The sequence below is a fragment of the Microtus oregoni genome, unplaced genomic scaffold (genome assembly GCF_018167655.1).
Source record: "Microtus oregoni isolate MIOR12 unplaced genomic scaffold, Mior012 000049F_ref0000343, whole genome shotgun sequence".
Taxonomy (NCBI): Eukaryota; Metazoa; Chordata; class Mammalia; order Rodentia; family Cricetidae; genus Microtus; species Microtus oregoni.
Genome location: NW_024543223.1, coordinates 2,046,855 through 2,158,977, shown reverse-complemented (window position 1 = coordinate 2,158,977; position 112,123 = coordinate 2,046,855). Strand labels below are relative to the sequence as shown.

The following is a 112,123-nucleotide window of genomic DNA, read 5'->3' as shown; positions in this document are numbered from 1 at the left end:
AACCCTAGTTCAATCCCAGGGACTCACAGTTGTCCTGTGACCTTTCCTTGTATACAGACACAATTAATTCATGTTAACTTTTTATTTTAAGAGTATAATTAAGCCGGGCGGTGGTGGCGCACGCCTTTAATCCCAGCACTTGGGAGGCAGAGGCAGGCGGATCTCTGTGAGTTCGAGGCCAGCCTGGTCTACAAGAGCTAGTTCCAGGACAGGAACCAAAAAAGCTACGGAGAAACCCTGTCTCGAAAAATCCACACACACACACACACACACACACACACACACAAAAAGGAGTATAAATAATTAGATGAACTGGTGACCAATGAGGGATTGTGGGAAGTACACTTATTATCTATAAAAATAAGTGAATAGAAAAATCAAGGTCTTAACTTTCAGCTGTTATTCCAGTGCGGCAGTGTTCAGTGCGGATGAGTGACTGCCACGCAGCCCCTCCAAAGCTGTGATGCTGCACAGGGTGGGCAGAGAGCAGGCACCTCATTCAGGAAACAGGATGGGACCTCCATCCTGGCCTTGGACAAGCAGGAGCAGTACCTTCCACAAGTGCAAGCTGAGGTGGGGCTGGCACACCGACCTTGAAGTATCCTACACTGGACGGTTTTCAGCTTCTGCTTGACGTCTTGAGAGCCCGAACTCCACCTGACGGCTGAGACTGCACGTTCCCAGAGTTCCTCCCTTGTCAGTCTCTAGCTGTAGCTCCATCTGTGGAGGACCTAAGGAAACTACCAGAATACTCCTCTCGTTTTGTTCTTGGGAAAACTACAATTCTTTTTTTTTTGGGGGGGGGTAGTCTCATTAATAAAAGAATTTAGGAGTGGACTCACAGAAAGTTCAGGAGCAGTTTTGTTAGAGTCTGGGAGAAAAGCAGTACAACTGAAAATCCGAGCAGCTGCCAGAAAATGGGGGAAAGTCGTGTCTTTTAGACTATGCTTGGAATAGAATAAGGGAGCTTATCAAGAAAGAGGAAAACTGGCCTGGCAGTTGTGGCACCTGCCTTTAATCCCAGCACTCAAGAGGCAGAATTCAAGGTCAGCCTGGTCTACAGCACTAGCTCCAAGACAGCCAGGACTATACAGGGAAACCCTGTCTCAACCCCCACTCCAAAGGAAAAAGAAAAGAAGAAAAAAGAAAAAAAAGGGAAGAAAGGGGGAAACTGGAGGTGGAGAGATGGCTCAGCTGTTAAGAGCACTGGACCAGAAAACAGGGTTGATTCCCAGCAGCCATACTGCTCCTAACCTTCCCCAACTCCAGTTTCAGGGGCTCTGGTGCTCTCTTCTGGTATCTCTAGGTGCTCCATGAATTTGGTGCCTAGATATGCTTACAGCCAAAACACCCATACACATAACATTAAAAAAAAAATTAAGAGAGAAAAACCTGTCTGGAGAGATGGTTCAGAGGTTAGGAGAGATGGTTCCGAGATTAAGAACACAGGCTGCTCTTCCAGAAGTCCTGAGTTTAGTTCCCCACAACCACATGGTACAGCTCACAACCTTCTATAATGGTATCTGATGCCTTCTTCTGGCCTCCCTGGGCACCAAGCTTGCACATGGTGCACAGACATACAGACAAAGTACTCATGCACACAAAAGTAACTAAAGCACACATGGGAAAGAAAGAAAAGAATAAACGGGGGGGAAAGAAGACTTCCAGCCTCTCCTTTGAGTGGAATGCCGAGCAGGAAATATGATGGAGTCAGGAACTAAACAGGATGCTTATGCAGACGCGTCTCTCACCATTAGTCATCACAATGCAGAACCAGTATGTTATAGCGTCTTGGCCAAGAAGAACAAGTTATATCAAGGTAATCAATGTCAACATCTTCTCAACAGGTCAAGCAGATATCACGTGGCTCCTAAGAAGATACACATCACTTCCATGTGGCTGGGGTGCCAGTAAGTAACAGAGCTCTCATGTAGCAATCCTGAGGGCCTGGGTCTCAACGCCACCATTGCCACCACCTCTTAAAAAAGAAGAGCTGGGTGATGGTGGCGCACGCCTTTAATCCCAGCACTTGGGAAGCAGAGGCAGGTGAATCTCTGTGAGTTCAATGCCAGCCTGGTCTACAAAGGGAGTTCCAGGACAATTAGGGCTGTTACACAGAGAAACCCTGTCTTGAAAAATCCAAAGTGGGGTGGGGTGGGGAAAGAGTGCATGGCCAAATCTCAGGAGAAGACATGGGATCAACTACAAAATAGCTGAGTCCTGCAAAACTGAGGACTAAAAGGAGCACGACAACCAAGTGTGCATGGCTCTAAACTGTGTCCTGGACTGAGGACTGCAGTAGAACAACCTTAATGAGCAGTATCGGGACAAATACCAGCATCTCTATATGGACAGTAGAGTAACTGTTAGTACATAGTGTTCAAATGGCACACATAAAGGGTGTAGCTTTATGTGGCACCCCAGTAGCTTTCCCGACAGTATCTCCAAGTCATCCAATACGTGCCTGTTAAAGGGATTGTCAGTGACTGGGCCTGAGTAGAGAGTGGGTGCGATGGAGGAAAGAGAATCATAGATGAGGACCCCACACTGCAAATGAAATGACATGGACTTGAAAACAGGCTCAAGTACAGGATTTCACAGAATAGCTACACCCCTTCGTATTAGGGGAGAAAAATCACCAACAATCACATACAGATGTAGACTTGGCATGCTCCAATGCCCAGCAGGGCACAGCCTACCAGGACAGTGGTGGCGTGGATATCCTGGTGATACCCAATCACTTCCTAATTGGATCTTGTGAAAGATCCTGATTGGAAGAGAGTGAAACGGGCACGCAGACCATAGCACAGCTGACGCCATGATGGAAATGCCATTCTGGCTGCCCAGCATGTAGGCAGCACAACCTGCCAAAACCAGAACAAAGTCCTGATCCAGTAGTTCTCAACCTGTGGATCGTGACCCCTAAGATCATCAGAAAACACAGATATTTACATTACAATTCACAACAGTAGCAAAATTACAGTTATGAAGTAACAACAAAAATAATTCTATGTTTGGGGGGGGTCACCAGAACACGAGGGACTGTATTAAAGGGTCACGGCAGTAGGAAAGTTGAGAACCACTGTCCTAACCCATCAAAGTTTACAGTTCTGGGAAAGTCCTTAAGTGTGGAAACCTTGAAACAGGAGTATATGCCTGGCACGGTAGAATTGGTTAAAAGCCTTTGGTCAGGAAAGTCCAAGGTCCTCTGGGAATACCTACTATTAATGTTTTGCTAAATGGATATGTAGTTAAATTGTTCTCTTATATATTTATCACATACGAGTGTGCGTGTGTGTGTTCTGTATATTCAAGCCATAGATGAGTACTATAACAGGGCCCCAGACCTTAGCAGGCCCTCAGATCTTAGCACAACTAACTCCATGATGGAAATGCGATCCAGGATGTAAAACTCAGCAAGCAGACATCACCACCTGCCAAAATTGAAAGCAAAGTCCTAATCCATCAAAGTTCATAGTTCTGGGAAAGTCTTTAAATGTACTAACCTTGCCTTTTGGCTTCGGTAATTCTGCTTCTGGCTAACTGTTCTTGTTAACTGAAGTATGTCAACCCAGAACATGGTTTTTGTGCATAAAAGATCACCCCGAGAAAGGCTTAGGGCTACACTAGGAGCCTAACCACCCAGTCAGCTACTAAAAACTTTCTATTGGCTTAAACCCAGTCTTAAAATCAATTTTCTCTGGTGAATACACCACAACATTTCTCACTGAGATCCCCAGAGACCAGACCTTGAGACACTGGGGGTCTCAGGGTCCCTTGGAAGGAGGAAGACTATGGTGGTCAGGGGACTCCTAGGGGGTGTGCAATCTGAGACGTTCCAGGTACCCAGGACTCCCTTTGATCAATCTCTGCCTAATGCTTCAGAGGGGTCTGACACCTCCACCCCACAAGGAAACTAATTAAGTCACCTGGTCTGTCACTTCTGGATGTTAAGTCTGGTTAAGGCTCCTTCTGTTTGGACACATAGGAGAGGTTGTGCAGCTGCTGATCCAGGATCCATGTAAGACATCACTAGATCCCTCTGCCATTCAGATATATGAATGTATGGTACCCATCCCTGGTCCTTTTTACTGTGTATGTGTCTGTGTGTCTTTCTATATGTTTCTGTCAGTTTTGTTTCTTTGTATTGACCAGTGGCTTTCTCTGGTGTGAGACTACCCCACTCCGACCTTGCTCCATTTAAGACCTGTGCTCCCTCCTGTTGGAGACCTGAATCCTTTGGGCTCTGCCAAGTCACCCACCTGTCCCACCCCAGGAGCAGGAACACTTGCTTGGTTTTTTTGTTTTTGTTTTTGTTTTGTTTTTTGGATTTTTTGAGACAGGGTTTCTCTGTGAGCTTTGACTATCCAGGAACTCGCTCTGTAGATCAGGCAGGCCTCGAACTCCCAGAGATCCACCTGCCTCAGCCTCCTGAGTGCTGAGATTTAATGGTGTGTGCCACCACACTTGCTTGATTTCTGCTCATGGCCAGGGTTGGTTCCTGTGGAAGGGGAGGAGGAGCTGGGCCACTTATCCAGGTCCCCTGCCATCTAAGCCGAGTGTATACAGGGAGGGAGAAATAGTTCCCTAGGTGAGCATTCTCTCTGGCCTGTGCCTGCTCTAAGCAACCCCAGGGAAGAGGAAGTTCTCCTGAGCTAAACCCAAAGGAAAAGAGAAAGTTGCCTCCTTTCTCTTTCATGACTTATGCCTTGTAATTAGTCAGTAATCTGTATAATTGGAAAACTCAAAAACCAGCCATTCTCTGAAGATCCCCCTCCCCCTGTAGAAGAACTGCCCTAGGGCTGGGCAGGGGAATTGTTGCCCACCTACACAGCCTGTACAGAACAGGTTTTCCCTCTGTCCAACACTGACCAGGGAGACTTTAAACGATTTCACTAGGTCCTTTCAAGAAAGCTTAGAGACAACTGCTAAAAAGATGTCCTTTGTTACCAGTTGGCCCCAAATATTAAAAATAAAGTTATGAAAGTTAGAACTGTGAAGATAAAGTAGGTCCCAGTTGCTGGCGGTGGATCAGAGGGTGTTGGACAACAGGGAACTGATTTCGACAAGACATATTGCATAAATTGGAAACCACTGTCACTTGCTCTGATAAGGAAATGCAGTTAGACTTACAAATTTTACCCAGAAAATTTTGGTGTCTTATCTTCTGTCGGAAGAAACCTCCCCCAAGGGCTGGTCCAACACCAAGCTCCTATAATAGTTCAACTAACCAGTTCTGCTACCTTTGTCTAGACAATACCCAATGACTCTGGAAACAAAAGGGGGAAATGCAGTCCATATGGCTTGGCTTAAAGAGACAGGCATCCTAGTGCCCTGCCTGGCATCCTGGAACACGCCTCTCCTGCCTGTGAAGAAACCTGGGACCTCTGATTTTCATGAGTCTGATTCTTCCAGACAAACAGGTGTATACTGTCTTTACCTAAAAGATGCACTCTTCAGCCTCCAATTGGCAGAAGTGAGTCAACCCATCTGTCTTAGTTAGGGTTTTATTGCTGCAAAGAGACACCATGACCACAGCAACTCTTATAAAGGAAAACATTTCATCGTGGCTAGCTTACAGTTTCAGAGATTTAGTTCATTATCTTCATGGTGGGAAACATGGCAGACATGGTGCTGGAGAAGGAGCTGAGAATTCTACATCTTGATCTACAGGAAACAGAAGGAGTCCTCAAAGCCTGCCTCCACACGGACACACTTCCTCCAACAAGGCCACACTTCCTAAAAGTGACACTCCCTATGGGCCAATCATTCAAACACATGAGGCAATGGGGTCCATTCCTATTCAAACCACCACATGGTCTATGCTTTTAAATGGACAGATCAGCGGGAGGTTACAGAGAGAGAGAGACTTACATGGACCAGGTTGCCCCAAAGACTTGAAAATTAGCCAACCCTGTTTAATAAGACACTAAGTGCTGACCCCTGTCCTTCCATCAGAGGTGTTCTGGGTAAACAGGCTATAAAAGGGTCCCTGAGGAACTGCTACGAGAGTTACAAACCTTAAGCCACAGAATGCGGGCTAAGAAAGTCCAGTTTGTAGAAAGCTACCTGTCCTGTCTGCCAGCTGAGGGGAGGCAAAACGAGCCTATCTCTGAGTAGGATTGCGGCCATCCTTCAGAGCCCAACTCCAAAGACTAAGGCACAGACTAGTTCAAGAGTTCCCAGGTACAGCTGGGTTTTGTTGCCTCTGGACACCAGAATTTGTGAAGAGACAGGAGCACAAAGTGGGGCAGTGAGCCCCTAATCATGACTGAGACTAAACAAAAGATATTATGAAAGGGATTTTAACCCAAACTTTGGAGCCATGAAAATGCCCTATGACACACCTGTCCATAACAGGTCTTTCTTTGAACTACTAGTTCTCAATAATGACTTAAAGATTTTTTATTAGTTATGAAAGCTTGGCCTTAGCTTAGGCTTGTTCCCAAGTAGCATTTAAAACTTAAATTAACCTGTTTATATTAATCTGCATTCTGTCACATGGCTCATTACTGTTCTTCAGAAATGTACATTCAACCTCTTCTGAGTCTGGCTGGCAAATCTCCTGCCTCAGATTCTTACCCAGAGTTCCTATCTCTGTCGGGAAGTTCCGCCTATCTTCTCCTGCCTAGCTATTGGCCATTCGGCTCTTTATGAAACCAATCAGAAGGTGCCTTAGACAGGCGAGGTTAAACAGAGGCACATCTTTACACAGTGTACAGGATGGCCCACCTGTCCAAGAGCAGTGGCCACTGCTACTAGTTTACTAAAAGAAAGCAAACAAGTTAACTCTAGATCGAAGACCTCCTCACTGCTTCCTAGGCTCAGAGACCAGCAGTTAGCAGCTTTAATCCCAGCACTTGGCAGGCAGAGGCAGGCAGATCTCTGTAAGTTCAAGGCTGACCTGGTCTACAAAGTGAGTTCCAGGACAGCCAGAATTGTTACACAGAGAAATGCTGTCTCAAAAACTAAACCAAACCAAGACAACAGGACATAAAAAAGCAAAAACAAACAAACAAACAAAACAACTCTAACAAAACTCTCATTAGAGTTCAATAAAGGATAGATAGTCTGCTTTGCTTCAGCACCCTGCATCCCTTATAGGAGGGATTTACCCCTATGAGATTATATTTGGAAGCCCTCCCCTACTGATTCCCAGGCTCGGAGATCAGCAGCTGGCTGAACTCTCTAACCGTTTCTTTCTTAAGTCACTACAGGCTCCCCAGTTCTCCACACAGGCTGTTCATTAAACTCTCTGAGGGACCCAGCTGACCTGAGTCCACCAGTTTTCTTTGTTTGAATCCAGTGATTCCATCCAGGTCACGTGGATAGCCAAGGGGGCACTGAAACTAACCTGGAAAGGTGGAAAGGAACCAACAAAGTGATTCTCTCCACTCCTATGGTGGCAAATGCGGCTGCAACACCCCATGGATCCACCACACCCAGGTCAAGAAAACAGAAGCAATACATAGGGGAAACGGTTAAAAAGAAAAGAAAAGAGAAGAGAAGAGAAGAGAAGCAACAGATGCCGCCAAATGACTGTCTCTGGACTGTGGACCTGTTAAAATTAATGTTTCATTGGGCCCAGGGCTCTTCCATTCCCTGCCCCTCTGCCTTCTCCAGAGTTGTGCTTTGCACTGTGGGTATACATACAGGGTCGTATATTCACATGGAGGTCAACCCCGCCACTCTCAGGCCTGGACTGGAGACTGAGGAAGACAGATGCAGAGTGTATTAGCTGGTGTGACTACAGACCAGCGACCCATATCCCTTCTTGACCTTTACTTGCTGATGCCCACTTCAAGTTGGGCTAACGTCTGGGGCCTGTAACATTCCCCGCTGTCTTAGTGAATGAGTCAAACCATGAACTCCTTCTGTTTTACTTTAAGGGGCAGGTTCTCACTGTTAATCCAGTTAGAATGAGAAAGGCCCAACCAGTGCTGAAAAAGAAATATATGGGAATTCATCTTTTGAGATAAAAATACAGAGTTTGTAATTTTATGCATGCCCCGTGACTGGGCCCTCTAGTTGCCAGAAACAAGGGAGTTTCTATTGCAAAAACTGAGGCTTCCTGAAAAATCTCTTTAAAAAGATTCTGGCCTTTGGGAAACAGGAAAATCCTGGGGAAATAGTCTCTATGTCACAGGAAGGGACCCTGGGGATGGAATTAATCATTCCCAGGCAAAAATTAGGATACAGAAGAAACTATTTTTGAGAAAAAAACCTGGTGTTTCTATGCTAATTGATTTGGAATAATTAAAAAAAAAATCTTGCCATGGCTGAAAAGAAACTCAAAAAGAAAAAAAGATGAAAAAAAGATGAAGACATAAATGAGATAATTGACACCAGTCTGTTCTCTTGGTTCCCTGGCTAACTACTCTGCCATCAGCACTGGTTGGGCCTTTCTCATTCTGACTGGATTAACAGTGAGAACCTGCCCCTTAAAGTAAAACAGAAGGAGTTCATGGTTTGACTCATTCACTAAGACAGCGGGGAATGTTACAGGCCCCAGACGTTAGCCCAACTGACTCCGTGATGGAAGTGCTATCCAGTCCCTTTACTTGCTGTTAAACTCAGCAAGTAGACAGCACCACCTCCAAAACTAAAACAAAGACCTAATCTATCAACGTCTGTAGTTCTGAGAAAGGCTCTAAATGTACTAATCTTGCTTTTTGGCTTCTATAGTTCTAACTCTGGCTAACTGTTCTTATTAACTGAAGTATGTCTATCCAGAACATGCTTGTGTGTGTGTCTGTGTGTGTGTGTGTGTGTGTGTGTGTGTTTATAAGCTCACCCTAAGAAAGGCTTGGGCCTACAATGGAATCCTAAAACCCAGTGTAGTTGCTGTTTGGCTGATAAAGACTTTGTATTGACTTACACTGGCGTCATCTCTGGTGAATACCCCACAACAGGGCAGCTTTAACCACAGTCAGCGAAGCCTCTCTTGGCAGTGGGCAATGGTCACAGTGGGAACTCAGGCCTAGTTAACGTGCTGAGAAAGAGTGACTGCTGAGTGCTTGGCCCAAGCAGGACATAAGTATCACCTGCTCTGAGGCTTAGAAAACATCGCAAAAGAGAGGATGAGTGTCGTGGGAACTAAAAGGATGGGGAAGACCACAGCATGGCTGTTATCTTCTTACATAATATGGACGTGACAATCATGAACACTCAGCAGAGGTGACTGTCTACATGGGGTCTGAAAAAAGAAGTGAGGAGGGACTTGAAGGTGGTGGGGTCCAGCTGGGAAGAAGAGGGTGGGCAGGAGTGCTGGGGCGTGAGACAGGGTATGGGAGGTGAATGTAATCGGTACACTATACGCAAGTATGACAGCTTTGAAAATTAAAAATGCCTGCTTGAGCCAGGCATGTGCCTCACACCTGTAATCACAGCCAGAGGAAAGTGAGGCGGGGGATGGTGAAGTCCAGACTCTCCCAACAAAACAAAACAAAATTTCTGAACAAACAAAGCAGTAACAACGACAGAGACAGAGGGAAACAGGGGAGGGAGGGGAGGAGGGAGAGAGAGATCTTGCTTTAGCTAGTATTGCCTTTTTAGAAAGATCACAGATCATAACCATTATGAAAATATTGAAAAATGTTTGAAAATATACTGACTTAATCTCAGCTTGAATTTTTTATTTTTAAAAATGTAATTAATTAATCAATTAATTACCCCTGAGACAGTCTCTCTATATAGCCTTGGCTGCCCTGGAACTTACTCTGTAGACCAGGCTGGCTTTGAACTAACAGAGATCTACCTGCCTCTGTCTTTCAAGTGCTGGGATTATTTTTTATTTTATGTATATGAGTGTTGGCCTGTATGTATTTATGCACCACATGTGTGTCTGGTGCCTACGAAGGTCAGAAGATGGTGCTGGATCCCCTGAAACTGAAGTAACAGATAGTTGTGGGTCACTATGTGGGAGCTGGGAATTGAACATGGGTTCTCTGGAAGAGCAGCCAGTGCTCTTAACCTCTCCAGTCCCATTCAGCCTGAATTTTATACTCCTGTTAATTGTCGTTGAATTTCTAATGCGGACTGAAGAAGAGAGGTCAACATGGTGTGTGTGGTGCTGTGGACAGAACCCAGGGTCTAGTACACGGTGTGTGTGGCGCTGTGGACAGAACCCAGGGTCTAGTACACGGTGTGTGTGGCGCTGTGGACAGAACCCAGGGTCTAGTACACGGTGTGTGTGGTGCTGTGGACAGAACCCAGGGTCTAGTACACGGTGTGTGTGGTGCTGTGGACAGAACCCAGGGTCTAGTACACGGTGTGTGTGGTGCTGTGGACAGAACCCAGGGTCTAGTACACGGTGTGTGTGGTGCTGTGGACAGAACCCAGGGTCTAGTACATGGTGTGTGTGGTGCTGTGGACAGAACCCAGGGTCTAGTACACGGTGTGTGTGGTGCTGTGGACAGAACCCAGGGTCTAGTACACGGTGTGTGTGGTGCTGTGGACAGAACCCAGGGTCTAGTACACGGTGTGTGTGGTGCTAGGGACAGAACCCAGGGTCTAGTACACAGTGTGTGTGGTGCTGTGGACAGAACCCAGGGTCTAGTACAGGGTGTGTGTGGTGCTGTGGACAGAACCCAGGGTCTAGTACAAGCTGTGCAAATGCCCTACCACCGGGCTAACACTCACGAATTCACGTTTTTGCTGGGCATAGTGCTGCACGCCTTTAATCCCAGCTTTTGGGAGGCAGAATCAGGAGGATTGCTGTGAGTAGAAGGCCAGCCTGATCTACAGAGTGAGTTCCAGGACAACCAGGGCTACACAGTGAGACTTTGTTTGAAAAGAAATTTACCTTCTTTGTTGGAAAATGGGTAATTCTCAGGGTCTTATCTAGGAAGCAACAATTAGGTTCCTGAAATTTTAACACTGAGGAAATAGCATTTTCCATTTCATCATGTTCTTGTTATTAAAATCGTCCCCAGGAATTGGAACTGTGAAGTTTGGAATCACTTTAGCTTCAAAAATAAACCAGGCAGGTCTGGATGGATAACTCAGTGATTAAGGGTGCATCTTGTTCTCACAGATGATCAGCGCGTGACTGCCAGCACCCATGTCGGGTGACACAAAACTGCCTGTAGCTCCAGCCCCAAGGAATCAGATGTCCTCCTCTGGCCTCACACGGCACTGCACTTACATATACATACTATTGCACTCCTAAAAACAGTTAGATGGATAAGTAAATCAAACAATGTCTTTGCTTCATCACACGAAGGCACTTAACTGATCCAGGTCAAAGGTTCCTCTCTCTTGTCTCAACTGGAGCCATCTTTGGTTTAATCTGAAACTGACCCCCAACTCCCTTTGCTACTCCTACCATGAAAAGTCCCATGGGAAATTTCCCAACCATATTCTAGAAATCCAGAGTCAAAAATACCCCAGATAATTTTATGATCTTGGCTTCTACTAAATGTCCTGCTTGCTTCAATGCCCCCTGCAACTTCCAACAAAGATGTAGTTTTTCTGTGATTTTTTTTTCCCCTTAAAAGCTCCTGTAAATGCTTTCAAGGCTGCTCCGGGAGAAGTGCTTCTCTTCAGGCAGTTGCTGTGACTTAATACAGACCCTCAATTCAGACTTTGAGTCTCTACCTTGCAACATTTGGAGGTCCCAGAGAGATTCTTTCAAGACTCCTGCCGATTTGACCCACCCGCAGGTTTCAGCAGGAGCCAGCCACAGACCCTGGTGTTGTGGACTTCCTCCTAGGAAGAGCACAACCTGAATTATTCCAGGGTTCTGGGAGAGAAAGTCTTGGCATTTGGAACAGTTAGGCCCCTCTGACACTTATCTCTAAGTTTCCTTCAGTGAGAGTCATCCAATCTGTCACCTCTGGAGGTGAGTCTGGTCAAGGCACGTCTGTGTGGATACATAAGAGCTGTTGTCTGTCCTGTCACCTCTGGAGGTGAGTCTGGTCAAGGCACGTCTGTGTGGACACATAAGAGCTGTTGGACAGGAGCCCAGGATCTGGAATCCATGTGAGATGCACCAGATTTCTGCCCCACCCATATGAGTGGGTGGTGGCCACCCCTACTTTGTCTCTTTATTGTCATTGTTTGTTCCTCTTTTGTCTGTCTCTGTCTCTTCTGGTTGGTCTGTTATTTGCCATTATGAAATGAGATCTGGTAAATCAAACCAAGGGCAGTTTTGCTTCCAAGCAACTCACTCCTTTGAATTGTTTATTCCATGACTTTCAGGGAGATAGACTAAGGGGTCCATCTTTTGAAAGGACACCTCTGGACTCTCTGTAGAGTGGCCCTCTTTTGCTGTTGAATGTCTGTTTGCAGGTACATACAATAGCCACATGACCTGAACAGTATGACTGGCAATCACAGGCAATCCTGGTCACCCTGATCAGTTCCTTACATAGATACTTGGCTAAGTCTGTTACAAAATTTCTTCCATGGCTCAGGATCTGTTTGTTCCCTTAAAGTTGATAGCGAAATTCTGGTAGCTAAGCCCCAGTGGGGAAAAGCATCAAGAATTATATTGAGCAACCCAGAGGAGGAAGAATACTCTCACCCAATGTCCCTGGACAAAAGTGACCCCCATTCCAGGTCTCAGTCCCAGAGGCCCACTCCTATTCTTGTTCTACAAAGACCTGCCCTGATCTACATCTTCCCTGCAGACCTTCAGTGGCTCCAGTTACACTTCCTATCTGAATCCAGCAGATATCTCAGTTACCATCTTGATTCTCTGGACTCCCTAGATTTGACCCAGACCCAGCAGTTTCTGCCATTCTTTCCTTCTGGCAAGCCCCTAGACTTATTCTCTCTGAGCCAGAGAATCTGAGTGAGAAGCCCCTATGCCCAGTTGTGTTATATGTACAACAGCAAGTCCTAGAAACCTTCTAAGAAGCTTCAGGTATTCATCCCTCTCTAGAGACTGTTTGCTCTTTTTTTCTTTTCTTTTCTTTCTTTTTTCTTTTTTTTTTTTAGACAAGTTTTCTCTGTGTAGCAGTCCTAATTGTCCTGGAACTCATTCTGTAGACCAGGCTGTCCTCAAACTTACAGAGATCCATCTACCTCTGCCTCCCATATGCTGGGATTAAAGGCACGTGCCACCACCGCCCGGCGAGACTATACCTCACCTGGGATGATTGCCAACAGTTACTGGACACCCTCTACTGCCACCTGGCGCAGACTGTCTTCAGACAGTTCTGGGCTTGAAAGGAATCTACAGTGTCAGCACAAGCTCAGACTTTTCTTTCTGAGGAGGTTAGGGGAAAAGACACTCTTCCATATTCTTTAAGGTCTATGTGACAGTAGGAAAGTCCAGCCTCTTCTGATGGACTGAACTGGACTGGGCTGGGCTTGGACTAGACTTGACCCTGAACAGCCCTACAAAGGCATATTATAGATTGGTACATAGAGCATTTCCTCATACCTGATGTGGGATTTCCCTCTGTATACTGTGAATATGTTTTATTACCATTGGTTAATAATAAAGCTGTTTCAGTCAAAGGCTTAGCAGAATATAGCCAGGCTGGAAGTACTATAGAGAGAGAGTAGGCAGAGTCATAGAGATGCCATATAGCTGCCGAAGGAGGCAGATGCCATGTAGCTGCCCAAGAAGCAAGAGGTAACAAACCACGAGCCTCGCGGTAAAATATAAAATAATAGAAATGAGTTCATTTAAGATGTAAGAGTTAGATAGGAATACACCTAAGCTATTGGCCAAACAATGTTGCAGTCAATATAGTTTCTGTGTGATTATTCAGGTCTGGGAGACAGGAAAAGGAACAAGCAGTCTCCGTTTGCACATACCACAGTTTCTAACCATAATTTACATGTCTTACTGAAGAGGAGCACCCCATTCCTCCATGACTGTAATCCTTTACTATGCATTGTGTGCAATACACAATAGTACAAGAACCCCAGGTGTATCTGAGGTGTCTTGTGATCAAAGTCATGGGATGGCCACAGGCCCTCTTGGCAAAACAGTCACTGTTTTCCTTAAGGATTCTTCAAGATCAAGACACTGCCGAAAGCAGCTGCTCATTCTAATGTCTACCCCGTCCAGTGATTCCGCTGAATTCCTACAGAGCACAGGTAAAAATGCTTTGTTTCAGCTCACGATGCACACTGAAACCTGGGACTGTATCTTTCAGCATTAGTGTCTTTCAGCATTAAGATGAAAGGAATTGGAGCCAGCCTGGTTCCTGGGACTCAGCTGCTTCTCTTAGTCATTAACTTGAGCTATGATCTAGGCAGGTCCTTAAGTGAAACTCATAGGCCCCTGCTTTGTAACATTTTTTTATGTTTGCTTTTATTCATCAAAACTCTGTATAAGCTAGCATTTTTATTCTCAATTAGATAGCACAGTTTAAGAAGAAGTCATCTTCATAGTAATCCACAGGTACAGATGCTCATTAGAACAGGATGTTTCCATGAGATAAATACATTACATTAGAAGCAATGGGAAATATCCCAATTCAACCATGTCAGACATCAGAGAAAGACAGCAACAGCAAACATGTAAAGGCACAGCAGAAGCAAAAGATATTCTGGGGTTTGTGATCTCAGTGGTCCTGCCTAACCAAGAATTATCCATCCGAGGGGGTTGTCTCCTAGTGGGCTGATACCCTGGACCTCAATCGCCACCGGCTGCTCCTCTGACATGGCCACCAGCAACCCTATTTATAACAGAAGAAAGGGACTGCAAAAACTTAGAAGCTAAGAAAGCTGTCCTGGTTCTGTATGGGGGAATCTCTGGCTAGTAACACTTACGGCATCAAAGGTATATTTATGTTCAACCAACCCCACTGGGATCTTAACACTGACCAAGGTAAAGGAGTACTAGACACCTACCTCAGAGTTTACTGGTTTAGCTCCAAGCAGTGGCACAGAAGCCCACAAACCTGTCAGAGGTAAGTGAGGTCCCACTGGGTTCCTAGAGTACCTTCTAAAGGTTTCCTGTACTTATATGCCCATAGACCCAGAAGAACCAGAGAACAGGCAAGTGATCAACACTGTCTTTGTTACCCAGTTAGTCCCAGGTATTAGAATTTATTAAGTTTAGAGGGATTGAAGGTATGAATAGGTCCCACTTGCTGGAGGTAGCTCAAAGGGTGTTTAACAACACAGAAACAAATGCAAGTCAGAAGTATAAGGGACTTACCAGGGATATAGTGTGGCCTTATAAGAAAACTCAGATAATAAACCAGTCTGGTGCAATAGGCAAGAAGGAGGCCAGGAGATACGTAAACTACCATTAGAGAAAGACCAATGTACCTACGGCAAGGAGAAAAGACATGGGGAAATGAGTGCCCTATTGGAAGAAGAAGGCCTGCAAGTACTACGGTCAGAAAAGTGACAGGGCACAAGGCTCCTACACTTTAAGCCCTAGGGTAACATTTCAAATTGGGAGCAAAGCAACTGGCTTCTTAGTAGACATTGGGATGATATATTTAGTCCTTAAGAAGTCCCTAGGCTGCCCAGGCAGTGGTGACACATATCTTTAATCCTAGCACTCAGGAGACAGAGACAGGCAGATCTCTGTGAGTTCAAGACCAGCGTGACCTACAGAATGAGGTCCAGGACAGGCTCGAAAGCTGCAGAGAAACCTTGTCTTAAAAAACAAAAACCAGCTAGGCAGTGGTGGCGCACGCCTTTAATCCCAGCACTCGGGAGGCAGAGGCAGGCGGATCTCTGTGAGTTCGAGGCCAGCCTGGTCTACAAGAGCTAGTTCCAGGACAGGAACCAAAAGCTATGGAGAAACCCTGTCTCGAAAATAAAACAACAAAACAAACAAACAAAAAAAAACCAAAAAAAAAAAACAAACCCAAAACCAAACAAACAAACAAAAAAATGAAAAAGAAGTCCCTAGGCCAATTGACTGATCAAAAGATTGTACAAGAACCAACATGAAAAATGGCCTGCTAGCCCTGGACCACTAACCCATTCCATAGACCTTGGAAAGAGGACAGTAACCCACTTATTCTTGGTCATGTGTGATTGCCTCTACCCACTACTGAGATGAGACTTTTTGCATAAGCTGAAAGCCACAGTCCTTCTCTGATAATGAGATGCAGTTAGACTTGAGCTAGCCAGCAAAATTTTGTGTGTTGCTCTCTGTCAGAAGACTATCTCTTAGCTGAAAGTCCTGACCACAATCAAAAGATACAGTTAGGTTATCTCTCAGATTTACAACAAAGATTCCTTGGGGTGTGGGCAGAAAAGCAACTTCTTGGAACTGGCCGACACCAAGTCCCTATAATTGTTCACCTAACCAGTTCAGCTATCCCTATCCAGATTAAACAATACCCAAAGACATTGGAAGCAAAAAGGGGAATTGCAGTCCATATTGCCAGGCTTCCAAAGACAGGCATCCTGGTACCCTGCCAGTCACCCTGAAATATCTCTCTCGTGCCTGTGAAGAAACCTAGGGCCTCTGATTGTAGACTCATTCAAGACCTGAGGTAAGTAAATAAGAGGGCCGAAACCATCTACCCACAGTGCCAAACCCATACACTCTTATCAGGGACCAGCCTTAATGAAATTCATACGTTCCTGGGTAGGAGTGTGAGGATTAAAATTATTAAGCAAAAGGAACAGAGATAAGAGAGAAATAAAAGACAGAAACACAGAACAGTGCCAGGAGGGAAATTCAGTGATTACTAAACTGCCCGCATTTATTTTCCACATGCTTATATGTTTCAGTCCAAAAGGGGAGAGGGGGGAGCAAAACAGACTTCATTAACATGATATAAGGAATAGACCAAGTATCATGTAGGCAGCTACTCCCTGGAACCTCCTGCCAATCTCTTTTGAAGGAGCAGGAATAGCAAGGTGGAGCGGATTCACCTCTATACTCAAAATACTAATTAACCACACCCTAGATCAGGATCTCTTGTTTGTAGCCACACCTGTTGTGAACAACTTTGAAAGAGCAAAAATAAAATAAGCTCAAACTCTCTGACCTTTAGTCATGACAGAACAGACTTGCATCTGTGGGGCCTGATAATTCTTTCCTTTTTATATTATTTAATAAAGCCTGTGCTTCAAAGTCTTCTTCCACTTTCCAGACCTACCTGGTGTAGGAGAATTGTCTGTATTCTGTCAATTATATTTTAAATAAACACTGATTGGCCAGGCAGGAAGTATAGGCGGGTCAACCAGACAGGAAGTATAGGTGGGGTGATGAGAACAGGAGAATTCTGGGAAGAAGGAAGCTTCTTTGCCAGTCCTCCCTGGATCACCAAAGAAGCAGGATGTGACCACCCTGCCCCGCTGAGAAAGGTACTAAGCCATGTGGCTAACATAGATAAGAACAATGGGTTAATATAAGTTACAAGAGCTAATAAGAAGCCTGAGCTCATGGGCCAATCAGTTTATAATCTTATGGAGATCTCTGTGTGATTTTCTTTGGGACCTAAATGGCTGGGGAACTGGGCGGGACAAAAACCCCAATGAGCCCAGCCCTCATGTTACACTTACTCATCATGGGTACATATATTCCATCATGTACTTCCTGTCTTAGATTGCCGGGGGTGGGAGTGGGTGATGGGGAGGTGTAAAAAAGATCTTACCCATCTTTGACTACCAGCCTCTGTAAATAAAACAAGAACTCTGAATTGAATCTCCCTTGTTTAGCTTTCTTCCTGATCATTAGCCATACAACTTGTAATCAACACTCTAAACAAAGACAAACATTCATAATACATATTTTAGGAATGCAGGCGTAGTTTTCCAGGCTACTTCTTGCTGATTGGGGACACTGATAATCTTATGGGAACCTAAAGAAAATTTAGAATTATGATCAAGTCCTGACTGGAGTATCCTGTGCAGCTTGATCATCTCAGGCAGCAGTCTTGAGGCTGTTCTGGATGTAAAACTCAGACATTGGCTATCTGCTCCTATTGGAGATTTCTCAGGGGGCCTTCCTTGATCAAACCTGACTTTTCTTAACCCAGAACGAATCCACAACTTCTCATTTCCTGTGAAAACAAAAGCAAAACCTCTTCTCCAAAGTAACATACATTTTGACTTAAATTTTGAAGTCAAGGCATTTTCAAAATATATATGTTGGGTTAATCCAGCAACATTTATAATCAAATAACTTTTAGCAGTTTTTGCTCCTTCCTCAGCCAAACAATTTTTTGTTTTGTTTTGTTTTGTTTTGTTTTCGAGACAAGGTTTCCCTGTAGCTTTGGTGCCTGTCCTGGAAGTAGCTTTTATAGACCAGGCTGGCCTCGAACTCACAGAGATCTGCCTGCCTCTGCCTCCTGAGTGCTGGGATTAAAGGTGTGAGCCAATGCACCCAACTACTCTTTCTTTCTTTCTTTCTTTCTTTCTTTTTTATTTTAAGGACTTTATCCTTTTTCTTTTCTCTCCCAAGCCTACACATATTTTTAAACACACTGTAGGCTGTTTAGAGGTTTTCTTCATCTAAATCTATCTTTATTGTATATCTTTCTTTTTCTGACCACATGAGTTATTAATTTGCTAAATAATATGGCTAGGATTAAAGTTGTGGCTTTGATGACTGGATCCAGCCCATTCCTTAGGTTTTTTTTTCTTCTGAGAGTCTAGCCTCATGGCAGAACTACTGGCTGGAGCCATATTTATTGCCACAACCCTCTGAAATTTCGAGGTCCCTGCTACCACCAAAAAGCATACGGTCAGCTTTCCATTGACACCATTTAAGAGTTTTGTGGCAGGACCTCTTAAAAGAACTTCAAGGTTTTACAACCAAATCTGAGTCAGGAAGCCTCTCTTAAATGAGAGCACTTGCCTCTAGCAAGCAGAGCCTACCTTAGAAAGTGCTACTATCAATAAGCCATGCTTAACTCTGTTCTTTTTTGACTAAATCCACTTAAAAAACCCGAGAGAGTTTGGAAAATAATTCTAGACAGGGTAAAACCATTGTCCCACAGCAATTTGTATCATGAAGCAGCTACTCCCTAGAACCTCCTGCCAATCTCCTTTGAAGGATCAGAAATAGCAAGGTGGAGTGGATTCACCTCTATATTCAAAATGCTAATTAATCACACCCTAGGTTGGCTCTCTTATTTGTAGCCTCACCTGTTGTCAACAACTTTGAAGAAGCAAGAATAAGCTCAAACTCTCTGACCTTTAGTCACGATGGAACGGATTCACATCTGTGGGCCCTGACACACTCTCATGAGTCTGATTCTTCCAGAGAAACAGGTATCCACTGTCTTGCACCTGAAAGATGCATTCTTCAGCCTCCTATTGGCAGAGGCAACCAAGATGGAGGTTACAGCTGGCAACTTACCAGGACCATGCTGCCCCAAGGATCAAGAAATTTTCCAGTCTTATTTGATGAATCACTAAGTGCTGACCTCCTGCCCTTCCATTAGAGCTTTCTCAGGACCACACTCTTAAAGTATGTAGGTGACCTCCTAGCTTCTGAAACTAAAATAGATTATAAAAGGGCCACGGAGGGACTGCCACAAGAGTTACAGACTGGGCTACAGAGTGCCGGCTATGAAACCCAACCTTGCACATCAGAGACTACCTATCTTGGCTCCCAGCTGAGGGGAGGGTAAAAGGAGCCCATTTCTGAGTAAGATTGCTACCATCCTTCAGATCCCAACTCCAAAGACTAAGAGACAGGTTCGAGAGTTAGTATGTGTGTTTGGATATTGCTGCCTCTGGATGCCAGGGTTTGTGGAAATAGCAAGGCCTTTTTATATACTACCGCAAAGAGGGCACTGAGCTCCCTAATCTGGACTGAGGCTAATCAAAAGGCTTTGGAGGCTTTGAAAACAGCTCTGACTTGGGTCCAGCCCTAGCATTTCAGATGTCTCAAAACCTTTTTCATCCATTTGTTCATGAAACAAATGGCATTGCAAAAGGAGTTTTGACCCAAACTTTGGGGACATGGAAACTCCCTGTGCATACCTGTCTAATGATTGGCCTCCATAGCCACAGATGGCCACTTGTCTAAAGAAAAACAAACAAGTAAGGAAGTTATTTCTGGGCCAGGATCTTATATTCACAGCACTTGGAGGAGGGTTAAGGCCCTCCTCCAAGAAACACCAGAACACTGTGTTTCTCAAGCCCAGTTTGAGAACCCCACCACCATCAGTCCTGCTACTCTCTTGCCTGATGACGACCCCACAGGTGCTCATCCATGAACCATGTGGCCAAAGCTGCCCAGTTCTGCTGCTTGTTGGAATGTGGTCACCTAGTTCAATCACATCTGTACCAACTTTCTGTTGTTGATGCTTGTTTTCACTGCTTCAACTTCTCTTTAATTCCTCCCCACAGTTGGAAACTTAGCTGGATGGGATTTTGCCCCACTTAAGATGTTCAACAGTTTTCCTAACCCAAAGTCCCAAAGTCCACATTCAGTCACAAGCAGCATAGTCCGGCCTGTCAAACAATACCCTACTACTGGTACCAACTTCTGTTGGTAGAAACACAATGACTGAGGCAACTCTTAAAAAAGAAAGCATTTAATTGGGGATTGCTTACAATTTCAGAGATTTAGTTCATACTGTGATAGTAAGGAGCATGGCCACGTTCAGGCAGATATGGTACTGGAGAAGTAGCTGAGAATTCTACATTCTGATTCACAGACAGCAGGCAGAGAGAGACACTGGGCCTAGCTTGGGCTTTTGAAACCTCAAAGCCCATCTCTAGTGATGCACTTCTTCCAACGGGGCCAAACCTCCTAATCCTCAAGTAGTGCCACTCCCCGATGACTAAGCATTCAAATATATGACCTATGGGGGCTGTTCTTATTCAAACCATCCCAGCCTCCAAAACAGCTCAGGGAAATGTGGCTTTGCCTTCCAGGTACAGAGTGTGGAGTGTGTGAAGGGCTGAGGCAGTGAGGGCTGAGCCCTTGCAGAGACATCAAGAATCTCTCCAGAAGAAAGAAAAGAAAAAGAAATGGAGATTTGGAGAATAAAACTAATAGGAAGTCATTGAGAAGCTTCAGGGAGAACCACGATCTGAGCTAAAGGGTTTGGGGACCAGGAGGACTGAAGAACAAAGAAGAAAACACTGTAGAATGATGTGCGGATTAGTTTTTTGTCAGCTTGACACAAGCCAAGTCAACTGGGAAGAGGGAACTTCAGTTGAGGAAATGCCTCCATCAGGTTGGCCTGTAGGTAAAAGTCTATAGGGCATTTTCCTGATTAAAGATTGAGGGGCCAGCTCACTGTGATGATGATCCCTGGCAAATGGTTCCAGGGCTGTATGAAAAAGCAAACTGAGCAAGCCACAAAGATCAAACCAGTGAGCAGCATTCTTTATGGCCTCTGGTTCAGCTTCTGCCTTCAAGTTCCTGCCTTTTGTTCCCACCCTGATGTCCTTCAGTGATGGACTGTGATCAGAACATGCAAACCAAAAAAAAACCCTTCCCTTGCCAAGTTGCTTTGGTTACGGTGTCTTATACAGAAGCATAAGCAAACTAGGCCAGCCAGGAACAGGATGAGTGCGATCCAAAGCCTTAGTGTTCACTTGCCTGGAAAAGGAAAAGCATCTAGACCAAGAAGTCTTTCAATCGCTTGATCCCCGTCCTTCTCTGGGCCTCAGTTTTCTCATCTCTTCAGTGCAGGGAGGAGATTCCAGGTCCCAGGAGGTCCAGCTCTGGGAGGTGGTAGGAAGGCGGCACTACTTCCTCTTCTGGTCTCCTTACCTGGTGCAGAGGAGTTGGGTGTCTCTTGGCATGGTCAGCCCACCATGCTCACCCTCAGAGGTGAAGACAGAAAAAAACCATGTATATAGTCAGAAGAGAGACTAGACCAGGGAAGCAATCTTCAGTGCTCAGCAGAAAACTGGGTTAATATTAACCAGTCCTCACATCTGGACAGCTAGTTAAGTCCTTGCTGAGTGCCCTCAGGCCTCAGACTCCTCTCGTTCTCTCTGCGTGACCCCTAGCAAAGTTCAGAGCCCAGTGCATCCTTACCATGTAGTCCTCCGCCCCAGGAAAGTTCAGGGTTTATTCTTTTCCATTAGAACCTTCAAAATGTACTAAAATAGAGCTTCCAAATAAAATACAGCATGTCCAGTTACATTTGAGTTTCACAAAAAGTCAGTTAATTGACCTGGAACAAGCTTATACGAAAAGATTATTCATACATATTAATCTAAAATACAAAGTTAATTCAGTAACTTGTTTTAATGTTTTAAAGAGGTGTGTCTCACTCTATTGTTTAGTCTGGCCTTCAACTTTCAGTCTCCTGAGTAGTTGTGGGTCACTGCACAATCAGTTTGGTGTTTGTTTTTCCAAGTCTAGAAATCCCAGTTAGAAGGAATATCCAGGCCCTCAACAGCAGGGACAGGCAGACTTGGACCCCAGAGATAAGTGTGGGTGGCATTGTGATTCCCTGGCACTAATATCAGGCCACCAGGTGGCAGCCAAGGTTTACACAGCTTTGGCTGTAGGGGGGCTGGCTCCCAGAGACTGCTGACAATGAAGACTTAAAGGGACAAGGACTCTATTCCCTCAGTTTCTCCTAACCCCGTCGGTACCCATCTGTTCATCTTCAGCCTCTTCTATCCCACCAAATTAATCCACTTTTGCCTAGTCACTCTCCAGCCAGCAGTTCAAAAATTGTTCTCCACCCCTAAACATAAACATTAGATACAATTTTCAAAAAAGAGTAGCCTTCTGTTTGGCTCCTCAGAGGTCTTCATAAGTAAACACTGCACCTGCCTGTAATTCAAGGGCTTGAGAGATAAACACAGGAGGATCAGGAGTTCAAGACTAGCCTCAGCCACATAGCAAGCTGAAGGCCACCAGGCTATAGAGGACCCTGTTTCAAAGCAGACAAGCACAGGCATATCCACACAGACAGACAGACAGACAGACACGCACTCACACACGCACACAGAGCTGTGCTGTTTGATACCCTTAGTGAGCACTTTAGATGTAAATCTTAGTTGAACAATGCAGCAAGTGTAAAGTAAACACAGAATTTGTTTGTTTCTGTGTCAGGGTCTCACATAGCCCAGTCTGACCTCAAACTCGATATGTAGCTGAGTACAACCCTGATCCTGTCTGTCTTCCTGAGTGCTGGGGTTGCTGGTCCTCAATACCACGGCAGGCTGCTCAAAGGATTTATAAATAGACAGTATGAAAGGCCTGTAAAATTCCCTGTCCATCCTTTAACATGTCAACAGCATGTCAAAATAATATTTGGTGCAATAGATTATATAAAATATACTACTAAAATTAATTTCCTCTGTTAATTACATTCTAAGCCGCATCAAGACTTTGCTAGGTTATCTCTGAGATTTGCATTAGCATTCTCTTGCTCAGGGCTGGCGTTGAGTATAGTCTTATTATCTTTGAGACAGGGGGGTATCCTGTAGCCCAGGCTGGCAAGGCAAACTTTGAACTCCTGATCCCCCGCCTCCACTTCCCAGGTTGGGATTACAAGTATGCACGGCCATGCACGCTTGTGTTCATCTATTGAGTAGGTTCTTGGAGACTGGGATTCATTAGTTACCAATCACAGCTACTTCCAAATCACAGCAGCCGGGAGAGCCTGGAGCCTGACACAAACACCTCCCTGCCCTTGAGGACTTGGGCATAGATGCAGGACAGTCACTATTTAGTCAAACAAAGGTCAAATCCTATAATGAGGCCTCCTTGAGTGTCCTGATTCACCTTTCATGTTTCCCAAACATCCATACTTTTCATTCTATTGGGTGAGTTTAGCTCCCAAAGTTTCCTTAAAAAAATATTTGTTTATTTATTTAGGTTTTTCAAGACAAGGCTTCTGTGTAGCTCTGGCTGTCCTGGAACTCACTCTGTAGACCAGGCTGGCCTCGAATTCATAGAGATCTGTCTGCTTCTGCTTCCTGAGTGCTGGGATTAAAGGCGTGCACCACCACTGCCCAGTTGCTTTGTTGTTGTTGTTTGTTTGCTTTTAATGTGTATGAGTGTTTCCTCTGCATGTATGTCTGTGTGCCATGTGCATCCCTAAGTGCTTAAAGAGGTCAGAAGAGGGTATTGGATGCCCTGGGACTAGAGTACAGATATGAGCCACAATGTAGGTGCTAGAAATCGGATCCGGGTCCTCGACAAGAGGAACAAGTGCTCCTAACCACAGAGCCTCTCTTCAGCCCTGTAAATAAATGTGATCATCAGAGACACAGTCAAGATGCTGTGGGCTCTGGTTATACCAAGACTTTGATCATCATTTTCTATCTGCCCTCCAAAAAGAAGGACAGGTAAGGATTAGCGTAGCTGAGGATCCTAGAACTTCTTAAAGACGTATCAGTAAAACCACAGGATGCCAGTTAAATTACAATTTTTTTAATAACTTTGAACTCCTGGCTCTTCTTTCTTTAATCCCATGCGCTGGGATTGCAAGAACATGCCACTATACCCGGCTGACTATAATAGAAAACAACAAAAATATTTTTAAGGATTTCTTTTTAATTTTAATTGTGTTATGCATTTGTGTTTGGGTGAGGATATGTGTGTGTGGATGCAGGTGCCACTGAACGGCTAGAAGAGGGCATCAGATTGCCCAGCAGCAGGACTTCGGGGCAGTGGTGAGTCATGGATACGGGAACTGAGCTTGAGTGGTAAGAGCCATCTCTCTAGTCCCAAATACAAAAACACCAACAGTGAGCCAGTGAGAAGGATCAATGGGTAAAGATACTTGCCACCTGTGAACACCCTCAAAAACTTACTTTGCTCAACTGCCAACTGAGATGAGCCTACATACAGGATACACCATAAAGACCTGATTAACAGGGATCCCATACAGCACAAAGCAGTTTGGAGAGAAAAAACTGTGCCCATATTCCCAAATATTTCTTATAAATATTCTTTTACATTTAAAGGGGGACATGATATAGATATGAATAATTTGCATTGGTATGGATTTTGCTTTATTGATATAAATTTAAGGTCAGTCTTGCTGTATGTATATTTCTGCTCTTGATTAAGGTATTGTGATTATGTAGTTCATTTAAAAATGTAATATATAATTAGGAAATATAGGTTGTTAATGGATAATCATCAATAATAGTCAAGCTTGTAGTCGTGTTAGTTAGATTTTCTAGATATGTAGAGATATATTTCAATTAGATAGGCATTCTTCATATTTTTCAAAGAATACAGAATATGGCATTTAAAATATTTTAATAACTTAGAGTTTTTCATGACAGTAAGACATGTCTGCCCCTGGAAGCGCCAAGCTACTTCCTGAAGAAGGTGGGCATCGAAGAGGCTCCTTATGGAGTTGGTTAGCCATTTGAGCAAGAAACTGCTCTTCCATGGAATGATGCATAAGCTGGACATAAAGAACCCACAGAGAGATGACTGCTGAACTTGCTTAAAGGTGAGATGATCCTTCAGGGTTCCTGATTCATGAAAACGTCTGCAAGACATTCTGCAGGATACAGAAAAAAGTGACTAAACTTAAAAATTTCCTGCTTCATGGAAAAGTCTTCTGGATACTATGGGCCTGTCAGCTAAAGATGGATGCCCCAACGGTATAAAAAATACTTTGGGTGACTGTCCAGGCAGCGAGAAATGTCTCTGTCATTTCTAGAGTTTTGGAAGTTGCTTACTTCTGGTTTACTTAGGTAATATTATATCCTCTGGAGTCTTTGATGGAGTTGAAGAATAGATAGATAGTTAAAGTTTTTCCTTTGTTATGATAAAAGATAAAGTAGATATAAATATTATAACTGTAATTCTTGCTTGATAACTGTTTTGTTATATGTAACTCTACTATGTTAAAGTTAAAACCTTCCTTTTTGTTTAAACAGAAAAAGGGGAAATGGTATAGGAGGTTCTTCAGTCTATGTGTTGCTTTCAATGGTTGAATAAAGAAACTGCCTTGGCCTTTTAATAGGGCAGCACTTAGGTAGGTAGAGTAGACAGAACTGTATGCTGGGAAGAAGGACATTGTGGCAGACGCCATGTTTCTCCTGCCCAAGACGGATGCTGGTTAGACTCATGTCGGTAAGCCACAGTCAAGTGGTAATACACATTAGTGGAGATGGGTTAAACTAATATGTGAGAGTTAGCCAATAAGAGGCTACATATAATGGGCCAGGCAGTGTTTAAATGAATACAGTTTCTGTGTGATTATTTTGGGTGTAAGCTAGCTGGGTCCCCCGCCTCCCCATCAACAGCCACCACGCTGACTTATCTGAGTCTGATGCCTGGAACACACATGGTAAAAGGAGAGAACTGACTCACACACATTAAATAAATGCTATTCTTTTCTCCAGGTAAGTAAAATGTAACCAGAAATTTCATCTGTTCCCTTGCCAGTGGTGGGACTGTAGTCGTAAGTGCTTTCTAATTAGGAAGGCTGTAAGTTTTACACTCAGCATCACCCAGTCCCATACCCCAGGGCTTTTGCCGCCCATTGTCCAGCTGTACAATACCCTCAGGGCCTTGCTACCCATGTTTCTTCTGATTTTTCTTATAGCTCCTGAGTTAATGTAAGTTTTCTCTTTGCTGAGCTCCTTCCCTCCCCTTGGATCCTATGATCACTAGCCCTTGGCACTGCTGGGCTATGGTGGGAGCTTTGAGGCCTGGGGGAGTGAAACTGGTTATTGCTCTTGAAGGGGCATTGGACCTTTGGCCTCTTCCATATTTTCTCACTGACTCCAGGAGGGCACTGCATGAAATTGTTCTCTCTATGAAGACTCTGTTTGACACTTCTGAGGAGTTAGAAACAAATGTAACTAACTTAAATGATCTCATTTCTTTTTAACTACATTTTGTTTCTGGACTTTTTAACCTTTCTTTATTCTATGTATCTTTCTTCTTACTCCCCGTCTGACTGTGCAGCTGGGTGATGCCCCTGGCATCCTCCTCTCCTCTTTTTCTTGCTCTCTCACTCTGCTTTCTTCCCTAGACTTCTCCTCCTATTTATTCTCTCCGCATGTCAGCTCTGCCTACCCTTTCTCCTGCCTTGCTATTGGCTGTTTAGCTCTTTATTAGACCAATCAGGTGTTCTGGATAGACAAAGTAACACAGCTTTACAGAGCCAAACAAATGTAACATAAAAGGATGCACACATTTTTGTATCATTAAATAAATATTCCACAACATAAACAAATGTAACACATCTTAAACTAACATTCCACACCAGGCATCTTAGCTTTTTTTTAGACCTTCTGGGGAAATGGAAATGGAAAGAGTTCACAGTCTGCTGCCCTGGGGACTGGGCCTCGGGTCCATCAGTCACACTGTTGCCCTTCCTTGCTCCTGCCTTCAAGCCTTCAACCTAAATGAAGATCTTACTTGCCAAATGCTTCATGATAACTAGTGAACTTTGCTCCCACCCACATCAGTCCTCGAGCCTCATATCTCTGTTTTAGTAATGAAGACTAAGGAAAAATTTGTACGCGGGTCAGTGAGATGGTTCAGTGGATAAAAGCACCTGCTGATGAGCTTGACAACTTCAGTTTGATCCCAGGATCCACATGGTCGAAGGAGAGAGCTGACCCTCTCACATTGTCTTCTGACCTCCATGTGTGCTTCCTCCCATACACACACACACACACTAAATACGTGTGTGGGGGGGAATGTTTTAAATTTGAACACAAATTAAGGCCTATATTGGGCTTATTTCAGCCTGTCGTCATACTTTGTCCCTATACTATACTCTAGATGACCTAGACCAGTAGGTCATTCTTTAGTGACAGGGTCCTTAGTAGGAGGACCACGGATGAGGAAATAAAGATGATAAGAAAGTTGGGACCAGGAGGTCTTGCATAAGCTGATAGCTCATGCCAAGCAAGTTTATTTACACCTAGAAGTACAACATGTATGATTTGTGAGGGAAAACAAGCCAGAGTCAGCAGAAAGCCATCAATCAACAGTACAAAGTTGATAGGAAGTTAATCAAGCAATGCTGCCCAAAGGGAACATGGAATATCTCAAATGTGTCACAGACCACACACTTAGCTGCCTTGGGACTGATAATCACAGGCCTTTAAGGAGCAGTGAGGATAAGGATGGAGTGATGGGGTGTAGAGTTCCCAGGATCTGAAACCACAGCTCTCCCAAGGCCCTGGCCCCAAGACAATTCTGGTTCTGCAAAGCATGCTGCTGGTTTTAGGCAAGGAATTATGTCTTCTCCACATATCAGGGCCTGAGGGAAGCCTGGCTCTAATACTGGATACACCCTAAGTGATGGAAGGTTGGTGTGTTCATGTGTGGTCTCATGTGGTCTGTGTAGGTGCATGTGCATGTCTCCCTATGGGGGTGGTGGCCGGTGGTTGATGCTGGATGTCTTCCCTCAGTTGCTCTCCACATTTTTCTTTTCCCTAAAGGTTTTTATCTTATGGATGTCAGTGTTTTGTTTGAATGTGATGTAAGTGCGTGTCTGATGCTTTCAGTGTAAGTACTGTGCAGGAGTTGGGAGCCAAACCTGGGTCCTTTGCAAGAGCAACAAGTGTTCTTCAACTGCTGATATCTCTCTCTAACCTCTCTGCTTTTATATTTTAAGACAAGTCCTTTCATTGAACGGGAAGTATAAAATTATTTTTGTTTTTCTGTCTAAGATAATTTGCATATTGATACAAATTCAAAATTATATCTGTTATATTGTTTATGTTCCTATTTCTGTTTACAATGTTTTTGTATACAAATGTAAAATTACTTTGTTATACTGTATGTATGTTTCTACTTCTACTTAAGATATTTTGTATATGATACAAAGTAAGGATATTTTTGTCATATTTCACTATACGTTCTTACCTATGATTAAGATATTTTATATATTGTTTCATTTTCAAGGTCATTGTCCTCATGCTGCAATCTGTTTAAAGAATGTTTATTTTTATAATGTGAAGCTTTAGTCTTTAAGATATATAGGTTATTAAGAATTACAGGTTAAACCGGGTGGTGGTGGCACAGGTATGCCTTTAATCCCAGCACTTGGGGGGGCAGAGGCAGGAGAATCTCTGTGAGTTTGAGGCCAGCCTGGTCTACAGAGCTAGTTTCAGGACAGGCATCAAAGCTACACAGAGAAACCCTGTCTCAAAAACAAAAACAAACAAAAAACCCAAAAACAAACAAAAAAAAGAATTACAGGTTCATAATCACCCATGTTTGTCATACTTACACTTATGTTAGTTAGGTTCTCTAGATGCACATAGATGTACTCCTCATAGATAGGTAGACTTCAAACACTTCAAAGACCTACAGAATATAGCATTTAATGTTTTAATAATTTAGAATTCTGTTGATGAGAGACACAACTGCTCCTGGCAGCATCAATCTACTCTTGAGTGAATGATTGGCATCCAATATGCTCCATATGGAGCTTGTTTTCCTACTGGTAAAACTGGCCTATCAGGCAAAGAACTTCCCTTACCTCGACTGCTGACAGCAAGCACGCCGTCCAGTCTGAACAAGCAGGATACAAGGAAAAGTGACTGTTGAACCTTTCCAAGAGAGGGTAGGACAGTCTTTGAATTTTTCTGTTTCTGAAAATGGTCTGTCAGATATTCTAGGCCTACAGCCAAAGTTGATTGCCCCAATGTTGCAGAGAGACTTTGGGTGACTGTCTAGGTCAACCTGTTTATGTCATTTCTTGCATCTTTTGGAAGTTTCTTGCTTGTACTTCCTGCTTACTCAAGTAATATTATTTTCCTTCATAGGTCTTTGATGGGATTGAAGACTAGATATTCAGTTACTATCCTCTCATATTTTAGCTAAGACATTTGAGATACAAGATTTAGATTCTTCAGGATAGAACATCTTTTGGAATAATCTCTGTTATTCATGAATTACCTGTAGCCTGGGCATTTAGTATGTGATTCTTGCTTGATGTTGTTCTTGTTAGTTGTATTCCATTTTTGTTATTACCCTTTCTTTCTCCTGGACCATACTTGATAATTGTTCTTATTGTATATAGTTTTGTATTAGGTTTAGAACCTTCTTATTTAGACAGAAGAGGGAAGTGTTGTGGGAACTCATTCTGTCTACAGCCTTGGGGCACCAGCCCTAGGGTGTGGTCTCCTCTGCTAAGTGACAACTGATAAACTTGTGAAGAATGGTCTCTCACTCTCTCTCGCTCTCTCAGTAGGAGCTGAGCAGGCAGCTTGCTGTTGGTGCTCTTTCCCCTTGGGCAGAACAATTGCGGTGGCATCTAACTATCCTGTATCAGTGAGTGTTTACCCCTATTATATATCTAAATAAACTCTTTTGAACCCCTCCCAGACTCTCATGGAGTCCCACTTCAGGGAAATTCACTGATTCAACGAGGCTGGCTGAATCCATGGATCTCCTCTGCCCGCCGTCCTCACCCCAGTCCTGGGGTTACAGTCATGTGCTGCCATGCCTAGCGGCCTACATGAGTTCTGGTGATCCAAACTCAAGTCCTCATTCTTGTGTGAAAGGCACTTGACCAACTGAGCCCTTCCCACCCTGTACCAATGCTTCAGGAGTTCCTAGGTAGAAAATCCATCTAGGCGGTGGTGGCGCATGCCTTTAATACTAGCACTGGAGAACAGAAGCAGGTGGATCCCTGTGAATTTGAGGCCAGCCTGGTCTACAAGAGAAACCCTGTCTCAAAAAAAAAAAAAAAAAAAAAAGAAAAGAAAAGAGATAAAAAAATCAATCTAGAAACATGACAGTTTTGTTTCTTTCCTTCCAAAATTTACACTAAAATATTTTTTCTTACGTTATTACACTACCCAAGTCTCTGGCATTATTGCAGGCACCCATGATATGTTCTCATTTTATCTTATTACTGTTGTTGTTATTATTTACTTACTTATTTATGTATATGTGTATGGATGCTTTACTGGCATGTATGTCTGTGTACCACCTGCATGCTTGGTATCCACTGAGACTAGAAGCAGGCATTGGACTTCCCAGAACTGGAGTTACAAAGGGCACTGAACTACCATGTGGGTGTTGGGCATCAAAGCCAGGTCCTCTGGAAGAGCAGACAGTGCTCTCAACCATGGAGCTATCTCTCCATTCTGTATTTTCCGTTTCAATAGAATGTTCCTGTGCTAGTTATCTATTGCTATGTTTTAAAAAAATCTTTCTCTTGACTGGGTGTGGTGGCACACACCTTTAGTCCCCACACTAGAGAGGCAGACACAGGCAAGTCTCTGAGTTCAAAGTTAATCTGCCCAGTCTATGGAGTTAGTCCAGGACAGCCAAAGAATCAATCAAACAAACAAACAAGGAAATAAAGTTCTCTCTATATATGTATCTACAAATTAAAAAAAAAGATCACCCCATTTTGTATGTCACAACAAGTATAGGTTTATGAATGGATTGAACGGTATTTCAACTTACACACACACACACACACACACACACACACACACACACACCATTGCCTAAAATGCATGAGTTCATATTCAGTCCCTAGCACCTACTGGGCATATGTGTATCTGTGTGTGTCTGTGTGTGTGTTACAGTCTCTGAAATTCAGGAATTCAAGTAGCTTAGTTGAGTGGTTTTGGTTCAAGACGCATGAGGTTATAGTGGTAATGTATGTTAGCTATATTTCTCTGAAGATTTCAGATATACAAAGGGCAGCAGGCTCTGGGAATATGCTCACTTCATAAGCCATTAGGGAAATGCAAGTAAATGTGATGCCACTCCACAATAGGGCAGCTACAGCAGGGCCAGCAACTAGTGCTGGCAAGAAGTCAGAACTCTCACATCTGCTGCTGAGACCGTAAAATCATAAGGCCACTTTGGAGTGGCTTAAAATGTCAGACAGTGTGACCCCCGCTCAGCAAGTTCCCTCGTAGGTGTATACCCAAGAGAAAGAAAGAAATCGTACAAACATTTGCACATGAACATTCAAGACATCACTGTTCATGTCCACCGGTTGATAGATAAACAAAACATGGCAAATCCATAAAATGGGATAGTATCTAGTTATAAAAAGTCAGGAAATTGGGCTGGAGAGAGGGGTCAACAGCAAGGAGCACTGGCTGCTCTTCTAGAGGACCCAGGCTTGATTCCAGCACCCACGTGGTAGCTCATAACCATCCGCAACTCCAATTTCAGGGGATCTGATGATCCCTTACAGCCTCTGTGGGCACCAGGTACACATGTGATGCGCTGACAGACATGCATGCAAAACATTCACACAAAAATGTAAATAAAACTTTTAAAATTTAAAGGCATGAAGTACTATCGCATTCCATCACATGGACAAACTTTAAAAACATGCGATTGAAAGAAGCCTGTCATAAAACACCACATCGGAGCTCTCTCTATGCAGCCATTCTCCACATTACGCAACAGCGGTCTGCAGGCTCCCTGGTGGTCCTTGCTGGTTAAGCCACCTTGCTTGTTGCTGGAAGACCTGAGCTCAGTTCTCAGCATGTCAGCCGGCAGCAACTGCCCTCACCTACAGCTCCATGGGATCCAATGCTCTCTTTTGAACTCCAAGGGCAACTACACTCTTGTGCCCAACCCTACCCCCCATACACATAATTAAAAAGAAAAATAAAACCATTTATAAAAAGATTAAAATTGCTGGAATGTTCCAACTGCCTGGTGATTTTGTACTCAGAGTGCAGAGCACAGCGCATGACTCACGTTTTGTGGTGACAGAGGGACAAGGAGCCACGGCACCACAAGTTCTGAAAGTATAGCATATGCAATTAGGCATAGTAAATAGCGCTAGCTAGTTAGTGACACATGCCTGCGTAACTGATTTATGTATTTATTGTACTAGTTTATTGTTATTTCAGAATACACTCCTTCTACCAAAAACTTTACTGCAGAAGTGGCAGGTCTTGTTTTGGGGTAGCGCCTCCTCAGCCTCGTATTTAACTTCTCTCTTTGTGCATCCAGGAGTCACATCGAGGAACTGATTCAGCTCCCTTGGTTTGTGTAAGCACACTCTATTGTGTTTGCACAGTGACAAACTCATCTAAGCAGGAGTTTATCAGAACATGCCCTGCTTGTTAACACAGCGTTACTGGCCGTGAACTGTTTGGAACAGATTGCTCCACAGAGACCGATGCACAGTCACCATGCTAGAAGGAGGCTGAATAAACTATTACTAGTTCTTATTTATATTATTTATATTACTGGGGATTGTGGAAATACTCTGGAATTAGTGGTGCTGGTCACACAGCTATGGACATTGTATACTTTTTTATTTTATTTTTTTTAATATTGATTTTGCTTTGTCTTCTGTGTCTGAGTCTCACTATATAATCCAGGCTGACTTTCAAACTCACAGTCCTCCTGCTTCAGCCCCCAGAGGGCTAAGATTATTGGTGCCTGTGACACTACACCCTGACCAATCAATGTACACTTTAAGTACATGCACACACACACACATGCACATGCACACACACACACATGCATGCACACACACACACACACACACACACACACGAGGGGAAGCGAGAGAGAAGGAGGGTAGAGAGAGAGAGCAAGAGCAAGCTGTATTCCTATGAAACCTGAAATACTTCAGAGTGGTTTGCTCACAGACCTTTCTGCTCACCTCTCATCCCAGGAGCCTTTTCACAAGGCTGCCCCAATGACAATGACCGCCCTGCTTCCCAGCAGGGACCATTCCAGAGAAAGAGGAAAACAGTCCCTTCCTGAAGCTGGGAGTTTGTCACTTCCAGCACATTCTAACTGTCAGAGCAAGTCACTATTCAGTACAGCTTCTACTCAAGTGAGGGGTTTGAGGCCCCCTCCTTTGGAAGGGAAGAGTATCAAAGGATTTGTGGGCTTATTTTTGGACCATCATGGTTTCCAATGGTGCTTAGTGAGGTCCATTGGTTCCCATAGTCTCTTACTTTCCCTCATTTATTCTTTCTTTCTGAGACAGGTCATACAGTCCAGGTTGATCTTGAATTTGCTATGTAGCTGAGTTCCTGCCCCTCCTGCCCCTACCTCCACAGTGCGGGGATTACAGGCGTATGTCACCGCAGTAGCCTAGGCAGCTGCAGCATCAGACCTAATGCTGAGCTGTCTCGTTGGGCCTCGTTCTGTTTCCTCATACTTTGATCTGGGCACAGTTGCGGTCAGGAGCACAAGGGACCCAGTCCCACCTGGGAATCTTACAGGTGTGTTCTATACCCAGTATTCCTTTCTCTGTGGCCTGAGATCTCCCGGGAGAAGATTGTCCCTCTCACTAGCCTCCTCGGGTCCCTGTGAGAGAGCAGTAGACTGACAGCTAAAGCTGCAGTTCCTTCAGGATCTGCAACAGAGATCACTGATGTCTTGGGAAGCCTCCAGCTATTGACAGAACAATGGGGTCACTAGAGCGGGACTGACTGGGTCCAAATGGGGCTCCTCCACAGGAAATCTTCACACCAGAGCTTGTTGGCTGGCTTAGACCTGCTAGTATCCTGTTACCTCCCTTCCCATAGATGTCAGAGCTGAAACATGGCCTCAAGGGTTCCCTTGCCCAGTACTACATCCTCTCCTTTTATCTTTATCCAACTATTTCCTCCCATAAATCTCTATCGCTTCTAACTCAGTCTTGGCAGTGGCTCCTGGAGGAGCCAACTGAGACTGGGCTCCAGCGGCTCTCCCACTTCCAGCCTCTCTTCTCCCAGGGGAATGTGCTCCCTTCCTCTTCCTCCCCCTGAGCTCCCCCCTCTGCCCACCCCCGCCCAGCTCTCAGAAGCATCTTCTCTGCAGGGTCTCATCCTGTGCCTGGCACACAGTAAATGCAATGACTTTTTGTTTCTAAGTGAATTGCATGCTCTGAAGCTGGGCACAGCCTGTCCCATTCTCAGAGTACAGAGCACACGGCGCCTTCTGGGTAAAGCTGGGGGTGCCAGCTCAGAAGACCAGAGCGAGATACCATTCAGGCTGGTGGAGAGGAAGATTCTGAGGTCAGAGTGGGGTGGGGGCGTACAACAATGGAGCATCTCCAGGTCCTGGGAAGGTATACTCCCTCTATGTATCAGGTGTGGTGTGCACTTGGGAGGCCATAGCAGGTGGATCTCTGCAGGGTGCAAGCCAACGCGAGCCATTCAGTGACTTCAAGTTCTGCCTGAGGTACAATTCTGAACACTCTCTCAAATAAAATAGGACGAAAGCCCCAAAGATACAAATAATAATGAATAGCAGATAAAAGCTATCTAACCAACACATTGGGAAGGGCTGATAAGGGGTTCAGCTACCCCTAAATTCATATTTGAGTGCTGATCTGAGCTTTAGTTTTTTTGGAGGGGAGGTTTCGAGACAGGGTTTCTCTGTGTAGCCCTGGCTGTCCTGGAACTCAGTCTATAGACCAGGCTGGCCTTGAACTCACAGAGATCTGCCTGCCTCTGCCTCCCTACTGCTGGGATTAAAGGCGTGCACCCCCACTGCCTGGCGGGTTTTAGGTTTAAATTGAAGAAGAAATGGGACAAGAGTCTACATGCCTAAGCAGTCCTGGTTGTGCGAGGAGGTCCTAAAAGGCTCTTATTTGTTTGAGGCCAGTTCTCAGGCAATGATCATTCATATCCAAGGTGCAGCCTTAGCAACATATACGATCGCAATTGCAGGGTGGTCTGTCCTTCATGGATCTGCTGTTCCCGAATCTACGGCAGCTGAAGGTTCAGGACAACTGGGGCCCAGGATAGGACACTATAGAAAGGTGACAGTAAGATGAAGCCTTGAAAGGGAATGAAATGGGGGAGGTCTCTCAAGTTTTGAGATGGCCACTCCATGAATGATCTGCACAGCTACATGCATAGTTAGGCAAGAGACAGGTGGAGCTGAAGGCAGAGACTCTAGGTTCTCGGCCCACTTTTACCTGTAGTTACCAAGTGAGGAAGGAGTCAATGCTCTTTTAGCAAAAACAGTCCCTAAGCGTCTGTTACAAAATGGGCCTGGAGATGTTGCTCAGTAGCAGAGGGCTTGGTGAGTGTTTGTGTATAAGGCCCTGGGTTCTAGGGTGCTTGGTGAGTGTGTGTTTATAAGGCCCTGCGTTCTAGCCCCAGCACCATAAAACAGAAAGGAGTGGGGAGTGAAGAGATGGAAGCAAGAAGGAGACCCACTGAGAGAGAAATGGAAAGAGGTGGAGAGATAAAGTCAGGGAGATAGGAAGTCGGGGCTCAGGGAGACAGAAGAGACCACAGGCAGATGGGGATATGAGTGAGAAGCCAAAGGAACGGAGTCATGGAGCTGGAGCATGGTGTGCTCACTGGTAAGCTCAGCGTTCGGAAGGCTAAGGCAGGAGGAGTCCAAGTTTGGTACTAGTCTGGGCTATTTAGCAAGACCCCACCAAGAAAGAAAGAGGAGGAGCGGAAGGGGGTGATGTGGACAGGAAAAGAAGGACTGATTTCTTGGGCAGACATCTATTTCTTATCCCACCAATGCCGGCTGTGAATCAGGGTGGTGAAGGCTCAGGGGAAAGTTTACACCTCTGTCCTATCCTGCTCATTTGGACCCCGCTGTTCTCCGAGGGACACCCTGATGGGACACAAGGTACAGCTCCTGTTGGCAGACTCATGTGGCCACCCAGGGAGAGTGGGGAGGGAAGCCCAGTGATTGCCTCCCTTGAGGCCTGTGCTGCTCCAGCCTGCCTTCCCGCGGGGCCAAGACAGGAAGAGATCTCAAAGATGCTCCCCACGGTACTTCTCACAGCAGAGGAGGAAAACAGTGACCTAGAGAAGACCAAGTTCCCCCGTGAGGCAGTGCCCTGGCCACAGTCCCACAGTCCCCGCCCCGAAGTGGGTAGATACAGACACAGTGGCCCCCAAATCTTAGGATTTGCTTTCTCCTAGATAAGCTGCTTCCTGCTGCCCTGAGGCATGAGTATTTTGGACCACAGATGCTGGGTCTACATTAAGAGTCTTGCCTAACATTCTATAGGTGACTGCAGGGATTGCTCTGCTCATGCAGAAGAGGAGACCAAGGCTCAGAGAAGTTGACTTCTACGGCCAGGCTCACGCTGTCCCTGCTGGATCTGTCTGTTTTTTCCAAAGCTGGGCACTTGATGTGATCTGTTCCGGCCTTTCCAGGCGATGGGTGAGGAAGGGTGTGGAATGTGGAAAAGGGAGCCAAGCTGGAAGTCAGGCCCTATGACAAAAGAAAATACCACAATAATGCAAAAAATTTTTCCCTTTAGAAAGGTTCCGCTGGGCTTGCTTGTGTCCCTACCCTCTCCCACTTCTGTCACCACTTCATCAACTCCTCACCTTCTTTCTCCACCTCTGGGGAGGGTTTGGCATGGAGGTTACTTACACCCATCCCCTTTTCATTGTCCTCTGCTATTTCCCCCCAGGTCGACGATAGTTCTGCAGCCACAAATATGGACCTCACGATCTGGTATTCACTCTCCTGAAGCAGCACACTGAGCTCCCCTGCCCAGTGTTGGCTCTGACTCTGCCAAGCTGGGATTTGATTCCTGGAGGGATAGGAAGGGGACTGGAGAGGGGCTGAGCTAGGCCGACCCTGATTCCCTGCTTCATGGGGCCTGAAAGCAATTTGAAATTTAAAAAAATTTATCATCCTTATGGAGTTTCGGTTCCTTCCTTCCTTCCTTCCTTCCTTTCTTTTTAGTTTTTCGATACAGGGTCTCTCTATGTGGTGCTGGCTGTCCCGGAATTTACTATGTAGACCAGGCAGGCCCCAAACTCAGAGATCCACCTACCTCTGCCTCTCAAGGGCTGGGATTAAAGGTGTGTGCCACTACATCCAGCTGAGTTCAGTTTCTTCATCTATATAATGGGTGTAAGTGCCAGCTTCCCCAGATGGTTGGAAGCTGAATGACACATCAGCTTGGGGACAAAAGAAACAATGCTGAGTATAACCCTGTCCCTAATAGAGAGTCCCGTGTCTCCTGGGGGACATATGATACCTTCTGAGTCCTCAGGTGACCATGTTCCTAGAATTAAAGGCATGCAGACCTGGCCTTCTGAGCCATTTTCTGCTTATCCAGGGGACCCTGTTTCTCTAATCCCCCAGTGCCATCTCTGCTCCACGTTGTTTTCAGGTCTTCCTCTGGCTGTGGATCCCCACTATCAGGTGTTGGACCAGATGTGTGCTTAAAGTCCCAGGGGTCCTGGAGGTCTCAGGGGTCCCAGGGGTCTGGGCACTTTCTTTGGAGTATACTAACAGTCTTTTTGAGAGCCAGGACCCAGAAAGACTTGGGAACTCCCAGGGTGGGCCCCAGAGTCCCAGCCTGTCCTCACCTCTTTTACCCGCCCTGGATGAGTGAGGTACATGGCCTCTTGCCAATTTTGTAGACTTGGGTGCGGCAGCCACAACTGGGTTAGGAGGACAACGACAGGTTTTGGGGGTCCCTGCACTCTCTTCTTACTCCACAGGATACACAGCTCCTCCTTGGCTTCTTTCCTCCACCCCCCACCCTCACAGCCCAAGGCTTTGGCTCCCACAGTCGCATCTTTACAGGCTGGCCTGGGGCAGGTGACTGGACAGCACTGAGGGCAGGGAGAGTGGAGGCGTGGGCCCAGCAATGCACTTCTCAGCCAATCAGAAGCCTGCCCAGCCGGTGGATTCGGTTACAAGCCCAAGATCACCCCATGCTCCTGCCTTTCTCCTCCTCCTTCAGCTCCATTCATTGGTCCGACTGACACCCAGGGCCTGCTGACATCCCTTCTGATCCAGACTCAGCAGCTGCCTCGTGGGTAGCCAAAGGCAAGCATCCAGGGGGCTTTGTCTGAGCAGGCTGGCCTAGGACAGAATGGGGGTTCAGGGGGTCCTTCTGGGGATGCTGGCTTTTCTAGGGGTTGCTCCAGGGGGCTCCCTTACCCTTCACTGGGACAGTACCTCCTGCTACTTGGCCAAGCCCATCCCTGGTAACCCTCTGGGTTCTCTGAGCTTCTTGGGCAAAGATGCCCAAGGCCTGGCACTATTCCAGGCCCTCTGGGATGCGCACTACAGGCTGAAGGTATGTATCAGGCAGGATGACTCTGAGCTCTTCAGAGCTTTCGGGGTCCTCTGTACACGTGAGCCCTGGAGGCACTCCTTCACCCACACACCTGGACCTGAGCTGCAGAGAGCCCTGGCCACCCTGCAGAGCCAGTGGGAGGCCTGTCAGGGGTCTCAGGATAGCCCTACAGGAGCCAGGGAGAAGCGAGCCTCAGGGCAGAGTGGAGCACCTGACAGCGGGCACATTAGAAGGAGGAGAGGCTGGACCATTCCTGGCACGCTGTGGTGTGGAGTTGGGAACTCTGCAGAGAACTCCTCAGAACTGGGTGAGCCATGGGGGTGTGTATGTGGGGAGGGGGCTGTCTTTAGAGAAGTGACTTAGGTACTTTGAACCTCAACTTTTTTTTTTTAATCTGTAAAATGGGGGGTGAGCATGAGTAGTTCTTCATGGGACACATAAGTGATGTCATGGATGGGTCTTACTCAAACCCAGAGTCCTGTGAATCACCTTCTGAGGGAGGAGGCAGGTTGGGGAGGATCCTACTTCTGCTGTTCTAAACAGCCTCTACCCATGAGGTACTTCAGTGGAAAAAGCCCCTCAGATCTGGGTTCAGATTGCCGCTCAGCACATTCAAACTGGCACTTCTTGTAGCTTCAAGTTTCTTATCTATAAGATAAAGGGCCACTTCCCCTTCAGGACTGCTGTGAGCTTAGCTCCTGGGGAACACCCATGAAGGATGCTATTGCTGGGGCTGTGGTTGTTGGTGTGTGTCTGCAAGGGGAGCTGGTGGGGAACTTGACCTGAGTAGGCCACCCAGAGCCTTGCGGTACCAGAGAAAATGTTGCACCCCTCCTGCCCGTCATTCCATTACACACACCTTCATAACTTGGAGCTTTATTTGGGTGTGAGCTTGAGAACTCTGTGAGTCAGCTCTAGTGACTTCCGAGGAAGACACATCCACATGCTGGAGTGTGAGCTTCCTGGCATGGGGGAGGCAAAGGAGGTTGCGAGCCTGGATGGTCTTCTCAGAATATGTTGGCGCTATGGGTGTTGTGTATCCAGAGACCAACTGTCCTGAGGCCACCGTGGGCTGGGATGACAATTGGGCAAATTCTAACTACTATGGCCAGGTCGGCATAACTGGTGCACGGTATCCAGGGCCCTGCTCTAGCCTGTTGCCTCTTCTCTCCATGCAGGTATGTTCCACGGCCCTGACCTCTGCTGCAGGGAACACGACCAATGCCCACAAACCATCTCACCCTTGCAGTTTAACTATGGCATCCGAAACTTCCGATTCCACACCATCTCTCACTGCGACTGTGATGCCAGGTTGGCAGCAGGCAGAGAGGGCCCGGGGCTCAGGGGGCAGAGCAGAGTTACCCAGTCTTGGGTATCAGCACTAGAAATCCAGAGTATTCTAAAGATCAGAAGCAGGGCCCCTTTCCTCTCCCGACCACCTTCAGTGCAGATGGGCAAAACTGAGGCCCCAGAAAATGAATGATCATCTATAGGGTGGGCTGAAGAATGTGCCAGGAGGCTCTCTGGGGTCCCGGGACCTGAATTCTGGTTCTGGGGGCAGGTTTCAGCAATGCCTGAGGAGCCAGCGTGACTCCATCTCTGACATCATGGGCATGGCTTTCTTCAATGTGCTGGAGATCCCATGCTTTGTGCTGAAGGAGCAGGAGGCCTGTGTGGAGTGGCACTGGTGGGGCGGGTATGTGGAACGTGGCACTGGCGGGGTGGGTGCGTGTGGCGTGGCACTGGCGGGGCTGGTACGTGTGGTGTGGCACTGGCGGGGGGGCGTTCGTGTGGTGTGCACTGTTGGGGCGGGTGCGTGGGGCGTGGCACTGGTGGGGTGGGTGCGTGGCTGCCTACTTGAGTCCTTGCATAGCCAGCAGGGCAAGTTGGGCTCCAAGACCAGGGAGGGAAGGAGGTCTGTCTGTCCTCTAGAAACCGTGCATTGCAGAGTTTGTCCTTTCCTTTGGGCAGGGTCAGGGGTTTGGACCCTTCTGGGGTTTATCCCATAACCCAGTGGGATGGCAGATGGGACTGGCAGAAATTTAGCCTCTGTAGAGATGACTCTGGGGCCTTTGTGAACAGGAATCTGGGTCATCAATTGCCTTGAATTGTTCCCTTCAGGTGCAAGGCGTATGGCTCAGTGCCCCTCGCTCACCTCCAGCCCGGGACCTACTATAATGCCTCCTGGGAGGCTGCAGCTACCTCACCTGCCTCACCCAGCCCCCGGAGTCCAGCTCCCAGCAAACTCCCCCAGAAGAGGCGCCTACAGCAGACACAAGTAGAGCACCAAAGCACAACCACCACCACAACCCTCCAGACCCCTGCTGTTGCCTCCAGGCCTGATGTGGTTCCCAGAGCTCAGTCAGGAGTCCCCCATCCAGGCTATCACAAGGGCCCAAAACTTCAAGGTGAGTTAAAAACCAAACTTTCAGGGGGTGGGGTGAGTGGGTGTTCTTGCTTCTGTGTGCAAATGCAGGAATTACTTCTTTTCTTGCTCTAAACACCTCCCAGGCACCCCAACTTTTCTCATCACATCTGGATAGCCAGGGGGTTCCATGTTTTAAAAGTGGGGCCACACCACATCCTGTTGAGTCCCTCACCTCTCCCAATATTAGCTAATGGAATCTCAGCACTCAGAACCCTTAAGCCCTATAAACTCTGACTGTACCCAAATGCCAACTGCAAGGGTGAGATGTACCCGGCTGGATGAAGCTGGTGGCGAAGCATTTGTCTACAACATGCATGGCCCCAGGTTCCATGCTCAAGCCGAGAAGAAACAACTGAAGCCCTCAGAACCAGCTCTCACTGCTAGGCTTTGATGCATGCTCTTTCCTGTCGGAAGCACCCCCCCCCCTCTCAGACTCATCTTTGTAGTCTCTATGTCTAGGAAGCCTTATCTGGGATCTCCAAACAGTGACTGGGCAAGGGGTGTGGGGTGTGGTTCATTCTATGTGAGTGACGTTTTGTGACTATAGGGGCAGAGACAAAAAAGGACCATGTAACTAAGCATATGTGCTGGTGTATCTCCTGAATGGTGGCAGGCACGGGTGGGCTCCCTGGTGGGCCAGGCTTTCTTAATGACCACATCTGTCCCCAGGTGCCCACCGAGTCTGTCGAAGGCTTCAACACCTGGACCAGTGCAAACACCAGATCAAGCCCCAGGAAACCAAGTTCCACCTTCTCAACAGTGCCCAAACGCCTCTTTTCCATTGCAATTGCACCCGCCGGTGAGGCCTGCTGGGTGGACTTGGGGGTGGGCTGCCTGCTGCCAGGACTGTGCAGGGGTACCTGGCAAGGCTCTGGCATGGCCTGAACCTGCATCTACCTTCAGTCTGGCACACGCCCTGAGGCTCCACAGCCCCCCTGCCAGCACCAGCAAGGTTTGGGAGCTCCTGGGAACCACCTGCTTCAAGCTGGCCCCCCAAATCGACTGTGCTGAAGGCAAAGGGTGAGTGATGGCAGAGCCAGGAGGAGTGGGGGTCTTCGCCAAGGGCTGGGTTTGCCTATATAGAGACCAGTTGTGTGCCTGGGACGAGGGGCCTGGAAAAGGGTGCGGGGACTCTGAACTCCATGCTGCCCTGGGCCCAGCTTTGCAGCAGGCTGGGGTGGCTGGGGGATGTATGTGCCTGGGCTCTGTGATTTAATCCTCGTTTGTCTTTGACAAGCTGATGTAGCTTGCCAACTGTCTACCACTTTCTCGTCTGTAGAATGCTATAGGAAAGGCAGGTGTGGGGTACGTGCCTGGAGTCCCAGGACTTGGGAAGATGAGGCAGGATAAAGTACTCTGAGGCCCAGCCGGGTTAGGCAGCAATTTTAAGGCCAGTCTAGGATGCACAAACAAACAAACAAACAAACAAACAAAAAGATTTCAGGAGACAAGAAAATAGCAGATGTGCTGAGCATAGCTCAAGACCTGCTTGATACAGAGATAGGGAAACTGAGGCTCAATTACTGGCTCAGGTTTCTACAACCATTCCGTATGGAACCTAAGCCTCTGGTTACTAGCCTAGGTTAATTCTGCCTCATCTGGGTATAGCCATGCCCTCTCTGCCTTGCTGGTGACTCTGGCCTCACACCTGCTCCTCTCTGGGCCTTGTAGGATGGAATTCTGCTGGTTTTGACCCTTGCTCTCCCCACAGCTGCTCCAGAGACCACAGGGCCATCAAGGTGTCAGCGCAGCACCTGCAGAGGCTTCAGCGGAAACGTCTCCGTTTCTGGGGTAAAGGTGCAGATGGGACTGTGGCACAGCCTCTGGAGCCTTCAGGGACCTCCCGGTCATTCTACAGCCAGTGTCTACAACTAACCCGTGCAATCTGGAGAGTGGGTGGACAGAAGACATTCCAGAGCTCATGACCTCAGGTGCAGCAGCCTGGACCTCCTTCTGGCTTTGCTATGTTCTGAGAGACTCGGCCTCTTCTTCGAGGAGCAGCATGACTCACATGGACAATAGGAGGGCTTGATGGGACAATAGGAGGATAGACGCTGGGCCACATCTGCTGCACTGGGTGACCTGCAGCTGGTGACACAACCCCCTGTGCCTGTGCGTGCTATTGAGGAGGTGCCTTCTGAAGCCTTGGATTTCGACCTTGCCGGGAAACTTCATGCACAGGTGGAAACGGGGAGTGACTGATGGCAGAGGTACCAGAAGTAGGACCTGACTGTCCCTGCTGCAAAACTGACGTGTACCGGGCCCTGCATCCGGGAGCCTCAGCACCTGGCTCTGAGGCCTAGAGCTGCAGGTGGGAAAACAGGGATACAGCGGAAACACCCAGATCTGAACCCAGCACGGGGAGCATGCTCCCTGCTCTCCTCACCAGAGACCCCCGTCTTTTAATAGCCCTTCCTAGCCTGAGCTAATCTTTCTGCTCTAACTCTAAACTGAAATCTCTTCTGTGCCCTTGCGGAGTTAGGGACCTCCCTCCTCCTGCTCGACCTTCGTTTCCTCCTCTGAAAAAAGGAGGTGTTTCTTTTTTTGTACTTGTTTGTTGTTTTGGTTTTGTTTTTTGTCTGAGCCAGGGTTTAACTGTAGCCCAGGCTGGCTTCTGCTATGTGCATGAGTATAGCCTTGGACTTCTGGTCCACTCTCCTCTACCCCCAAGGACTGGGATTACAGGAGTAAGTCGTCACGCCAAGTTTTATGTGGTACTGGGAATGGAACCCAGGGCTTCAACCCTTCAACTCAGGGTTGCTAGGCAAGCATGCAATCAACTAAGTTACACCCCCAGCCTGAAAAAGGGAGCCGTAAACATGAACTACTTCACAGGGCTGCTGAGGAGTAACTGAATTAATAAACACATGTACAACCAGTAAACATTCTCTTCTTCTAGTGCATAGCCAGACTGAGCTTTGCTATCTGCTCTTGAAACCCTGAGGGGTCCTCTTGGAGGCTTCAGTTTGCCCATCTGTGAAATGAGTCTAAGATTAAATGGGAGATTAAAGGAGATGACATGTTTCCATATACAGCTGGTGCCTAATATATGTTAGCTTTATCACTCCTCACATCTATAACTCCTCCCACCCTCATCTGCAAACTTCTCACAAGTCAGGAAGGAGCCAGGAGCGAAGCTGGAGAGTTTTATTCCTAATGGATGACCTCCCAGATGGAAACACCTGCCAGAGTTTTCCCCCTCATCCCAGATGGGGGCCCAGGCGAGGCTTTGCTGATTGTCACAGTTTAGGTGGTGCCAGGACTGAGTTTGGGGAGCTCCAGATGGCCACTCCTGGCCAACACAGAGTGGCAGGTGTGGTGGACAGACCGCTGGAGCAGCAGCAAGAGAGAGGCAGGCAGGTTTGTGGAAGAGAGAGGCAGAGTGAGGCTGTCCAGGCCCTTCTGCCCACGTCAGGGCCCCAAGCCCCCTTCCTCTAGGCCCAGTCGGCCCTGGGGACTGGGCGATAGGCTGTTAGGGTCAGGGGCCTCCCGGTCAGGTCTCCAGGAGCCTCCACCACCAGGGTCTACGGTCTCCAGGCGCAGGGCTGGAAGCAGGCCCAGGCTTCGAGGCACAGCAGGTGGGAAGGCCCATGGGCCAGGGAGCCCAGAGGGCCCCTCCTCACTACTACCTCGGCTGCCACTACTGTGACTCCTGTCAGGGGCCACCCGAGGCAGCTGGCGACTCTGGGGTGAGGGGCTCCGGCTGCCACCACGGCGTTCACGGGATGAAGGGCGGAGAGCGAGACTAGGGAAGCGGGCTAGGCCAGGGCTGCGGCTACGGTGTCTCTTGGACTTGCCAGGGCTGGGACTGCGGGACTTGGGTGCGAGCAGCTCCAGAGTGCTGTCATCCTCACCCTCCGAGCTGGTGCCGGAGCTGTCTGTGCTGCTGCTGGCCGATTCTGAGGTAGGCAGCGAGATCTGCAGAGGACACCAGCCACTGCCGCAATCCCACCTGCTAGCCTGCCCACTTCCTCCCTCCAAGTTGGCAGACCCAGAGCGGTAGGGCTACTGGTCTCGGAGTCCCAGAGCAGAACCCAGAAGATGGGACATTTGACTGGGACTTCTTGATGCGCTTTGGCCCTAGAGTCTGATCTATTTACCTGAAAGGGTTCAGTGACACCAATAAGGATGCTGTGGTGGTGGCTATAGTAACCCAGGATGAAGTCTCCATGGCCCTTGGGCAGTGATTCCTCACTGAAGGTCACCTGGTGGGCACAGGGGTAGAGGCCCAAGCTGGGGCCAAGGGGTAGCCTCAGGACCCCCTCCCCCAGGCAGAAAGAACCCTTGTGTCCCCAGGGCGATGGGGACCTTCTTCCAACCCTCTTCTCCTTCTAAGTACCTGGTAGACATTTCCATCTACTTCTTCGTGTTTGGCCCAGACATAAGCCACGTAGTCCTTGCAGTGGCGGAAACCCACCTAGGCAAAGAGGAACCAGGGTTGGGACACCCTAATGCTGCAGCTTCCCAGCAGAGAGTCAAACACAGGACAAGCCAGTGATACTGGGGTGGGGGTAGCCCTCCTCCCTGAGAGTCCCAGACTCTTGCCCGTCTCACCCGGTACAAGCCAATCCAGTCCCAGGAGCTCCGGGCGAACACTGTTTCCATGCGGTACCGCACCACAGCTTGCTCTGGCCGGGCCCACTCGTCGGCTACCTCCAGCCGTACCAAAGGCACGTCATCCCTGAAGGCAAACTGCCCAAGCAAGGCAGGGACAGGGGACAATGTCAGAAGATGCCCTTTAACATCTCACATTACCTAGGGCTCTTGGGTAGTGACCCGTGTTTGTAACAACAGTCTTACTGGAGGCCGAGGCAGGAGGATTTATAATTTGAGGACTACCTGGGTAACACAGCAAGTCCTAGACCAGAATGGGCTTATAGTGAAAAACTGTTCCGAAAACCTGGTAAAAATCCAAACCAAACCCAAACAAGCAAAGTTCCTGCCTCCATTTCGGGCCTCCTTTTACCCTTAGCTTTCTTAGGAAGTGAGCAGAACGGAGCTCTGAAGACAGCCAGTCTTAGATTTGGCCTCTGCTCAGTCATTGCCGGCTTAGACAGAGGGTTACTTCCTAGTCTTTTCTGAAAGGCAGGGCCTGATCTATAAACTCAGAGGCTCTTGTCTAGTTTTAACTTCTAAAAAAAAAAAATTATCTGTATGAGTTTTTTTGGCTTGCATATGTGTCCGTGTACTGTGTGTGTCTGGTGTCTGGACCTGGAGTTACAGATGGTTGTGAGCTGCCATGTGAGTTCTGGGAGTTGAATCTGGTTCCTCTGGAAGAGCAGCCAGTGAATGCTTTTATTCGCTGAGCCATCTCTCCAGTGCTCAAGCTCTTGTTTTAGACCGGGGATTGTACTGCTGATTCCCTGCCTTCCCTGAAATGCAATTGGTAACATTTTCCTCAAACTGCTTAGGTGCTCACTAAATAATCTACCTAAAGGCTAGCAAGGGAGATAGACAAAGCCCTGGGGTATTTGAGATCCCAGGATAAGCGTGGTTCCCTGGAGCCAACAAGAGCCCAGACCTCAGTGCGTTTTCTAGCTCTGTCACCAAACTGCTGTGTGACCTCAGACAAGACCCTAGCCACTCCAAACTCGGTTTCCCCCATCTGAATCTTACTATGAAGGGCCCACTAATAACTGCCTGTCATCAGTCCAGGAAGACAAAGTATAAACATGAGTGTTTTCCCCCCGGGACCAGCCAGGACAACCAGAGAGTCACCTGACTAGGTGGAGTTTCTGCAGTGGCCAGCAGCCAGAGGACTGGCCACCTGTGTCCCTAGGAGCCAGCTCAGGTGGTGCCAGCCCCAGGCCTTTGTCTGGTCCCTGTTGATCTGGTTTCAGGTTTCCCTCCCTCAGCTTCAGAGCCTAGCTGTTCCAGAAGAAACCAGTGCATTCCTTTCCTGTCCCAGGTTCCTAACAGAAGGGCAGGTTGAAATGTGAGCCAAGGCTTTCCAAGGTCAAAATCCCTGCAGAGGCACGGTGGTCCGAGTCTATAACCCTAATTCTTAGGTGGAGGCTGGAGGATCAGATCCTAGGATGGTCCTTGGTTGGAGGCCAGACCAGACTACAAGGGACTCTGTTTTAAAAAGACAAGAACAAAGAAACAAAGAAATTCCCAATCAATCAAAACACAAGGCCAGAGAGATGGCTCAGTGGGAGTCTTGGTCCTCAGTCTGACTTGAGTTTAATCCCTGGAATCCACATTTGGGAAGAGAGCACGAACTCCCAAAAGTTGTCCTCTGACCTCTTCCAGGGAGTGCACACCTGTGCACATAAATGAATGAAATTTATTAAAGCAAGGGGCTGGAAAGGTAGATGGCTCAGTGTTTAAGAGCACACTGTCTGTTCTTCCAGAGGACCTGGCTTCAATTCCCAGCACCCACATGGCAGCTCACAGCCATCTAGTTTCAAAGGATCTAATGGCTCCTTTGGCCTCCACAGGTACCAGTTCACAGAAACACACACAGTCAAAACACATAACATAAACGAAGAGCATAAAGTAAATAAATAGACTCGGTTTCTCCCAACCTTCCAGGGCCTAAGACATTAGGGATGGTGCGTGCTAAGTGTCCACGCACAGCCTAACACAAAGTAGGTGTGTGGTAGTAACTCTGGGCTTTGTTTCTGAGACAGAGTCTCTGTGCACCAGGGACTCCTGAAACTCACTGAATAACTTAGACTGGCCTTGGACTTGAAATTCTTCTGCCCCAGCCTCCAAAATACTGTAATTAGAGAAATTTGCCACCATGCTTGGCTCAATGGGTAATTTTTATTGTTGTTTAATCCAAGATCTTACTATGTGTCGCACAGGCTAACCTTGAACTCTTTCTTTCTTTCCTTCTTTCTTTCTTTTTCTTTTCTTTTTTTAAAATATTTTTCAAGACATGGCTTCTCTGTGTAGCTTTGGAGCCTGTCCTGGAATTCATTCTGTAGACCAGGCTGGCCTCGAACTCAAAGATCTGCTTGTCTCAGCCTCTCGAATGCTGGGTTTAAAGGCGTGCTCCACCAATACCTGGCTCCTGGCCTTGAACTCTTGATCCACCTGCTTCTGTATCCTGAATCCTGGAATTACAGGTGTAGGCCACCAGTCCCAATTTATGCTAACTTTTCAAAAAGTTATTTTCTTTTAGTTCTTTTTGCAGCACTGGGATTGTACCTGGTGCCTTGCCCATGTTAGGGAAATGCCCTACCACTGAGTGAATTCAAGCCTCAGGTAACTTCCCCACCCCCATCCACCACAGGAAGGAGCGGGTAGTGTGGCAAAAGTGCTGAGTCTCAAGGTGAGGTCCCTGACTAAGGGCTGGGGTGAGGTGGCACATATCTGTAACCCTAACACTAGGGGATCTGAGGTAGGAGCTCATGAGCTTGAAGAAGCCTAATACAAAGTAAGAAGCAATCTAAAAATGACAATAGCAAAAGCTCCCACCCTGTCCCTGTCCCAGAGTTCACGTGAGACCAGGCTTGGGCCAATCTCCATCTGCAGTTGAAGTATTGGCTTAAGTCCCACTGACTGATTACATGACAAAGTTACCATGGGAAACATTCTTTGGCCTGCAGGGCTCCTTCTTATCAGACCAAGAAATCCAGAAAACACAGCTTAGGTTTCCAGGTAGGAAACATGGAATCTATCCAGTTTTGCTTCCTTCACTGAACCTTTATGTGACTTGAGGCTCACGGCCATCTCAGTAGGAGCCTGAGGTTACCCCAAAGTCAATCATGGAGTTAGATGACATCATCTTCCAGTTTCTAAGAGTCTAGAGCTCCCCTCTTTCACTTTGGCGACTAGAAACTGCAGCTCTAACCCAATAAAGTCCCCCCTGAGCGTCTGAGTGTGTTTGGTTTCCCTCGTAGACACTGAAAGCCAGGGATGCTGGTGTGCCTCTGTACAACAGTTTATAGCATGTACGTGTACCTGGTACAGCCCTCTGTGCACTTTCAATTCTTCCTAGATTACTTACACTTACATAACATACAATATAATAGAATACAGTACAATATAATGCAGATGATATGAAGGTAGTTGTTACTCCGTACTGTTTAAGGAAAATGACAAGAGTCTACATATATTCAATATAGGCACATGTTTTAAAACAATATTCTTTTAAAATTTTGTGCATGTTTGTATGGGGAGGTAAGGTGGGTATGTGCCCTGTGGGGGTGTCCACACAAGCTAATGGCATCAGATCTCCTGGATCTCGAGTTATAGGTGATTGATTGAGAGCTGCCCTATTCGTGTGCTGGAAACTGAACCTGGGTCCTCTGCAAGATCAGTTAAATTCTCTTAACAGCTGAGCCATCTCTCTAGTCCCCCTGGACACATATTTCCTCAAAATATTTTTTTTAAATATTTATTTATTTATTTGTTATGTATACAATATTCTGTCTGTGTGTATGTCTGCCTGCCAGAAGAGGGCACCAGACCTCATTACAGATGGTTGTGAGCCACCATGTGGTTGCCGGGAATTGAACTCAGGACCTTTGGAAGAGCAGGCAATGCTCTTAACCACTGAGCCATCTCTCCAGCCCTCCTCAAAATATTTCTATCGGTATATCTGTAGATGTTTAGACCGTGGCACTGAGTTTGGTGCAGGGATAGAGCTGGGGGCCTTGTACATGCTAGGCAGGTAGTCTGCCAACTGGTGTATCTACAGCCTGACTTTGCATTTTTTTCCTCTCTCTCTTCTTCATCACTGCCCATTTCATAATGCCTGCCATATGATAAGACGATGATCATTTAATAAATTAACAATAAATGAAAATCACCTGGGCTTTGAGCACACATTTTGACTTTGCTGCTCTGATTATACATGTGGGTTGTTTTTTTTTTGTTGTTGTTGTTGTTTTTTTGTTTTTTGAGACAGGGTCTCATATACCACAGACTGGCCTCAAATTCTCTATGTATCTAAGGCTGGTCCTGAACTCTTGATTCTCCTGTTTCCACATTCAAATTTTAACTTGTTGCCCTAAACATTTCTTGGAAGAAGGAAGTCAGTTATAGATACGAGCTCTGCAATCAAACAGCAAATACTTTCATTTCCTCTTACTACTGTGTGGTCCTGGGCAAGGGAGGGTGCCATGATCTTATCTGAAAATGGAGATTATAGCCCCATGTCCTCGTCCTCTTGGTTTGAAAGAATGGATGTTGTTAAGGACAGATGAAAAAGACTGCTAGATAGATAGAGGATGGCTAAAAAAAAAAAATAATAGGGGATTCTCAGTTGGGCCAAGGGGCCAAGGTATGTCACGAGCTGAGGATGTGGCCAGGACTCACTTGCAGGATGAACTGGGCAGCAACGGGCTTGTGGTCACTGACAGTGTATTCCATGTGGCTGCGGTAGCTGTGCTGGGTCACCTGGAGCCTGTGACTCTCTCGTCCTGAGGGGCTGGGACCTCCACTTGGAGCCTTGACCTTCCACAGAATACGGTCTGTCCAGGCTGGCTTCCGCTTCTTGGCACTGTGTAGGAAAGGTTACTTGAGTTTCAGGGGCTGGGGTGGGGCTGGGGTCAAAGCACAGTCCCAGGCTTATCTTCTGCCCTGATTCTCACAGGCTCCCTTTCCCTCATCCCACCCCATCTCTTGGCTTACCTGGTATCATATTTGTTGGTACCCACATCAAACTTGAAGGTGGGAGCAAAGTTAAGGGGCCCTTCCTGGAAACCTTTCAGGATGGGCCAAGTGCTCTTGGCCATGTTGAGCTGTGGGGTCCAGAAAAGCAGAAAACAAACAACTTGGGCCTTGCAGCATTCAGACATGGGATGGGGCAGATGAGGATGGGGGCAGAAACCTGAGCTGTTGGTTGAGTTCAGGGTTGAAGGAGGGAGAATAGGGTTCTTACCTGATCCTTTTCCCAGAGCTGATGGAGCTGGTTGCTGTCTATGGCAAACTTGACAAAGTGTAGGTCATAACTCTCAATGCGGAAGTTCAGGTCCCCAAACCAGAATACGAGGCTGCTCCGGGGTAGGAATGGGGATTAGTGGGTCCATGGGGTGCGAAGGCTCAATCTAGGTCCTTCCTGGCACCTATCCAACCCCACAGCACTGGTACCTTTTGAGGTCCCAATGGGCGGGGCCTGCCAGAGCCTTCAGTCAGCCCAGGAATGGAGACGGAGGAGTAAGAGGGTCTAGAGAAATTAGGTTAGGACCCTCAGCAAGAAAGTGTCCCTTAGCAAAGTTCCACCTTGCAGGACCCACCCCTTCCCACCAACCTGCTATCTGCCTCCATTTCCCTACAGGTAGTATGAGTGGGTCCCTCACAGTCAATAGGCCCACCTTTCCGCATCCATCCAGCCAACACTCTGCAAACCCACTTACTCGTGGTCCAGGATGCCGTGTGCACCCGGTCCCTGGAACTGCTGGAGGCTAAGGATAGTCTGGAAGTTATCCTTGCGCTGCTCTGCCTTGTCCATGTGCGCCGGCAAGTGGCAGTTTAAGAAGCACAGCATATGCCCGAAGGCTGCTAGGCGCACGCTTACTCCGCCCTTGTTACCCTAGGGGCGAGTTTTGACAGGTCATGGGCCTGGCCTGGGCTGGGCATCAGAGCTAGGGGTGGGGTCTAAGGAAAGAAACAGCGCGATGGTACAGGGAAGGGGCAGAGAGGGGACACAGTCTAAAGAAATGGGCCAAGCGATAGGTGGTGCTTGGGCTGGGGTACGCCTCAGGGTGAGGGATGCAAGTGTGAGGCAGGAGTCTCGCAGGCCACACTCAAGCCGGCTCCCATGCTCACCCAGTAGCCGCCCAGGCCAGTCCGTGTACAGTCCGTCTGCACGTCCCGCAGGAAGGGCAGATGGTAGTACTTGGCAAACAGCAGAAGGATGACACCCTGCATCCTCACGGTGCTCACCTGCAGGGGGAGGCCTGTTGGGGGCACTCCACATACAGCTCTCCCCCAGCCTCTGCCTCTGTTTCCTGCTCCCCCCTCTCTCGGATTCAAAGGCCCAGCCATAGAGTCCCTGAAGAGAGCCCTTAGAGATGGGAGCAGGAAACCGGAAGCATCCCTGCTTCCCACGAGGGTGTTAGCGTCCTCACCAGCACGAAGTTGAAGGGCCCCAGTGCATCCATGAAGAGCTCGCTCCACTGGTCGGTGAAGAGCGCATCCTTGAGACGCTTGTTGATCATGGAATTGACTTCTTGCAACCTGGGAGGCAAGGGGGAAGGGACCAACCATCAGATTGGAGGGGCTGTTTTAGAAATTCCTTCTAAGGGTGGGTGTCCAGGAGGCAGAAATGCTTAGGAAGGGACACACCCACATGACTCCTCACCCTATGGCAATCATATCTGCACCATCACTGTCATGGCCACCGCCCAGGTGAAGAAGAGATGTGACATCGTCAGGGGGCATGGCAGTCCCCACGTTCCATGTAACCACAGTGATCCTAGAGGCAGGGGCATGGTGGAGTTTACTGCTGGGCACCATTTCCCCACCCTCCCTTCCTCTCTCACGGGACTCTCTCTGGGGAGTTAAAACGAGGCAGGTAAAGATGTAAGGGCCCTTAGAAAAGACGCAGAGTCGACCTAGCATCCCTAGCTACCTTCCTGGGGAGATAAACTGAAGGAAAAGCAAGTCCTCTAGGAAGATACAATATCTTCTAGGGCAACCAAGTGGGCCCAGCAGCACTGCCCCGCACCAGGATAAATACTTAGGGAGGTGAACTGAGTGAAAATACATCATCCCCCCCCTGGAAGAATGGCCCGTCTCTGCTCTCAAGACCCAGTAACTTTCCATGAGAGAAAATGCCTCACCGGAATCCAGGGTCACTCTTGCAGGTAGGCTGAGCTGACCAAGAGGAAGATGGTGAGGTGGTGGTGGAGGCTGGGCTTTCTTGTGCCTGTGGGTTAGGGCTCGGGGACCTGCCAGGCACTGCATTCTGGGTGCCAGGTCTTGGGAGAGCTGTCTCAGGGGCTGGGGGTGCACAGGGAGAGCGGTTGGGAGAACGACTAGGGGAGCGGCTGGGAGACCGAGGTGGCTTGGGCAGAGGTGGGGGCACAGTCTGGTTTGAATGAGTTCCTGGTCGAAAGGTAGGGGACAGAAGTCCAGGGGAGCGGGTGCCCGGCTCTGGAAGGCCTGGGTTCACTTCCAAGGGCAGGGTCTGTAGTGGCGGCGGTAGGACTGGATCCTCGGGGCTGTGGCGTGGAGCCTCTGGTCGGGCACGGAAGGAGGGGGAAAGTCGGGGGTCTGAGGAAGCTTGGGCCCTTGGTGGAGAGGTGGCAAGAACAGCTGCCTGAGCTGGAGTCTGGAGACACCCCTCTGGAGGGGGAATGGGCCTGGGTACTACGGCATCTTTTTGTTTAGCTGGCAACTGTCTCTCAGAAGCTGGGGCTGGGGCCGATGTCATAGGTGCTGGAACCAGGGTCTGCCCCTGAGAGGGCGACAGAGTAGGACTGGGCACTGGGGAAGGACTGGAGGGTGATTGCAGGGGCTGCTCCTGAGAGGCCAGGGCCAGGCTCAGGCCTGAGGCTGCCAGAGCTGGCTTAGGTCCCACAGAAGTGGGTGATAACTGCTTCTGGTCCTTGGAAGTTGGAGAAAGGATGGGCCCCAGGGTAGCTGGAGGAGGCCTTGGCACAGCAGAGGCCGATATTACTAGCTGCCCTAAAGACTTTGGAGCCAGGATGGAGACTGAGGAGGCTGCTGGAGGCTTTGGTCCTGCAGAGGCAGACACCACCAGCTGGCCCACAGATGTTGAAGCCAGGTTGGAGGTGCGGTGGGATGGAGGTCTTTTCTGTTCTCCAGGAGTGGAAAGTCGGGAAGATGCTAAAGCTGGCCTTGGTCCCTCGGAGGGAGGTAACACAGCTGCCCGTGGTCCCACAGGTGCCATAGCCAACCTTGGTTCCGAGGTTACTGGGCCTGTGTACTTTGCTGAAAGCTGAAAACTTGAGTTCACCTTGTGGAGGACAAATCAATGACTCAGGGTGAATTTTACCAAGGGCTTGAGTCTCCATTTCCATAGAGACCCCGGCAGACCCATACAGCCAAGCACAGCGGATCCCATGGAGACCCCGGCAGACCCATACAGCCAAGCACAGCGGATCCCATGGAGACCCCGGCAGACCCATACAGCCAAGCACAGTGGATCCCTTGGAGACCCCGGCAGACCCATACAGCCAAGCACAGCGGATCCCATAGAGACCCCGGCAGATCCATACAGCCAAGCACAGCGGATCCCATGGAGACCCCAGCAGACCCATATAGCCAAGAACAGCAGATCCCATAGAGACCCCGGCAGACCCATACAGCTAAGAACAGCAGATCTCATGGAGACCCCAGCAGAACCACACAGCTAAGAACAGCGGATCCCATAGAGACCCCAGCAGACCCATATAGCTAAGAACAGTGGATCCCTTGGAGATCCCAGCAGACCCATATAGCTAAGAACAGCAGATCCCATAGAGACCCCGGCAGACCCATACAGCTAAGAACAGCAGATCCCACGTAGACCCCAGCAGACCCATACAGCTAAGAACAGAGGCTCATTCCAAGGAAATTCTCCCCTGCTATTGCACTCCAACCCATTCTGCTCTAGGTCAGTTTCTCTCTCAGAAGACACGGGATACAAAGCCATGTTTCCATATTAAACTTTAAAAGACTGAGAGAGACCCAGAATGGACCAAGAAGAGCATGCTTCTGAATCTGAGGGCTCTCCTAGTCTTCCTCTATCCTGACCAGCTTCTAGGGCAGCTACCACTGTAGCCACTACAGCTTCCCTTACCGAGGGTTGCTGACGATACTCCAAGTCTGTCCGTGTGGGTTTGGGGACACAGGGTCCACCCTGCTGAGTGCCTTTTCCTCCCTCCACAGTGCCAGTAGCCCTTAGGTGACCCCTTGGTCACAGCCCTGCCTGTGCTGATCCCTTCCCAGTGCTCTGTGCAGTGTGAAGAGCTGGCAGCTGAGCCTGTCATATGCATTCCCACCCTGGCTCTGTGATTTCAGGCAAAGGGACCCTGGGAAGGGTCCCCACCACAGGGTGAGCAGCCTGTCACCTTTAGCCTAGCACTTCCTGGAAGTCCCTGAGTACTGGAGAGTGAGTCCACCCTTGGCCAGGTATCCCAGGGAGTGTGGTCTGCTGCCACGCCTCTCGCCTCTCCATGCCCAGGCTGTGCCCCCTTATCCTGCCTGTCCTCTCCCCACCTGTGAGGACAGGCAAGTAGGGACCCTTTACACCCGACAGATGGACAAGGACAGTAGGCCCCCTGCCTCGTCAGTACCGCTATGATGTTCTCAGTCTCCAGAGGCCAGGAAAACTGTCCTTTGCCAGGGAGGACAGAAGGTCCGCATTCACCCCAGGGTGGCCCCATCCTGCTCCGTCCCAGTCTCTGTCCGCGTCCTTCTCGGTTCAGAGAACCTGAAACTCTGCCTCCTCCTGGAACTCACTCTTTGAGGCTGCAGTTTGGATACTCCCCTTGGGCTCCAAGTGTCCCACTGTGTGCCCCCTCCCCCCAACCACCATACCGCCTCCAGCACTCACAACTTAGACATCACAGATGTCACAATTCTAGTCTTCAGACACAAACCCCCTCATTTTGCATGGGCTCAGAGAGGACCAGCAACTTGCCCAAGGTCACACAGCAAAGCTGGAGAATATCTGGGTCCCCTGACAACCATCCAGAGTGCTTCTGGGGGGCTCTGGGCCGTGGCTGATTCTATTTCTCTACGGGCACCCCACCACTGCCCCTACAGGGTGACCTTTTTTGTCCAGCACCTGCTTGGTGGGCACAGAAAAGTACCAGTCTCTTAACCACTTAGCCAGGGGCACCAGAGTGCCCGCAGAGTGTGTGTGTGTGGTGGGGGAGTGTGAGACCAGGGATCAGGAATGGGAGCTAGGGTTTGGGGGCTCTTACCTTTGAGGGTGCCCCAGCTTGCAAAACCCCATGGGGCACAGGCAAGGGTCCCAGGCCAGTTCTGGTACCTGGCCTGGCACTACCACTGCTGCTCTGGCCCTCCATGTCTGCAGCCCCCGGCAGTGCAGCCTGGCTCCCTAGGGTTCTGACTCCAGCTCCTCAGCTCCCGGGAACCAGTGATGTCATCAGCCATTTCAACCTGCTGAGAATTTAAAGGCACAGGCACCCACTTCCCATATTGAAGGTGGCCAGGGCTAAGTGGCCAAGCTCTAGGAAAACTTCAAGCTGTCTGCTGATGCTGGAACATCCTTGGGTAATATAAGCACCTAGCAGCCTGGCCCTAATCCCTCCAGGATGCTGGAAGAGACCCTCTGTCTGCTCCACCCTCCAGACAGTGAGCCAGACCCACCCTTCCTCCAGGGAGGGCCACAGGCACACCTGCAGGTTTATAGGGACTGGTGGTTCAGAGGTCAGCAGCCTCTTTAAAGGACTCAGGGACACCAGAGTCCCTGCCCAGTTGTTTTCCTGACTTCCTGATTAGCTCAGGACTTGGCTTGGCCCCCACTCTTGCCCCATTTTTAAGCCTTGGGCCAGCTCCCCCTCCTCCACCTCATCCCCATCTGGCTTATTCTTCTCAAACCAAAACCAGACAGTCGGGCTCCAGCCACTGGAGTCTTCTCTCTTTCAAAGCCAGAGCCAGCCCCTCCTCTTCTGCAGTTATCTCATTGCCCTCAGATGTCCCCACGAGTCCAATCTCAGCCTCTCTCTAACACTCACTCACTGGCTGTGGATCTGAAAGGCCCTTGTCAGGGTCGGTGCAGGAACTGAGGAGGTCCTGCCGTTCAGTGGGTTAACCCAGCGATCCCACCAACCTGAACCAGTGGGGCACATGGGGGAGGCAAACTAGGGAGGAGTTCACAGTAGGAGGGGGACACATATTATCACCCCAAAACCAAGGAGACCATCACAGGAGACTTGCTGAGAGTTTGGGGGCTATCCTGAACTATAGTACGAATTCAAAGTCAGGCCTCTTTTGGGTGTACAGGGAGACTTCTCTCAAAAAGCCGAAACCAAAAACAAGCCAAAAGCTCACTAGTCTTTCAGACCTTAAAGATAAGAACCCAGAATAGGGCCTGGTGCCCAGCAGGTGCAGGAGTATGTTTGATGAATGAATGAGTGAGTGAGTGAGTGAATGAGTGAGTGAGTGAGTGAGTGAGTGGAGAAGAGTTGATCCATCTGTAATCCCAGCACTTGGAAACAGGAGAATCGAGAATTCAATGCCATTGGGCTGGAGAGATGGCTTTAGCAGTTTAGAGTGTGATTGCTTTCCAGGGGACCCAGGTTCGTCTCCTAAAAGCCATGTCAGGTGACTCACAACCTGCGACTCCAGCTTCAGGGGAGCTGATTCTGTGAGAGCCCACACACATGGCATACACACACATGCACACAAGATGAAAATAAAAGTTCAATGTCACCTTTTGTTATAAACAGTCGGGCCCCACTGGGCTATGTGAGACCATTTTCAGTAAAAATAAGTAAGAAGAAAAGAAGAGCGAATGACTGAAAAGGTCAGGTTTGGCCAGGGATAAATGCGGGCTGTAGGTTTTCATCCTGCTCCAAGTTGACTGGTCTCAGCTAAATTACCCTGGAATCTGAATTCATCTAGGATCACTAGGTTGTACCACAGATGAACGACACCCAGGTCAGGCAGAAAACGTTCAAAGTTCTTTTGTTTGTTTGTGCGGCCGTGCAGTATTTACTTCTTTGTTTGTGTCGTGCATGTACTTGGCGTGTGCCTGTGTGTGCAGGAGCATGTGTCCAGGTGCACACATGTGGAAGCCCAACGAGGACCTCAGGTGTCTTGTTCTGCCATTCTCTACCTTATTCCTTTGAGACAGGGTCTCTCACTGAATCTGGAACTAGGTTAACAGCCAGCAAGTCACAGCAAGCACCTGTACCTGTTCCATGATAGGGTTTCAGGTGCACACAACTATGCCCAACTTTTTACGTGGGTTCTGGGGATTTGAACTCAGGTCCTCAAGCTTGCACAGCAAGTTCTCTTATCTACTGAGCTGTCTCCCCAGCCCAAAATGTTCAGAGGCCTGTGCCCAGAGTCCATGTAGGTCAACGGCCAGCTCTGCATTTTCACTGTGCCAACCCCACTGAAGTTCTTGGGAACAGATACTACAGGCTGTCTGTGCTCGCTCTTCTGGACTCGCTCTGAGTCAGGCCTGTGTATCTGGATTGGCTTCTTTGTAAGTAAGGCTGGACTCTGGAGGGGGAAAGACTCAGGCCAGTGTAAAGCATGGGATGGAAAGATACTTTGAGGCCGATGGGGGAGATGACTGTCACGGTGGGGGTGTTAACGCACCTGATGATGGTGGAAGCAAGGGCCTGTGGGCAATAGCAGGGGTGGAACGGAAGGGGTGTCTGGTAAAGGTGGGGGCCGTGGTGGTGAGGATGACGGTGTGCGTGTGGTGGAGGGGCTGATGGCAGATGAAGTGAGCAAGGCAGTGGTGGTGGAAACCGTGGGGTGAAGGGACAGTGACAGTGATGAGGGTGGTGAGGTGGAAGAGAAATGGAGCCGTGGTGGGAGTGTGGCATCGATGGAAAGGGTGCTGGGAGAATTGGAGGTGAGGATGGGGGTGTTGAGCCGTGGTGGGAGTGTGGCATTGGTGGGAAAGGGGCTGGGAGAATTGGAGGTGAGGATGGGGGTGTGTGTGAGGGAGAAGGAGCCCAACCATGGTCACCAAGAGGGAAGAGAACCCTGTCTGGTCCTCCAGCTCCTGTTTCACAGTGGGTAACTGGGATTCTCAGGAGAGCTGGCCTCGGATACCATCCCGGAGGAGTTTAAGGGTGCAGATTCAGGCCTCTCAGTCCCAGGGCTGAAAAAGGGGCACCTAGGCCCTTGGCAAGTGATGCAAATATCACAAAATGAATGGGCAGGTTATTCCTCTGCCAACCAAGGTTCCCCACTGTCACTGCTCACTGGGCTCAGGATGCTGCTGGGAGCTTTGCTCCTGTCCCTGTCCCTGATTTACTTGGGAGGTCTCTGAGAGTCCTGATCTGTGTAAGGAAAAGTTAAAACATCAGATGTTTGCTGCATTTGCCACGACGATTAAACAAGCTATCCGAAGAAGTTAGCTTGGAGCAGGGTGCGAGCAAGCAAGCTCTTAGTAAGCCGCTCTGCAGCCATTACCATCCCACCATCTTTTCCAGACCACCCATTTAGTGGATGCTGAAACTGAGGCCTGGGGTGGTTATATTCTGGGAAGAGAAAGGAAGGGGAAGGGGTGGGGGGTGGACCCCTGCTGAGACAGGAGCTGGTAGGGAGCTATATTTGAGCTTCTGGAAGGATGACTAAGGAGGTTGATAACAGGCTCCCGGGCTTAGGGCGGCAGGCCGGGGGCAGCTGCCACGGAGAACCGCCCCCCTGAAGACAGCTGTTTTCAGAAGCCCCTCCCAGCTCCCTGCTTTGTCTCACTCTGTGGAGGTTACAGCTCAACCTGGCACTTTCTGGAAACTTCTCACACTCCCCTTCAGACTGTTGAGGTCAGGGAAGGGAGAGTCCTGGAGGGGGAGACTAATCCAGTCCCTCTCCCCATCACCCCGTTTTCCTGCCCAGAAGGTCCCCAGTGACAGAGGGAGAAGCTGAGCTTAGGAGAGGACAGGGTGGACAGTGCTCCTTGGGAGGAAGGAGATGAGTAGTTCTCCCCTACAAAAGAGGTCACATGATCGTCGAATTCTTGCTTGGCGGAGGAGTCTGAAGTGACAAGGAGAAGAGAAATAAATGTCTGGGTGCCAGGTGACGGCTAGGGTGTGGAAGATTCACCTGAGGAGGATTTGAAATTTGGTTCTGTGCCCTCCTGGCCTTATAGCCCAGACGGAACACATGAGCAGGCAAAGGAGAGAAGGCCCCTCCCTCCCTTTTCCTCCTCCTCTCCCTCACTTCTTCTCACTCGCTATCCTTTATCGTCTTCTCTGCAACCCAACTCAGACCCACCGTCAATGAAGTCACTGTGGCACTATGTGAGAGATGCCTACAAAGGAACAGAGGTAGGCATCAGGGAGCATGGCGGCCACAAAAGGAGCCCTCCTCCTCCGAGGGTCCTCATTGGTAACAAGTGTCTCGTCCTAGGGCTGGCTCCTCGCTCCCACTTTGTGGGACAGATGGATGTTCTCCTCATCCAAATGCTGTCATGCCACTCAGTAAGTGGGCTGGAGGAAGAGGAATGACTTTCCCAAGGTCACACAGCTGGGACTGAGCTCAGACATCCCTCCTCCCTCTTCTCTGCTCCCCCTCCTCCCAGGCAGCCAGGCACCCGATGTCAGCTGCTCTGAAGTGAGTGGCTATTTTTATTCTGGTGCGAGGGACCTGAAACAGCAGAGCCATGTAGGTTAGAAGACTCGAGGACACCGGCCTCAGCAGCAAGGAAAAGCTCACTGCAGCTACTGGACCCTGCTAAGCTTGCCTGGGGGAACTCTTGTTCCTGAGCTTCTGGGTCTTCAAAAACTTCTTCATGGGAGGTCAAGGTAAAGCACAGAACCGGAATAAGGTCTATTCGCGGCCCTCATCCTATACCCAGCTTGAATTCTAACCTTGAGATTGACTGAGACTTGATCCCATACCAAGACAAACCCTCTACTGCAGCTCTCCAAAGAGCTCTGACCATCACCTTAGAACTGCTCTCTGAGCCGGCGGTGGTGGTGCGCGCCTTTAATCCCTGCACTCAGGAGGCAGAGGCAGGTGGATCTCTGTGAGTTCGAGGCCAACCTGGTCTACAAGAGCTAGTTCCAGGACTGGCTCCAAAGCCACAGAGAAACCCTGCCTTGAAAAACCTACACACACACACACACACACACACACACACACACACACAATTGTTCTCTGGCGAGCCACATACTGACCCTGACCTAAGCCTGATAGAAGGCCAATCCCCGCTTGAGACCTTCATTCTGGACCAAGACTCAGCCCTGTTCCTAGCCTAAGGATTGAGCCCCACTCACAGAGAGCTCATTAACCTCAGTCAGGATTACCTCTTGCTGAGACCAAGTCCTTGCTCTGATATAAGTGAAACACCGTTTTGTCCACAGATACCTGAGCTTAATTATTGACTGATTCTTGATCTCATAATGAATTCTCACCATGTATCATACAAATTCTGTTTATTTTGGTCATAAATGGAGCCTTGAATCTGGTCAAAGTCCAAGTCCTGAGTTTAGTTGTTGACTGAGCCATAACCCTGGTCATACACTGAGCCTTAACCTGGACAAAGACTGAATTCTGACTTCATTCTAGAATTAGTTCTAAACCTACTGTGCTTTTGTTACTGCTATTGTTATTGATGGTGATGATATCTATCTGTCTATCTGTCTGTCTGTCTGTCCATTCATCCATCGTCCATCTTCTGAGAAGGCATCACTATGTAGCTGATCTCACAGTTGTGTTCCTCTTCTGTCTCCCTCTTCCTCCTCCTCTTCCTTCTTCAAGACAGGGTTTCTCTGTGTAGCTTTGCCCGTCCTGAAACCCTCTGTAGACTAGGCTAGCCTCAAACTCAGAGATTCCCCTGCCTCTGCCTCCCGAGTGCTGGGATGAAAGGCATGCACCACCACCACCTGATTTCTTTCTTAAATCTTCATTTAAACTAAAAGCTGCCCCTGACTCTGACGAGCCTAAACTCATCATCACAGGCTAAGCTTCACTCCCGACCTACCCAGGGTTACACTCTGCCACCTGAGGGGTATGGGCTGTGAGCAGAGCTCTATCCTGGGATGCCTTGTGCTGCTGATGCCAGAAACTTCCTGATATTGCTGTGGCCTTTGTCTCCCTTGCTGGTTCCATCATCTGGTAGTCAACCCTCAGCAGGCCAATCTGTGGTCCAACAGCCACAGCGTCTAGGTTAATGCAATGAGAGTGGTTTGGTGGCATATGTCCAGTGAACAAGAAGGGCCCATGGGGCACTGGGGCTTGGGTGTGTCAGCAGAAAAACCACAGGCTCTGTGGGGCCTCTGGTTGCAGTTGCCCTGGGGCCCTTATTAAGATAGAAAAGGGCTGGGGGGTGGAGGGAAATAATGTGTTATATTCCATAGTTTTATAAACACAATTTACGACTTGTGTTTAGTTGACATACACTTACAGAAAATACAGAAAAAGGTACAGAGAAGAAAAAAATTACCTATAGTTTCAACCTCTAAGAGACAGCCATTTTTTATTTTTAAATTTTTTTCTTGATTGTTTTGATCTAGTCAAATATATTTGTGTATGCATAGTTTATAATATTGGTTGGCTATGTTGGCCATCATCACACGTATTACCATCTACGTCTTTCTTAACAGGAACAGGGATGTGGGTGACCTTGTCCCCAGCTTTAGGAATGGGTCAAAATTGGTTATTCTGATGAGAAACTCTCACGGCACATGATTGGATCATGGAAAGATTAATGGGATAGAAGGAGATTTTTACTGGGAATTTGAAAAAAGAACCTTACTTTCTATCCTGGCAAGTTTGAGAACCCACCCTTCCTCTCTTAGAAGTGAATGTTGCCAGCGATTCTTCATCAACTTGACCTTTTCTATTTTTATTTTTTAAGATGCAGTCACACTGTGTTGCTCTGGTTGGCTTGGAACTCACAGAGATCCACCTGCCTCTGCCTCCCGTGTGCTGGGGTTAAAGGCGTGCGCTACCACACTCAGCTTTAAGATTATTTATTGCATGTATTTATTATGTGTGGGTGTGGGCATGCTATGGCTTGCCCACAGGTCAGAGGACAAGTTCCAGAAGTTGGTTCTCTTCTACCTTGTGAGCTCCAGGGATTGAACTCAGGTTGTCAAGGCTTTGCAGCAAGTACCTTTACTAATTTTTTTAATACGCTATCTCACTGAACCCAGAGCTCAACGATTTGGCTAGCCTGGCTGGCCAGCAAGCCCCCAGTATCTTCCTCTCTCCTGGTGTTCATTGCAAACATGGCCTGGTACACTTGGCTTCTTATGTGGATTCTAGGGCTCTCAACTCAAGTCCTTGTGCTTGTCTAGCAAGTACTTAACCCACTGAGCCATCTCTGCAGCTCTAAGCTTGTTTCGAAATCTTAGCAGTCAAGCCAGTGAAAAGGAGATGTAGGGGGCTCTTACTCTGTAGCCAAACTGGGCCTTGAGCTTGAGGCAATTTTCTTGCCTTGGCCTCCTGAGAGGTGGGATTACAGGAATGCACTGTCATACACATGGCTAAAATCCCTTGTGTATGTGTATGTCGTATTTTTTAAGACTTATTTTCTTTTATGTGTTCTGATGTTTTGTCTGTATGTATATATGTGCATCACATGTGTGCAGTGCTCATGTAGGCCAGAAGAAGGCATCAGATACCTGGATGGGTGTAGTTGTGAACCACCATGTGGGTGCTGGGAACTGAACCCTGGTCCTCTCGAAGAACATGTCCATGCTCTTAACCCTAGGGCCACCTTTCTAGCTTCTCTCTCTCTCTCTTGGGTCTTATAGGTTAGGCTGGCCTTGAACTCACTATGATACTGACGATGACTTTTTAAACTTTTTTTTTGTATATTTTGTTTTGACTTTTTCAAGACAGGATTTCTCTGTGTAGCCCTGGCTAGACCAGGCTGGCCTTGAACTCAGAGATCCACCTACCTCTGTCTCCTGAGTGCTGGAATTAAAGGCATGTGCCACCATGCCCAGCTCTTTATTTATATTTTAAGTATGTGACTATTTAGCCTGCAAGCAAGTCTGTGTATCACATTTGTTCCCCCAGGACCTGCAGAGGGTAAGTTGAGGCATAGGATCCCCTGAAACTAGAGTTACAGATAGTTGTGAGCTGCCATGTGGGTGCTGGGAACCAAACATGGGTCCTGTGGGAGAGCAGTCAGTGCTCTTAACTGCTGAGCCATCTCTCCAGCCCCTCTGAGGATGACTTGAACTCTGATCCTCTTGCCCTGTCAAGTGCTTTATTATCACGACCAGCTTCTCACATTGGTGTAGGGACCCAAACTCACATCTTCATCATTATGAAGCTCTTGATCCTACATGTTAAACTATCTCCCCAACTCAAAAACCCAATTGTTTGCATTTACTTATTAGTGTGCATGTGTGTGTGTGTGTGCACATGTGCACACATGCACGTGTGCAAGAATGAGAACTTGACACCACATACATGTGAGGATCAGAGGACAATTTATGGGAGTCTCTTCTCTCATTTTGCCATATGGATTCTGGGAATTGAACTTAGGGCGTCAGTGTAGGCCACACGTGCCTATAATCACTAAACCATATAAGCCTCCCCGCATCCCATTTTTAATATGCACTTTTAAAGTGGGGAATAAGTTCAGGGAGGTAAAAATACCTCAGATCACCAAGCAGCCTTGGCTCAATGTTGACAGGGCTCTTTGGATTCAGTGGGAAGGGGCACAGAGTATTTTTACTGTCGGCCAGCGATTAGTTCCAGAGTGCCCTTCCATACACCAACTTGAAAGACGAGGATGCTCAACCCCATAGGTAAAAGGCTTAATATTTCCCTCCAATCTGTGTGGCTCTCTCTTGTACTCACACCGTCTCTAGATAATTTATAACACCTAATACAATGCAAGCGCTATAAATAGCTGTCGCATCTTATTGGCTGGAATAACGACGAGAAAAAGAGTTGGTGCATGTTCAGTACAGAGACAGCTCCTACTTGCCGATATTTCTAACTTGGACTGGTTGAATCCAGGGTGAGGAAGAGCTGACTGTACTTGCTGTGTCTGCTGGAGGCGTAAGGAGGTGAAGTGTGGCGCCTGTATCATCTTTGGGCCGGCGACATGACCCACAGAGGTGTTTGGGGTTCAAACCCAGATCAAGGCGTAACTGGGTCTGTTTTACATTTCTGAAACCGTTCCTAACCTGCAAAACGGAGTTCGCTGGGGGAGGGAGAGTTTTGATGAGGAAAGCGGAGGAAGGACAGCGGAAGGCTACACAGCAGGAATCTGTCCTGATAATCCCAGCCCTCGGGAGGCTCAGCTCAAGGACAGCCAGGGATAGGTGTGGGGGGCAGGCTGTACAAAGTGAGTCACCCCCACCATCTCTGACCAGATACTGTTCTAATGAAATGTATTATGAATATTAACCCTTTCAACCTTTCTAGCTAAAAAGGATAGGAAATAATCCTTTTTTAAGAATTCATATTTATTATTATTATGTGCGCGCTGTGACCCGAGGTATCCTGAGCTTATTCCACCACTTTAAATATATATATATATATATATATATATATATATAAAATATCGGTGCAGACACGCTCATGTCAAGGTGCGTGAACTGGGGCGCGTGTGAAGGACAGAGCAAAACTTGTGGGAGCCGCTGTTTTCCCTTCACATTTTTGCGGTGTGGGGGTATCAAACTCAGGTGTCAGGCTCGCATGACTTTTATCCACTGAGCCTTCTCGCGCTGGGGCATAGGTAATAGTTCTCTCTACAACGTGGGCTTTGGGGGAATTGAAGCTTTGATCGGAAATTCGTTCAAAGACATCAAAAGAATATAAAGATTTCCTAGGTTTCTATATCCTTAAGTCTGACCCAGTTATCCTCGCGTCCGCCTGCGACCCGCCTGCGCTCTCTGGTGGCGAGAAGTGGCGCTGTCTTCTGGCATCCTGCGGGAACGTCCACACTCAGTGGGCAAAGACAGCATGGGAATTGTCAGGACTGGGAACGTGAAATCTGGAGGACCCGAGAGCAACAGAGACCAGGAAGGGGGCTAGTAGGAGGCGCCCACCGGATTCTGGGAAGGTGGTGTTTCTAACTCGGGGGGCGTGGGCTATGGATGGGTGGGCGGGGCCTTTAGCTGGGGCGGGGCCACCCTGCGGGCCAGACGTGGCGCTGCGGCCGAGTTTGGGTGCAGCCTGCGGAACGCCTTCTGCCAGGCACAGATGAACATCCTACTGTGGCCGCCGCCGCTGCTGCTGCTTCTCGCGGCCTTTGTGGCCCAAGCCACCGCCGCCACCACCTACCGACCGGACTGGAACCGTCTTCGAGGTCTGGCCAGGGGGCGGGTGGAGGTGAGTGCGCCTTTTCCCATCCTTAGTAGGACCGCCCTAGAACCCTGCAGCCCCTCAACCCTGGACTACAGCTCACTCCGGTCTCGGGAACACCAGAATTCCCAAGGCTCCCTCTTTCCCTCCTGCGTGGCGCCGGGGATCATTCCTTCTATTCCCAGCCACAGGATGCGCAGCATGCACTGTGGAAGCAATAGACGTCGACCTTGCGGCCTGGCATTTTGAACCTTGGCTCTGCTCCCGATTAGGCCGTACCGTGGGTCTCTGAACACCCAGCCCCTCTTTTCCAGGTTATATTTCTCCTAAAACTGCTCCTTAGAACCCAGTTCCCCCCACTGATAACCCCACTTTTTTCTATTATTCCTCCCACATCCCGTTTTTAGTGCCTGGAGTTCAAGAATCTTCTGGGGGGGGGGGGGAGAAAAGACCTTCTAAGCTCCTCCCCTCACTGTTCTATGCCAGAGCTGGAGGAGCATGCAGGGAAATGATACCAAGCATCCCAACAGCCCTGGACCACCACCCCCATCACTCCAGCCCCACAAAGGAATTTCCTAGAGTCGTCCTAAGTGATTCAGATGCTTACAGACTCTTCATGGGCCTTGGTTGTATTTTGTGAAAAAGGAATGTAAGGGAGGCCTGAAATAGGAGGCTGTGAGGTCTGCGCTTTTTGTCAGAATGTGGCCTCCCTCCGGGGGAGACAGAGGGTCCACCCATCCTCCATAGTCAGGGAAGGGTAACCAGATGGTTTGTGGAGCTGGACCACAGGTGGCTAGCAGGGTTAGCTCTGCAAGGGGTGGGTAGGGACCAGATGGCTGTTACCTCTAATGCGGCCCTTAGGGCAGTTCTGAACTGTTTTCTTATGGTCTGACTTCCCAAGTGGTTCCAAGGGCCAGAGGGCAGGTTTAGAACTCTTCTGGCAGAAAGGAGAATGCTGTATATGTGTCTCCTGGGCACTGGTCAGCTATCAGTAACCTGCAGGCAGGAACCCATAGCTAGCTCTTCTCTCGGATCCTCTACCCCATGTCTCTGGGTCTGAGTTTCTCTGACCTGTACAGAGGTCTTCTTTCCACAGGACCCTTTTCCCCCCTCCATACCTTGATGCTTCCAGATCCCAGCCTGACCCAACTCGGTGTTAAAGATAGCATGGTCTTGGCTGTATAGTGATGGGCTCCTGATTTATCACATTTTATCTCTCTCCAGACCTGTGGAGGATGACAGTTGAATCGCCTAAAGGAGGTGAGTTCGAAGGAAGTGGTCCCCTTAAGGAAGAAGCAACACGGCTTACTGACTGGGGGCCAGGGAGGAATCCTTGGACCTGGCATTTCCCCATGTCTAGAGAGTTCTGAGGTCTCATTTTCTAATGTTGTGATTCCTCCCCAGGTGAAAGCCTTTGTCACCCAGGACATCCCACTGTAGTATCCTTCTGTTCTGGGGAAGGGGAAGGGGAAGGAGAAGGGGAAGGGGAAGGGGAAGGGGAGGGCTACTAGTTTTCAGAGATAGAAAATGATTTTCGTCGGCCAAAGAGGTTGATTGGCCAGGGGATTCTGCGGAAGTCTCAAAATTAAGTAGACAAGAGAGATTATTAGCTGAGAGAAGGGCCCTTTACTTCTCTGAACCCCAATCTCACAGTGAATGAGGATCGGGTCCCCACCTAGGCTCAAAGTAAGTGATCAGCTAAGGGGGTCCAGGAGCCATCATCACTTTGCCTCTGTCCCCACCCCCTTAACATCTCCTCCAGCCACAACCTGGTGATGAAGCACCTCCCTGGGGCAGACCCCGAACTCGTGCTGTTAAGTCGCAATTACCAGGAACTAGAGGTGAGGCATTGACGGGAGGGGCCCCGGAGCAGTGCTGAAGTACTGACCCCGCCTTTTCTCCATCTCAGCGCATCCCACTCAGCGAAATGACCCGCGACGAGATCAATACGCTGGTACAGGAGCTCGGCTTCTACCGCAAGTCGGCGCCAGACGCGAAGGTGCCTACCGAGCACCTGTGGGCGCCCGCTAAGCCACCCGAGGACGCTTCAGAGCGCGCCGACCTGTAACCCGGAGCCCCAGTGGAGCTGGGACCCCCCCCCCCCACCCCTTGCCAGCGCCCCGGAGACAGAATGAGGCGCTCAGTATCCCGGGAGCATTTCTCTTGCTGAGAGCTGACGCCAGTCTCCGAGGCAACGGAAATGGGGTGTGTGTATGGGGGTCCTCTCAATCCTCCTTTTTCCCTCCCCAGCTCTACTAAATCCCCTTCCACCCTTACTAAGGCTCTTCTCTTTACTTGCTGCGAGTAGACGGTGTGGGAAATCAAACAAGAGTTCTCGAGTATCCTAGGGTGACTCCTCCCACTGCCTGGTTGAGGGAGTTGGGGACATTTGGGGGATAATTCAGAACCCGATACCATTCCCAAAGACAACAGAGAGAAGTCGGGATCGTTGAAAACCAATAATTTATCAAAAACGCTGCGTGTGTACAAGAGGGAGGGGGGTTCCGACAAACCGGGCAGCAGTGGGCAGGCGCACTGGGGGGGAGAGGGGCGGGAGCGGTGCTGGGGTGGGGTGGGGACAGCCTGCAGCGCGGGTCGGGCGGTGTGAGCAGAGTGGCTAGACATTCTTGCCGCGCAGGCGCAGCTCATGGCGCCGCAGGTGGTTGTACAGCGATTGCACGTAGGTGAAGACGCACTTGGGGTCGGGCTTTTTGCCCATGATCATCATGTCCTCCACCTCCACCAGGGGCACACAGTCCACCAGCATCCTGCAGGGGAAGGGGCACAGGAGTTGTCGTCAGTGCCGGCCTGCTTTTTGCTGTGTCCCTCTACCCCGAGGTCTTTTCTGTGCCGCAGCATGTTAGTCTTTCCATAACTCCAGACTGTCCATGGATGAGAAACACTTTCCAGGAAGGGAAAGCCACAGCCAAACCCAGAGGCCATCCTGCCCATAGGCTAAGCAGGTAGAGAATAAGATGGAGCTGCGGAGTAAGTCATGCCCCACCTCAGGCAGGTAGGTTCTGGTTCTAGACCCCAACTTCTCTCTGGAGGGTCCACCTCCTGCTCACGCACTGGTATACCCCAGTCGGTAGTCTCAGCTACGCCCCTGAGAGCGTTCCTCTTTGGTTAATATCTCTCTACTGCCAGGATTCCCCAGTGACCCCTTTTCTCCTGGGGACAGGTCTTCTACTGGAAATAGAGGCCAGGGGGCTATGTCAGGAGTGGCCCTTTAGCTGTTATCACCTGCATTGGGCTGAGCAAGGGAGGCAGGTGAGGATCCCAGCCACATGAGCTGGATCGTCTTCCCCTACACTATGCTCTCTGGTGCAACTGCCCTTCTGATTCTCCTTCAGAGTGCTGCACTTCACACAGCTTCACAGCTCAAAAGGTGCCAGGCTGGACCTGGTATGGGATACATGCCCTTAACCGTGGGTGCTTGCAACTGCCTGGAACTCCCCTTTCCCTACTGTAGGAACCCTTCCCCCACAGCTTTAAGACGGGGTACAAGCTCAGCTTTACTTTTCCTCCTGTCCCAAACTATGACAGGAGTCTCTTCTGTGTTGCCTCCTGTTTGTGCCGGCCCGTTGTTGCTGCTGCTCAGTAAGCTTACTTTGGCAGGGAAGGGAAAAGCAGATTGCTGCTGGTCCCCAGACATGGGATAACTCAAGACCCAATCTGGTACCTTCAAATCCAGGACTGTGGTAGGACAAGAATCTACTTCCAGCTCACCTAGACCATCTTTGTGGTGGTACTGGAGATTAAATCCAGGGACTCAAGCTTGAGACAGAAGCTCTCCATCACTGAGCTACATCCTAGCTCTTTACCTTTTGAGATTAGCGTCTCAATAAATTGCTGGGGCTAGCCTTGAAATCACCCCCAAAGCCCAGGCAAGCCTGGAATTTGTGGTTCTCCTACCTCTGCCTCCAGCGGAGTTGGGATCACAGCCCAGCTCCTCACCAGATCTTTTACAAAGACACTGAGAAGCTGAAAAGTTTCTGTCCTGGTTCCACCTCTGACCACTTGTGGGTGCTGGACAAAACTCTGCCCTCTGTGATCCTACCCCACCCCCATTAGTCATCCCTGATCTCATCTGAGACCTTGGAAGTACTCAGGATAAGTGACAGGTACCTGGCTCTACTGATGATGGACTACGTGCTTTGGGGTCATCCCCATCCCACATTTGGCTTGTTTATCCAGCTGTACCATGGTGAGAAGGCAGCCTCTCTCTGGAGCATCTTCCAACTGCAGCTATCTTCCCAAGGATCCCTGCCCCCAACCCCCCTCCTGCCCATGGTGCCTTCCCTGGAGACCTTATAAAGCCATTGTTTATACCGGGGTACATGGTTCAGGCTACCCAAGTGACAAGCCAAGCACCAGGCAACTGAAGCAACAGCACATAGCTGAGTCACACTTTCCTACCGGACCAGACCTACACTAAGCCCCTTTCTCTTTAGAGTGGCCCGCTGAGCTGCAGCTAAGTCCATATAAGACCTAGAGCCTGTACCAAGTCTGTTTTCCACACCTGGACCTCTGGGTGTATGCGCACATGTGTTCCTCCCCCCCCCCCGGGGACCCTGACCCAGGAGGGAGCCCCAGCGCATCCTTGTTGACTCTCTGAGTCAGATACCTTCCAGCAATCCCTTTGCTCCCTGGGGACCTCTCTTTGGTCCTAGCTCTAACCACTTGAGGATGCTGGATATCGCTCTACCCTCTCCTGTGCTCCTACCTTCGCCTCCAACTTATTTCTGCCACAAAATTGGTCAGAACACAGTGGTGGAGCTAGAAAAGCAACCGCTAAGGAGTCTGGAATCCTTCTGTGGCCAGCCTGAATGCTTTCCTTATCTTTCTGGCTTTCTGAATTCCTTATCTGGAATGGGACATTCAGTTCAGGTGGGAATTCTTTACTGGGGCCCTGAGGTGAGATGACCAGAGAGGAAAGCCATATGGCTCAGGCAATGCGGCCAGAAACATCTTCCTGTTGAACTGGCCCTGTTCCCAAGCTCCCCACTTTGGAGAAGGACACCTCCAACTCCCCATATGGCACATTCCAAGCTTGTCTGTGTCTTGACTCTCCTCCCTTTCTCCAAACCAGATCAGAGAGCCTGTCTACCTTTTTTTTTTTTTTTTTAGATAGGGTCTTGTAGCAAGACAGTGCTGGCATACATCTTTAATTCCAGCACTCGGGAGGCAGAGGCAGGCAGATCTCTGTGAGTTCGAGGCCAGCCTGGTCTACAGAGTGAGTTTCAGGACAGCCAGGACTACACAGGGAAACTCTGTCTCGAAAAACCAAACCACAGGGTCTTGCTATTCTGCCCAGGCTGGCCTTCCACAGTGATCCCCAAGCTTCAGGCTCCTGAATGCTGGGATTGCAAGCTCACACACCACACCTGGCTCTGCCCTCCCTACTGCTGCTCCATCATGAACATCTCAAGTTTCACCCGAGGATCGTTTTAGAAAGCTAACCTGAGCACACCTCTCCTGTTTGGATACCTTTGATTCCTGGGTCCTCACAAGGAAGTTCAAACTCAAACTGTGGTCGTCTTCTCTCATCAAGACCCTCCCTTCCAGGTAATACTATATTCTCCATCTCTCTTGTTCCTGGCCCTGTCGGGCCTGCTCCTGTGCCTGCAGCTCCTTCTCTTCCTTCAGGCCGAACTGCTCGGAGCCCAGTTTACTTTTCTCTTTTTTACAGACTGCCCCACCCTGGGCCTGAAGCCTGAGTCTGGGGCCTCCTGGGCTCCCCCATCTGTCTTCCTACTTTATCATCACTCCCCATGGGCAACGGTGTCACCTAGGGTACTGCCTGTGTCTCCTTTGGCTTTTCTAAGGCTCCCCCTGCACTCCCCACTTTCCCCTCATCCCTCTTTGTGCACTGATGAGCAGATTCCGGAGAAATGGGACAGGTGGGAGAGGCGACATTTCTCACCGTGGGGCCCCAGGCAGGGGTTAGGACTTTTTGGTTTTTACCAGCCCCTTCTGGACCAGACAGCGGTAGAATTCCTGGATGTACGTGTACACGCACTTCCAGTCAGGCTCTCGAAGCCGCACCATGTCCTCTGTATCCAGGAGCTGCGGGCAGTCCGCATGGGTCCTGGGGAGGGTAGGGGGCCAGGAAGGGGCGGGGGCAGGACCCGGTGGAGGAAGGAGGGAGAGAGGCCGAGAGAGAAGGGAGGACAGAGACACACACACACATACACACACAGAGACATGAGTTCAGTTATGTTGTCAGTGCCGCAGTCTGCCAGCCTCCCGCATGCCCCCTCCCAACGGTGGACGTGCCGCTCACTACCCGTCACTAATGGTGTGCGGTGCAGACAAGGGTGGGGGGTCAAACCAGTCAAGGTGCAGAGAACTCTTGGGGCAAGCGGGGACGCAGGGGAAGGGGGGCAACGGCACTGGTGCCGAGGTTGGAGAGGAGGGCTGTGCCCCAGGGATGGGGGGTGAGGGAGGCGTGAGAGGAGTGGGGGAGGAGGAGGAAAAATCCAGGAGGGAACCAGAAAGAGAAGGGGAGAATAAGAAAAAGATGGAGGAGGGTGCTTGGGTGCAGTGTGCAGAAGGGGCAACGATTCCAAAGTGGAGGGCTTTTGATGTCCTATATAAGCCTATATAGGTCACTCGGGCACGGTGCCTGGGCCAGGAGCCTCCTTTTGGAATCTCCAGCTGGGATCCCGTGGGAGCAGGAAGCTCTGGTGATAGTGGGAGGAGAGCAGGACAGAGAAATGGAGAGAGGAGGGACAGGGGCAGAGGGAGGAGGGAGAGGTTATGGACTGGGCCACCTGGTGGGCTGTAGCCTGGGTTGGTAGGCGAGCCTGCTGCTCCTTCCTTCCGGTGGGCACCTGGCACACTCAGCAACAGGTGGGCATGGGTGGAGGAGGATGGAAACTCTCTGGGGAAGGGGGGTCTCGTCTGCAGACCCACAGAACAACTGGCCACTTCCATGGGGTCTCGGGGCTGCTGAGCCCAGCTGACACCAGGAGGAGGGGGCCCACACTTACTCAGCAGATGAGAAGGCCATTTCAAAATTCTGGCGCCTGTTCTGTGGGCTAAGCTGCCCATAGTCAAAAGCCTCGGGGAAGAAATTGTGCACCAGGGCACAGAAGGCCATCCCGTCACTCCAACTGGAGGAGAAGTTCTGAATGTCCACATGCTATGGGAGGAAAGAGCACTGGTCAGGACCCTAGGGAAACCTTCCCGTGCTTGCTGAACCCCCCTTTCCCACGTCCTGCATCCCAGACCTACGGCAGTTGGGTTCAGACAGACTTTCGTAGCTTGTTGAAAGCTATACAGAAGGTGAGCAGTCAAAACATGAGCCTCTTCCAACTTGGTTTATGAACCTCTGAGCTGTGATTTTTAGCGGGGGCGGGGGGAGAGCTACTGAGAGCCCAGTGCCACTTAGCTAAGGCTGTGGCCAATGTTCCAGTCACTCCTTCCCTCGCTATCATTTACTCTGTGTAACACTGACTGGACTCCAAGAGCAGGATTTGTCCTTGAATCATGCCCACCAGCGCAAAGGGCCTTCCTTCGTTAGGCCCTCAGGATCCAGAACAGGATACATGGTCTACCCGATACTTAGTTTTCCCATCTGAGAATGTTTTCCGTGTTTCCTGCCAGAGCACATGGTAGCGGCAAAATAATTCTAAGGAGCGGGTACAAGCTGAGATGTTCCACTGGGCTCACCTCGTAGCCACGGGTCTTGGCTCTGCACCAGTCCAGCAACATCTGCTTGATGCTATTGGCATTGGGGACTCCGAAGCTGGTGGAACGCTGTACAGCTGTACGGGGTGTGCCAGGACTGCTGTGGGGGGCAGTGTGGGAGGAGGGTCACAAGACACCATTAGTGGGCCAGCCTACCTGTTGGGCCTCTGGTCTAGTCTTCCATGATCTTCAGCCTTTCTATCCCACCTCTGGCTCCACCGAGCTTCAGGCCCCATCCCCAATGCCCAGACCACGCCAGCTGGACAGCCCACACCCTGTACCACTCACCCTGCGGAGCCTTCTTTCTCCAGTTTCTCAATCATGGCCTTGCGTGCTTGCGACGCTGAAGTCTTGGGCAGACTCTGGGCCTTCATTAACTCCTTCTTTTTCTCTGCCTGGCGCTTTTCTAGGGCGGCCAGGCTGCCAGGACGTGGGCTGGCTTGGTCCTCTCGGTCGAAGATGCTGGAGGGTGACAAAATGCATGTTGTGGGGCCCGCCCTCTTGGCACCAGAGCAGATCATTAGCTTTGATGTTGTTGGTCTTGAAAACGCTGAAACCGGTGCAGCTCTCTGCACAGCTGCATGGTGTCCTCCTGAGCTGCTTTGCAGCAGCATTTAGGAGAGGTCTTATACTGCATGAAATGCCACCAGCAACAAATGAAGAACGGGTTGGGGGAGTAGAGGGTGGTCCTAACAATGGGGAGTGGTGTCCTTGTCATGCCCATTTTACAGAGAGGGACATAGAGGCACAAACACAGGAAGCTGGCAGTCATGCTTGTCTGCTCAGGCTTCGTTCCCAGGACTTTTCTAGGGGTGTGTGTTATACTGCCAAGTTCTAGACAAGCTCAGCATCTAGGCATTATCAAGTAATAACAGCGGCACAGGCTAGTAATCCCAGCTACTGGGGAGCTGAACCAGAAAGACTGCGAGCTGGAGGACCATCTGAGCGATATGGTGGCTGACTTGGGGAAACTCCTGACTCACAATAAAAAATGAAAGGGCAAGTAGAGAACTTGCCTAGAAGCACAAGGCCCTAGGTTCCATCCCTAATACCTAAACCAAGCAGTAAAAAGTAATGAAGTGAGCATGAGCCTTTAAGACTTTCTCGTGTGTTCTTTTATTACTTCTAGTGCTGGGGGAAGGAATCCAGGGTCTCCGGAGTGCTAAGCAAATGCTCTACAAATGAGCTACACCCTCAGTCCTCCCACTGTGCTATTTAAACACCACAGGGGACTCTGATGTGTTGGTGTGCTCCTGATATCCCAGAACTCTGGAGGATCACAAGTTCAAAACCAGCCTGGGACACAGAGTGAGACTCTGTCAAGTGTCCACCTCTCACCACATCGTAAAAATACAAAAAGTTTAGGTCTATAATACCAGATACTCAGGTAGCTAAGGCAAGCTCACAGCCTGCTGAACCACAGAGGGAGATCAAGGCCAATATCAGCAATTTAGGGAGAGACCCTGCCTCAAAAGAAAAAGTGAAGAGAGGACCAGTGATGGAGCTCAGTGGTGCGGTGCTTGTCCAGACAAAAACAAATCAACTTTGCAAGGGGTGAGAGGAATGCATGCTGTTTCCACTAACAATGTGGAAATCGAGGCCTCTTTCGTAGGGTTTCAGAGGGCACAGTTGCAGGGCTATAGCATCTGCATTGCAGTTCACCAAATGAGAGCTCCTGGAGCCACTGTGCTCTGCTTTCTTCCGGCCCTGCATCCTCTGTACTGTGGAGCATACCTCTCTGTACTGTGGAGCATACCTCTCTGTACTGTGGGCGTACCTCTCTGTACTGTGGGCGTACCTCTCTGTACTGTGGGTTGTATCTCTCTGTACTGTGGGCGTACCTCTCTGTACTGTGGGCGTACCTCTCTGTACTGTGGGTTGTATCTCTCTGTACTGTGGAGCATACCTCTCTGTACTGTGGGCGTACCTCTCTGTACTGTGGGCGTACCTCTCTGTACTGTGGGGCGTACCTCTCTGTACTGTGGGTTGTATCTCTCTGTACTGTGGGGCATACCTCTCTGTACTGTGGGTTGTACCTCTCTGTACTGTGGGGTGTACTCTCCCTCAAGTCAAGCTCTGTGACCCAGAAGTGCCTTGCAGATGTGGGAAGGTGGCAGTGCCAGCAGGCGATGGCAGGTCACTCTCTAAGGTTCAGTGTGAAACCCACACCAAGGGTCTGGCCTCCACAGTCCTCCACCCGTACCCTGTGGTGTGGCTGAGGATTAAGAGAGATCACAAAGCAAGCAGGGCACATTTGGTACCTCCCTTACTGTAGGCCTATCTTCCCAGTAGGTCAGCCTGCCCCCTTGCAGAATGAATCCCTAGCGAGATCCCCATAGGCACTGTCCCATGCTCACCTGCCCATCTTTTTGGATGAGGAAGAGGAAGAGGAAAAGGTCTTGGTTTGGACTGTGGTGCTGCTGCTGCTACCATCTGCGGAAAAGGGGGTGAGATGAGGACCTGGGCTGGACGGGAGGATATGGGGGTGCTGCCCGGAGGGATGGTGATAGACACAGTAGAGAAGTGAAAGTGGGGGCAAGGTTGAAGACACAGAGTGTTTAAGGAAGAACTTAAGGAGGTGAGCAGGCAGCAGGCAGCAGGCAGCAGGAACAGGAGAGAGCAGGTGGCCTTACTCTCCGAGCGCCTCACGAAACTTGACTCCACAGTGGTGGTGCGGGCCGTCTGTGTGCCATCGTCTGGAGGGACAGCAAAAGGACAAAGAAGCGTGTGAAAGGTACAGGGAGTTAGCCTGAGCTCGCCCCGAGCCCCAAGCCCTGCTCAGTCTTACTGGAGTGGACGAGCCGCTCAGTTTTGGTAACTGTGCTGACAGCTGAGCCGTCAGCCGCCCGCTGACTGTGCCTCGTGGTGGTCTCCGTAGCCAGATTGTTTCGGCTCTCCCCTGGCCTGGCCCGTGCCTCCCGTAGTCGCTGTTCTCGCTCCTTGTCCCTCTGGTCTGAGCAGGAGATGCCCCCATGCATGCCCAGAGGGGCCGCCCAGCGCCACACAGCACACATGCACAGACACAAGGGATACACGGGATGGAGTGGAGGCAGCTCATTAGAAACACCAATGACAGAAAACCCGTGCCTCTCTAGGGATGGTTGAAAGTGGGTGGGTGGGGGGACAACCACAACTTGGCACAGAGCTGAGTGTGTGCTGAGGGTGATGGGCTCTGAGATGGGAGGGGGGATATTTGGATCCAAGACAAGTTTCTGTGGGACTAAGCAGCCAGTCAGGAGGGAATAGCTGACATCCAGAGAGAGCTGGGTGGGCACCGCAGCTGACTGGTGAACCCTTCAAACTAGTCTCAGGGAGGAGAGGAGCAACTGCAAGGAGGATGCCGAGATCCAGGGGTGGGTGCAGGTACTGGGAGAAGCCATCAGATCCAGGGAAAGAACACTTGAGAAAGAAGCTGGTGGGGAGGGTTAACTGGGTCTGCTGAAAAAGCAAGTAGGCTGGGGACCGGGGACATCACGGCACAGGCAGCTCAGCGGGAGGGAGAGCGCTTGTCGGGGCTGCAGGAGGCATTTGACTGCCAGTTGGGAGTGGGGTAGGCTGGGGGAGTGATTGTTCTCAGAGAACAACTGTTCCAGAAGTCAATCTAGAGTATGAGGGAGAGAAGAGCCAGATCCAGGGAAGAACCGCAGGGAAGGGAAATGACCACATATGGGCTAGAGGCTAAGGGGAGCAACCCAAGGGAGAGGAGCAACTGGGGGATTATCTGGATTAAAGCAAGGCACAATTAGATGCCAGGTGAGAAGGGCCAGGGAAGGGCTGGGAATGCACAGCTGGACACAGGGCAAGGAGGCCAGGGAGCAGATGGCTCCAGGGAGGGGGGCACGAGGAGGGCAACTACTGCCTCCAGAATGAGGGGGACGGCTGAGGAATGGAGCGGCTACATCTAGTGGGCAACTGGCTCTCTACCTCTCTTTCTTTGTCGGAGCTCACGGAGTGCAGCCCGGATGAGCTTCCGTTCCTCAAAGTTCGTAGTCTGGTCCAGCTGTAGATGAAACAGTTGCTGCATACTTGGGGCCTGCCAATCCCTACCCTCTGCCAGCCCCCAGCCTACCGGAGCTAACATACCATCTTGTCCAGGACTCCTTCATCCTCAATGGCCATCAGCTCCTCGGCACTCAGGGGGCTCCGCCCCTCTGGGGCTTTGTCCACTCGAGTCTGCTCTGTGCCATTAGCTGCTTCCACTGTCACAGAGGGGGGCTCTGCTGGATCTGGCTCCATCTACAGAGTGTGGAGAGGGTGTAGGGTTTACACAGGGATGGGAGTGAAACCTGGGTGGGAGAGGATTAGATCCTGGGGCTGCAGGCATAGCACTGGAAAAAGCCAACAGCGCACCAGGCCTACTAATGTAGGTTGGCTATGTTGGCTTCAGGTCCAGGGTAGTCAAAGTGGAAGCCCCGTATACAGTTTCCCACATATCCAGAATTCAGAATCATATTAATCCAAGTTGGTGGCAGTAGGAACAATGGTTTCCCTTCAGTAGAAAACATCTGTATAAACACTGGGGATAATATTATCCCTGTCAGATACAGGGGAAACTGAGGCTAGGCCCTCTGTGAGTGTGATATGACCTGGGGGTTGAGCTGCAGTAGTTTAGCTCCTCAACTTGAGTTCTTTCTAATATTTTTTTTCTAGCTTCCCCCAGGCAAGTATTGCTTGCCAAGGGGCTGGACCAGGTCCCAAGGTCTCCTAACAAGGTGGCCGAGTCGGGCTACCCCAAACTAAGACGTCTCGTCTCTGGAGGTCCAGACCACTTCCTTTCCCACCTTGCTGGGTACCATTACCTAAGGGGCACCAGCACTGACCTATCTCCCCCAAGGGAACTTCCTCCCACCTTGCCCCTTGAAGCCAAGGCCCAGCTCAACTACTATAGCTGTCCCCTCCCAGCAGGGCCTCTGTCTGTCATGAGGGTAGGGAGAGCCAATGTGGCAGCTGCTCCAGAGAGGCCTGGCCTGGTTGAGGCTGCAGGACAGCTACCAGGGTTAAGAGTCTGGGACCTTCTTGCTCCAATCTTAGAGTACCCATGCTTAGTCCTCAGTACAGTGAGGTAAACTGAGGCTGAGGCAGTGTTGGTCTGTCTACAGACACTCAGCAGAGCTGGGTTCAAATCAAGTCCCTCCCATGGCTGACTTACGAGACTGCTGCTGCGAGAGGGACCCGCAGAGGAGCTGCGGCGGGTGCTAAAGGCAGGCGGGTGGGCCACAGGAGCCCCAGCATCCTCAGCTGCCTGGAAGAGGGCCTCAGGGTCGGCAGCAGCCAGCAACAACTCGCTGGGCTCTAGCTCAGACTCCAGGTCCGGCAGAAGTGGAACACCCAGCCGCAGGCTCAGTACCTCCACCTGCCTAGTCAGTGTGTCTAGTCGCCGGCTCAGAGCGGCTGTCTCTGCTCGAAGCTCTTCAGCTGCCTGAGCCACCGGCTCTACAGTGGCTAGGGCTGCATCAGCTGCCTGGGTCACCGCAGCCCGGCCCGCTTCAGCTACCGCCTGCAGCTCCTGTAATGCCCGGCTCAACCGTTCCTCAAAGGCCGCAGCCATCTCGGGCCCAGGCCCTGGTACTCCTGGCATCGTGCTAGCGGGGACTCTTTGGGGTACGATGGTGGGACAGTAGCAGGGGCTGTTGTCTATGCTGGCAGTGTCAGAGTCTTTGCAGCTGGTCTGAGGGCGAAGGCAAGGGCAGTGAGCCTGCCCCGCCCCTGCTGGCCTCCCAGCCTGCCACCAGCCAGCTGGAGCAACTGCCCAAATAGAAACCTATTCTGGGCTCCTCTATGGAGGGGATGGAGGGGGATGGGTAGCCTGCCCAAACAGGCACACAGCCTGCTGCATGTCTCAAGGATTACTGAGACCAGAGTCCCATGACCCATAGGTAGAAAAATGGAAGCCGGGAGCAAGACATGGGCTGAGACAGCATGTGCATTAGCTGTATATCGTGTATACCGTGTACATTCGATTTGCTGGGCTCCTGCAAATCTCTGCCCTCATGACACGTTGTCTTAGAAAGTTTTGAGCAAGTCAGGGAAACGGAGGCACAAAGAGGTGGGCCTTTAAGCAGCCTGCAGGAGAAGGGCTTGGCCCTGGGAGACATGTTCTCTCCAAGCCCAGATGTTGTGCAAGTACATTACAGACACACCATCTGCTCCCCAAGCTGGGGAGACAGGTGAGTTGTTAGCACCAAAGTCATCTAACCCTGACACCTTCCATTCACCCCGAGAACCTCATCTGTAACCATCCCTCATGACACCCCATCCCAATCTGTTGGGTCCTGCTTTGTGGCAAGAAGGCCACTGTCATTCCCATTATCTTCCTGTCACCCGCTAGAAGACCCAACACTAGCTCCGCCTGACCACCTCACCTCAGTCAAAGTCCCATTCGGTCTTTGGTACAGGATAGAGGGCACTACCTGGGCAGACCAGTGGGAATCTCTTCCCCATCGGAGCTCCCAGCCAGCTGATCCCGGGCTCGGGAATGAATAATAGAAGAAATACATCGTATTTAGTTCCCGTGGCACCTGCTGGGCCGATGCCTCATTGCCTGATGCCCCACTGCCTGCCTGTCTTCATCAGTGGCCCTGCTCTGCCTCCAAAGCGAAGATGCTAATCAACAATCTCCTAATGGACCAGGCTGAGCTTGCGTGAGCCTGTGATCTGATCTCCATGCTGGGGCTGACGTCCAGCGTCGGATGGCAACAAGGGTATCAGGGCTGCCATAGGAAGACAGCGGGAGCCCCTACCACCTTCTCCGAGCCTCAGGCTTCACACTTGCTCATGAAGAACGAACTGATCAATTTAGGTACAAGGATCAGAGACCAGCAAATGGACCCAAGCATGGTGGCTCACGCCTGTAGTGCCAGCTCTCTGGAGGTGGAGACAGGAGGCTCACTGAGTTTAAGTTCAGCCTTGGCTATGTGCAAAGATCATTGCCAACCCAGGGCACAGGAGACTCCACATCAAACAAACTAAACAACAAAAGGTCAGCACATGGGGAAAATGACTTCAGCTATGTCTCTGGGTGATACAGTGGTTCAGTCTTAGTCATGCTACCCACCACCTGTGGACTATTGGCAGTGATGCTCCTTCTCTGACCTCGGTGGCTTTGCACGCACAGTGGCGGAGGAGCATCGCAGAGAAAGCCTGCTAGTCCTGCACCCTTAAAGCAGCCTCTGGAGCTGGTGTATGGTGAGGCTGGTGGATTCAAGAGGGGCTCACCTTAAAGTTGCAGCCTCCTCGGTTACCAGGGGAGGCATGGCTGAAGGAGGTAACCTGAGTGACACTACCCAGTCGGGTCACAGTCCCAGGGCTGCTGATGTGGCTGATGGTGCTCTTGCCCCCACTGCTGGTGCTGAGAAGAGTCGGGGGTGCCCGCAGTCCCAGGGTCAATTCTGGTTGGGGAGAAGGGTTGCTGTTAGGGCCAGTTGGAGTGAGGGCAGTGCCAGTCAAGGGAGTGACACCTTGGACACTGGACACTGCCCTGGCCACACATGCAGAACCAGGAGGGAGGGGTGGCAAGGGCTCCACCCTGGCAGTGAGAAGCCTACCTGCTCGCTGGTTGCCTGTGGGCAGCAGCACCCGGCCTGAGGAGGCCTGGCCACGGCCATCCTTGATCTCAATGGTAAATGTGGTCTTCATACTGCCCCCTGGTTCCCCAGTGCCAATGCCCACAGGCAGCGGGGTACTGGGCTCTTCTGAGCAGGGCCTGGGCCCCCCTGCTCTGTTTTCAAGGGACCTGGGAGCCAAGCCCCGCCCCCCAGGGCCCTCCTCTTGAGGGCAGCTCTGAAGCTGGGCCAGGGAATGAGCAAGTTCTCTCTGCTTCTTGTGGGAGGAAGTGTCATTGGGACCTCGGGAGGAGGAGTTGCTGGAGGAGGAGGCAGGGGTGGTGCCAATGAATGAAGGGCCCAGGGGCCTCGTGGGGGTCAGCGAAGTGAGGGCTGTTCGAGGTGGGCCATCCTGGAGCCTGGCAGCCACCGCTGGGGTATCAGATGTAAACTTGCGGACTCGGTCTCTCACGGAGCCAGCCCGTTGGAACTGGGACCGTCCTGCAAGGGGGACCGGCTCTGGAAGAGACAAGAAGGCTGTCAGTGACTGGGTGGAATAGGGACTGCCCAGAACTTGGGGGTAGTAAATACGGGCAGTACCTCGATTTTGGGTTGGCTGTCGGGGACTGAGCACAGACAGGGAGCGTTGGCAGGGCTGTGGTTCAGCCAGATCTGGTAGGTTGGTGAGTAGGTGGCAGTCATATGGGGGAAGAGAAAGAAAAGTGGATGGTGGGGTGGTGTCCAAGTCACTTTCATCTCAACACCTCGGCGGCACCTCGCCATGCCCGGCACCCCCACTGCTGAGGCCTGCCTACTCAGCTGCAACCCTCGTGCAGGCTCCTCCTTTCTCTCCTGCACTGACCCAGGATGACGTGCGCACTCTTAGGAGCCAGGGGTAAGTTTGGGCCAGAGAAGGTATCCAGATTCTCCTTACTGATGGGACTAGGGGACAGTCCCCCCACCCCCCAGCCAGTACTGCCCATAGATCCAGCTGGGTGATGGGTGTACTCCCTTATTGGGGAGAAGAATGTGCCTGAGGCCTGTTGCCTTTCAAGGCTGTGAGGAGGCCTCTGGCCATGGGTGGCAGGGGCGGGAATACCTCGGGGGCAGCGGTGGGGAGTGCTGGGGACTGCCTGAACCTGGAAGCTACAGCTGTTGAAGCATCAGAACCCATCCTACCGGCAGGGAAAGGGAAGCAGGGGAAAGCGGAAGCCTGTAGCAACCTGCACAGGGATCCTCACCTGTTCTCTTAGTGCTGGAGGAGCCTCTGGTGGGGGCCAAGGTGTTAGAGGGCTCCGTGGAGCCAGGCGGGGGCTGCAAGGGAGACATCACATAGGAAGGGGCTATCAGACCAAGGGCCTTACCTGCCTGTCTTCCCTGCCTCTCACCAAACTCACCTTGCTGATGACCGGCCCATGAGAGCTGGGGGGTGCTGGTGACATGGGGGGTTCAGGGCTGGGAGCTACTGAAGGGCAAGGAAGTGGCTCGGAGCTGTCCAGAGCCTCAGCAGCAGGACACTGGGCTCCAGCCGGCTCTGGGAGAGGCTCAGGGGAAGCAGTGGTGGGTGAACTGTCAGGTGAGGCAGGTGAGCTGGGCGTGCCCCCAGGCGGGGCCCTCAACAGGAGTGTCACTGTGGTTACATCCTGGCTGGTGTCCTGAGGGGCTGGGGCTGGGGCTGGCTCTGCCACGTCTGTCTGCTGTTTCTGTTGCTCTTGCTCTGGCACCTGCAGCGGACCCACAGGACGGAACCAAGGTTTCTCTGACTCCGAGTGCTACCCCCACCCAGGGAGGGCCAAGCTGATAGAGCAGGCCATGCAAAGCAGAGGGGCTGGGCATGGCTTCCTGTGGGCACACCTGCGTAAGGAAGGCTAGTCAGTGCCAAAGGTGGGTTGACAATGACCAGATCCTAACGTCAACAGTTGGTGATGACAGGAAACTGGCTGGGGGGACTCCTATGTCCAGAGAACCTCGAGAGCAGAGCTCTGGCCTCAGATTGGCTAATCAGAGAAAGCCAGCTGTGCAGGACTGGGCAGCTAGCACCCTCTGCTGGCCATTTAGTGGAAACTGTATGTTGTGACTTCTCTTCCACACTCCTGAAGAATAGATGACGCTGAGCACTGCTCAGCAGGGGCCTGGCAAGCAGGCCACGGTGAGGTAAGGATGCGGTACTTTCTGGCGGGTGAAGGGCAGCACGGGACGTGCTTAGTCAGGGGAGGTACCAAGACTAGACTTGCATTTCTAGGAGATCCTTTTGGCTGCTGAGCACAGGCAGGGTGGTAGGGGTAGGGGTGGGAAGTAGGAGTGGAGTTGGAGAGGTGCCAGCGTATCCATGAGAGTAGCGATGGGGAAGGAACAGTAACTTGGAGTTGTGTAGACAGGCTGGCTTTGAGAGAAACACCTGAGTTCAAGGTCTGGAGTGGAAGGCGTACGCCTGAGAGTACAAAAAACTAACTCCAGGGTTTCCTCAAACACTGGCCAAGGGCCAGCTCCCCAGTCAAATGACAGTGTAGCAAAAATGCCCTGTACTACTGGCACCAGGAGGCACAAGACACTGGCTCCCCCTCCCTCCACACCCATACTCCTTACCTTACCAGGGTCCAGTCTGTGCGCTGCCTGCCTCCTGCTATCCTCTCGGGAGTCACTACTAGGAAGTCTACTGCACAGTCTCCCAGCCAAGGTGGCAGCTGGAAGAGCAGGGGCAAGTGTCAGGAGGTGACTGAGATGCTGTAGGCAGCAGCTGGTAGGGCAAGGGGGGGCTCTAGGCCAGGGCACCTACCCTCAATCTCCTGAGCTCGCACACGGCGGATGGCAGCTCGGATCAGCTTGCGTTCCTCGTACTCACCGGCACTCCGAAGCTGTGGGTGACAGGCAGGCCACAAGGGATGGACTGTGGAGTCTGGGTTTTTATTTACCCTTCCCCTATCCCTTGCCTGCCCTGGGCCTCACCAGTGTGGTCAACTCCTCTACATCATTCATGGACTCCAGCCTCCCTGCCAACCGTGCGAGGGCAGCCTGCTGCTCGGCTTCCCGCTGTTGAGCGCTGCAGAGACACCATGAGCATAACTACCATTGTGTGACAGGGTCTGGAGGGTGTGAGCTCAAGGAAAGGGTCAGGATCAGAGGCCTGAACCTTGACAGAGAGACACGGAGCTGTCTGTGTAGAATCTCTGAGCAAACATCTATATATATATATATATATATATATATATATATATATATATATAGTCTGGGGACACAGGCACTAATGCCACACTCTACCCATACGGCATGGCCACAGTTGGCACTTGGTCCATACCCACAGGTATCCTGTGCATTCCAATGCTCACAGGCATCAGACACACCTGTCTCCACACGAGATGACCCCCTGGCACCACCTGCACTTGCAAACCCAGCCCCCTCTGCCACTCACTGTAGCCAGTTCTCCTTGTTGTCTTGCCGTTCGGCGCGGAAACGTTTGGATGCCAAAGCCCCCTCGTCTCGTTCTAGCTCCTGCCGCTGCAGCTCCCGGATGGCTGAGCGGATCCGCCGCCGCTCTGCTAGATCTGCCGTGACCTCCAGCTGCAATGCAGGTGGGAGTGAGGGGTAGGACATTCTGTCAGGGGCAGAGGGACTGGCACTAACTGCCCATAGTTCTGCCTGGGACACAATGAGAGGCTTGTCTCCAGTCTCTCTACCCTAAGCCTTCCACGTGCCTGCCTCCCACTCAGGGTCTTTAGGAGAGACCAAGCTCATGACGCCAAAGATCCTGAGGAGCCCACTGTGCACTGTGGTACACAGACCACCTTCTATGAGTGCAGGGCCAGCAACCACACACCCAGGTCAAGGGCCAAGCAGTCAGGCACTCCTTTCTGTGACTTGATACCTGCTCATTAACCTTTCAGACCAAGGAGCCACAGGAGGAAGAGTATGGTCACCCTTCTGAGGGGCCCTGGAAAAGGAAGGGTGATCCAGGTAGCTGAAGTCCCCTGTGATCTAGACCCGGAGTAGCAGGGCCCTGCTGGAAAAGATGTCAGATAGGGAAACTGAGGCAGAGGAAGGTGCTGTAGGGTCCTCGTTCTCTGCTCGGCTGAGGGTTACTTTTCCCCTTTCCTGGCTCTGGCCTAGCCTTAACCATCATGGAAGAAGTCAAGGCCCAGAATGAGAAGGGCTGGTCCCCTAGAGAGATAAAGATAAGGCAGCTAGCACCAGGGTCTACCTAGAGCCCCCAGAGGTGTCCACAGAGTGCAGGAACTCTTATCAGCTTCTCAGTTCAGAAGTTCATGGGAAATTGGGGACCTGATAGAAACAGGTTTAGAAAAATGTGCTCCCTCTGTGGTGTGTGGGCAATGCCTTCCCCACACCACCCGGCACAGTGGCCCCTCGAAGGGATCTTATGGTAGAAGCCTGGCTCAGGGCTGGCCATCAGAGCAGTGGCAGAGCCAAGCCTGCCGTGTGGGTCTAGCAGGCAAACAGGAACAAGAAAAGCACACAGTGACTGACTCTCCCTTTTCAATGCTCTTCCTTCTCGGGTAGGGAGCTGAGTGGACAGAGATAAAGAAGCTTCCGTTGGGACTGTGAGCTGGTCCAGTTTAGCCAAGAACCAGCTTGTCTTCATCTGAAGAGAGCAGGCAAAGCCTTGAGGGACAGCTCTCCAAGATCCACGTTCCTGAGGAGCTATGGAGGGTCAGTCCCTTGCAGCTCAGGCCAGAGCCCCCATCAGGTTCCAGTCTTGGCTCTACAGTAGGGGTATATTCCTTAACCTCTCTGTCACTGCTTCCTAATTTTCCAGATGGAACAAAGGCCTTTGGAACTGGGCAAAAACAGGGGGAGGGAGCAGTGACTCAGGGTGGCCTCTTCTACATACACAACACGCACATGCAAAACCATTGCCTCTCCTCTGGGTTCCCATCAGCCAGGAGTAGACGGCGAAGGAAAGACAGAACATACTGTCTTTTATTTATTGAGACCCAAATTATGTCAGGCCCTGCACTAAATCCCCACCTGTTGTTTCAGTTTGTTTGAGACAGGGCTTGTGTGTGTGTGTGTGTGTGTGTGTGTGTGTGTAGCTCTGGCTGTTCTGGAACTTGCTTTGCAGAATCTCTGAGCCTGGGGCTCAGAGATTTGCCTGCCTCTGCCTCCAGAGTTGTTGTTTTTTAAAGATTTATTTGTATTTATGTGTATGCATGCGTCTGTATGCGTGTATGCTTCATGTGTGCTGGTGCCTGTAGGGGCCAGGAGAGGGCATCAGATCCCCTGGAGCTGGAGAGGTTGTGAGCCACCTGATGTGGGTGCTAGGAACCAAATTTGGGTCTTCTGGAAGAGCGGCAAATGCTCTAAACTGTTGGGCCTATCCAGCCCCCTTATCTACTCTTGATACATTATTTCTATCTGATAAGAGAGAAATGAGTGTCTTGTTCATGATCAAAAAACTTGAAAGTTTCAACGTAGGTCTTTCTGACAGCAAGGCTCCTCTAAGACTGAAGATGGCTGCAACCCTGGAGTCTCTGTCAAGGTGGGAACTTTGAGGTTCTGTATTGGAGACCCCTCTAGCCTGGTCTAGAAATGTCAAAGCCTTAGGAGACCTTATCACAATCAAGGGAAAGAAGCTCATTTCCCTGAAACATTTGGAGGTTGGTAGCCTTCGGGACAGCTGGTCCAGACTGGTCCAGACGGTAAAGGCCCCGAGATACAACGACTAATCCTTTATATCATGGGTCCCCGTTTCCAAGCCCTAGGGCGTGGGGAGAATAAGATGGGAAGTTGGCCATTTCTTCAACCCCTGGGTACCTCAATATCTCGATCTGGAAACTGGAATCCTCCCTCTGAATCTCCTAAGTGGATGGGGTGGCCGAGGGATGGACCTCATTCTGCTGGCCACTTCCTGGCATGTTCCTTCCTTTTGGGACTGTGGGCAAAGCTCTGACCTGTGTCCCTCTTGTGTGTCTTGTGTTCCCCACCCTCTCACACATCAAAGGTCAGATCACAGTGTTCCTACAGTGTCCAAAGTTCCCCACCCTCTCAGTAACCCCCACTGTGTGTGGAGGGGACTGTGGGAGGGAGGGAAGGAAATACAAAGAGCTATTGTCCACCAGGGGGAAGGGGACGGTTTCCTAAACTGCCTAGTGAAATTCTCCAGGGAGGAAGGAGGGTGCTTCCTCCTCCTGCGGGAGGCCGGAGGGGGCGGGACGGGCAGGACTAGAGTTCTGGCGCTCTCTACTCTTGCTGCTGGGGCGTCCGTCTCTCCACCTGCCTAAGAACCGATTTCTCCTTTCAGGTCCTCCCTCAATCCCAGGATCAGAGCTGCCCACAGTGTTGAGAGCAATGGGGAAACGCCTCGCAAGGGGGCGCTGAAGGTCCGCAGGCTGCGGCCACTAGCGCGGGGCTCGCCCGCGCCCCACCCACCCCAGTCTCCAGCCGGGCGCCGCTGCTAGGAGTCCGGCAGGAAGCCCCCCGCTACCGCATCTGCAAAGGAAGGGAGGTTCACAGCACCTAAGCCGCTTCCCAGGTCACCCGGCTGGGAGGTGGAAGACGCGCAGACACGTGGCATGGGGCACACCCGGCGTGCTTGTCCCCGGGTACCCCTGTCCCGCGCAGCCCACCACCCCGACCTCAGGAATGTGCGGGAGAGGGGCCGGAAGCAGCTGCGGCTCCCGAGTCAGCTGGGCACAGCTTTCCCATATAAGGCCGGGCCCTGCGGGGAGGAGCCGGGCTTGGGACGCCCCCGTTCCTGCCACGAGGCCGGAGGGTGGGACCCTCACAGCTCCGGGGCGCAGCAATGGCGGGTGCGGGGCGGTGGAGCCGCAGGGCTGGGGTGGGCCTGGGACCGCGATCCGAGCCGGAGTTTGGCCTCGCTTGTCCTTTCCTCCCAGGCCCCGGGGCCGGGAGGAAGTGCGTCCGTCAACTACTGCTTCTGTTTCTTCTCTCTAACGCTTCCCCCAGCTCCCAAACTTTGCGTGCGTGGGGTCTGATGCTGGATAATCCCCGAGATGAGAGTGCTTGGACACCCAGCCTGGCTTTCCCTGTGGAAAGTCTGCGACTCTCACGAGGACTCTGACTTCTTGAGGGACGGTGAAGACGGCTGCGGGGCGTCTTTGGAGACCCAACCCCATCTCCTGGCTCTAGGAGTGGCTGCCCTAAACTCAAGAGGAGGTTAAGGTGCTGGCCTCAGGATATACAGGCCAACTGCCTAGGGGAGGTCAAGGCAACTAGGTCAAGTGGCCCCAGCCTCTTTCTCTAGGGGCAAGGATTGCTGGTAGCATGGGGCACTTGTAGAGAAAGTAAATCTCTACTTTTTTGCCCAGGACAGAGATCAGAGGCAGGGTGGTGGGGCTCTGGCCCCTCTCCCCATGGCCTGCTGCATGGCCGTGTGGATGGACACATTACTGACCCGTGTTGTGGCACTGCCTCTCTGTACATGGTCGTAGGAAGAAGGTGGTAAACAGGGATGGTGTGGACTAATCCCAGCCTCTATCCCAAAGTTAGGATCCTATCTTGTTTCACCCCTGTGCTAACACTAGCAACCTTATTTATTTATTTATAATTTAAGTGCATTGATGTTTTGCCTGCATGTATGTCTGTGTGAGGGTGTCAGAAGCCCTGGATTGGAGTTACAGACAGGTGTGAGCTGTCATGTGGGTGACTTGGATTTGAAGCCAGATCCTCTGGAAGAGCAGCCAGTGAGTGCTCTTAACTACTGAACTATCTTTCCAGCCCCCTCCCCCCCATTTTTTAACAAGTAAGAAACAAAACAAAACAAAAAAAACCCCTGAGGCTTAGAGAAGAAAACAACAGACGAGACATCACAAGACCCATAAGGGTCCACAGTCTATTTCTCTCTCATGGCCAGACTCTGGGTATCCCACGATCTCCTCTGGAGTTTGGACCTAGTAAAGCTTATAACCCGGAGCGTTTGGGTATGCGATTTCAGCACACAGGTGGCAGCATCATGGCTCTTGGAGCATGTGTGAGCATTCTGTAAGATGGTGTACTCAGTGCCCTGCTGTTCTGCTGCCATTATCATTGGGCAGGCTTCCAGGAGTGGGCAGTGCCCAGGCTGCCTTCCCACACCTGCGGCAGCCCATGGGTGAGTCCCCAAGAAGTTACTGTTTAAACAGGAGATGACAGTTGGGGGTGGGTAGGGACCAGGTCTCAGCACTGGACATGGACAGGCACATGCCACAAGGGCCTGTGGATCAGCCGAATGGAACCAACTTGGCGCTGTTTCTGTAACCTCTCCTCCAAACCCCTCCTTCTTCTTATGCGCTGAAGAGTGCAAAGCAGTGGCCCTATAGCCCTGGCTTGGCTCTTGCCCACCCCATAGTACAGTAATAGGGCTACTTACCAGTTTTCGGAGGGCTCCCTCATCCAGCCCAGCTAAGGCCTCATCTGCCATCTTGCTGGCCCCTAGCTCCTTAAGTGTGTCAGCTCTCGGTGGCACTCGGGGAATTCTGCAAGAGGCAGACATGAGTTGGATTGCTGAAGCTTGTGGAAATCTCAGTCCCTTAGTTTCACGCCTGTTTCCCTCTCTACCCCCTGAGCATTCGTTTCTGTTCTATACTAACTACCCAGCCATGTGCTCCTGGCTAGGAGCTGTCCTCTGCCCCAGGGTGGTTTGCTGAAAAACTCACTAACCAAGAATAGGTGTTCGTGTTTCAGCCTTACCAGCTTGGCTGCCAGTCTGCCCTGTGGTCTAAGTTGGCATCCTGACCAAGCCCCAAACAAGGAGGGCATGGACCTGGACTGGGAAAGGACTCAGCAAGGCCCACCCAAGCTGTTTACCACCAGGGGGTGCAAGCTTCCTGTCACACCCATTCATCTCCAGGGCTACCCAGCCTTCCCCTCTACCTGCCCTCCACAAACTGGGCGTCTGGCTGTGGGCTGAGGCCACGTCCATCTTTCTGCTCCTGTCACTAATTCCTTCAGGTGTGGGGGCTGCTTGTGTCTTCTGAATTCTCAGAGCCAGCCTTCTGGTACATTTCCTCCCTGCAACGCTGACGGGCCTGGCTCTCTGGAGCCGGGTGTCCAGTTCTCCCAGTCAGCTCACACACTCAGAACTCACCTAGAGTTTGCTTCCCAGCTGGAAGTGCCTTGGGAAGCTGACCCACCCAACCTCTGGACTTTGGGCAAACGGAGAGAATGGGAGAGGGCCAAACGGTCATCACAGGGGGGTCAGTAAAACTCAAGACTCAAAGGGCAGGAAGGATCTAATACAAATCGTGGTTATTTCTGCCTTCTCAAGTCCCCTCCCAAAAATGCCGCCAAGACTCCAGGGTGTTTGTTTCTTGTCCAATCACTATCAAAACGGATCCCTAAATCTGGTGGCAGTCTTTTTAGCCCGACTCTCTCCTTCCTGGACCCCGGAGTCTCTGGAATTTGAGATTCCATGGCCTAGCACACCTAGATACTTAGTTAATATGGTGACTGGAATGGCCTCGGGACCCCCACCTCCATTGATTCATCCCGAAATCATCCCTTCTCTCCACAAGTCACTTAGTGTGAGTCACCCCATCCGGTGAATGGGTCTGGGGGAACCCTAATGTACACTGATTGGAGTTTGAAGAACCCCGTCTGTTCAAGTCAGTGCTTGAGCTTACCAACCATTCTTAGGGTCTTTGCCTCCTGATCTAGCTATTCTGTCTGGGGTAACTCCCCCTCCCCGGTGTCATTTAATGGTCATGTACACATGCTGTGCTTCCTCATGTTGGGCAAGGCTGTTCCTAGTACCACTCTGCTCAGAAATTCCTGTCACTGATTGCCACCATTCCCATGGCTTCATGCTACACAGTTTGGGGTCCTGGAGATTGTTAAGGCCCTGTGGGTGAGGGGTCGGGATCTGGGAAAGTTTCCTCAAGGTATCAGTTCCCCACAGATTAGTGTCTCTGGGGACCGTGGAGCCCTTTAGAGGTCCACAGCTGCCTTCACCAAGGTCTCAGAACCTTAATCCTGTGGTCTGAAGCTCCCATAATTTGGTTGGGGCTCCCGGACCTGAGAGTTCCAGAATCCCTGTCCTGACATCTAGGTTTCACTACCCCACCCCTGACCCACCCCCTGACTCATCTTGGCTCTGAGGGTCGCCCCAAGATCCTCATACCCACCTCTCAGTCCGGCCCGCCTTTTCCGTGCGGGTTCGTGTTTGCTCGGGACCCGGCAGATGCAGAGGAGACGGACGGGCGGGCGGGACGCACCACAGCCCGGGATCCCAGCCGGTTCAGCAACGTCCCCTGGACTCTGCGGTAGACGCCTGTCCCGCGGCGCCTGCCAGCTGGCTGGCCCCGCCCTGACAAGCTGTCCCAGCCAATTCTCTGTTGGGTCCCGCCCCTTCTCGGGTCCTATTGGGAAAATTCAATTTTTGGGTCCCACCCCCATTAAACTCCCGCCCCTCACTGTCCAGGGATGTTGGGTATTGTAGTTTTGGGGGCTGCTGCCGCGGTGTCCTTGACCTCCTCTGGTGGGCTTCGGCAGGACGCAGGCTGTAAACCGAAGTCCAGGAAGGTGCCACAAGCCGGGCAAATATCTTGAGATGGGGTAAGCTCTGAGAGGTCTGGACAGCCCCTCCCCGCCCTCCTCTTTGTTCCTGAGACTACATCCTTTCTCCGGACTCCACCCACTACTGGCTTCGGAACTCAGGCTTGCTCCGCCAACGCTCATGGAGCGCTTTCGGGACACCTGGTTTTTGCCATCGCAGGGTAATGACCAGCAGCATCTTGACCCTGTATCGAGTCGCCAAGGACCCTCTGAGATGGAACAGGATCAATCATACCGGTAGTACGTCTTCCCCTGTCCATAAAGCATGCTCTCCCAAACATTTTAAAGTCTGCCTCTGGGAGCCCTGTAGTCCTAAACAAGGTCTATGAAGTTCACAATCCTCAGCAAATGGGGGGGGGGGGGGGGAGAGCAGAAGTCCCAAAGAACCAATATTCCCAAGATCAAATAAGAGCTCAGACCCTGTAGAGAAAGCCACCTCCAGCGTCCAGCCCTGGAAGCTGTGGAGCCGCCCTACCGGTCTTGGTGGAGACAAAAGTGGGTGGAGCCTCAACTGGGAAGGAGCCTGGCCAGGTCGAGTCTGGAATCCTGCTTGATAAGTAAAAACTGTAAGTCAAATAAAAACTATAAGAACACCAATTTATTTATTTTGTGTGTTTCATGTGCCAGATTATAATATCCATGACAACAAATGAGATTTGAACTGTCCCATCCGTTGTACAGAGGAGGACAAAAGCCAATGAAGCGGCAGTTCATACCTCCTAGCCTTGATTCTAATCTGTGCTTCGGACCTCCGTGACGTGGCATTGTGGGAGCTGAGGTGGGGTCCTGTTGTCTCGGAGAGCGCCAGGTCAGATTTCTCCAAGACCACCCTGTACACACCTAAAGAGAGGCCCTGTGTCCATTCCGAGCGTCTTTTCTCTGTGCCGTTCGTTTCCTCCCACACCTCAAGAGGTGGTCCTCTCATCTTACGCTCACTGGGAAGTGAGACCGAGAGAAAGAAGCTGTTTGCGAGTCAAGCAGAAGTACCCAGCGTGGAGACTGTCGTTCCAAGCCCTCTCTACCTGAGCTAGATACCAGCTTATTCTCCAGAACGAGGGCGAAGGCTCTGCAAGGCCAGATGGGGAGCACTGCAAACCTTGCGTCCCTGGGGACCCACCTTTCTGCTGGACATAACTAAGTCTCAGGATCTGTTTGAGTGGGAGCCGATTGCTCCAGTGAACCGACTGCTGGGTGCTAACACCCTGGATGCCTGTTTAGAGCTTGTGCTCCCTCGCTCTGACCTAGGCATGGCAAGCCCTGGCCTGCCTCCAGGTTGACCTACCCCGCCTCTTTTTCTTCCTTCTTACAAGGGATGGGCGCCATGGGTGGGGGTGACTGGTGGTGGTGATGGTGATCTGGGCATCAGAGGGCAACCCAGGGCAGGTGGCCAGAAACTTTATAACCACGTGCAGGGAAGAGTATACACCCGGTGAGAGTGCCCAGCAGGTGCTGTACACCAGATCACCAAGATAAACACCATGCCTGCCTGCTTCTACAAGGAGCAAGCCGACTTGCTGGGAGGCAAAGGCACCATCATGGCAGAATGTTGCCCACTGCCAAAGCACCTCTCCTAACCTTGTTTCAAATATGGAAGAAATCTCGGAGGGCTTCTTAGAGGTGGTGGTATGCTAAATATTACTGAAGATAAGTACAAAGAAAACTCACCTGATAGAAGGACATTTTCCAGAAGAGACCACCTATGAACAAAGTCTGGGAGGCGTGTGGGTGAGAAGCGGAGGTGAAGGGGCTGTGGGTAGGAAATACAGGTAGTGTTGCCAGTGAAGAGCCCTGGGCACCAGAGGAGAAGGAGGAATGAATTTTGAAGGCACCCCAGAGGCCTGAGTTTCTATCTGCTCAGTTTAGAAAAAGGCAGTGCCAACCTCTGACGGACTGACTGGCTCTCAGTCCTCCAAAGGGCTATAACAGGAAGGCTCTGGATTCCCCCACATCCAACCCTGTCCTGGCAGAGTTAGGGCACAGTGGCTGGAACAGCTCACGGGCCAAGGGTAATATTTTGCTCTAAAGCCTAAGTCCAAAAATGATGATTTTTACCAAGCTGGCAGCATTGGTTCCCTGACTCACTCTGGGTCCCCCCCCCCCCGCCATTCCCTCTCCCCCACCACACCTGGGGCCAAGCAAGAGGCAAGAAAATTATGTTTTCTGATCCCAGCTCTGCCTTGTGCAAGGCCTTAGGCTTCTCAGAGCCTTCTTTGTTTCTTTCTCTGCCCTGCACGTTGGAGGTGTTTTCCGGTGAGGAACTTAAGGACCCAGACCCGTCAGAAAGATCTTAACCTTAGGCTATGCCTGTTTGTGCCTCTAAGTGGCTGTAAGGCTAGCTGAGGCCTGAGCCTTGGAGTGTGAGGTGGTCTCGGAGAAAGAATTGGGGAGCGAGGGGTGGGTTGGCGACTGATGGCACAGCGGAAGCAGGAGGAGAGAAAGTACCTAGAGCCCAAAGGCTGCTGAGAGCAAAGCTTGGGTTGGTGTCTGAGAGCTGAAGGAAAGGCAGCTTGCAGACAGCCAGAGCCGAAGGCAGCGCGGAAGCAAGGTGACTGAGAGGGAGCAGTCGGGCAAATAAGGCTAGACCAAGGTTCCAAAAGAGAACCGGTTCTCGCCGGTGCTGGCTGGGCCCTTTCTCTCTGGGGGCAGAGCTGGGGCCTCCAAGGTCACAACCTTGAGTTTGAGGAGGTCAGCTGACCTGCTTCCCCAACCGGTTTGTCAAGGTCATCACAAGTCTTCTAGCTGTTGTGTCTCTGGGCAACTATAATCTTGGAGGAGAGGAGGGGCTATGAGACCCCTGGGTGGAGTGGATGTCAGAAGAACAGCCCCAGAGACAAAGGGGAGGGCTTAATGTGAGCCAACCTGGATCTCTTATGACTTTTAAGGAGTTCCTGGTGAAGGGAGAAGGAAGGTTCATTGGGGTATAGATGATGTGAACCCTGGTCTGCAATATCATGTGGCAGCTCTATCATAAGGACCCTTGAAGCTTGAGTCTGGTGAGATGTCACCCTTACAGAGATGAGGTGATCCCAGTGAGACTAAGTTCTCTGACACCCACAACTCAAACTCAGACCCTTATCCTAATCACGAATCTGCTGCCCAGTGGGAGGTAGGCCCGTGTGATAGTTTGTTAGCCCCCCCACCACCACCACCAGGGTTTCCCTGTGTAACAGCCCTAGCTGAGCTGTCCTGGAACTCACTCTATAGACCAGGCTGGCCTTGAACTCACAGAGATCCGCCTGCCTCTGCCTCCTGAGTTCTGGGATTAAAGGTGCTCATCACCACCGCCCAGCACTTTGTCAGATTCTTAAAACAAATTCTCTTACTGCTTATGAGCACAGGAGCTGGGTCTCGCCACCCCAAAGTTCTAGATGTACCCTTTATGATACAGGTGGGTAACCTGAGTCCCAGACAGGGCCAGGAGGAGGAGTTAATCACACAGCAAGTCAAGAGCAGAGCCACCGTGGACCTCAGTCTCCTCGATACCTTTTCTTTCTCAGAGTCTGATCCACCCACACAAGCATGAAATAAGATCAGTCCTGGCACATACTGAGCACCTGCTGTGTACACTTCAGTTGTTCAAGGCGGAGCACAGCTCTGTCAAGTAGGTGCTGGGATACGTTCATTTTACAGAACAAAAAACAGGGCAGTTTAGAGACAAGGAGATCCTCATCCAAGTTGGTGTAGCCCAATGGTGGAGGGCTGGCATTTGAAGGCAGAGGTGTGCACCTTTCTTCTTCAGGAGACCAAGGAACCCTTAAGGGATGCATGGAGAGCCATAGAGGGGAAAGCAGATGGCTCTCTCGCAGGCTCTAGAGGCAAGCAGGATGGACTCCAAACTTCTGTGCAGGTCTGACCGGCCTTCTGGGGGCTGATAGGAAAGTGCTAAAGGCTGCAGAAGGCCTCTGAGCCTTCCCAGAGGAGGCAGCTGTGGTGGGAGGCAGTGCTTAGCTCCAACCTCAGAGCCAAGTGTAGACGTGGCTGCTGGACCAGCTGCAGGCAGGGTGGGGCCCAAACCCACATCCAGCCTCCCCGCTGTGATCCCAGCCTAGTCCCTGCCTGCTCCTCTTACTCCCCATCTGGATTGGAGACGAGGACTTTGGGCCTAATAATAGCCAAATGGCAGACAAGGCAGTGCCTGGAGCTATAGCCAGTGATGTGGGGGGGCTTGGGGCCCCATCATCTCCCGCTGGCCTTGAATAGCCTTCAGAACCTTAGAAATATAGAAAGTGCTTATGGGAGAAAAAAATCAAACCACAGCCTACAGTAACTCATTCATCCCTCATGACCACTCAATGGGATAAAGCTATTATGAGCCCTTTTGATGGACAGAGCAACTGAGAGCCACACAGTTGAGCAGCTTGCCCCTGACGACCACTAAATTTGGCACCCAGCAGTTTCTTAGTCCCCTAAGCAGCTGTGTGCTGTGTCCCTCTGGGCGCAGTGCTAAGAAGTTGCAAGGGTGTCAGGTGTTGCCCACAGCCATACTAAGCAATTTCCAATGAAGTCCCACAGCCTTAGAGATAGGCCCCAAGTTGTAACAGAGAAGAGTGATGTGCCCAAGGTTAAACAGCCATGGTGGTGGGAGTTGGGGCCTAAACCCAGGATGCTTCAGCCGTCCATACCTTAGCTTCAGGAAAAAGACAAGCCTGGAGGGAGGTCCTTGCCTCTTGCTGTATGACCATGACACATGGCTTGAGTCTGCCTTCCTCCTCTGTGGACTGGAGGTGTTGGTAGTGCTGTTCATTTTATCCTTACTGTTCTGCTTCTTCTCATCCATTGAAAGAGCTCCAAAGGAAGCTGGGCTATAGTGGCTCATGTCTTTAATCCCAGCACTCGGGAGGCAGAAGCAGGCAGATCTCTGGGAGTTTGAGGCCAGCCTGGTCTACAAGAGCTAGTTCCAGGACAGGAACCAAAAGCTACAGAGAAACCCTGTCTCAAAAAAACAGAACAAAACAAAACAAAAAAAGAGCTCCAAAGGCCTGAGGTCATGGTCACTGATGGGGCCATCTACTCTACAACTCCAGGTAAGTCTGGTTCAGGAGCACAAGGCTGCTGGTTCTGTGAGGCAGAGGCAGAGGCAGGGAGGGGAAACCATCTATATCCCATCACGGCCCTCTTGATCCAGTCTTACTCACTGTCTTGTGGGACCTGCCACATTCTCATGCAGCCCTCATTCTGACCTAGGAACCTAGGGGCCAGTACTTTGTTTTTTTAGTTTTCCTATTTTTAAATTAATTTGTATACATATTGGTGTTGTGCCTGCATGTTTGTCTGTGCACCGTGTGCATGCAGTGACCCAGGAGGCCAGAAGAGGGCATCAGATCCCCTGGAACCAGAGTTACATATGGTTGTGAGCTGCCATGTGGGTGCTGGGAATAGAACCCAGGTCCTCCACAAGAACAAGTGCTCTAAACCCCCGAGCTTTTCCTCCAGTCCTAGAGGTCAGCATTTGAAACAGCACTGGAATCAAGTCCTTCTCTGTGAATGGGAAGTCAGCCTGCCGTATGGCTCACCAGTTGTGTCTCCCAGCTTTTGTACTTGATTGACTTTTCTGTGCAGCCACTCAACTTGTCCATGTGTGCCCAGGACATCTTGGTGCATTTGTGATAACACCAAGTCGTGAACAGGTTCTGAAACAGGTAGACTCAGGACTCAGAACCAAGGCTGGGTGGCAGAACACATAGCCATGGGAGATGGCTGCAGCAATGACACCTAGGCTTCTTGCCTGTTTATTCATCCATTTATTTATTTATTTATTTATTTATTTATTTTATATGTTTTTGAGGCAGGGTTTCACTGTGCAACCCTGGCTGTCCAGGAACTCATACTCTGTCGACCAGGCTGGCCTCAAATTCAGAGATCTGTCTGCTTCTGCCTCCTAATACTGAGATTAGAGGTGTAAGCCACCACTGCCTGGCTTCTTGACAATTTTATTAAATAGAGTTATGAGGCTCAGAAAATTATGCTAACATCTGGAGGCTAACAGGAACTTTGTTGTCAGGCAGTGATGGCACATTCCTTTAATTCTCTGTGAGTTTGAAGCCAGACTAGTTTACAGAGCAAGTTCCATCCAGGACAGCCAGGGCAACACAGAGAAACTCTGTCATGAAAAACCAAAAAATAAAAAAGGTATTTTGTTGAAGTCAAGTATGGAGGTTTCTGCGTGTTATCTTAGCATTTGGGAGGCTGAGGCAGGAGGACTATAAACAGATTGCTCATTCGTTTCCAGGCTGCCCAGACCTGAATAATCACACAGAAACTATATTAATCACAACAATGCTTGGCCAATAGCTTAGGCATATTTCTAGCTAGCTCTTACATCTTAAATGAACCTATTTCTATTAATCTGTGTATCACCATGAGGCTATGGCCTACTGGTAAATTCTGGCATCTGTCTCCTTTGACAGCTACATGGTGTCTCTTTGACTCTACCTACTCTCTCTATCTCTTTCAATCTGCTAATTCTGCTCTGCCATAGGCCAAACCAATAAACCAACAAAATCAACACATATATAGAAGGACATCCCACATTATCTCCCCCTTTCTGTCTATTTAAAAAGTAAAGTTTTAATTTTAACATAGTAAAATTACATATAACAAAACAGGTATCAAAGAAGAATTACACTTACAATATTTAATCTATTTGTATCTGGAAGGTTCATATATAATTTATCATTTATCATAACTAAGAAAAACTATAACTATCTTTTTCCAACTCTTCAAAGACCCCAGAAGGATATAATAATGCCTAAGTCAACAGGAAGTACATTGTGAGTAACTTCCAAAGTTCTAGAATTTACAAACATTTTGCTGCTTGGACAGTCACCCAAAGTTCTTCTGTAATGTTGGGGCATCCATATTTAGCTTACAGGCCCATAATATCTGGCAGACTTTTCCATGAAGCAGGAAATTTGAAGATCTGTTCTGCCTTGTAATGGCAAAGTTTATCAGTTGCTTTCTTCTGTGTTCTGTAGAGTGTCTGGCAGGCTTTTTTTTTTGTTTGTTTGTTTTTTTTTGTTTTTCGAGACAGGGTTTCTCTGTGGTTTTGGAGCCTGTCCTGGAACTAGCTCTTGTAGACCAGGCTGGTCTCGAATTGTTTTTGTTTTTTTTGTTGTTTGTTTTGGTTTTGGTTTTGATGAAGCAGGAACCCTGAAGGGCCCTCCCATCTTTTGGAAAGTTCAGCAGCCTTATTTTTCTGTGGGTCCTGCATGTCCAGTTCATACAGCATACCATCAAGCAGCCCAGGCAAGAGCAGTGTCTTGCCCAGATGTCTAACCTTGTCATTGAAGGCAAAGTCCATAATGAGTTTCTTCAATGCCCATCAACCTCTCTGAAGTAATTGATGCTGCCAGAAGCAGACATGTCTCACTGTTGAGAAAAGTCTAAGTTCTTAAAACCTTTTAAATGCCATATTATATAGGTCTTTGAAGTGTTGAAGATTATCTATCTAACAGAAATATATCTATGCATATCTAGAAAACCTAACTAACATGACTACAAGTTTGACTATTATAAATGACTATTAATCCATAATTTTAAATTATACATTACATTTTAAAATGAGTGTATAAACATAAAACCTTAAACAAGAATAGAAATGTACATATAACAAAATTGACCTTAAATTTCTATCAATAAATCAAAGTCCATACCAATGTAAAGTATTCATTTCTATATCATGCTCCCCCCCCCTTTTTAGAACAGAGGTTGACCATGATCATTAATCAATTATAACCAACCCTTTTAAAATGAAAATAAACATTTACAAACAATCATTTTTGGAATTTGGGCATAGTTTTCTCCAAACTGATTCCTGCTGTTTGTTGGGCAAACTATTTTTCGGGTTCATGGAGACCTTTCAGGAGGGGTCTTGTTCAACAAAACCACATTAGACTGGAATGAATCTACAGATTCTTATCTTCTGTGGAGACAAAAACAGAACCTCTTTTCCAAAGTAATATATCTGTAGACTCAAATTTTAAAGTCAAGATACCTTAAAATATATATGTTGGTTTAGCTTAGCAGCCTGAACAATGATATAGCTCTCTGTACTTAGATCATTCACAGCCAAAAAATTAAAAGAAAACACAATAGTACACATAATCCAGACTCTCTGTGTATTTTCTATCTTTATGTGGATTTTTAAAAACTCTTTTACTTTTTAATATTGAATTGTCTTTACTCCTTTAGTCTATGACTATGACTTTCTGTACTCTTTCTTCTCTCTCATAAGCCCATGTACATTTATCCAACACTGTGACCCATTCAGAGGTCTTTTTTTTTTTGTCTGAATCTGCCTTTATTGCATATCTATAATCATTTTCTGACCAGGAGCACTTTTTTTTTTTAATGCTAAGTGGGCATGGTAAGGACCAACTCCGCGCTCTGCCTGTTTGCTCTGCCTAGTCCAACATACTCCAGCTCCATGAGTCCCCCAGCTCCAGGGATGCAGCGGGTCTGTGTTGCCATTATGTAATTTGTAACACTTTGCTCACAGACCCCATTTAGGTGCTCCTAACAGGACCAGCATAAACCAGGAAGCTAGCTCTTAAAGGAGCCGTGCAGTTTTTACTGCTAATGCTGAGTCAGGAAGCCTTCTCTTAATGGAGTCATGCCAAACAGAGCTCACCGGACAAAATGCTGCTACCAAGAAGCCATGCTTAACTCTGCTCTTTTGTGTCTAGAATTCTTTCCCAAGCTCTCCCAGGTTTTATGTGGATGTAGTCGGTCCATGTTGGTGCCATTATGTAAACAAAGATCGCCTGTTCATTTTCTGACCACCCAGTCCCTAGTAATCATGCAGAAACTATATTAATCACAACACTGTTTGGCCAATAGCTTAGATGCATTTCTAGCTAGTTCTTACATCTTAAATAATTTCTATTAATCTGTGTATCACCACGAGGCTGTGGCCTACTGGTAAATTCTGGCATCTGTCTCCTTCAGCAGCCACATGGCATCTCTTTGACTCTGCCTATTCTATCTCTCCTAACCTGGCTATATTCTGCCCTGTCATAGGCCAAAGCAGCTTTATTCGTTAACCAATAAAAGAAACACATATACAGAAGGACATCCCACATCAGAGGATAGCCTAGGTCAAAGAGTGAAACAGGCGGTGGTAGCACACACCTTTAATCCCAGAACTCAGGAGGCAGAGACAGGTGAATCTCTGTGAGTTTGAAGCCAGCCTGGTCTACAGAGCGAGTTCTAGGACAAACTCCAAAGCTATATAGAAACCCTGTCTCAAAAAATCGAAGCCAAAATTAAACAAAACAGAAAGTCATGGATGAGGGCATTCCAGGAAGAGCCAGTATGTGTGTAAATGTCCTGACATAACCCGGGGACATAGGGGCTCTTTTTCAGGTCTTAGTCTTGCAAATAAAATAATTTAAAATGGACTCAGAAGGAAATTTGATAACAATTCTATTGGTGTTTGAGAAAGAAAGTAACAGGGCAGGCAAGCTGGTGCCTCCATGGTTGCTGGGGGGGGGGAGCAAAAGAGCAGAAAAAAGGGAGCTTGCCATTTGAATTGTGAGCCAAGAGAGCAGCAGAGTGAGCAAAGGAAGGTTTAGGCGGCTGCTTGAGCAAGAGTGAGCATCAGGTGTTGAAGTGCAAGATGGGAAAGGGGGACCAGTCCACAGAGAGAAGGTTTCACATGAGACTCTGCAAGTGTTTGCATTGAGGGAGAGACCTTTGCAGCAAATACTTACCTCACTAGGCAGAATAGTTAGTCTTCCAGGCTCCGCTTTTCTTTCTTCTTCTTCTTTTTTTTTTTTTTTTTTTTTTTTTTTTTTTTTTTTTTTTTGGTTTTTGGAGACAGGGTTTCTCTGTGGTTTTGGAGCCTGTCCTGGAACTAGCTCTTGTATACCAGGCTGGTCTCGAACTCACAGAGATCCGCCTGCCTTTGCCTCCCGAGTGCTGGGATTAAAGGCATGCGCCACCACCGCCCGGCTTTTCTTTCTTCTTATCGTATCTTCAGGTGTATCAAGAGAGACTGGCTGGTCTTCAGGTTTAAGACATGATATTCTCCTTACCAGGTCTCCAGCCTTGTCTGGACAATGGACTCTCCTGCCATCTGCATCAGATGGGTTTTTCAGTCACTGACCCATCCATTTGGAAACTGGCTGCCACACTGTCCCAAAAGAAGCAGGCATCCTGAGAGTCATACTGGGAAACAAGCCCAGGGAAGTGGGCAGCTGCAGAGGGCCCCTTTGATTCCCACTCTTCCTGCCTGGTCCCTCTGTCTCTAAGGCAAGCCTAGGGTCCTTCCTGTGCTGGCTAAATTTTTTTTTTTAATGTTAACTTGATACAAGTTAAGCTCATCTGAGAGGAGGAACCTCAATTGAGAAGATGCCTCCATAAGATCAGGCTGAAGGCAGGTATGTGGGACATTTTCTTAATTAGTGATTGATGCCAGCCCATTGTGGGTGGCAAAGCTCTGGGCTGCTGGTACTTGGTTCTATTAGAAAGCAGACTGAGTAAGCTATGGGGAGCAACCCAGTAAGCAGCACCCCTCCATGCCTCTGCATCAGCTCCTGCCTCCAGGTTCCTGTCCTGTGTGAGTTCCTGTCCTGACTTCAGTTATGAACAGTGATATGGAATTGTAAGTCGAATAAACCCTTTCCCCAACTTGTTTTTGGTCATGGTGTTTCATCACAGCAATAGAAATGCTAATAAGACAGTGCCTCTATTTTCTCTGAGTTCAAAGGGTGAGAGAGAAGTGGTGTGTGTGTAGGAAAGGTGAGGGCAATGCGGGCTGGGCAGAAGAGTCCCGCAGGCAGGACTGCCTACAAAACATGGTGCTCTTCCTTCAGAGAACTAAGAATCTGGGCCAGCGAGTTGATTCAACAAGCTTGCTGCCAAGTCTATAGACTTGAGTTCTGATTCTCAGAATCCTTATGGTAGAAGAAGAGAACTTCTACAAATTGTCCCCTGAGACCTCCTCCACACCATACACATACACGTGAACTGAATAAATATAATAAATAAAGGTAATAAGAATTCCAAGATGGTGGAACAGAGAGCTAACTTGCATTGGGCCTGTGATCTGCACAGTCTTAAAGCCAGTCCTGCCTGGACAGAGGTAAGGAAAAGTTTTTAGGCCAGGCAGTGGCGGCACACACCTTTAATCCCAGCACTAGGTAGGCAGTTCTCTGTGTGTTTGAGGCCAGCCTGGTCTACAGAGTGAGTTCTAGGATAGCCAGGGCAACACAGAAAGACCTGTCTCAAAAAACAAACAAACAAAGCAAAAAGAAAGAAAGAAAGAAAGAAAGAAGGAAGGAAGGAAGAGAAACTGCTGTTCAGGCTTCCAGGAGCCATGGAGAGTTTTTGACCTAGGTCTGCTTAGATCTGATTTGCGTGAGCCTTACTTGTCAGCACTAAGTCACGTGGAATGGTCTGTGCCTCTCTGCACGGGTGTCCTGCTTCAATTCTCTTTCATTGACTTCCTGTTCAAGAGCCTTCAGCCGCTCCTACTCTGTAGCAGACTCAACCCAAACTCTCCAACCAGACAGACCCTCAGGATCTTCAAAATCTTCGTTCACGATGTAAATTGATGTCAGCACAGGCCACCGACTGAAGCCCAGAGAGATGATGAACTAACCTAAGAACAGCTAACATACAGAATGCACCCTGGCCGTGGAACTCCTCTCTACTGAGGTTGGCCCACCCAGCCCTGGAGGAAGAGGCGTTTCACTGTGTGCAGGGTGTCTCCCAACCTACCTTTGAGTCATCCACAGTAGGTCAATGTGTGCCTGTGATGGTATGTTCTTCCTGGGGCACGGATCTGCCAGGTGTATCACAATATAGACTCACTGAATATCCTCTGGCTCCTCCTCCCTCTAGGCACCCACCAGCCCCAGAGCGTGCACTGACTCCTCCACAAGTTATTTCACATAGTAACCCCTATTTTTGTAGTCTCAGCCTAGGTCTAGATTCACACTGTGGCAATTCTTGTGGAAGAGGAGTGGGGGATTCTGCCTTAATTTCAGCCAGATAGTTGAATTTGGGATCCTGAAATAACAGCCCTAGTTGTTGCCACAGACCAGGAAAGACTCCTGAAGCAGATAAGCCACACCTCCTTTGTGGACATGGAGACTCATAATTGTCTGGAACTTCAGTTCAAATCTAGAGGACCTGATGCCCTTGTCTGACCTTGGTGGGTACCATGCATTCATGTGGTACACATGCATGCAGGCAAACACTTATACACAAAAAATAAATAAAAATAAAGATCTTTCCGTAGTATCTGCTTGCAGTTCCTGAAGATTAGCATAGGCACCCCAATTCCATCAACGGTGGTTATTAGCAGAGCAGGTCTGGTGGTGGTTCTCTGCTCCCTTGGACTCTTATCCCTACCAAAGCCAATGGTGGAAGGGTCTCCATGAAGCCAGTGGTCTCTCTCCAAGCAGGTCTGGAACAGGGCCTGACATCAAAGAAGTGGAACAACACTCATTTGTGGAGCAAACGAGGTGCTTGGATTCTCAAAGACCTTTCTCTGGAGGCTGCTGCTGCCATCGGAGAGGTGGGGGGGAGCTGTCATGGGGTTAGCACATTTGCGATCAGAGAGCAATCAGTCACAAGCTGACTGATACAAAGAGGGTTCAAGAAGGGATTAGGGAACCTCAGAAGTGGGGTGTCTTAGCTACTGTTGTATTGCTGTGAAGAGACACGATGACCAAGGCAACTCCTACAAAAGAGAGCATTTAACTGGGGGCTGCCTTAGAGTTTCAGAGGTTTATCCATAATCATCACAGTGGGGAGCATGGCAAGCATGGTGCTGGAGAGATAGCTGAAAGCAACATCCTGATCTGAAGACAAGAGCGGAAGAAAGAGAGAGAAAGAGAGGGGGGAGGGAGGGGGGAGGGAGGGAGGGAGGGATGGAGAGAGGGGACTGATCTTGGCATGGGCTTTACACACTATAAACAGAGACTTTCTTGTCCTGCAGCCACTTTTAAAATAATCACTAAGAGCTTAATATTAATTACAAACGGTTTGACTTATTGCTAACTAGCTTTAACAACTTAAATTAACCCATTTCTATTAATCTGTTTTTTTGTTTGTTTGTTGGTTTGGTTTGGTTTGGTTTTTCGAGACAGGGTTACTCTGTAGCTTTGGAGCCTGTCCTGGAACTAGCTCTATAGACCAGACTAGCCTCAAACTCACAGAGATCTGCCTGCCTCTGCCTCCCAAGTGCTGGGATTATAGGCGTGCACCACCACCACCCAGCTAATCTGTTTTTTTTTCCATGTGGCTCCGTGGTGTTACCTGTTCTCTATTACATCTTTTTGTTGCTCCTGCGACTTGCTGGTATCTGCCCCTGACTCCACCCTTCTTCTACCTGTATCTATCTGGTATCTACCTGGTTCTATCTTGCCTTGCTATCAACCAAAGCAACTTCTTTATTAATCAATGGTAGTGAAATATATTCATAGCAAACAGAAGGGTTATCCCACATCAAGAAACCTCAAAACCCACCATAGTGACACACTTTCTCCAACAAGGCCACAGCCACCAACTCTTCTAATCCTTCTCAAGTAGTGCTACTCCCTGATGGCTAAGCATTCAAATACATGAGCCTGTGGGGCCATTGTTATTCAAACCACTGCAGAGTGCCTCTCAAAATTTTTAAGAAAATATTGAGAGAAGTCTTGAGTAATCCCCAGGGTAACTTTTGGGAAGCCCTTCTGTGCTACTGAAGGAGACTTAAATGCACAGCAGACCCCTAAAAGGGTTTTGGTCCCTTTAAGTGTGAGTGTGCCTAAGACTGCAGAGGATGATGGAAGGAACTGGGCTGAAGTGTGTGTGTGTGTGTGTGTGTGTGTGTGTGTGTTCATCCTGTCCTACTATAAAGGACACTCTACTTTGGGTTGTTAAGGAAGATTCTGAATTGGAGACATAGCTCTATGGCCAAGTGGGTGCCTAGATACCACAGGCAAAGCTATAGGTAGAACCTATATTCCATCCCAGTGCCAACTATAACACACAAACAAACAATCAAAAACCACTTTTTGTTTTGTTCTGCTTTGGTGAAACAGGGTCTCATTGTGTATCTTTGGCTTTCCTGGATTCACTCTGTAGACCGTGCTGTTTTTGAGCTCACAGGGATCCGTCTGACTCTTTCTGCCTCTCCAGTGCTGGGATTAAAGGCCTGCGCCACTACACCTAGCTCACTTTTGTTTATAAATATCAGAAACGTCCCTGTGTTACCCTGGGCAAAAGCGGGTCTTCCTGGAAGGCCACCGTTAGAAGTGGCATCACAATTGCAAAAATTCTAGCTGAGCATGGTAGCATATGCCTGCAATCCCAGCACCTGCGGGGTGAAGAGTTCATAGGGATTTGAGACCCAGCTGGACAAGAGGGACTAGGAGACAGACAGATCCCTGACAGGCAGACAGAGAGGAAGGGGGTTACAGACAGTTAACAGGAAGTCCTGGTTCTTCCTCATCTTCCTGACCTGAGACAATGGTCTGGTGGGATATTTCTCTGGCCAGCAGGGCCCCCACTTCCGGCTGTCCCTCCCAGGGTGACTAGATAGACTCAGGACTGTTCTTAAAAATGTCCTGAGGCTGAGAGCCTGCCAGTTCCCTTTTCTTTAAGCTGAACAATCCAAAATTAGGGAAGGGGCTCTTTCCCCGGCCACCAAAAACACTTAAAACCCCTAGGGAAAAGATGGATTGTGAATTCTGAGTCCCTTCTTCACTCTACAGGGAATCTTTGTGTGTCTTGTTCTCTGTGTGCATAGCTACACTTCTTAGACGTGAATAAAGCTCCTACCCATTGCTGCCTGCTGTGTCTGAGAATTTTCCTGTGTCTTAGTTCTTTAACCAAAGGAGAAAATAAATGGCATCAAGATTCCTACACAGCTATGGGAGACCTGTCTCAAAACAAAACAAAAACACCAACCTAAAACCCAGCTAAGCAAAAAAAATGGTAATCGGGGTTGGAGAGACAGCTCAGCAGTTAGACACACTTTGTGCTCTTTCTTTCTTTCTTTCTTTCTTTCTTTCTTTCTTTCTTTCTTTCTTCTTGATATTTATTGAGCTCTACGTTTTTCTCTGCTCCCCTCTCTACCTCTCCCCTCCCTGCTTCAACCCTTCCCCAAGGTCCCCATGCTCCCAATTTACTCAGGAGATCCTGTCTTTTTCTATTTTCTACTTCCCATGTAGATTAGATCTGTGTAAGTCTCTCTTAGTGTCCGCATTGTTGTCTAAATTCTTTGGGATTGTGGTTTGTAGACTGGCTTTCTTTGCTTATTGTTTAAAAACCACCTATGAGTGAGTACATGTGATAACTGTCTTTCTGTGTCTGGGTTACCTCATTCAAAATAATGTTTTCTAGCTCCATCCATTTGCCTACAAAATTCAAGCTGTTGTTATTTTTTTCGGTTGTGTAGTACTCCATTGTGTAAATGTACCACATGTTCCTTATCCATTTTTCGATTGAGGGGCATTTAGGTTGTTTCCAGGTTCTGGCTATGACAAACAAAGCTGCTATGAACATAATTGAGAGCACATGTCCTTGTGGCACGATTGAGCATCCTTTGGATATATACCCCAAAGTGGCATTCCTGGGTCTTGAGGAAGGTTGTTTCCTAATTTTTTGAGAAATCGCCACACTGACACCCAAAGGGGTCGTACCAGCTTGCATTACCACCAGCAATGCAGAAGTGTTCCCTTTTCCCCACAACCTCTCCAGCATAAGTTGTCATCAGTGTTTTTGATTTCGGCCATTCTTACAGGTGTAAGATGGAATCTCAGAGTTGTTTTGATTTGCATTTCTCTGATGACTAAGGATGTTGAACATTTTCTTAAGTGTCTTTCAGCAATTTTAGATTCCTCTGTTGAGAGTTCTCTGTTTAGGTCTGTACTCCGTTTTTTATTGGATTATGTCACTTTCTGCTCTTACAAGGAACTTGGGTTGGGTTCCCAGCACCCACATGGCCGCTCACAACTGCCTGTAACTTGAGCTCCAGGAGATCTGATGCCCTCTTCTGGTCTCTGTGTGCATCTGCATTCTTGTGGTACACATACATATTCACACACACACACACACACACACACAATTAAGTAAATAAAATATAAAAAAGGTAATAATTTCAAAATAAAAAAGAGGGCTCAAGTTAAGAGCCTGCGCTGCTCTTCCAGGGAACCCAACTTGCGACTTCGGTTGCCAGCTGTGAACCACCTTTTCCTGATGGGGGGGGGTGTTCTGCTGTCTCTGACCCTACGGTTCCCAGCACACACCTGCACTTTTCCATACACTGACACACAATTAAAAGTAAAGTATGTCAGCCAGGTGGTGGTGGCACACCTCTTTAATCCCAGCACTAGGGGAGTAGAGGCAGGTGGATCTCTGTTAGCTCGAGGCCAGCCTAGTTTACAGAATGAGTTCTAGGATAGCTGGGGCTACATATAGAAACCCTGTCTTAAAAACAAACAAAAACAAAAACCCAAAAAGGTAAGTCTTTAGGAAAAGAGAGAGAATGGTCTCTCAGATTTATTGTTTTAGTTCCCCCAAAATTGTTTTCTGGGGCCTTACTTGGTTGTTCAACTCATGGAGGTTCTGGATTCAATTCCCAACACACACACACACACACACACACACACACACACACACACACACACGTGAGCACTGCTGGATGAAAAAGAAAGTTTTAGGACTAGTGCTTAGCTCAGTGGTGGGGTGCTAGGGAGTATTTCTGAGTCCCCGAGCTTCATCCCTTCCTCTCGGGTTGGCTTGGGTTCCCCGGTTTCCAGTCCTTCTCATCAGCCTGTTACTCCGAACTCTGCACTGAAGTAGATTCTTGCTGCAATGTGGGCTCTCAGCCTCTTGTGCTTGACTGGGGCAGGTGCTTCAGAGGACGCTGAGACAGATTACTGGGCACCAAGGCATAGAAGAGCTATCAATGCCCTGGAAGATGGAGGGATAACAGCATGTCAGAGACTCCAAGGAGAGTTCAGACCCCAGCACCAGAGATAGACAGTCAGAATCAGCCTATGTGGCAGGGAGGGAGTCGTATTTTATTATACATTTTGTGTACGGGGAAGGTTAACAGCAAGAGCCTGCAGCTGGGCCCTCCCATTCTTAGGCAGGAGGCAGGATGCGAATTCACTTCCTAAGTGATATGTGGCGGCACTTAGCTCTGGGCTCACAATGACATAGTATTCTAACATTTATCTTTTCTCCTCCTTCTCCTTCTCCTTTTGATGGTCTAACAATATAGTTCTGGCTGTCTTAGAACTCACTCTGTATACCAGACTGGCTTCTAACTCACAGTGGTCCACCTGCTTCTGCCTTCAGAGTGTTGGGATTAAAGATTCTCTACCGCACCTGGCTCAGACATCGCCTCCTTACACAGACCTCATACTAGGCCTTAGTATTCAGGCATCTGTACTGGCCTGCCCTTGGGGTCCTGACAGGAGTGTTAGCATTTATTCAGGGATCTGTACTGGCCTGCCCTTGGGGTCCTGACAGGGTACATCTTCAGCTGCAGCCACTAAGAGCACCTTTGTGCACGTTCGCTGTGTTCCCTTTTAAAAGGTGTACCTTTGCCCACTTCCCATATCGCCCACTCCTCTCCCTCTTCCTCTCTCTCCTCTCTCTACTCCCTCTCTCTCTTCTGCTACTCTTGTCCCCAGGGAACAATCTCGGTCCCCCTACCCCTTCTCTGACCCTTTCTCTGACCGTTTTCCCTCCTCTTCCAATAAACCTCCCATGTGAGAGCCTTGTTACATGGCGTGACTTCGCCGCATTTTTAAATAAATTACAACATTGGTTCCCTGATCTGGAAAGACTCTCCCTGCGCCTCCTCCTGCCCGGCATGATTGATTGGTGAGCTCCCTCTTCTCCACCTCTGGCCATTTCCACGGGTGAGGACTCGTCAAATCCTGGTACCAGGAAACCACAGCTCTTTCCTGCTCAGAGCCCTTGGCCCCTACTCTTTGTTTGATGAATCCCTGAGAAGCCTGTGCCTTCTTCAAATTGGCCCTCTGAATTCCTGGAACTCTAGGAATTACAGACCCTTGGGTCTCACCTATCTGCCTCACTCATGGAAATTTTGACATCATCTATACCTCCAATGTTTGCACTCAGTGCCCGACATTAGGGCTTCTAAACTCGTCTGCCTTTGCCGTCAGATCTGGCCCACATAGGTACTGCTTTCTCATCCGCTGTCTTCCACCTGCAACAAACCTGCTTTCTCATTCGCTGACGCTTTATTTCATTCAGTACCAACAGTGAGGTCTCTGGCAGGATTATCGGCCTCTGACCATTCCCCTTTCCTGAGCACAGTTCTTTCCTTGACTTCTGGCTTTTCTCCAAGTTCTGGTATCAGGTGACTGTGTCTCTGTCGGGCTTAGAGCCCTGGGCCCCTGTTCTTGTGTGATGACGAACTGAAACAGCTTGTGCCCATTCAGTCTGATCCTCCCTTGGACACCAGTGCGTTCAGCCCTTTGGATCTTTCTCTACCTCACTCGCTGTGCCCACTCAATCTTCCTCTGCCTTATCCCTGGGAGCTGTGTCATGCACCTCCTTGTTCCCAGTGGGATGTCTTTTGGAGACCCACTGAACACTCCTTTAGATCAAATCTGGCCTCAGTATTCCTTGGGCCAGACAGGGAACTGAGAAAGAATTCTCCACTTTCTTTTTCATTGCTCCAAACCTGCTTTCTACTGGGTGGGAGACGCCATGGAGGTGTATGCTTTCCTTTCCGACCCTCTCCCCACCTCATTCTCCTGCCTTTAACAACCACACCCTTCTTCATCAATTTTTTTTACCTGTATCTTCAACGATACATTAAAAAAAAAATCTGTGGTTAAACAACTAATCAACTATTGTTATAGGACGACCAACTGTTAGCCACAGAGCTAGAGGTACAAGACCACACTTGTCCAGGAGGTGAGAACCAACAGCACCCCAGAGGTAGCCACCTCCCCCAGATTCAGAAAAGAGACTCACAGAACAGATTCTAATGTGACACAGAGTTAGAAACACAATTTATAGTGATTATGAAAAGCATTCACCGCAGCTAAGAAAGGACAATTGCATTAACAAGATTCTCAAGGATTCTTATGATTAAGAAACCAGTGACGGGGTGGGGGTAGGATGTTTCTCATTTTTCTCATGAACACATGCGCATATGCACATACACACGCACACACACACACACACACACACACACACACACAGTCTCTATATATAGTTCAAGCTCTCCTCAAATTCACTATGGAGACCAGGCTGGGTTCAAGCTACAGATATTCCTGCTTCTGCTTCCAGGGTGCTGTGACCTCAAGAGTTTAAAGCTAGCCCTGGGTCCACAGGGAGTTTGAGGTCAAAGATTCTTAGGCCTTGTGGGAAGGCTGTGGCTTTAGGCTCCAGCAGTTTTAGGGCCCACCTGGGGAAGGCAATAAAAGTCAGCCTTAGGCTACTCTCACCAATTACTGCTCAGATACGAGCTGGGCAGAAACCCAGCCAACAGCTGCCTTTTCCTCCCCCAGGACTGGGCCTGGGAAACCCAGGCCTCTCTGACTTACAGGGGCTATGGAGCCTGGTTGGAGGGAGAGCTTCCTGTGTGTTGATCAGTGGCCTCCCTGAGTTGACAGGGCCTCTGAATGGATGCTCCCTGAGCTGTGGGTAAACAGGTCCTAGAACTCAGCTCTTTGGCCCCAGGATAGGAATAGCTGGCATTTCTTGTCCCTGTAGGAGTTCCAAAGTGCTGTCTGCCTTTATCATGTTGATCATTATGATCTTGGGTAAAAAGCCAAGAAGAAGCAGTGACTGTAGTGGCTGGCCACCAGCTCTGAAACTCGACCCGGGGGACACGAAGCTGAGCTTAGTGAGGTCACTACTTGTACCTCCGTTACGTTTGTTTTTCAGTTTATTATTAAGGGACTTTGTTATGACACACACAGAGGCAGAGAAGAGAGTCCGTGGGAGCACGCAGGCCTTGTGTGGAGGTCAGAATATAACTTTCAGCAGTCGGTTCTCTCCTCCTGCCTTGGCCTCTGGGGCTCAGCACAGGTCGTGGGGCTTGCTGAGCAACAGCGAGTATATTTTGAATCATCTCACCTGCCCTTTCTTGGCTTTTAAAAATTGTCTCTTGGGGCATGGTGGCGTTCACTGTAGTCCCAGCACTTGGGAGGTAGCAGCGCGAGGAGCAGGAGCTGGGAAACCCTCAGCTACAGAGTGAGTTCATGACCAGATCAGACTGTACGAGACACAAAACAAAACAAAAAACATATCTCAAAAAGTTAAAAGTGAAATCAGTTTAGGTGATTGGTTCAGAGTAAGTATATCCTCTTGGGCTGTGATTTTAAGCACAGACAGATCTCTCTCTCTCTCTCTCTCTCTCT

General features: G+C 49.4%; 3 protein-coding genes, 1 non-coding gene and 1 pseudogene across 8 annotated transcripts; 2 read left to right on the top strand and 3 right to left on the bottom strand.

Annotated features, from left to right (window-relative positions):
* Positions 1 to 24,074: 24,074 nt before the first annotated feature.
* On the bottom strand, positions 24,075 to 24,185 carry LOC121436615. Its single transcript, XR_005972715.1, has one exon. It is a non-coding gene; the product is annotated as a U8 small nucleolar RNA (small nucleolar RNA).
* A 14,376-nt stretch (positions 24,186 to 38,561) lies between these two features.
* On the top strand, positions 38,562 to 43,964 carry LOC121436575 (group 3 secretory phospholipase A2-like). The gene is made up of 7 exons (XM_041636587.1): positions 38,562 to 39,075; positions 39,947 to 40,079; positions 40,330 to 40,464; positions 40,890 to 41,176; positions 41,866 to 41,995; positions 42,100 to 42,216; positions 42,908 to 43,964. The coding sequence occupies exons 1-7, from the start codon at positions 38,562 to 38,564 to the stop codon at positions 43,119 to 43,121; spliced, it is 1,530 nt and encodes a 509-aa protein (XP_041492521.1). The 3' UTR covers positions 43,122 to 43,964.
* Positions 43,965 to 44,329: 365 nt separating this feature from the next.
* On the bottom strand, positions 44,330 to 56,413 carry LOC121436581 (phosphatidylinositol 4,5-bisphosphate 5-phosphatase A). Of its 2 annotated transcripts, none has more exons than XM_041636599.1 (13): positions 56,028 to 56,410; positions 52,935 to 54,073; positions 52,454 to 52,567; positions 52,221 to 52,329; positions 51,919 to 52,035; positions 51,507 to 51,682; positions 51,032 to 51,143; positions 50,782 to 50,891; positions 50,467 to 50,650; positions 45,751 to 45,888; positions 45,536 to 45,613; positions 45,297 to 45,401; positions 44,330 to 45,114 (listed from the first exon to the last, which is right to left on the bottom strand). In XM_041636599.1, the coding sequence occupies exons 1-13, from the start codon at positions 56,130 to 56,132 to the stop codon at positions 44,608 to 44,610; spliced, it is 2,994 nt and encodes a 997-aa protein (XP_041492533.1). In that variant the 5' UTR covers positions 56,133 to 56,410; the 3' UTR covers positions 44,330 to 44,607. The 2 variants fall into 2 exon arrangements, 1 of the variants encoding a protein (XP_041492533.1); XR_005972709.1 differs by having other exon boundaries at positions 44,974 to 45,114; positions 45,297 to 45,429; positions 56,028 to 56,413.
* A 9,423-nt stretch (positions 56,414 to 65,836) lies between these two features.
* Positions 65,837 to 68,309, top strand: LOC121436514 (annotated as a pseudogene).
* Positions 68,310 to 68,479: 170 nt separating this feature from the next.
* LOC121436524 (smoothelin) lies at positions 68,480 to 91,498 on the bottom strand. 4 transcript variants are annotated; one of them, XM_041636514.1, is made up of 21 exons: positions 91,343 to 91,369; positions 89,590 to 89,695; positions 84,679 to 84,827; positions 84,216 to 84,309; positions 84,046 to 84,124; positions 83,856 to 83,953; positions 82,667 to 82,993; positions 82,511 to 82,583; positions 81,870 to 81,941; positions 81,273 to 81,788; positions 80,944 to 81,116; positions 78,878 to 78,970; positions 77,812 to 77,964; positions 77,653 to 77,728; positions 76,517 to 76,681; positions 76,362 to 76,424; positions 76,086 to 76,161; positions 74,017 to 74,190; positions 73,711 to 73,828; positions 73,029 to 73,180; positions 68,480 to 68,801 (listed from the first exon to the last, which is right to left on the bottom strand). In XM_041636514.1, exons 2-21 carry the CDS (start codon positions 89,638 to 89,640, stop codon positions 68,651 to 68,653), a joined length of 2,853 nt encoding a protein of 950 aa, XP_041492448.1. In that variant the 5' UTR covers positions 89,641 to 89,695; positions 91,343 to 91,369; the 3' UTR covers positions 68,480 to 68,650. The 4 variants fall into 4 exon arrangements, with proteins under 4 accessions (XP_041492448.1, XP_041492445.1, XP_041492446.1 ...); XM_041636513.1 differs by lacking the exon at positions 78,878 to 78,970 and adding an exon at positions 71,960 to 72,124 and having other exon boundaries at positions 68,663 to 68,801; positions 91,343 to 91,498; XM_041636511.1 differs by lacking the exon at positions 78,878 to 78,970 and having other exon boundaries at positions 91,343 to 91,498.
* Between the last annotated feature and the right edge of the window lie 20,625 nt (positions 91,499 to 112,123).

Bases quoted from the DNA above. Each gene is read 5' to 3' on its own strand.
- LOC121436575 (XM_041636587.1), top strand. From the start codon at position 38,562: ATGGGGGTTCAGGGGGTCCTTCTGGGGATGCTGGCTTTTCTAGGGGTT. The intron at 40,080-40,329 runs GTTGGCAGCAGG...TTCTGGGGGCAG, and splicing joins CACTGCGACTGTGATGCCAG to GTTTCAGCAATGCCTGAGGA. The intron at 42,217-42,907 runs GTGAGTGATGGC...CTCTCCCCACAG, and splicing joins GACTGTGCTGAAGGCAAAGG to CTGCTCCAGAGACCACAGGG.
- LOC121436581 (XM_041636599.1), bottom strand. From the start codon at position 56,132: ATGGAGGGCCAGAGCAGCAGTGGTAGTGCCAGGCCAGGTACCAGAACT. The intron at 50,651-50,781 runs GTAAGCCAAGAG...TTTCCTACACAG, and splicing joins ACCAACAAATATGATACCAG to TGCCAAGAAGCGGAAGCCAG. The intron at 45,115-45,296 runs GTAAATAGATCA...TGTCCTCTGCAG, and splicing joins GTGTCACTGAACCCTTTCAG to ATCTCGCTGCCTACCTCAGA.
- LOC121436524 (XM_041636514.1), bottom strand. From the start codon at position 89,640: ATGGCAGATGAGGCCTTAGCTGGGCTGGATGAGGGAGCCCTCCGAAAA. The intron at 78,971-80,943 runs GTGAGCCCCTCT...GCCCTCTTCCAG, and splicing joins GAGGAGGCTGCAACTTTAAG to GCAGCTGAGGATGCTGGGGC. The intron at 76,682-77,652 runs GTAGAGAGCCAG...TCTCCTGCTCAG, and splicing joins GCTCCGACAAAGAAAGAGAG to ACCAGAGGGACAAGGAGCGA.